The sequence below is a fragment of the Ceratotherium simum genome, chromosome 12 (assembly GCF_057802395.1).
Source record: "Ceratotherium simum simum isolate JZ-2026a chromosome 12, ASM5780239v1, whole genome shotgun sequence".
Taxonomy (NCBI): domain Eukaryota; kingdom Metazoa; phylum Chordata; class Mammalia; order Perissodactyla; family Rhinocerotidae; genus Ceratotherium; species Ceratotherium simum.
The window spans coordinates 65,509,757-65,631,652 of record NC_141911.1 but is presented as its reverse complement, the minus strand read 5'-3'; the positions used below and the strand labels follow the sequence as shown (position 1 = coordinate 65,631,652).

Genomic DNA, 121,896 nt, shown 5'->3' with positions numbered 1-121,896 from the left:
GCACTTATTTTTCCACAGAACTCTTTTTTAATGTAATGGTAGCTCTATTTTTTGCATTATAAGATACCATCTATTGTAAGTTACATCTTTATTTTATGTGCCACCAAGAAAGGAAAAACAACACTGATAATATGCCTTTGATTTTTAAGACATTTAAATATATGGTCAAGAAAACACAAACTCAAGAAGTAGTGCTTTATCCTATATAGTGAATGGAAGTATGTAGTCTAGAAGTGAAATATTAAAAGCTTTTATCATTTTGTCCATTTTAGTAATTTCATTAATGGTCTGTAGGTTTTTTTTATAGATTTCTATAAACCGTGAGAGGCAGTCCTTTGGATTCTGATACAGACGTCTAACAGAATGCTGCCGTACCACTACACACATTTTGTTATCACAGGTGTAACTTCACACACCACAGCTCCTGGTCTGGGTGATTTTTCAAGTGTAGACTATGAGCTTAGAGGCCTCTGAGTTCGGAGAGGGCACTTTAAAGAATATGCCAGGGTGACGGGAACCACATCAATCTATCCTCATTGACGATCCATGATAACCCTAATTACAGATCTCCCTCCTTTAATCCTCCTCATGATGTTTGCATGTGTGACTTCCAGACTGGATTTTTAACTACTTCAGGTGGGATCCATATCTTCCTCTCTCTGTATCTCCCCACTGTGTCCACTTTGTAAAAGAGTAGGGTCATGAGAATTGTTATTTATTAACAAGAGAACATCTTCCTCCACGCAATAGCAAAGTGGAAATATCTCTTATTTGTAAACTCCATATTATATTACTATGGTCGTTAGCAAATCATACCTTCAGCTGCCTATTTGTGAAGATTTTTGTTTGTTAAAATGAATAATATAATTTTATCTAGAATTTAGATCAGAAAAGCCACACTAAATTTGCTAGTGCCATAAAATAAGTCATTTTAATAATTAAGATACATAAATAAAGTGTTTATGATAGAAACAATAAAGTTGTCTCTCAACTCTGTAAAAACACTGAATTTCCACGTAATTTGTAAGGAATATATTCATCTTATTACATTCAAAATAATGGTTGAACAATAATGATTATCCTTTTCTCTGAATAATTTTGTTTTTATAGTCTATGAATTCACACAATATTACAGTAATTTATAGTATTACAGTGCTTGGTAATCTTGAAGACATGAAATAAAATTCTGATGGTATGTAGAAAATAAAAATAAAATAATTAAAAATCATTTGCATAACTTTTTATGAAAACAAAATAATTAATATTTTTCTCTGTAAAAATAAATTATGTATTTTATGCTGAAATGCCTTTCTAGTAAAGTGTTTAGAAAATAGTTACATTCATGTTTTTGGCAGTGTGCTCGAACATTCTTATCTGCCATTCTCTCGTGCATGATAAAATGAGGTGCAAGCTGTTCGCCTGTGAGAAGAACAGCTTATTTTCACAGGAAAGGAAATGATACATGAAATAGAATTAATTTAAAAACCCAAGTGTCATATGATAGAGACACAAAAATCCACTAAGAAAATATAGTTTTCAAGTCCTTTGAGGTGAGGCAAACTTTGACCATACTTTATCAAAGGTAGTTTTTAATCATGCTACCCTGTAGCTTCCATCAAATTAGCATGTTCATCGATTGCAGGAAATTGTCTCCTGTAATGATTTAAAGCATAGTGTTTGGTCAATTGACTGAGGCACAACAGTGCCTCATTAGCGACCACCTTTTATAAAGGAGCAGGAGAAATAAACATCTCCGTTCTCCTCTAAGCGTGGCTCGCAAGAGTAGCACCTTTGGCACCAAGCAGACCAGTTGTTTCACATGGCGACCAGGTGGAGAAGTCTCTGGGGTGGCCCAACATGAAAAGTCTGATGCTTATGGCAGTGATGCTATTGAGCCAACTTTGCTGGTTTGCCTAGAAAACAGGAGAAAGAATGGATTTAAGTTTACCCAGTCAAAAATTTGCACTTATCCTCGAGCAACACCTGAAGAGCAATTTGGAAAGGAGCCTGCTTTCTGCTTTTTCTTCTTTGTCTTACTTTTCTTCTGCTTTTTCTCAGTCTTCTTTTTGCCCGGCTTCTTTTTCTTGTTTTCCTCTTTATACCACGGTCCCCAGACTCCTCCATTGAACCGAGGATTGCTTCTGGGGTCTTTGGGGGGGTACCTGACAGGCACTGCGGTTTTGTTGAACTGTGAGAGCCTCCGGAGGAGCTTCTTCACGATTCCAGGGTACCGGGTAGAGAGGTCCACTCTCTCATACGGGTCCGCTGTGATGTTGAAAAGCCAGATACTTTTGCCAGTGGACAAGGTGATCCGTTCGTTGTGCCACCGGTTCGGCCCCAGGTTGCTGAAAGACTGCGGGGGAACCCAGTCGCTGTACCCAGGGTTTCCCGTGAGCAGTTTCCAGTGCTGCACCCTGATGGCTGACTGGATCGCGGTGTTCCAGATCCCATAGCCTGCGGCCAACGAGCCATTTTTCGCCTTGGTATAAATGGGGTCAATGTTGTGCAAAATATCCACCCGGGGTGAACGAAGGCCTTCACTTATGGTCTCCCAGATGTCATAGCCATCCAGTTGAATGTCCTCATCAATCTGTCCCTCAGCCAGTGAAATCAGAGTGGGGTACCAGTCAGTGATGTGCACAAGCTCTTTGCACACCGTTCCCTTGTTTTTCAGAAGTGGGCTGTGCACAAAGCCAACAGCCCGGATCCCCCCTTCCCAGTATGTTCCTTTGCTGCCTCTGAGAGGCCAGTTACTTCCTCCTGCTGTGGGTTGGCCGCCATTATCTGAAGAGTATATGATAATGCTGTTGTTATAGAAACCATATGTCTTTAGAGCCAGGGTCACATTGTTGATTGCTTCATCTAAGCAGGAAAGCATGGCAGCATACCTCCGCCTGTTTATGTTGATGATGGATCTGTAGTGTTCAAAATACCTGCTAGGGGCTTGCAGTGGTGAGTGAACAGCTTGGTAGGCAATATACAAAAATATAGGCTTTCTGGGGTCATGGGAAGCTAAAATTTGCTGCACTCTCTGAGTGTACATCTGTGTGGAGTATATGCCATTGTCGTAGTCCCAGGCAGCATTTTCATTTTCATACAAATCATAGCCACACATCCCAGGACTGTCACATTTGTAGTGGGTATAGTAATCACCACTTCCCAAGAGGGAACCAAAAAAGGTATCAAATCCTCTCTTGGTGGGCATGCATTCTTTTCTATAAAAACCCAAGTGCCATTTTCCAACCATATGGGTTGAATATCCAACCTCCTTCAGCTTCTGAGGTAGGGTCTCATTATCCAGAGGTAAGCAGTTGGGTTGGGTAGGTCTTATGATAGAATGCTGAAGTCCGGTGTGTATCTGATACCTTGACGAAAGAGTAAAGACGTTGTCAGTGCAGGATAAAAGAGAAATTCCACATAAAACAATGATTCTTAAATAATGTTTCTACGAAGAGAAACTTTACCCCAAATAAAATATAACCAATTCAGCATTTCTACTATTGACTCAAGTCTTACCCTGATTAACTTCATGCTTAACATTTGAAATACATTTGACTCTAAATCAGTACTTTTGAAACTAAGATTTCACCTTTTATCTCAAAGTGTTTTTAAAGTTCCTGTAACAGAATTAATTTGAATAAACGTTAATCTTTTAATTAATTATGTGACATAGAAAACTGACATACGAAAAAGGATATAAATTTGAGAGTGTCATTATTAGTATTGTTTTTAGTCGGGGGAGCTCACATTAGCTCTTAAATCATTTCCTGAGATCATTTATGTCAAGCTAATTCTGAAGTACTAAAAATACATGCAAAAATTATACAAAAATCTGTTTGATTGTCAAAAATATTTTAAAATTAGTCCCCAACCTGTTAGATCTCTGTAAAGAGAAAGAGAATGTTTCTGACTAACAATACATTATGGTTGAAAAACCATTTTAGAGTAAATGTTTTAGCTGCTGCTAAGGAAGGATTACATTTTCCCCAAAATAGCAGGAAATGAATCCTTTCATATGTTTCCCACAGTGTCTCCTTTTTAAAAAACTTATATTCACTTACAATATAGTCTAAGAAAACATGGTAACCCTTTCTATACATTAAAATTGAGTAAATGTTAATTTCTAGCATTGTTCTTTTCCCAAAGGCTTTTTTCCAGAGAATGGTTATTATCACATAAGTGCATGCATTTTCAGTTGGGTCAAGATGTGCCTATTAGTTCATGACAGTTTAAAAGCAATTGATTCTATAGTCATTATATAAGTTCAAAAAGATTTTTCAATAGAAAATATAGAAATCTGAGAAAATGAAAGTTGCAGAGTGTTAGGGTAAATGTGAAAATACTCTTGGAATCAAATTACAAAGAGTAATATTGAGATCAAAAACAACAATTTTTCAAGTTGATTTAACCTGACAGGCCAATGTGTTATAGGTGCCTTGGGTGAATAGTTCAATTTATTTTTAAATGTTCAAATGATAGTATAATGCAACTGTGAGTTCTTTTCAAGTGTCAATCGCAGCAACAAGTTGCTGGTTTTTAGGTACCTCAGGTCACTAATGCAAAGCAGCATTCATATGGGCCCTGTCTACTCTGCTGATCATTTAGCTGTCAAAGGTTCACAATGATCACAGTTGTGGTAATTTAAAGTGTAATAAACTCCCAAAGAAATAAGCATTTCATAAGCATGATTTAGCGCCAAATTCAGATGTTGTTACTGCCCTTGATAATTTTTGATCCAGTTTAGGATCCAAAACCACTAATTTTGTACAAGTACATGAGAAATTGGTAACATGTATCCATGTAAACACTGAGGAAATTTTTGAAAAAGAAATCTATATGGATAAGAATTTAGAGAAGGATTCATGGGCATGCTGTATTAACTAAATAATTATCTTATGCAGAAAATGTACTTGGCTGGAGTATCTATTCAATTCACTGAATGACTAACCAAATCAAGTCTTTCTAATTAAATTGGGCATTTTCTCCTCTTGAGCTAAAGGCAAAGGAACTGAGGCTTTTGAAAAGTGTGAAATATAGGAAATGTGCACACAAAAGAGTACAAAAGGAGAGCTCTGCTGCTTTCAGAAGATGGTGTAGTGTGAGCAGATAGGTAAGAGAGTTCAGAGCTATTAAGCTACTCTGTGGTTTCTGTCTTGTCCAGAGAGTAGAATGGTTTTCATATTGGAAAATTTAGAACCAACAACATAAAGGTTTGGCAGCAGCTCATACAGAAGAGAGATTTTCAGGGCAGCTCCTGATTAAATGAGCTCAAGCTTCTTGGGCCAAACAGGAGGGAGCTTGGAGTAGAATTTGGAACATGGGTTAAGCGAATAGGTTTTGGGGTCAGACAGACCTGGGTTGGAATTTCTCCACTGCTTATTAGCTGTGTGACTTAGGGCAGTACTTAACCTCTCTGATCCTCAGTTTCCTCATCTGTAAAATAGGGATAATAATACATATTGTGTTGCTGTAGCACCAAAAGAGAGCACAGAGTCTGGTAAAGAGAGTACATTCAACAAATGATAGCTTGTACTATTATCATCCCAGGGTTCTGAACCATATGTTACTAGCATTTATATAAAGTTTTATAATTTATGGGCCTTCTTTCATGTGCATTATTGCATTCAGTCCTCATTACAGCACTCAGACATAGGATTCTTTATGTCCATTTTATACATGGGAGGATAGAGACATAGAAATGTCCCCAACTCCCCCAACCTGCCCCACCAGGCTGTGAAATTGATTCCTGAACAAAAAGGGCTAAACCTGATGCTCTCTCTGTTCTCTTTAAGAGTTAGTATCAGTACTTCTCAGAAAATCAAGAAGCAGAGCAAAGATGCCATCAGTCCTGAGAAGTGAATCTGCTCTAACTTTCTAATTAAAGATAGGAAGGATTTGTAAACCAAATACTGAGGCTTATGCTGATCCCAGAAAAATTTGAGGATAATTTTTTAAGTAGAAGATTTGTGAGCATTTCAAAAAGAACAAATTAGATAGAGTCAAAAAGAAAAATTCTGCCAAGTTCTGCCAAGAAAATGAAGTTAGCTTCATTCTGTTTTTTAAAAAGGATCAATATTAGGTAAATAACTTGGGAAAATGATGGGCATTTGAAAAATCTGCTCATGATTCTTTTCTTATAAAATAATGGAAAATCAACTGTAAGATAGCACGATAGAGTCATGATAAGATTAATAATCTTACACTTTAATATCAGTTAATAGCATATAGAAAAATTTCATTTACATGATCTTCTCTGGCTTCCAAAATTCTGTGGAGCAGGCAAGGGTATTCCATTTATTAGTTCCACCTAACAACAGCAACAACGACAACAACAAAAGACACTGAAACTCAGAGTAATTTAGTAGCTTTCCCAAGTTTTACAGCTGTAAGTCTTGAGGTTCCACGCTAGAATCCAGATTTTTGGCTTTGGAGACTTTTCCGTAGTACAGTGACAGCTAATCGAACAGCTAGACCCATTTAAAATTTGGGTTAATTCATTTGCATTAATCTTCAGTTATTCATTTGCTCAGTCAGGAAATATTACTGAGTGTATAAAGTGTGCCAGAAACTAAGTTTTTGTTTTGTTTTGTTTTCCCTTCCTCTCCCCAAAGCTTTGATATTACTAAGTGTAAAGTAAAGATCCTACTAGCGATGGGGGAAACTTGAAGGTATGAGTTCTCTCAACCTTGGGATCAAGTGGGGATGGAGACAGCACTGTCAGTCATGGAGAACAGCACCAAATGCTGACAAATTCTTTTATTTCAAGAAGGAGGTGGTTGGAGTCTAGGGAAGAGCTTCGTAGAGTCTTTGGTTTGACAGTGAGTTTGACTTGGTGGCAGCATCTAGCTTGAAGACCAATCAGATAATTCTTCAAAATATACTACAAAATCCTGATTAATTGGTTGAGGACCTCTGATCTGGAAGGTAATTTCTGGAGCAGCACAGCAGAGCCCTTTCTTTGGCCTCAGTTCATTGATCATTATTATCCATGATGTGAATAAACAAATAGAAGAAATGCTTACTATTTAGGAGGAATAGTTAAGTTATAAGGGTCATAATCAAGATTCAAAGTAATCTAAGTGACCTGAAATGTTGTTGAAACAAAGATGATGAAATATAGATGGAAAGTTAAGGAAGGGCTCAAAGATTGAAGGGAATATGTCAAAAAGATGCAGAAGCCTGAATAAAGGGGCTCTCACTGGCCAAATCTGGGGCCATGTGAGCATCAAAATAAAGAGTGAGAGTAACAAATTACACTCACTGAATGAGATAGGACACCTCGAGTCCATACTAACATAAATAGATATGTAAGTAAAAGTTTGGTATGGAATGGGATATTGACATAGTCTCAAAGTACCTCCCCACAAAATACTTATTAATTATATAGGGGAAAGAGTACTGTACAGTAGAGGCACCTGATAAACACTATATTAATCAAACGATCAAAGTTAACATCATCAGTAATTGAGACAAGTCAATATCGTGTGCCACCAGATAGGATGCAATGAGAAGAACGCAGCATTATTTCTGTGGTATTCCAGGCTGACATGCATGATCTGAATCTAATCCTGAGTAAACATCAGGCAAACCCAAATTGAGAGGCATTCTAGAAAATAACTGGCCTGGAATCTTCAAAAGTGTCAAGGTTACGTAAATTAAAGAAGGAATGAGGGACTCTTCAAGCTTGAAAGAGACTAAAGAGGCATGACAAGTAAAGGGCAACACGTGATTCTGAACTGGAATCGTGATGGTAAAGGACATACTTGGAGAACTGGCAAAATTTAAATGGAATCTGAGGATTACATGGGAATAACGATGTTAATTTCCTGATTTTGACAGTTGTTTTGTGGCTAATGTAGGAGAATATCCTTGTTTGTAGGAAATATACACTAAAGTATTGGAGGTGATGGGGCATCAGGTTGGCAATCAACTCTCAAATGGTTTGGGAAAAAATGTTATTTGTGTTGTACTTGAATTTTTTCTATAAGTATGAGATTGTTTCAAAAAATTTTAAAAATGTGTAAGAAAACCTACTTGGGATAAATGGAAGGCTTTACATGTTAATTAAAAAAATCAATTGTTTACATGTTAGGTATTTAAGACTGTGTAAATGGCTCTGGGAAGTTGGATATATCAGATTATGAATTTAATAAAAAACAAAAAAGAAAACGAGAGCTAAAATGCTAATAAGATCTTACATTATTATAAAGGCAGTGTGCAAATTCTGAGAAGCAATAATCCTATTCTGTGCTAATCAGAACATATCTGGAATAGAGTTTTCAATATTTAAGCATGTTCCCCCAATATATGTACATTTATTTTTTTATAAATTACACACATGCACTATTGTACTAATTTATAAACATTATAAAATGTACACAAAATAAAAATTAAAAAAAATGAGATAAAAATAAATATAAATAGAATTGCTGTATTTCTTCTTGCATCCTAATGAATCATCCTGTGTTGCTCAAGGGTGTATGGACCACAATTTGGAGACCACTGGTATAGAAAGGAGATTGTAGAGAGATGAGAATTGAAACACAGAGATTGTTTAGAAGGCTATTACAGTAGTCTAGGTCAAAGATGATGGTGGCTTGGACTACCATCTAGTGGCAGTAAAAATGGAAGTAAGTGGATGGATCAAATGTATACTTTGGATTTAGAATGATAGGACTAAATAAATCAATGAGGGGAGCATTCTCCAATGAGGGGAGGATTCCCTGATCCAAACAGGATCAGGAGCAGCTGATCTCTGTTTTATTCCAAAGTATACAATTAGGACTAATGGATAACATTACAAGGAGGCAAATGTCAACTCAATGCAAAAACCACAAAATTCTAAAAAAGAAAAGAAACAAAAACCAACAAAATAGGCTGGATGATCATCTGCCAAGGATTCTGTAAAAGATCTACCTGAATTGGAAAAGAAGTACTCTAACTGGAAAATATGGCTTCTAAGGTTCCTTCTAACTATAAGAATCCATGGGTCAAGGACTATAGTTTAATGTTACCATAAAGAACTTCATACAACCTCTGAGCAGCTTTACAAAACCAAGTTTATAATGTTATGTACAAGTATTTGATAAAGAAGTTTCCACAATGCATCAATATATATTTCTTTCTTTGAATAATATAAAGTAAGCTTAAAAATAGGTTTTTGACATAATATATTCTGAATGCTATAACCATGTTGGCTAAAAAAATAAACTAATTTTGAAATTTAGTGGATTTTTTTTGTCACCATCTGGCTACTAAGTGAAGAAAATTCCATATGAACAATAGTAAATCTAGAGTTGATGCCAAACCTGTTAAAATCAATACCATCATTCTTACTTTCCTGCCAACTTAAAAGAAAAAAGCTATGTGGGCCTTTCAGCATGGCATTTAGAATATATGAAGAGTTTTGTAACCTTTTAAAATATTAATTTATATCACTGGGGGAGGGTAGTAGCAGTTGTTTTTGAATTCTCCGTTGTCTAAGAATGTCTAATACAATATTATTGTTTTAATCCAAATATCATATTTAATGTATCCTTATAAGTACAAAATACTTATAGGATAAAATATGAATCCTAGTAATTGCATGCAGACTCTAAAGTCCAGAAGGCTAGAGAGTACCAACCAGCCAACAGTGTAGTGGGAGTTGATATTTTGAAGGGAAGGAAACAGGTACAAGAGACTATAGTTTATGAATCAAATGTCAGTCAGATATTTATAACTTGGAAAAATATAACTAATTTTCCATATTCTGAAAGGTGTTCCTTTTCACTTCCTTCCAAAAGATTCTTTTGTCTCAAAGACTGTAACTCTATTTATAGGTCTTAATTTCATCTTTCAGTTAATTATATCTTCTGGTGGCAGCTGCAAGTGGAGGAGGGGTGTCATAAAAAGCCTATGCTTAGTTTTTCATCTCATGTTTTCAAGGTGTTTCAGTTTTTACCATGAAAAACTAGGCATGGTTTAGAATGAATTACTCATTGAACACTCATTCACCTACCATGAGCCAGACACTGCCAGCTTTAGGGGTCACCAAGTTGAGCAAGATGGGTCTTGCTCTCAAGGAACTCAGTGTAGCGTGAGAGACAAACAACAATTAGAGGATTATGGTGATGGGAGTAAAAACCTCAATAAAGACAACCACAGCATTCTATGAATGCCCTTAGCGGGTCAGGAAACAGTCTCAGAGGGGGCTATGTAAGATCTGAATGCATTTGTAGGAGCATCTAGGTGAATGTGGGAAAAAGGCAGATATTTCAACCACCTGGAACAACACGGACAAAAGCACAGTCATGAGGGAGCATGAATCTGAGATGATTCTTGAGGGAGGAGGAGCCACCCAGGTGAAGAGCTGCAGGGAAGGCAAAGCGAGTGTTTCAGTAGAGGAGCAGAAGGTTCAAAGGCAAAAGGGGAGAGAGAGTCTGGCTTTCCGTGGATCCACTGTTCAGAATATGAGAGCAGAAATTCAGACACATCCTGACGGGAGATGAGACTACAGAGACGAGAAGGTATCAAATCACAGAGAGCTGTGTTACAGCATACAGCTGTACTAAGGTTTTTGTACTTGATGTAGAGCTCATAGGAAGCCACGGAAATACCTTGGAAAAGAGAATAACATAATAAAAGTTTAGTATCAGAAAAATCACTCTGGTTGTAATATGAAGGCTGGACTGGAGTGGAACAAGACACAGGTGGGTATTTGCCCTAATCTAAGTGAGAGATAAATGTTGATGGTCAAAACTGAGATGAGTAGACAGTGCAGATGGGAGGAGAAGATTAGGATTACAAAGAGGGACATTTGACAGGGTTACGGACTATATGTGGGAGCATGGGAGAGGGGAATGTTAAAAATGAGTCCAAACAGTCTGGTCTGGGTGGCAGGGTGAAAGGAAGTTTCTTGCTCTAAGTTAAGAAATGCAGGAAGAAGAACAGGAATGAATGGGCAGATGATGAGTACTACTCTGCATTTAGTTGGAAGCACCTGTATGATATCCATCTGGAGATGTGTAGGATGAAATCACATACAGATTTGAGACTCATCAGCATACAGGTGGGAGGTGAAGTCATGGGAGCACAGACACTATCTAAAGACAGAAGGGAGACTGAGGGCCAAAGATGGAGCCCAGGAAATCCCATCATTTAGAAGAAAAGCAAGGAGCACCAGTGACAGTCTGAGGGACTGTGAGAACTAGGGTAGTGCAGGGGAGTTCTACAGAGTCGACTGCATCACATACTGTAGAGAAACTAAAGAAAGTGATAGTTGAAGAGCACCAACTGGACTTGGCAATAAGCACGTGTGACCTGATAAACTATACTTTAGTAGAATGGTGGGGGAAGAAGTCCAGATTTTAGTGAGTTGAGACATACGTGGAAAGAGAAAACGTCTAGATGGTGAGCATAGACTATTTCAAGATGTGTAGATGGAAGAAGAAAAAAATGAATCTGGGGGGCTCTGAGTGCTGATGTGGAGAAGTGCTTACCATGTATTGTTGAGTGCAACACATCTGGCTATGGCAGAGTATCGATTGTATTATTACATTTTTATAGTAAAAAATGTGTAAGTTCAATGAAGGCAGGGACTATTCACTGCTGGATCCACATCACCTAAAACAACACTTGGCTCATAATAGGACATCAACAAATATTTCTGAATGGATGAATGAACTAGAGTGTGTGTGTATTCACTGAGAGGGAAAGAGAAAGAAAAAACTGTAAAGATATACACCAAACTGTTAGATATGGTTATTTCTAGGAAGACAACAACTGTGGGAGAAGAGGAAGCTTTCACTTTCTGTTTTATAAATTTACAAATAAATGAAATTCAGATGACTGGGTTTCAAAATAACTGGCTTATTCTACTCAGACTAATTTACTAATATGGAACTAATTTTACCAAGGGAATTAATTAATTTAAAATGGAAAAAGAAATCTAAATGCTAAATGAATGGAAACACTCATTCATCTCAACAAGGAATGTTCTTCCTAGTGGGGACATCTACTCAGAAGTCCACCTTCAGACCAGAAGAAAGGGGATGGAATGAGCTAAATGAATTCTGTAACTACCCCCTAAAAGCGAGAGAAAATGCCCCCTTTCACTAAACAAGCAAAAGGACAACTTGTCAAGTAATTTTTTAATCCTGCCTTTGAATGCTCTTTCCTGGTGGTCAGAGCCTGCTGTTGGTGCTTGCCATTGCCTTGCTCCTGCACAATATGTTAACATTTACCACATCAAGTCTTTTGCTACATGATTACAGTTTTCCTGGTCTCATGAGAAACATGGCTGTAAATCACATGGTAAGTGGTTTCTTTCTTAAAACTTTCTTTTTAATCTCCTCTGCAGTATGTGTGAATTCTTGGCAGTTTCCATCAAAAAGTAGGTTTAGTCCCCAACTACAGGGTCTTTTCCGGACCCCCCCTTTTTTTTTATGTTCTCTTTCTCTTTTAGAATTATTCCTTTTGAAGACCCATACTTTCTACACTCCATTATGTAAAAAAAAATAAAGTCTAATACATAAATTAAAAACTACCGAACATCTATCTAAGTGAACATTCACTTATACGATTAATGGATTCCTTATCTGTAAAACTATTTACGGAGTAAAATTTAAGAGGGATCTCCAGAGGTGCATTTGAAATTATTTAATTTACAGAGACTATTTCAAGGACACACATATTCCGTAAAGCAAAGTGTACCCCATACTGTCAAAATAAAATTTCTATTTTTCTTGCTAGTCTCACTGCTACCACAGAGTATTATTATATCAGTTCTTTTAAATGAGCAATTATCTTCTCTGTTCTAAACAGAAGATGTACTTAGAGGTGTAGACCAGAGAGTAGCTTAAATATTAAAGCACACTTCATGTTACCAACTTTGCCCTAAAGACAAAATGTCTTAAGGAAAATATCCTTAACCTATATCCCATTGACATTATTAGAATTTCCATGTAAGATATAGATTCCTTCAGAAAAAAAGTCCTTTCAATTATTTTGAAAATATCATCTCTCACTTTCCTCTATAAGCATCAGTCCATAATTTAGTTATTCCCCTAGAAATAGAACTGCCATTTTTAAGAAGTCCAACATTTTCTTTGTAGTTTTTACTTTGAAGAAAGAAAAATTATGAAGAGCTTGACATTTATGTTCACCAGATGGCTTCTCTAGGAATTAGCCCAACAACAAAGTGGTAACACTCTTGCATTCTTGATCAGAATTACTTCCTCTTAGCCATGATTAGAGATTATCTTTCAAATAACTGAGTGTCTTTGCACCTGATGTTAGCCACATATAGCGAAAGAATTTCATGTCAGACTCAGGTGGAATGCATCAGTGTCTTAGCTGCAAGCCAAGTGGAAACAAACTGGAACTCAAGATGGCATAGCAGAGAAAATGATGTCAGTCTCCAAGAAAATTCACAAATTCCATTTAATAAAAACTACATTCATTAAGAACCTACAACGTCCCAGGCACTGTACTGTGGGGGAACAGAAGGGATAGTGAGAACTTATGGCAAATAACTCTATGGGACACGTCGTGTTATACTAAGTATCAATAGAGAATAGGGGCCGGCCCGGTGGCATAGCCGTTAAGTTCGCGCGCTCTGCTTTGGCAGCCTGGGGGTCAGATCCTGGGTGCAGACTATGCACCACTCATCAAGCCACGCTGAGGCGGCGTCCCACATAGAGCAACTGGAAGGATGTACAACTATGACATACAACTACCTACTGGGGCTTTGGGGAGAAAAAAGGAAAAAAAGGAGGAGGATTGCAACAGATGTCAGGGCCAATCTTTCTCAAAAAAAAAAAAAAAACAGTTTTCTATGTTTAAAAAAAAAACAGCCTGTCAAAGAAAAAAGTAGAGAATAATTTTTATGTTTAGGGAAAGTTTAGAAGAGAATATACTTGCTTATTCCTCAAGACAGCTGGGTTTACTACACTTTCAGTTAATTAGCATTATTTTTAAAGGAAGTTTATAATTCCATGTTATAAAGCAATTTCAAGTAAGATGAAGAGAATTATTGAGTAAAAACTGCATTAATTGGTATGTCCAAATTCTCAAGGCTAGAGCCACACATTTTCATGCAGGCATCATTAGAAATAGAACACAGGCAACAACTGACATTTATTAAATAATTTTTTTCCTAAAAGATAAATTTATGGACTTCTAACCTATCTGTGACTTTGACCTTCTATTGGTGTCTTTTCTAAATTCTAACAGTGATGACTATTGAGCCTATCCTGAATACAGATATTGAACTATTTTGAATAGCTTAGGATTTATTATTAAAATGGCAGTGTTAATAAGCAATTAGTGCTGGCAGATGAGGATGTGGAATTGATATTTTATATTCTGAAGTGTTGAACTTTATAAGTAGCTTTACATGAAAGAAATTTAGCAAATTAAAATGAATCCCTTGCATCCAAATTGGAAAGGAAGAAGTGAAACTGTCACTATTTGCAGATGACATGATTTTGTATATAGAAAACCCTAAAGAATCCACCAGAAAACTTTTAGAAGTAATAAACGAATATGGTAAAGTTGCAGGATACAAAATCAACATACAAAAATCAGTTGCATTTCTGTACACTAACAACAAAGTAGCAGAAAGAGAAATTAAGAATACTATCCCATTTACAATTGCAACAAAAGTAATAAAATACCTAGGAATAAACTTAACCAAAGAGGTGAAAGATCTGTACACCGAAAACTATAAAACATTTCTGAAAGAAATTGAAGAAGACACAAAGAAATGGAAAGATATTCCGTGCTCTTGGATTGGAAGAATTAACATAGTTAAGATGTCCATACTTCCTAAAGCCATCTATAGATTCAATGCAATCCCTATCAAAGTTCCAACAACATTTTTCACAGAAATAGAACAAAGAATCCTAAAATTTCTATGGAACAACAAAAGACCCCGAATAGCTAAAGGAATCCTGAGAAAAAAGAACAAAGCTGGAGGTATCACACTCCCTGATTTCAAAATATACTACAAAGCTATAGTAACCAAAACAGCATGGTACTGGCACAAAAACAGACACACAGATCAATGGAATAGAATCGAAAGCCCAGAAATAAACCCACACATCTATGGACAGCTAATCTTTGACAAAGGAGCCAAGAACATACAATGGGGAAAAGAAAGTCTCTTCAACAAATGGTGTTGGGAAAACTGGACAGCCACATGCAAAAAAATGAAAGTAGACCCTTACCTTACACCATGCACAAAAATTAACTCCAAATGGATTAAAGACTTGAATGTAAGACCTGAAACTATGAAACTTCTAGAAGAAAACATAGGCAGTACGCTCTTCCACATCGGTCTTAGCAACATCTTTTCAAACACCACATCTGACCAGGCAAGAGAATCAATAGAAAAAATAAACAAATGGGACTACATCAAACTAAAAAGCTTCTGCACAGCAAAGGAAACCATCAACAAAACGAAAAGACAACCTAACAATTGGGAGAAGATATTTGCAAACCATACATCTGATAAGGGCTTAATCTCCAAAATATATAAAGAACTCATGCATCTCAACAACAAAAAAACTACCAACCCAATTAAAAAATGGGCAAATGACCTGAACAGACATTTCTCCAAAGAAGATATACAGATGGCCAACAGACACATGAAAAGATGTTCAAAATCACTAACTATCAGGGAAATGCAAATCAAAACTACAATGAGATATCACCTCACGCCCGTCAGAATGGCTATAATTAACAAGACAGAAACAATATGTGTTGGAGAGGATGTGGAGAGAAGGGAACTCTCATACACTGCTGGTGGGAGTGCAAACTGGTGCAGCCACTATGGAAAACAGTATGGAGATTCCTCAAAAAATCAAGGATAGAACTACCATATGATCCAGCTATTCCACTGTTGGGCATTTATCCAAAGAACTTGAAAACACCAATTTGCAAAGGTACATGCACCCCTGTGTTCATTGCAGCGTTATTCACAATAGCCAAGACTTGGAAGCAACCTAAGTGCCCATCAAGGGACGAATGGATAAAGAAGATGTGGTATATATACACAGTGGAATACTACTCAGCCATAAGAAACGATGAAATCCAGCCATTTGTGACAACATGGATGGACATTGAGGTTATAATGCAAAGTGAAATAAGTCAGAGGGAGAAGGTCAAATACCGTATGATTTCCTTCATTAAGTAGTAGATAATAACAACAATAAACAAACACATAGGGACAGAGATTGGATTGGTGGTTACCAGAGGGGAAGCGGGGAGGGAGGAGGGTGAAAGGGATAATTCGGTACATGTGTGTGGTGATGGGTTGTAATTAGTATTTTGGTGGTGAACATGATGTAGTCCATGCAGAAATAGAAGTACAATGATGTACACCTGAAATTTTTACAATGTTATAAACCAATGTTACTGCAATAAACAACATATTAAAAAAAAAAAAGAATCCCTTGCTGTAACAATTATTATAGATCATCTTTCATCTACCACATTGACAATACCATGTTATAGCTGCCTTAATTTTATAAAATAATTCTTTTCATTCAACTTTCTCCTTTATGTAGAAAAATATCCAGAGTATTTGTTGTTATTTTTAAGAAATTTTAGTATATTTGAAGTATTTCACAATGATAATAATAATTTTTAGAGCTGAAAATAAAAAGAAAAATAAATATGCCCTGAAGATCCCTAATAGATAAAACCTGTGGCCTTGCCACACCCCAGGGAAGGAAATTCCTGCCACTCTGGCTCACCACCAGAACGTCTCGATCACAGTTCCCCTTGATCCCTCTGGATGCAGGTGAAGTCGTTTCCCCTTTTGTCTCATCACTGAATATGAAAGCAGCTGGTCAGCACTCTCTCTATGATAATAGAGAGAATTTTTTTCCAGAAAAGTTATCCAAAAATTACTAGTGAGGTGAAAAGTAATCATTATACAGGCAGATGATTTTCCTCAGCAGAAGGCTCACTGCTTATAGCCTGGAAAGGGCACTAACTAGAAGGCTCACAGTGTTTATTTCACATGCATTCTGGCAACTCTCTGTACAGTAATCCCCCCTAATCTGCAGGGGATATGTTCCAAGACCCCCAGAGGATGCCTGAAATCATGGATAGTACCGAACCCTAGATATAGTATGTTTTTTCCTATACATTTTTACCTGTGATAAATTAGGCACAGTAAGAGATTAACAATAACTAATAATAAAATAGAACTGTAACAAAATACTGTAATAAAAATTACTGTGGATCTTAGCAACCACAGCATAAAATTATTTTTCTTTTCTTATTAAGTTGAGAACTTTCACCTCTTCACTTAAAGGAAGCGCTTTATGGCTTCTCTTTGGCATATCTGAATTGCCGGCATCACTACTCTTGGGCTTGGGGGCCACTATTAAGTAAAGTAAGGGTGACTTGAACACAAGACTGTGATACCGTGACAGCTGATTTGATAACCTAGACGCTACTAAGCGACTAACGGGCGGGTATTAGATACTGCGTGGATCCGCTGGCCAAAGGGATGACTCGCGTCCTGGGCGGATGGAGCAGGATGGTGGGAGATTTCATCACGCTATTCAGAACAGGGCAATTCAAAACTTATGAATTATTTATTTCTGGAATTTTTCCATTTAATATTTCTGGACTGTGGTCGGCTTCAGGTAACTGAAACTGGAGAAAGGGGGACTACTGTATTTTCTGCAAAAGGTTTGCCCCTGGTGGTCAGGGTTGGATCCACAGCCCAACATCTCTTTAGAGGGCAACCACCCATTTCCTGGGTGGCATGTGGGAAAATGTGTCCTTCATATCTGTTAGAAATCAGGTTGGTGGAGGAGTTAGTGGAAGCCTTACTTTATCTCTGGACATTCTGCTCAATGGCTTGACATCACAGCAAGTTTTCTAGCATGGACTATGGAAACAATCCAGCCCACGTGGTGGTATTGAGAAAAGCCTACAATATTAGGAGTCAAGATGCCTGGATCTGAATCCTGCTCCTTACTGGCTGCGTAGTCTTGAGCAAGCCACTTACCTGAACCTCAGTCTCTTCATTTTTAAAAGGTATTAGTAATAGCAACACGACAACCCCACAGGATTTTTTTTTGATTAGGATTATATGAAATAAAATCTATAAAACATTGTAAATTGTAAAGTTTTATACAAATGCTAGTTATAACTAATTATTACTACATCTCGTCTCTGCTTGTGCCCTTCTTGTCCTTCATCTCATCAACTCCAAGTCCTCCTCCTCCCACTGCGCTGTTGTGTGCACGTGGAGGAAACCAAAACCAAACCGAGGCAATGCGCGATACCATGGCTTGGACTAGTGAACCAGTCTCCTGCCCATTCTTTCTTCCTGGCAGTCAGATGGGAATTTCCAATTGTCAACCAAAGGTCAGCCTGCGACGTTGATTTATTTCCCCTTTTACTGGACTCCCATGTCAGTCCCTTTAAATGTCTGAGAGGAATGCAAAGAGATATATACATTGCTTTTTAGGGAGACCCATGTTACTTACCAATTACTTAGCTTTAGTTTTACAAAATAAATATTCTGAATGTAGATAGTTTGTAAAAAGAAGGATAGTGTTGAATCTATAGGAATATTTATGGTATGCTGAGTTGTAATGACTTACAAACAAAAACCAACTGATCTATTAGTTGTGTGAGTCATCCTTGCCAGAATTAATTTAGTATACACATCTTGATGTAGTTCAGAAGTGGAGATAAACTTGCTCCCCCAAATTGTCTTCGGAGTGTCTTAATATTATTAATCAATGTTTATTTCATCTACCAGAGGGAAGATATTCCACCCATTTTTTCCTTATTCTTTACTCATACCATACCAGATAGGTTTCCAGAAGATCACACGAATACTGCATGTAGGACCCTGGGAAAGCATACCTATTATTGAGCATAGGTTTCTCAGCTGACAGCTGTATCTTGGAAAGCTCCCTGGAAGTACCATCAAGATTTACTGCAGCAAAAATTGTTCTTTGTGGTGCTGCTTCTCCTAGTGCCCACTGCCCCCTTTCCTGTACCGAGAGGAATCGTGTGTCCCAGTAAGCTGTGCTTTGCCTGCCAACTCCTCTAAAGATTTGTGTTATAACATCCAAAACTGTCAGCCTCATGCAATCCTGAAGAGCTCTAGCAACTGTTGTTTTACCTGTCCTTCTACTAGGATCCAAAATGCAGATTCTCAAAATTAATTTAATGATATTTTTATAGTAAAATAAGGGAAAGTGCATGCAAAAATGCAACAATTAGTTAAAAATTATATTCAAAAGCTATATTAATGTAATTCTTAGATGTCACATTCAGAAAAAGTTATATTAGAAACAAGTTAACAAAAATAGATCATTCATGACAATATAATTGGAGGCACAGTAAGGGAATAATGAGTGATTTTGGCCCACTAAAGGAGGAGATGTTATCTCCCTTTGTAATTTACCAATATGTTATTAGAGTGTTCAATATGTCATATGCTTATCAATAACTTTGCAATTTTGTTACCTGTCCTTGTCATTAGCTTTATTTTACTTTGAATTTACTATCCTGTAAAACAATGGAGTTGAGGACTAAAACGGCAAATTCATTTCAGAGAATCTCGATGCCTCAGTTTCCTCATTTCCATAAAATGAGGTTAATAATGGCATCTTTTTCATCAAGTTATTGTGAGGCTTAAATGAGCTAACATATGCAAAGTGCTTAGAACAGTGTCTAAGCAAACCGAAACACAACAGAAAAAATTACAGAGTTCAATGGGGTGATTAGAGTTTTGGCAGACTCAACACATTTTCCAACCTTTGGTTGTTATCTGGTCTCCCCCAACAGTAATAAGTAAGAATCTCTAAGAAACAACCACTTGTCAAATTTTGGTGTGGTATCAAAGAAGAATATCCACATGTATCCAAAAACAAGACTCAAATACATCTCCCTTTTCCAACTATGAAGCTGAATTTTCTTCATGTACTTCAACAGCAACTAATATGACAATGAGAATCCAATTATTTTCTATTAAGCTAGCTGTTAAAGAGATTAGCAAAATAAAAAATAACGTTGGGCCAGCCCGGTGGTGTACTGGTTAAGTTTGCACACTCTGCTTTGGCGGCCTGGAGTTTGCAGGTTCGGATCCCAGGCATGGAGCTACGCACCACTTATCAAGCCATGCTGTGGCAGGTGTCCCACATATAAAGTAGAGGAAGATGGGCACTGATGTTACTCCAGACCCAACCCTCCTCAGCAAAAAGAGGAGGATTGGCAATGGATGTTAGCTCAGGACTAATCTTCCTCACCAAAAAAATAAAATAAAATAATGCTACTCTTACTATTTTTTTTGTTTGTTTGGAGAATATAGTTATATTCATAAAAATATTTATGTTAACATCTAATTGGTTATTATTTTTAAATGAATTAATAAATAAATACACTTTTTAAAATTCTGAGTTTTAATGTCAATTATGATTAAAAAAAATAGTTTTAACTCACATGAGCAAAAGCTTATTGGGGTCTTCAGTGATTTTTAAGAGTGCAAAAGGGTCCTGAGACCAAAATGTTTGAGAACCACTGATGTCTTAATATTTTCCAAATTATTCTATGGTTAAAATTTTCTGAATATCAATTATTACCAAACCTAAGAAATAATTTTATGAAACAGTGTTTTGTAGTAAAAAGAACATGAGATTAGGAGTAACCATTCCAATACTAACTCTGTAGCAAGATGAAAAAAATTATTTTTAAAGTCAAAATAGTATGCCAATTCCGGCAAAATTCATATCAGCGGTGAAAATATTTTATATTGCTTCCTTCAACTTCTGGAGTAGTTGGCTTTTTTTTTTACAAAAAGTCAAAAATAAATAAATAATAAACGACTATTTTTCATATCTGGGTTGCACTGAAGCCCAGAGATATGTTGTCTTAGGCCAGAAGATGAGATTCAGCTGAGATCAAGGGCTCAGCTGTAGGAAGAGGTGACCATGAGACTGTGAACCACTAGTAACTAACAGAAATCCCTGGGAGACTCCTGGACTTCCCACAAGATCAATTTTATGCAAATGAAATCTCAAGGGAAAGGGTGAAGTCGAGTGATAAGAAACAGGCATCGCCTTAGATAAGTCAATTCTCTATGAACCCACACCTGCTTCTGCAAAAGGGAATAATAATACTTACCTCTCAGGGTTACCTCTCAGGGTTATTAAAGAGATTAGCATGAGTTAATGTACGTGAGATGTCTACATAAACTATAATGTGCTAAACAAACGGTACTGCTGATATTGCTAAAGTAGCGACTGCAACCCTGGATCTGTCGTCAGCACACTCAGCATTCAGGTCATGCTCCATCATCCGGATCCACCACTTACCCTTCCTGAAGCCAACTTCCCCATCTGTAGGTGGTGGAGGGACATGTATGATGCTGGTGCGCTTTGGGAAGGGGGAGTTTGTGAGGTGGAGAGCCACAGAGATGGCAGAAAACTGTTGCTATGCAACCTAACCCCACATTTTTAGAAAAGTTACTAGTGCCTCAGAAAAGCATCTTGAGGAGAATCTTGTGAAATCTTGAAGAATCTTGTGGAGAAAGGAGAGGCGGAAGTGCATAGCTCAGAATCCTGTGGAGAAAGGAGAGGGCGGAAGTTCATAGCTCAGAATCCTGTGGAGAAAGGAGAGGGCGGAAGTTCATAGCTCAGAATCTTGTGGAGAAAGGAGAGGCAGGAGGTTCATAGCTCAGAATCCTGTGGAGAAAGGAGAGGCAGGAGGTTCATAGCTCAGTGTGACTAGGGGAGGAAGCTGGAAGCTGGGCTGATGTAGGAGAGCAGATACAGACTGGCAAAGGAATGATGGGAATGGCCTTGGCTGCCCTGACTATGGAGGTGGGCTGTGGATTGTAGTTAACTAAATCTCTGCCCCAAATGACATCTGGCTTTCATTTAATACAGTCATAATCATAACGCTTGCCTTTCTCTTTGGGTTGTTGTGAAAGTTAAGTAAGATAAAATGTATAAGGCCCTTTATAAAGAATGAAGCATTATACAAGTTTAGTTATCGATATCAAGTAGATAGGAGCGAGACAGAATCCTGCATCTTCCTCCCATAAAATAATCTGGGTGTTGAAATAGTTTTGTACCTAACAGGAATCATGCTCTGTAAAGTGAGTATGGTAAAGTTTTATTAAAGATTTCTAGTAGGAACCAGAAACATGCTGTTCTTCAGAAAGGAAGCACCTCCTCCTATGTTTTGAATACAGTGCTCTATACCCCTTTGAATTTTAATGCGAGAAGGTAGCTTGATATTCCTCTGTATAAAGCCCGCAGCTGGTTTCTGAGATTTAGAAAAATTAACACCACCATTCTGCCAAGGATCAGCATTATTCTCTAGCTCTTATAACAGGGCAGTTTCAGTGTGGATGAAAAGGCTTCCACAGAATGTTGATGTTTGCACAAATGTTCAAATATCAAAATATTCTCAGAAACATGTTCAGTAACTATTAGATAAAGGTGAGCAGACAAAGTATACATTTATAAAACAAAGCAGAAAACATAAAAATTATCCAGGATCACTTTGCAACATTCCTATACACTGTGGACTATTCATACATTTGCAGAAATAGGTCAGAATAACAACTGGTGACAGGCTCAAAGAAACACAGTAGCCAACATCAGGAAAACCCTCCAACAAACTGTAAAACTTCTTATATAAAATAAGGAGTCTGGAATTAGGGAGTCTCCAGGGACTTTCTAATGTTCTGTGAATCACAACTTTTATCAGCAATTAAAAGCTGAAAGATGGACTGAATTCTCCTAAAATGAAAACTTTGTTTAGAGAGAGAAATCATACAGAATCCAGGGGCCTGTATGTCCCTTTGGAGGCTGACTGAAGAGTGGCACATACTTAGCATCAAAGTCCAGATCAAATGAAATCCATGAGGGGACACAAGTTATGACCATTGCCTGTTTTGAATGCCTACATGAGAAAGTCAATCTGTAGGTATTTAATGTATATTATCACCTTTTAGAACAAGAATGAAGTTTAAAAATTTTTAAATAGCCAAAGGTCCAGGATAACCACAAATGTCACATTCACATTCTTGAACAATTTAATCTGGGCTACTGACAAGCTTTAGAAGGTATTAGATAAAAAGCAGTGGCACCAATGAGGGCGTATTGGAGCATTAAAGCTGAGCTTCCTCCATGAAATGGGGTGGCTGGACTGTGTAGACATTGTATGGAGATGAATTAGATTCATCAAACAGACAGAGCAGAATATTGTGTAAAATTCTCTGAAATAGATATACAGACACACATTTTTAAATTTCTATAACTGAGACCACTGGGAAACCAGAGTGTAGAAAGAAAAATTATAAGCTTTAAATTTTGAGTCAGCTTTGGTTAAAATGAAAAGAAACCACAATATTTGATGGCAAGCCTTGAGAGAAAAGAATCTTGTTGATACAAGTGCTCTGCAACTTCCAGAAACTGTGCTGAGTATTACTCATTCCAGTAACGAAAGGTGAGGTACAAAGAACCAGGCTATTTATTAGGAGACTGGGAGGTGGGAGGTATGTGCAAAGGACTTAGGTAAGATTCTTTTGGGTTATACACACTCGTCTTATTATCTTGAATGGCAGTTCCTCTGTTTAATGTTCACTGAGAAGGGGCAAGAGGTTCTCAGAGTTATTCACCTGAAACTACAAAATTTATTTAATCTACCAAGAAGGTAACTTTTAACCAAGAGGCTAGGTTAACCACAAAGCTGATTGAACAGGCTTGCTCATCTAGGCTATGAACGAAACCACCGGCTTAGTGCTTGTCACCCCATCATCCTGGGAATAATCTCATAGCCTCCCGTTAACTAACCTCACCCCATGGCATAGCTGCTCTTAGTTAGAAAGCTACAGTCACTTCGAGTCTAGCTTTCTATTTTACAAGCTACTAAAGTAGTTTCTAATCCAAATGCAACAGAAAATTTCATCTCTCACAACAGCCACACACACAGAGCCTGGTGGATAGCAACCAGGAATGGGGTGCCTTCGTGAAAACTTCAGGCGGACAAGGAGTCCAAAGAGATGGGCAAATATCACTGAATTCTCAAATAGTTCTCAGAATAAACCAAGTGACAACCATCACGCTTGTACAGCATAAACAGGGCAGGCGGTTTTTACCTTGTGATTCATCTTCCTCATCCAAACGTGAACGAGAGCAATATCAACATTATAGTTTGTGAGGAAAGTATGTGGGGAAGAACACAGGAAATGTCTCCGTGTTGACTTCTCTTTCCAGGAGCTGCCCTCTGCTTACGTGAAACCTCCTGCTTTAGTCAAAGATGTTATGTTAGGAGAGTACTAAGCTGAAATCCTTGGCGTGAAATTAAAAACCAGACCAAATCAAATATTGTTATTCAAGTTTGAATAGTTTCGATTACTAAGAGTTTGCAATCAATGAAGAGAGGTAATTTAACACTTCCTTTTCATATTTGAAATGTAAACAGGAGATTATTAACAAAGGTTCTAATTATTATTTCATGATTAGCTATTGGTCTATGATTAATTATGGCATGGGTAACACAATGTCATCCCATCAGCTCTATCATTATGCATTTTTTTCCCAAATATACTAGATATGTTCTGTAGCTATTTGATGGAAGTAATGGTAGATTTAACTTCTATTAATCATTGTTATACTTTCACTATGGAGAAAATGATAATATTTAGAGCAGTCTTCATACTTTTACTCACATATAATAGAAAACAAGAAAATAGTATTTGATAATAATTTGATAGCATCAAAGAGTTTTAGGATACCCTGAAACAATGTAACAATAATTTAGAATGCTCTATCTGATGATTTATTAAACATGTCAGTTTTGTTTGATTATATTAAAGCAATTGGCTTTAGTACTAGTCAAATTCCTTTCCAGTATACTTCATGGGACAACATGAATTTGTCATACTGCATACAAAAATGTTGAGTGAACTATGTGATGATTCATTTTATATGTCAACTAGGCTAAGCCATGTTACCTAGATATTTGGTCAAACATTCTAGATGTTTCTATGAAAATATTTTCTAGATTAGATTAACATTTAAATCAGCAGACTGAATGAAGCAGATTACCTTCCATAATGTGGGTGGGCATATTCCAATCAGTTGAAGGCTGTAATAGAAAAAGACTGACCTCTGAAGAAAAGGAAATTCCTTGAGTACACTGCCTTTGGACATGAACTGCAGCATCAACTCTTCCCTAGGGTCTCCAGCCTGCTAGCCTACCCTGCAGATTTTGGACTTGCCAATCTCCACAATCATGTGAGCCAATTCCTTAAAATAAATCTCTCTCTCTCTCTCTCTCTCTATTTATATACACACACACATCTTGTTGGTTCTGTTTCTCTGGAGAACCCTGACTGATACAAACTATTACTTAGAATAAAGAAAGATGCCTTTAAAAGTGTCTTAGAAATATATTATCATATATTATTAGATATTACTGTTAGTAATGTTACCATAGTCCCTAATTCTAAAATGCACATTTTTAATAACTTAACAATTCCAAAATTGTGAAGTACTTTATAATTAACTTACATATTTAATACCGTTTTATTTAATATATTGGGTTTTCCACTATTAATGGCGTCTTGTAGTCAATAAAATATGAAATATAGTCCCAGAGCAATGCATATGTTTGAAATTTGTATATCGAAGTAATGTAAAATTCTAAAAGCATCATAGGAAGTAAATTAGGCAGAAACATTGAGATGAATGTCTTGGAACAAAGATAATTTGTTTTATTTTATGTCATAACTATAAAACTTCAAATTTATGTCCCTATCCTTCATAGTATAAAGGATTTCCAGCAAATACTTACTAGTCTGTTTAGGAATGGAAGAAAAGACCCAGAACTCTTTAGTTTTCTTTAATTTTGTAATTAACTTCCTCCTTCCCTCTCTCCTTCCTTTCTTTTTTTCCCCAACAATATGCTGCTTAAATAGTAGTGAACAAGACATAGTAGCTTATCTCAAGGAGATTATCGCCAAATAATAAAAGATAAGGTAAATGTCCAGGTAATTTCAATTCAGTGTGTTAAGTGCTTAAATAGGGGTGATGACAGTGTGACATGGGGATTCAAATAGCTCAGTTCAAGAAAGTTCAAGAAAATATCCCCTGGGGAAATATTTAAGCTAAGACTTGAATGTAGAACAGAAAGCTGAAGAAGGTGGGAAAGAACCCTTCACGCAGAGGCCAAATGACGTGAACAGGCACAACGGTGGAATTTTAAGTAGTTCAATATGGCAGGCAAGAACCGGGCTTCAGGATGCGGGGAAGGGTTTTGTATAATAAAAGGACAGAAAAAACTAGCTAACTGGAGTGTCTGCTGATGTGACTTTGCCAATAGAACTCTATAGTTTTCAAGATGTTCTAGCTTTCAAGTTACAGCAAGGAGAGAGTTCATCTACTAAGGAATGGGGAACCATAAAGTTTCCAAAAATTGAATGTGGGAGAGACAGGTATAGAGCCCTGATGCTGTCCACAAACAGCAGGATTAGGCAATGAGGTATACCAGGAGGGCACTGTGCAATGGGGTAATGGAGCCCAGTTACGAGGGAGGGAAGTACTGAAATGGAAGGTCGGAACACTAGAAGCCAACATCATACACCTCACTTTTGACCATATGTGGTCAATCAGAGGAAGTTCCACAGAATGAGGACTAGCTTCACTACACACAATACAACCATGTGGGCTGCTGTGAAGGGGTGTATAAGAGCAGCATCCTCACAAACACAGTGGAAGAAAAAGATGTACCTTGTGAAAATTAAACTAGACAATTAACCACTTTAGGGAAGAATTTTGGTATATATAAAAGTTAAATTTGGTGGAAACATCCACTGTGAATTACCAATGATGTTAGCACCTTTATCAAAAGGAATGTGTGACTCAGAACGAGCACCAATGACCTGTAAGTCACCTAGAAAAAGAAGTCAGAGAGGCAGTCTTTATTTTTGTGTCTCTGAAACTGCTCTGTCATTTGGGTGCCTCAGTTATTGGACTCTTCTATCTCTTCAGCTCCCGTGACAAGTTTATCTCTACAGCAAAGATGCAAGTACTTGGTTAGTGGTCTCTAAACCAGATGTGTTCACCTCAGGGCAGGTACAAGGCAGGAAGAAAAGATCAGAAACACTATATATACGTATACTATACATTTCATCATTCTTATAAAATTTATTTTTGGGGGTATTATTTTTTATAATGCATATTAAATATTATTTGTATATGTAATACATGAGTAAATAAATATATATGCATACATTGGGGGCACCTGCTAATTTTTTAATTCAAAGTTGTTTACAATCAGGAAAACAAATTTTGAAAACCATGAAGCATTAGAATCATAAGCATGTCCACCAGTTCTAGGCTCACTAACCAGTTTCTGCTTATAATTTGGCCTCCATTTAAGCAGAGAATGAATGCAGTGGTTATGCCAACACAGTAGCATTCTATACCATATGGCAATTTGTATTTTAGGTTAATAAATAAGTAACCAGGTATATGTCCTTATCTTATGACGCTGGCTACTAAGAATCTATTTCTAAGAAACAGATCCATTTTCAATGCAGTGGCTGAAAACTCAAATACCACACTCTGAATCATGGAAACCTAAAACTTAAATATCACTCAGTTAAGTATCAACAATTAAGTACTGCTTTTTAATGTGATTTTTCAATATAGTCCACATATGTTTCTGAGTCTACTAACTATAGCCGATAGAAGTATAAATAAATATGCATAAAAATAAAGACTGTCACTGGCTTAGCTTCCTTTGCTTTGGCCCAAATTCAACATTTGAGCAGGAATAAAAATAACAGGAATGAGTTTTTCCTCTTCATTAACAACTTTAATCTCCTCTTGGACCTACCACAATCCAAGAGTAAGTGAAAAGAAGAGGGGAAAGGAATTAATGAGAAAACTAAAGCAAACAGGGATAGAGATGAAGGAGCCCAACTGAGCTATGAAAGGAGTGGCCATTGTTTCCACCTGCTTAGAAGAGAGGACAGCCACCCTAAAGACAGAATAGATGTGCTCTCCCCTCCATTCCTCATTTTATTATGTTACTCAAATTTGTTTAAAGCAAATGTAGCCAAGAAACTATTTTTCCCTAGTCATGATTAAAAATAATTTTTAGATTATTTTCGAATGGCGAGAGGTTAAATATGTTTCTCCTCTGAGGAAGCTTTACATGCAAGCAAGAACTCATGTCAAGGAGCTCAGAATATTTGCAAGAAAAAAGTAATAATTGTAAACACAAATAAACAAATAAAAATTAGAATTGAATTGAAAAGAAGGAAATATCTTGATCTAGGAGAAATTAAAATGCAATTTAATAGCTTGATCAAAACAAACTGAAATGTAAACACAGGGGCACTAAAATTATTAATCTCAATCAGGAAAGAATGATGAGAATTAATAACGAACCAACAAACCAAGACAGGAACTACCATCATAGCCTCAAAAGTGTCAACGAGGAGATTGCATCAGAAAGTCAGAAGAAAAGGAAAGGATGCAAGAAATGAGAGAAAAAGAAAATACGTAGTTCAGAGACTTAAACAATTTGCTATTACTTAGACAGCTGGCAATTATCTAATCTTCATTCTTAAGCAGGGGATTTAAGAGTGTAAATGTATTTTTAAATAATTAAAGCTGATACACGGACCAGAAAATTGGTTCACCTAGAGTACTAAGTCCCTGCCATAACCATGCTAAAGCTAAATATTATTAGTGACGCTTAGACTTTGGGGAACTGGAGGGAAAAATTGGGAAAAGGAAGTTATCTATAATTCATATTATGTGAAACTCCAGATTTTCCCAAGAAGTCAATGACAAAACATGTATGAATTCCTGGAACCACCATATCAGCCTAGATCTGACAAAACTCGTAAAAATCATTCCCCAAACAAGCTTTTTCTTTTATAAGCTATGAATCAGCTTAGGCTAAATTTCTACAGAATGTCATCAATTTGTAAATGATCCAAAGCAGAATTTTCTAGCAAAAGTTAGAACTCGATTCTTATTCACACTCTACCTTTCCACTCATGAACATCAAAACTACTATCTCATTTGTTAAACACACTTGTTCTCTAATTGTATATTCTCAGCTCTGCAGGCCATTGGCAAGAGGCTACCTCCGTCCCCCCACAACACTGACAGGTCCCACCACTCTCTGGCTCAGCTCCAATCCCATCTGTCTTTTACTCCTATTTAAGTCACACACCAGATGAAACGTGGGTCTCCTCCCGTCTCAGTCTGGAATTCCCCTAAGGCTCTGTATATTCCTCTTTCTGCTGCCACCTCTGACTCTCCCCAACACACTGTCCTCTGGAGCAGTCCTAAGCAGAGTTCCTTCTATCTTCAATCTCTTCTGGAAGTGACCCTCATCTTCTTGTTGCCATTGAAAACTGTCTCTCTTCTAAAGACACTCCTTCCCCTGTAGCCCTCTCCAGTGGTGGCTCTTCTCTCTTCCACACCTTTCACACCACTGGGCCTGGAAGTGGGGTAGATGCCCTACTTGCATTTCATTACCCCTTCCAAACAATTCTCTCTTTCTCCTCTCTATAAACTGGAACTTTGAATCCCATGTATCAGATTATAGAATCTACTGCATCTAATTTTTCCAGCCCCCCAGCATATCATTCTTTTCCTTCAGTTTTTGAAGATTTTGGCTCTTGGTTTACTGTAAAACACTCTTCAGTTCTACTTCAGTGAACACATGAATGATTCTCCAATGCCTTGGACTCTTGGTTCCTTGACATCCTCTCCTCCCATGATCTTGTTTCCCGAGCTACCAACTCTTGGGATCCTGCCCTAGAAGATCTTATCATTACCATTTATGGAAACCCCACTCCAATCACAATTTCAAGTACTCCATGCCCTAATCACTGACTCGGATTTTTTTTCTGCTCATTCCTTCTAGTATCCTAATTAAAAAAACAAAAACAACCTGTCCCCACTGAGATTAGTAATCCATTGATTCTACTACTTTTCATTATCCCTATACCGATTGCCTAGTTTAAATTCCATGTGCCTTCATTGTAATTACCTCCTTGCACATGTGTGCAACTCGCTTTCCTTCCCTCCACCTTTATCACACTCTTTTGGTAAAACCCTAATTCTGCCTAAATTCAACTCTCTGCCTAAGCCATTCCCAGAGAAAAACCTAAAATGATGTGTGCTGATCTCACTTGAAAGTCACTCTCACTAATCTAAAGTGGGCCCTTAGTGCTGGCCGCCAATCCTACTTTATTTTCCTTGTTCATCACCTCTCTCATTTTCCTAGATAAATACCACACTCTTCTCTTCAGATCTCTAACAGCTCCTCCCTCATCCTCACTCTCAGTTTGTAAAGTTGCTTCTTATTTCAGTCAGAATCACTCAGGTTCTATTCTAACTTCCACAAGGTATCCACCCCAATCTACTACCTCCTTGCCTCAGTGCTCACACACTCTGCCTTCCTTCCTGTGTTCATGGCTAAGGCCAATCCCTCTTCTTGCACACTAGATCTCACCCTCTCTTGCCTACAAGAACATCTTTCCAACAATTCTGCCACTCTGTCTTCAGCATCAGCAGATTTTCCCCTCTGTTGAACCATTCCCTTCAGCTTACAGATGCTCTTGCTGTTATTCATTCTTTCTTAAAATGCCTCCTCCTGATCCTACTTCCCTTTCCAGGTACTGCCCCATTTTTTCACTTCACTTTTATATCAAAACTCTTTGAAATATTTGCTTGGACTTGTCTCCACCTAATTTTCTCCCATTCTCTCTTGAACATATTCTAATAGGTTTTTCTTCCTACCAGTCCATTAAAAGATCACCATTGACCTCCATGTTGTTAAACCAATGGTCAATATTCAGTCATCCTCTCACTTGATCCTTGAGTAGCTTTTGACAAACTTGATCATTTGATTCTCCTTTACACACATTCTTCACTTGGCTTCTAGAACATTCTCTCTTGGTTTTCCTCCTACTTCACTGGTGCTTCTTTCTGGTATCCTTTTGACTTCCCCTCATCCACTAGACCTCTTAACTCTGGAGTGCTTGGGGTTCATCTTTTGATCCCCTACAGTCTCATGGCTTTTAATGTCTTTCATGTATCTCTTCAGATACAACCTCTCTTCCAAACCCCAGTTTCTTGTATCTAATTGCTTCCCTGACAACTCCACTTTAATGTCTAGTATATGCCTCATACTTAACAAGACCCAAACCAAACTATTTACCTCCCTCCTTGAAAGACATAGATGATTCAAAACAATAAACAATTTAAAATTGTGTATTCGAACATTGGAGTTTGTCTTCCACTGTACTGGAATATAAATTGGTCCAAGACAGTAAGAGCAAAGAAAGCCAGTTTTCCAGCGCAAACCTGATGCAGGCATCCTCTATGTCCTTATTTCGACTACTTGCTCAACGATTCCTCTACTTTCCCATTTATCCTAAGTGTAGACCATGATTCTCAAATTTCCCTAAAATAGCAATTAATGGTGTCTAGATTTCATATTACTTTCCTTCTGAAAGTCTCTCTGAAAACTTACAATGTATTTTAAACATTCTTTCTAAGCTTAAGTAATTAATTAAGGATACAAACTGAGGGAATTAAATGTCAAATAAAAGCAAATCATTAGGAAGGTGCTGTTATATCCTCACCATAATTTACAATGTAAATAAACGCAAAATATGATGCCCTAACCTACAAAAAACATTGTGATTATATGGGTAACAGCTCTGACTTAGTCTGACCTTTCCTAATTCATGTAATTAGCATGTACTGAGCAACTTCTGTGGGTAAGGCACAACTTTTTTTTTTGGTGAGGAAGATTAGCCCTGAGCTAATATCTATTGCTAATCTTCCTCTTTTTGCTGAGGCAGATTGGCCATAGGCTAACATCCGTGCCCACCTTCCTCTACTTTATATGTGGGACGCCTGACACAACATGGCTTGATAAGCGGTGTGTAGGTCTGTGCCTGGGATCCAGCAAAGCATGTGAACTTAACCACTACGCCACGGGGCCAGCCCTAGGCACAACTTTTGATGTCATGAAGAATGCCAAGATGTATAAGAAATAAAGACCTAAGTAAAGAGGACAAGACATATATACAAATATACGCAAGATGGAAAATTCTCTGGGTGTTCTAAAGATCAGGAAACTAATTTTAGCTGGGTAGACAGGAAGACGAGGGAAGGGTTCCTATGTCACATGGTTTATAATTTACTGGAGGGTAGAGTCTGAGTCCTGGCTTTCTACTTCATATAAGCACACTGAAATAAAGGTGTCACTTTAAAGGTTATTGAGTGAATGGGGAAACTGAATAAATGATTTAATTTTGTGTACTTGTATGTCCATGGATCAGATCGGCATTCAAAAGAAAGAAGATGGATCTGCTGCCATAAAAAATAGGATATTTGCATGTAGAGGTAGACAGCAATGGGCCAGATGTATTGCAAAGGGGAATCTGGTTTGGCCAATGAAAAAAAATTGAAGAACATTTGAGAAACACATCTATTACTTCCATTAGGTAGCTGCTTCACACATTTCACACAGGCGCTTGAGTTCATAATTTCTAGTGTGCATAATAGCTACTTAACAAATAAATTGGATAATATGTGCATGAGTGAAGGTTGAATGTTAAATAATATTCTCTATCAAATCAACCTGTTTATTTCCTGTTTAACATAATCTGAAATTATCTTACTCACTGGTTAGTACTTGTCCCCCATTCACTGCCTACTAGAACTAGAATGTAAATTCCACGCAGGCGAGAGCCTTTTCTGACACCTTCATCACTGTATTGTTGGTGCATTGCACAGTGCCCGATGCACAGTATGACTGAAATAGTACAGCATGAGTGCTTTAGTGTAGAGGCATGGCAGAGTGGAGAAGGGAATAACATTAACGATTACACTTGAGGAAAGTTGCCTTGAAAAATGCGCTCATCACTAACAACCGATACTTGTTGAATATTCAGTTTATGTGGCCTTGGGCAGGATGCTATAGGAGATTTATACACTAAAAATCATACAAAGAATATATAAAATTATAGTGTCTTTAACCCCTGTTCATAAAATGAAGACAATAATATGATCTTCCCCATTATAACCCATAAACACAGAAAAATATTATTTTCATTAAACATAAAGATTAGAGAATGTTACTATATAAAGCAGACAAATTTTTAATAGCTAGAATTAGAAATCATGGGCTAATTTTTAAAAAATAATTTGGTTTCTCTTTTTTATACCACACTGTAATAATCTAACCACAAAATCAGTTATTAAAATTAAAAAGAAAAACCAGCACAAACTCTTTTAGAATCAGAATCAGATTCACTGTAGGCTTTCTTTAATATAAAAATAATTAGAAGGGCACTGTCATTAATCCTAGAGATGAAGATATTTTATTATAGCTCCAAAACCAAACCATTTTTATTTTACAGCTCATAAAAGCAGAATAATAATGCAGCAAATAAATAAATAAATAAATAAATAAACACCTCTAAGAATGCATTAAGTATTTGGTTATTTCAAATGAAATATTAATGTGTCTTTAATATCCGCTGTTCATATGTTCACATCCCCGCTTTTAGTTATATTGCATTGAAGTCTGTGAACACAAGAGCATTACTGCTTCTAAAGGACACCAACACCTTAGCGAGAACTGGGTCTTACTGGATTAAAGCAACAGGAAAACCCTGAATGCCTAGAAAGTGTGGATAAAGATAGAGGACTCAGCGAAAGAGGTGGAGTAACCAAAGATGGATTGCACCCACTTTAAAAATTGGCCTAGAATTGGCTCTAAGAAAGAGTTACATTAAAGAGTAAATTCAAAATGGATTATAAACTAAAAAAAAATATTTTCACATTAAATTCAAATATTTTGAAAGGCGACACGCATGCCTGAAGTTGGGTATTTATGTTTAAAGTAGATTACTCTTGGAGTAAGGTTCTTATGGGTCCTCTACATAATTGATTTCCTTGTTCTCTTCCAGTTTCTACAGTGCCCTCCCTGAAGTCAATCTCCAGGTCACAGGGAAAAAGAGAACGCCTTCCAGCTGAGGAGCCTTTGAGGGTTTACCAACAGAGAGCAAACAGATCTTTCCATTTGGTTCTACTTCTGAACTTCTGTGCTACTCACAGGGCCAGGAACATTTTAGGGGCTCATAAATATTTATAGAAGGAATAGGTGACTTCTTTCCAGAAGTAACTGTGATATACACAGCAACATAAGAACACACTTCATATTCTGAAAATAAGATGCACTAGTCAGAGTTCCTAAGAACTTTGAAAGTTGTAAAACAAAACAAATCCTTCTCAATTACATAAACAAGTAAGCCAAAGTGTAGTTCTTTGGCATCTCAGAGAATTTTAAAGGATATTGGAGTCACTTCCTTTGTGTTCATGTTTTGGTTCAGCAAATATTTGTTTGGTTCCTACTATATGGAAGAAAGCCTACTAGGAGTTTAAAAGATGGGAAGGCATGGCCTATATGTCCTCCAATGACTTGCAACAAAACAGAATATCTGGTATTGGTGTGTTGCCAAGAAGCCCCCAAATAATCATAATTCAAGACAGATGTGCTATTAAAAATTATAAAGTGTCACTTAATTCAAAATAAAAATATGAATTAAATGCCTAATGTGTAAGGCACCACACTAAACCCTCTGGTGGAAACAAAAATACACAATTTCCACTTTCCATTAAACTATAATCTAAATGAAGCAATAATTCATATATACAATTTACTCTAAGGAAGACAAAATGCTAAATTAATCTTGCCAAGTTAAAACTGCACCAATTCAAAACAAGAATGCTCAAAACCTTTTCATTCATTATTTACTTTAGCACAATTCTGAGGTGGATTCTATTATTATTACAGATTAGAAATTAGAGGTCTAGAGAGGTCAGATAATGATAAGATGTCATGTTTCCAGAAAGTGGAGTTGTAGGGATAATGATGGGAGCAGGTTAGAGAAAGTGTCAAGGACCTGACTTCCCTGAAATAGGATTAAACGCTTGAGACACTGAAGGAAGAAGACTGGATACCGGTTACAAGGAATCTTGTTAGGTAAATGTGTTGAATTTGAAGAGCATAACAAGTCAAATTTAACTGGAACATAAGGGATGAGTAGTGAGCAATGAAGGCAAACAAAGATCAGATCACGGAGGACTTGAAAACCTGGTCAAACTACGGTAATAGGTGCTGAATTCATGTTTCCACTCCTTCTCACTTCCCATGTCTTTTAGCTCAAATTAATTTATCAAGCAGTTTCCGGATCAATATTTTATAAATAAAGCCCATTGATTGAATCCTGCTGCTAAAAAAACAGTTACCTAGAAAGTACACAAGTCTAGACATCTCAGAATATGAGGCCCTTGAAATTATGGCTGCAATTTTTCAGAGACCCAAGTTACAAGAGCCCATTTCCTCACTGTTCCAAATAAACCCCACACAACATCATTCCTTTGACTTTATTCAACATGAATCTTTGTTCTGGAACCACTTGCATATTTAAAGGCCCATTTCAAATGCCACCACTGCTATGGAGCTTTCCTCTCTCCCTCAAGCACAAAGTAGAACACAATCAACAACGACTAGGGAATGTTCTTAGATTTTGACAAGCAGTGGATATAAGTGATCTTTCCAGATCTTCATTTTAAGTTGGCATATACACAATGGACAGTGCTGCTAGAATTTCAGAGCTTTTTCTTAAAATGGAAAAGTCATAAAAATATGAATAAAATTTACCACGTTTATTTAAATGGGACCCAAGACATATGTTCCATCATAGCCTAGAATAATTAACTCTTTGGTGCAGCTAATAGATATATGTGAAGAAAATATCTTGCCTAATAAGTCAGAAATTTACCTAGACAGTAAATAACAACTAGGAGTGGAAAACATCTTTCTAAGAATCACAAGATATTCATTCACAAAGGGAGACTTTGAATCTCTTTGGTGGATTCCAAAATATATCCTCAAACCCAAGCAGTGTCGGGGCTTATTTGATGGTCACTAACATCCTTTTCACCCAAGTTCATTGCTGGGCCCTCAGAGCTGCTCAGACACTTTTTAAAAGTTGACAGAGCGGAGGCGGCATATACCACCGGCTCCAATTCCAACCCTTCCTGCTCTTGTTCTTCTCCTGGGTCTCCTATGACTCTGAATCTGGGCTTCACACCTTAGCTCACATCTGAGGACTTGACTTGTGCCTCCTAGTCCTAAAGTATCTACCGAAGCCCTATGCAGCAATCTCTGCCACGTTTATGCTCTACTGTGACATGGATGACTAGATCTATTACTGTCCCGAGCACCATTCCGTGATGGTCATGTATGTTCCATCACATTACATGTAGCAGAATGGATTCCTAAGCTGAGCAGAAATTCCTCTTTAAATTTCTCAAACATATTTTACTGGGGTTTACCTGTGTTTTCTTTTAACATATATTAATGAAACACTACTTTGGGCCAGGCACTAGAGTATACATGAACTAGGGCTCCTCACTTTGCACAGAGGAGTCAGATGATAAAAAATTAAACCAATTGACACATAAGAAAATTCACATAGTAATAACTGCTACGGAAAAAACTAAAACAAGCTAATGAAGCTTTAAAGGGAAGGTTTCTTTGAGGGTGTAGCTTTTGAGCTGATAGCTGAATGGTCAGATGAAGCCAGTCAAGTGGAAGCAACAGTAAATGTCAGGGCCCTGAGCTGGGAATCAGATCGACAGGCCCATGAACAGAGAGAAGGGCAGTGTGGCTGGGGCACGGTGAATCAGGGAAGATGGCAGGAAACAAGGCCAGGGAGCCAGGCAGGGGCCAGGATACACTGGGCCTCATAGGCCATGTCGTGGAATTTGGATTTTATTCTAACTGAAATGGAAAAGCCATTGGAAAGTGTTAAGCAGAGGAATGATATGGTCTGATCTAAGGTTTTCAAAATCTCTGTGGCTGACTTGTGGAGAATGTAATTTTGGTGGCAAAAGAGGAAACAACATGAATGCTGCTGCACTAGTCCAGGCAAGTGATGTTTGTGTCTTGGTCCGTGGCTTGGAACCAGGAGACTCAGAGAAGTGATACTGATGAGGTGATTTGCTTGTAGATCTGACAGGGCTAGACAGAGGGGGTGTGTATGTGAGTCTGTACATGTATAAATCTGTGTGGCTCTGTGTATTTGGGATGGAGCAGATGGATAAACAGGAGCCAAGATGATTTCTAGGATTTGGGATTAAGCAACTGTGTGGACGATGGTAAAACTAGGAGAGGAATGTATAAAGAAATTAATGGCTCTATCTTAAAAGTTTAAGAGTACTATATCAATTTCTTAGATTTCCTCAAGAAAAACGGTCTCATAATTTTAGAGTCATCTAGTCACCAGAAAGGATCCATTACCTAAAAGAAAAATAGTTAAGACCAACATGTCCAGTGAAATTCTATACATTATCAAGGAAATATTGTCCAAGACCTGGAAATGGGCAAAACAGATTTCTGAGTGTTCATTCAGGAGCATGCTGGGAGACAGAGTCTTCTATCAGATCCTCTGGTTTATCAGTTCTATAGGGGTGTGAGTCTAACTATTGTCTAGGCTATAATACAACTCTGTAGGGTATAAAATTGAGGGTGATACAAATGATTCTCGTCCATAGCAATGCAAATGAATTTTGTCCAGGAGAGATACAACCAGTTTCTGCCCTATAGAAAAGATGACTCCAAACATTGTATTTTATTGCCCTATGGATATTAACCAGTTTTGCACTTATTAACAAATTCATTTCAGTGTTCATGATTGCATATATATCATCCTTCAAGTTCCTATTTGAACTAATATTTACATCTTAATGGTTCTCTCCTTAATTAACGAGTTTAATAAAATCTTTGACATGTTTATTTTATACTTGAATGGCAGTAATATTTTTATCTTTTGAAATTACCTATGTTAAAAACAAGACAACAGGCCCAAAATGGAGTCTCTTAACGCTAAGCTCCATGTCACCAAACCAAGACACAACTTAATTACAGCTTCGGCTCTCCCAAAAATGGAATCTTAAACCAGTCAACCAGGAGTCATCTGATCAGCACTAATCAGGTAATCTGCCTGAGAGACCCATGTTATCCCCTAAAGAAGAGTAACTTTGAAATAACCAACCCGCCATTTGCCTAGTAGAACTACTTCCTTGTTCCTGCTCTCCTCTGCCTGTGAAAGTCTTTCATTTTGTACAGCTCCTCAGATTTCCTTTGTATCTGCTAGAGGGGATGCTGCCCAATTCAAATCAATTTTTGCTCAAATACACTCAAAAATTTTAACATCCCTCAGTTTATCTTTTAACACATGATAACAAGAGTAACAATAGTGCATTAAAAATCAAGGAACATTTTTGAAGTCCAAACAGAAACTTATTTGCTGTGATTGGTTCTATAGTGGTCTCCCTTAAAATGCCCATTACTCGCAATGAAACAGGAGAGGTCAGAAATATGTAAAGTTTAAATAGTTAAGATTATAATTAACCAATAGAGACATGGGTAATATTATTATTGTGATTGAGTATATATGGTATTGTTCCTAAGACACTCAAATTCCAGGAGAAATTTTTTTTGATCATTCTTTCAAAAAAGGCATCATGAACAACTATGAGAAAACTAATTTGGGTTGGCCCCGAGGCTTAGCGGTTAAGTGCGCATGCTCCGCTACTGGCGGCCTGGGTTCGGATCCCCGGCGCGCACCGACGCACCACTTCTCCGGCCATGCTGAGGCCACGTCCCACATACAGCAACTAGAAGGATGTGCAACTATGACATGCAACTATCTGCTGGGGCTTTGGGGGGAAAAAAAGAAGGAGGATTGGCAATAGATGTTAGCTCAGAGCCGGTCTTCCTCAGCAAAAAGAGGAGGATTAGCATGGATGTTAGCTCAGGGCTGATCTTCCTCACAAAAAAAAAAAAAAAAAGAAAACTAATTTAATTGCCATCATAAATCCCATTGCTCTATTTTCATATTAAAATCCTTAATGCAGTTTACCTTTACGTATCTGACATTTACATAAAGAGATACAACAACTGTTGTTTAGAAGTACCCTGTATACTTGCATTTTGCCTGTCCTTTAATTTCTTCTTACTCTCTTCCTAATGAAAAGAAAAATAATTCTCCCAAGTAATTTCCATACAGTTTCTTTTCTGATTTGAACCAACAATCTTGGTTGTTGGCAGAGCATCCTGGGGGCTTAAAAATATCATCTGTTCATGGCTGCAGGCAGAGTAATTTAGGAAAGCAATTTCTCACCAAGTACTTTCCCTTGACTCTTTAAAATTTTCCCGCTTAGGAATCACTTTGGCCCCTTAGTATAAAAATCATCTGCCTTGTGGTTATTGGGATGACTAGCTTAAAATAAAGGAGGCGTAAGTCACTTCTAACTATTTTCCCCTGGTCGGGAGAAAGGAACTAAAATTTATTCCTTCAACTCCTCTAAATGCCTTTTTCACTGCTTTCTTATCTGCCTCCTTTATGCTTTCCTAGAACTGGAAACAATAGAGACTGTGCTTGCTCTCTAAAATTAAAGTGAAAAGAAATCCTAAATGTAATCACCATCTTTTAATGACTTGCACATCACTATGCATAGATACAACAATGCAGGCACAGGTAGAAGTTTGACACAGAGAAGGCTCCTTTCCATATGAAGTGGCATTTTTAAGAGCATAGAAAATTGTACCTGAAAGAAAAGAATGTTGAGATACTGAGATAATTTAAACAGGTTACGTTTTACAGTGGATCAGCATCCCAAATTTTGCACATGGTCTCCATTGAACATTTTAGAATTAAAAAGAAATCAAGAAAGGTGGTATTATACATACACAGCACACACACACACACACATGCGTGCACACGAGCATATGCACACAAACGTGTCAGTAAATATGATTTATATATTTAATATGCCAAACTCTCCAAGTTCTATTTTAATTTACATAAATTAACATTTCTCCTTGACCTTAATAGTAGCAATAATAAAGCATCTCTATTCTGTATTTGCATAAATTATACAATTTATTTTCATGCACATTATTACAATTGGGCTCAGTGGGTAGCCATGAGGAAACAAATGCAGTATTAACATTATTTTGGTGATGTGAAATATAGATGTTTCCTTTTCCTATACAGTGGTTTCTAGGTTCTTCTTTTCTTTTCCTAAACATATTTACTTGTTTTCATTATACAAATCTTAAGGGTATTGTACTAAAAGTTAAAAGTTATTTATGTAATTTAAAATTTAATTTAATCAAATCTTTATGCATTAGGGGTAAAACATCAGCAAAATAGAGGGGTATCCAGTATTTGAGGACTCACTAAAAAAATTGATGAATTCACCTCTCATCAATTCCATGAACTAGGTGGAAAACATTCGATTTTTTTTGTTAATAACATATTTTATACAACATTGATGTATATATTCAAAATGTTCAAATTGCGATGTTAAGTACTTTGTGATTTAAGAGTGAAAAACAGCTTTTTGTTTATTTGGTAGAGAATAAACTGCCTTAACAATTAAATAAAGAAATTATAGGGATGGTATTTTACAAGTTATGTTAATAAATTTTGCTTTTTCTTTTTGATCATTTGACTCGAGAAAGCTTGCACTTTCTTTGGATAAGTGTCATATACTAAAACATATCACCAAATTTATCCGGATGTAGAGTATTTTCTTTAGTTATAGCATTTGGAAAGTAAATCTTTAAACTTTTTATCTAATGAAAATATATTAAAATATAGTATTTGGTTTTTTATATTATGAAGTGGTGGGGTTCGGGACATGCTACTCCAAAATACGGCCCCTTAGTGTATCGAGTATCTTACGCTGAAGGAGTTTGAGAAACCAGCCTATGCAGGAAGGGCACTGGGATCTCCCACTCCTCCCCTGAAAGCAGGAGACAACCCTCCCGCCCCCCCGCCAGTGTGAAAGGTGCCCTCTGCGTACCAGGAGGAAGAGAGACATCCTTACCACCAAAGAAGGGGAATTTAGGGCGGAGAAGGCTGTAAGAACAAACGTTGATACTTCACCATGTACTCCCCAGCCCAAAACCCTCTGTCTTGTCAATTCTCCACAAATGTATTGTTTTTTTGTCTAAGAGGTATGAAAGCTTCCTGCTCTGGTCACTTCTTCCAGTTTTCATTCTCTTGTGAAGGCTGTCATGTACATGTAAAAATTCAACAACATTTCTATGCTTTTCTCCTGTTAATCTGTCTTATGTCAATTTAATTCCGAGGCCCAGCCTGAGACCCAAAGCTGGTAGAGGAGGACGCTGCCTCCCCTACAGAAGCAATATGCTGTGAGTTATTTATGGCTTTGTTCAATATCTTATCTATATGAGCCTGAGTACGGAACTACTTGTGGAAATTTATATTCTTTCATAACTCTAGATCAGTAAACACAGATGTTTTATAATCACCAAGAAATTTGAACCAGGAAAAACTTTAAAATTGTTATTCTTTTCTTCAGGAACTTCTTTATAATTAACAAAGATTTGAGCATTCCCTGGAACCCTAAAGCTATATGAAATGTCATATTTTATAATATCTCAGCAGTTTTATTTATTTTAAAACCAAACAGTTATACTTTATTATGCCCTGATAATACTTGCAAGCATGCTGTAGTCTAGGATTTTTTCCAAGCATATTGTTAATGTTATCCTTATAGCCTTGAATTTTATTGTGCTTCACTGATTTTATCTATCTGGGTCTAGGCAATTATATTTTAGAACCAAATTCCAAAGTATATACTGGGAAACATGACACTTATATTACTGCAGGGGCACAAACAGGAGAGTGCAGTCCTGTGCACATCTGTGGATGAGTTGCATGCAGGTGTTCCACATCCTCTTCCACGCTTCTTGGATGATATTTGGCTTTGCTCCTAGAATTCTCTGTGTCTCTTCACTGCAACAGATGCTCAAAGAGTTTCTTAAAGTCCACCTGTAGGAAATGTGCTACCTCATTGACGGCACTTTTTTCTGGCTAGAACTGAAGACACAGTGCATACCAGAGACCATCTCTTGCCTTTATGCTTGCCTTTCATCAAAGGAGGAAAAACAAGGCAGAGGGACTAAAGTTGAAGAAGTGCACACCAGAACCTGCCACTTCTGAACAAAGTCCAAGGTCTGCACGCACTGAACGAAGACGGGTATCCAACGGGCCCACCTTCATTCCACAGGTATTTACCGATGGCCCCTTCAACGTCCAACTTAAAAACAGAGAATGATGTGGAGAGCCGAGTGTTCCTGAGGATTTACTCCACGCCAGTCCCCATGCTAAGGGCTTACCTCCTTCTTCCTATTTATTCCTCATGATTACCTCATGGGTTAGATATATTAGCATCATTTTAAATATGAAGAAATGAAGGCGTGAAGAATGAAGCTGATGGTGGCATCAGTAATAACGCACTTTTGAAATTTGCAGAGCAACTACTCCATATGTATCGTATTAGCTCCTCATGCCCCCAACACTCCTGCGAAGCAGCAGTCCCTCATTACCATCATGGCACGTGGCCTCTCCTCCACTTGATTTTTAAGGCTTTTTAAAAGAAAAAAAAAAAAAAAGAAGTACGGGGGATTTTCTTTCCTAGGTTTTCTCTACTTTAGTCTGGGAATGGAGTCAGATATTGCAAATGCCAAGACTTAGGGGTCCACAGAAACGCACGCTACACAGATACAAACTACACGGTTTCTCAGGAAATAAAAAGAATTTCTATAAAATATACTGAAAAGCGATTACACAGGACTAGGAATCTTGGGCCGGCTGAAAGGAGAAATCTGCTTCTGAGAGAATAGTTTCTCCATTTCCCTCCCTTTGAAGCCATTTCAGCCGCCTAGCGCTGCCCGGAGGAAATCCATCACGGAGAAGAAAGGCCGTTTCTGCTCTCACCCTCTCCATCCCTTTCCTGCTTCCCCCAAACCTGCCTCCCTGCACTCTCAGGGTTGCCTGACCGCCAGCTGGTGAAGGGAAAGCTATTCCTAGCACTGCAGATGTAGAGGCACCAGCCAGATGAGCTTGGACCTGGCAGTTGGTTTGGTCTGGTAATAAGGAAACAGCTCAAGAGAAACACAGGAACGGGCCCCTGAATCATTCTGCTGAGAAACGTTACAGCAACAGCTGTGAGATAAATCTTGAGAGAGAGAGAAAAAGAGGGAGGAAGGGAAGGAGAGAATGAGAGAAAAAGAGAGAATTGATTTTGTTTCGAAAGGCCTGCAAATTCTGGAATTATATAAATTCTGTTTGGTTCCATAACATGAATATCAAAATATCGCGCATCAGCTCCTTAGGCTGAGGCTTAAGCGACTGTGTTCTCTTTATTTTTATAGCCACTGATTATCAAGGCTTGCACATTAAGAGGCTGTGCTTTTCTGATTCTACCATAACTAGGCACAGGAATGGGAATTATTTTCTCTGGAGTCTGTTCTGAGACAGCATCCTATTCCTAAAGAAATCTGCATGCAGTTGCAGCACTGGCACACTGGTTTGGCCATGATATCCTGTCATTCTGTTTATGGCACTTCCTTGTCCAACTTTGGGCAAGTTTGGGACGAGGGACTGGGGAGTAAAAGAAAATAAATGAAGGTTTCTATGTTTGGAAAAACAAATGTAAAAGAGGGAAAGGAACCAGAATCATAAAGACCTAAAGATTTATGAAAAAAGCATTAGAAACCCCAAACAGGAAAGCTGTAAAGAGCCAGACTTGTTTCTTAGTCCTACAGCTTGTTCTAGAATGCTTCCAGTAGTGGGAAGTTCAATTTCTCACCAGACGGCTCATTTTATTTCTGAAGAGTTTGCTAATAGAAGGTTCTTCCTTGGATGGATTCAGGCGCTCCTTGTCTGGAATCTTAATAAATGTAGCATCTCTCGTACATTACAGTTCTTCAAATACGTGAAGACAGTTACCATGTTTCTGAGCTGTCTCCGCGATTTCAGCCAATCCTCATGCTCTGCGGTTGCCAGATCTCCTCCTTGGCACGCACTTAAGTTTGTCGGTGTCCCTCTTAGAAATCTGGCACTTGGAATTAAACAACACTCCAGATGTGGTCTGAACACTGCCGAGTTCTGTGAGACTCTGACCTTCCTCGCTCTGACGTCTACACTTTATGAGGACTCACATCAGCTTATCTGGCAGCTCATCACACAGTTGGCATGTGGTGAGTCTGCAGGCAGCTAAAACCCTGGTTATTTCTTTTTTTTCATGTATCCTTTTCTTAAGCCAGGTTTCCTGCATCTTTTGAAAGAACAGTTTGACTTGTGAATCTACACAGAGATTTTTCCATTTCTTGACATTTGCTCTCATTCTTCGTGCCATTTAAAGACCTAGAAGATACTTGATTTTGTCATCCAATATGTTACCTATTCCTCCCCTGTTAATTTTGGTTAATATATGTCTTTGTCTGTATCACGTGTTAAAGATTTTGAGGGGACAGAACTAACTCAGAGCAAGTCTTATAAATGTGACTGGAGACCTGCCCTCGCGTTCACGTTGATTTATTACTCAGGTCACTTTGAATGGCTTATTCAACTTTTTACTTACAATTCAATCTATTGTTTTTTTATTTAAAAGGATTGTCTTTTCTATAGGCTTTGTTGAAACTGAGATATAGTACACCTATAGCTTCCCTGATGTTGGCATGCCAAAAGAAAATTAAAGAATATGTTTTGGGCATGATTGCTTCTCAATGAACCTAGGGTAGATTCGAATCCTTTACTAACTTACTCATCAATTGCCTAGTCATATAGAATCTTCTATCAGGGTACCATAATCAATTAATTGGTCTTATTTCTATAATCTGGACTTTTCTCTTTTTGACATTCAGATACTGCACATCCTCAATATTGTGACATTTTTGCTTTTCAGAAGTCTTCATTGGCTGCTTTTCAGTTTTCTTCACACATGTATTAATGTTCTAAATATGGCATGTAATTTAAACCTCTGTGGATTCTCAATTCAGCTAACTGTTCTTACAGTCTCAACCCAGGGAACCAGGCGCTTCAATATAAGGATAAACCCCTGGAAGAGGTAGTGCTTAAAGCAGTCACTAGAGGGCAATAGAGGGCTGAGAAATAGATATGGGCTGAGTGACAGCTGGTTAGACGCACCAAGAGACCTATAGTCTAGACAAGGCCAGCCGGCTGTAGGAGAGGCAAATCACTTAGGCTTATCCAAAAATTCCAGTTTAGATAAAGTTCACATAAGAACTGGGACAGGATCCAGGTGGATCTGCCACTCAGCACTCAGTTGGAGGACACAGCAATGACATTTTTAGGAAGTTTGATATCAATGTCGGAAATAGTCTTGACACCAGGAGTCTTGGAGTCTTGTTGAAATCTGTATTCAAAGCTAAGATGAAAAGAGCATGGATTCAGCAACAATAACTACAATTTACTGAGTGTCTACTATATATCTAGCAATAAACCAATACCTTCCATTCTTGGAACAACACTTGGAGAGTAATGGCATCCTTATTTCATAAAAAGGAAACTGGGATTTAAGAAATTTAAGTGGCGGAACTGGGGTCTAGACAGGGGTCTCTTGAGCTCCAAAGCAAGTACTCTTTCTATTGAAAGACTGTCGAGTATCCTGATTCAATAATTACAACTCTGGGAAGAGAACATGGAAACGCCTGTGACAACCTGCTTCCAAGACCTGGCCTTCTCACATCTTGTCATTTATCTTGGGCTTCTATTTGCTAGTAATCATATTTCATCAACCCTTCACAATTGGAAGTTCATTTTGCTTTTGAAGGAGAATGTAAACAAAATACATTCTATTAATACATTCTATTTTCTTTAAAGTCTTGAGGCAAATGTAAACATAATATATTGCTTTTGTTTTTTAGTTCTATGAATTTAATACAAACTTAGTACACTGAAAATTCTCAGTAATAATTTGAATTTCAAATAGGCCCTGCACCTTTTGGCCCCAAATATTGGCCACATAAATGTGGCACCTGATCAACCTAGAGAAAATGCATACTAGTTAATTAAGGGAGGAAATGTTTAAAGAGGTAAACAAAGATTTTCAATTTTAGTGTCTGTAAAACCAAAAAAAAAATGATCAGGGGTAGCATAAAAAAAGAATTTTGAAAGTGCTGAATGTTGGGCCGGCCCTGTGGTTTAGCCATTAAGTGCGCACGCTCCGCTACTGGCGGCCCAGGGTTCAGATCCCAGGCGCGCACCGATGCACTGCTTCTCCCACCATGTTGAGGCCGTGTCCCACATACAGCAACTAGAAGGATGTGCAGCTATGACATACAACTATCTACTGGGGCTCTGGGGGAATAAATAAATAAATAAAAATAATTAAAAAAAAAAGAAAGTGCTGAATGTTAAATAACTTGGAAATGAAGATAAAGTGTTCTGGCGGAAAAAAAGATTCACAAGATAGCAGACGCGATGATAAGGTCACTGATGCCACAGATGCATGACATAAGTTTGCAAAAATTGTCTCAAGAAATGTGAGATTCAAAAAGGCAATATTTCTAAATATATTGGAAGCATTCTAGAACAATCTACAGGACTAAGGAAATGAGTGTGGGTCTTTATAGCTTTACTGTCCTGGGTTTCTATTGACTTTCTCAGCAAAGAAGTAATTTAAATAGTGTATTACCACCAAAATCTATTTTAGGCTTTCAGAAGGGACGTTCTCTGATTACCTAGAGTCACTGATACATCTCATGAGGTATCTGAATATATCTAGTACCTATCCGAGTGTATGGAAATCTATTAACAATCATCTCCCTCCTGTTTGTCTCCTTCCTTCCTGGCGTACAAAAAAATATTCCTTGCAATTAATATAGATTTTTCCTTGAAATTAATATATAATGTTTCCATGGTAGCTTTGTTCTTAAAAAATATAATCTGCAGGGAGTATGAAATGCAACAAACTTTCAGGTTTATGGACTATAAACCCATAACTAATATTATTTGCTTATGTTTTCTTCCCTTATGAGGATACAGATTTTAAATATTTGTAAAAGGAAATAAATGAAATGTTGATTTCAAATTCTGCCTCAAACCAAAAACCTAGGAAGCTCTGTGTTTCAGAGAACTAAACTCTCTTCCTTTATTTCATTTAAAGTTAAACATAGATTGTACTTTAGAAGTCCTCACCCATCTCCTTTAACTCTCAATGCACACACCGTCCCAACGACAAAGATTTCCACGGTTATTATGGGCATTTTTGATGTATGGGTGTTACCAATAGGTGGGAATTTCTCTCATAGCAGAGAGACAGATGAAGCCAGCTCACACTGGGCAGCAATCCACCAACGGCCCACTTGCTGAAAATAGAGCCATGCCTTTTATATTTGTGCTGTTTCTAAAACATCCATGGACATTCAACACCTGTACCCCAGGAGCCAGATGTCTGGAAGCTCTTAGAAATGATTTCCAATTTGTCCTAACACGGTCATGCTTCCTCTTTGCTATTCTCTGTGCACTTACCTGTCTTGTGTTATTTTGGTCCCCTTCTCTCCCTCTACAAACAGCTATGTTCTTTTTTATCCCCCCCTCCCAATTTCTTGACTGTTTTCTTTAGCATATGTGAGCACACAGCATCTGTTTCTGAGTATATACCAGATGGATGAAGTTAATTATTGGAGAAATCTGAGGAAAGGGAGATCAAGGTACTTTTAATACAGGCAGGAGATAATGGGAGGGTAGAACAGGAGCTGAAAGACAGACACTCACTGTCAGGAGCACAATGAAGCCACTTCTCAGAGTTCTGCCAGACCCAACAGCATCGAATACAGCTAGCGTGCGAAAGTTCTTGAGCAGTTATGGTAGATGTACCACACGTACCTCCCCTCCCCCAAATTCTTGTTAAAATCTATCAAAATAAGGGGGCACACTGGTTATTGTTTACACAATAACTCAACTAATCAGCCAACTTCTTTTAGGTCCTAAATGTACAAGGAATCATGGTAATCTAAATGGTTAGATAATTAAACAGGAAATTTGGGGAAAAAATCAACGGAAATACTCGGAAGCTCAGATTCCAGCCATCCTGCAGGGGCTGTGCCAGAGTTTTTATTATAAGAGAAACTACTAGGATGTGGTCTGTTGGTATTTCCAAGCACCAGAGTCACACGGGTACAGCTCAACAAATACCGTGAAAATAATAATGACTAACATCTGCAGAGTGCTTCCCGGTCTACACACTGCTTCGTTTAACCTTCATAACTGTCATAATCCTCATTTATAGATTAGGAAACTGAGGCTTAGGGAGGTAAAACGAATTAGTTAAGACCACATTGCAAAAGACACCGTTTTAAACTATAACTTCCAATTCCAAAATGAGGTTTTTGATTCCAAATCTAGTGTTATTTCTACACTGTTATGCTGTCTCTCTTCAAAATGTTTTAACAAATTCTACACTGTAGGAACAATAATGTTGTGATTATACTTTTAAGGTAATTTTTAGAAAATGTTGCCTTTTAGTATCTTCCAGAAATAGTGGCTATGGCTAATATTTTATGAAGATAATATTTCTGAGCTATTTGTAGTATGGAAACTGGGCCTTTTAAACTGAAAATTTGGAAATGTTATTGAAATCTATTTAAACACTTTTATTTGGTTCCACTTTATTTTATTTGATCAGAAATACTTTTTTTCTATATATTGAAACTTGCAGTTTAGAGACTGTAGCCATAGAGAAAACCTAGAGCCCCACCCAGGGGTCCTCGTGGTTACTGACATGCACTCTACCCAAATGGGCCAGCCATGCATGATGTAATCCCTCAGAAATGAGGAGCACTGATTTAAAAGAAAGGTGTTAGGAAAATCAATTTTAAAGCACACTGATTTTGATTACCTTTGCTTAAAGTGCTGTCTCAATTATCAGTGTTTCTGAACTAAAAAGAAAGGATATATATTCATTTAGACGAGGAAAAAACAGATAACCATGTCTTTACTTAGACAATGTAATCTCTAGGGTAGTTAACATGTTTTCATGTTAAGCATGTTTGAGCTCATACTTCTTATAAAAAGGCCTGAAATATTTCTACAGTGGAAAAATTTAAGAAAAGTTGAAGGCAATTGCTCAAATTTTAAAGCAAGTATGTTCACTCTTGCTTGGGGCGAAACATGAAAATATTCATTGAATAAGGAATAGTTTAGAAAGTTCTAAGTAGCTAAAATAAGAGTGCTATTTTTTAAGCATTGCAAATGACAATTTTGCAATTTTAACAGAAACAAAGAACACAATTAACAAGTCTCTTTTTTATAGATTTTGATTTTGTCCAGAGGCCTCATTGTTCCTCTGATGGTAGTGGACAGGTACCTCAATGAAGGGCCTGTACATGGCCTATGAGCTGCCTGTTTACCATATTGCCCTAACTCCCCCAAACTCTTCCACTAATGGGCTAGGATCAGGGACAAGGCCCCACACTTGCCAGCGGGCCGTGTGGATGAATAAGCCATGGAGGCTCCTGGAGCCCTCAATGAGGTGTGCTGGTGCTCCCTGCTCTGAGCACTTGGGCTGGCTTTGGGGCAGGAGTGGGGAAGCCTGCCTTGGAAATGGGGCATCAGACTACATTTGTGCAGGTGTGTGAGCCCACAGTTTGCAGCAGAAGCTTGTTTGCAGGTCAACATCTGCCTCTGTGGACCAGCTCCCCTTGACCTAGCCCAATATGCAAGGCTATGAGCAGAGAAAGCAAATTCTCCTCTATCCTGGGAGACACACTATCCTTTATTCTGAGAGATTGTAGTCCTCTCCCTCATACAGTCCGACTGAGGTAGTGAAAGCTAGAAAAATGATTTTGAAATATAAATTAGATCATGTCACATCTCTGCTCAAAACTTTTCAGTGGTGTCCTACCACCCTTGGGTTAAGTTTCAAAGTCCTTACCATGGGCTGTGAGACATAGATGGTCTGGCCCCTGACTTTGTCTCTGTTCCCATTTCCTATCACTCTGTGCTCATTCACTCCACACCAGCCCACTGACTACTTCTGCTCATTCACTCGCTCCACACCAGCCCAGTGACCATTTCTGCTCATTCATGCACCATTTCTGCTCATTCATGCACTCCACACCAGCCCACTGACCACATCTGCTCATTCGTTCGCTCCACACCAGCCCACTGACCATTTCTGCTCATTCATTTGCTCCACACCAGCCCAGTGACCATTTCTCAAACGTGCCAACCTGGCTCCAATCCCAAGCCCTCTGCCACTGTTGCTCCCTCAGCCTGGACCAATTGTGGCTTAGCTTGTTCTTCATTTCATTCAGGTTACAAATGTTTCCTCTTCATAGGCACCTCCGTGAGTGCCCTATAGAAATAGGGCAATTCCTCTCATTCTCTTTTTCCTTACATTGCTTTATTTTTCTTCACAGTATTTACCACTTCTTGACACTGTATCAGCTTTTTATTAATGTTAGTGTTAGACACAAAAGTGCCATTTTTATAGGTTAAAAAAGCCCACATAGGCGCCGGCCCGGTGGCGTAGCGGTTATGTTCTCGTGCTCTGCTTCGGCAGCCCGGGGTTAGCCAGTTTGGATCCTCGCGTGGACCTATACACCGCTCATCAAGCCATGCTGAGGCGGCATCCCACATAGAGCAACTAGAAGGATGTACAACTACAACATACAACTATCTACTGGGGCTTTGGGGAGGAAAAAAAGGGAAAAAGGAGGAAGATTGGCAACAGATGTTAGCTCAGGGCCAATCTTCCTCAAAAAAAAAAAAGAAAAAAAAGCCCCAACATTAGGAACTTAAATGATATATCACCTAGTAGATATACATGCAACCTGTTTATTCTCATTCATCTGGTTTTTATTTATGTGAAAAAATTTCATGTAAATTCACTTCTATTAGGAAGACTGCAATGTTGATTGAATTATTCTATTCTATCTATTCTATACTATCGTGTTTATTTCTTAAGGCAGGAGATTAGCTACTGTCACAAAATGTTCTTTATGCATTACAAAAATGCACTTAGTTTAAACTATAATATAAATATATGTAAATAAACCATTATACAGTTTATGACAACTAAAGTGCTTTGCTAACATTTCCTTCACATCGAGCTCTCATTACATGTGTAATCTAATCATGATGAAACAGAAAACACTCCACAAAAATAAAAGCTCAAGGAAATAAAGGCTAAGGATGAATTAAAGTATTTATAAATTATGAAAATGATAAGTTGTGGTAAGTATCCTAATCCCACTGAGTATGAGGAAGGACAGAAGAAGTCTAACTAGAATCTAAAATTGATTATGAAGAGGAACTTCCCTGCTATGTGGTTGAAAATAACTATGACTTTTTTAAATCAGAAAAGACCTTGGAATTTTCTTCTTTAGATTTTTTCTTTTCACAAAAATTACTTTTTGGAGATTGTTTAGCTACCATGTAACTCCAACTTAATACAGGCAAATGGACTATGGTCAAACTGCTACAGAAGGAAATAAAGCTCATCCTCTAATTGTTCCAAGATAATAATACATCATCTTAACTATGAGAAGGCAAAGTACATAATTCAACCTCTGCTTATTGTATCCTGATTTTAATCAGAAAATTAATATATCAAGGAAATATGGCAAATAAAAAAACCTTTTCATTTATAATTAGTAAAATTAATGGGTTTTATTCAGTAAGGACAAAGCAATTTTATAACTTTAAAAGATTTAATTTGAAATTTATGGTAGAGATATAAGATAACAGTTTTTCCACAGTATATATTAATTTATTATTATTTATTAATGATAAAACCCACATGCATATAAAATATCTGGAAAATGCGCAGCATATATTTATGCTTCTTTGCCAACTATTCCCAAATGGTAGCTATTTGGCGTACAGTCTGATGATAATTTCTCTCTTTCCCTTTATCTTCTCTTTGTCTTTGCATTTCCAGCTGACTTGACTTAGTCTTCTCTCTAATTAGCTGGAACAAGACACAATTTAAACTATAGCCAAGGATTCATTGAACCTCATCTCTTTTTTTTTTTTAATGAACATTTTATTTTTTTTTATTTTTTATTTTGTGAGGAAGATCGGCCCTGAGCTAACATCTGCCAATCCTGCTCTTTTTGCTGAGGAAGACTGGCCCTGGGCTAACATCCATGCCCATCTTCCTCTACTTTATATGGGACGCTGCCACTGCATGGCCTGACAAGTGGTGCGACGGTGCGCGCCCGGGATCCGAACCGGCTAACCCTGGGCCGCCACAGCGGAGCCTGCACACTTAACGGCTTGTGCCACCGGGCTGGCCCCGAACCTCATCTCTTAAACAAGACTGGTTGAATAGTAGACAGGACAAGTTAACAAAACAGACTTGTATTGAAACATAGCAATTTTTCAAACCAGCACTGGAGTTGAGTATTCATTGAGCTATATGCCTAAGCTGGAAAAAAAACATTTAAAATATTGTATTTAATTTCTTCTTCTAAAAATATGAGAATAATATTGGGGAGGATAGCAATGTTGAAAGAAAGTGAGGTAAAACCTACCCTATGAAAACATACACAGAATAAAAAAAATTAGGATCCAAATTAATTCATAATAATAAAGGAGCCTCCCCATCATACAGAGTATAGTTAATATATTGTTTCCTTAGAACATAAAGAATTAATTATTGGGCATTTAACAGAAGAATAGGAGAAAGGGGTCTAAGATATGAAAATAAAAAATATTTAGAAATATTACAAATATACTAGAAATCAGCGGGACACACATTCACTTAATATTTATTGACTGCTTACTATATGCCATGCAATGCCAGGTGCAGGGCAAATTTAAATTTATAAGACAAGGCCTACGCCTTTGAGGAGCTCAAAGCACAATGGACAATATGACGATGAGAGCCATAGTACTGGTAGTGTAAGAAACATGTGAATAAAAAAAGAGAAACTCATCTGCAGGAATAAGCAAAGGAAGTAAAATTTGATTTGAGATTTGTAGGATAAATCACATATACACAGGATAAGAAAGGGGTAAAAGGCATTTCAAAAGGAATATCCTGGGGCCAGCCCGGTGGCACAGCAGTTAAGTTTGCGCGTTCCACTTCCGCGGCCTGGGATTCGTTCCACTTCCGCGGCCTGGGATTCTAGGGTTTGGATCCTGGGCGTGGACATACTCACCACTCATCAAGCCATGCGGAGGTGGCGTTCCACACAGAAGAACTAGAAGGACCTACAATACACTAGGATATACAACTATGTACTGGGGCTTTGGGAAGAAAAAAAGAAAAAGAGGAATATTGGCAACAGATGTTAGCTTAGGGCCAATCTTTCTCAAAAAAAAAAAAAAAGGAATATCCTGTGAAAAGGCCTACAAGTAAGAGAAACAGAGAGGGTCATGAATGGTGACATGATCAGCACAAGCAGCTTACAGGGTACTTGGAGGAACGGTGAGAAAGGAGCCTGGAAGGACAGCGAGTGGCTGGTTTGTGAGGGGTCTTGTGTGCCAAGAAGTGGGGTCCATTGAAGTGGGCTCTTGACATTGTCAAGAGCACCATCTGATACACACTTTAGAAAAACAATTCCAGTGGCTGCACGGAGAAAAATGGTGGAAGGAAGAGAATGGTGGCAGTGTACCATTTCATAGGTTGTTGCAATTGTAAGGGCAAGATGAACCTACATAATTATGTATCTTGTCATAAATTAGAGAATGCATTTTACTTTAGAATAATTAATGTTTTTTAATAACCATGGGCAGCTCGTGATTATGAAATGTTTTTGGCAAGGCTAGGTTTGGGGGGAGAGCCTTGAGGAGGTTTCATTACAGAGTAAGTTATGTAGCAATAAAGACTTCGATGTGATGTCTGATGTCTTAGGATGGTGACAGTTCTTTTTCACTCAGCTCTCCAAAAGGTATTACCACCATTTTATTTACATATCTTTATTAGCATCTTTAAACATCTTCTTTTAAAAGGTTAATTTCAGAGAGCTCTCCTGAGAAAAGTGAATACAAAAGTAAATCCTTCATGACTGCAAAGCTAATAAGCAATAGATTTTATTGGAAAATAAAATGTAAAATTAAGTAGACTAACCATGTGTTTGAAAATGGCAATGGGTCTTTAAAGTTCTTCTACAACAGATGTGATTTTTAGTTCCATTGAGAAGGAAAATTTTAAATGAGTCTTTCCAGGACAGAACATAGAACCAGCAACTTCGAGTTCTCTCTTTCTGTCTTGTTGAGCACAAAACCATAAGCACAAATGCACAACATATGTTTTCATAGTTCATGGCCACTGATTTGTTTGTATATTGAACACAATGGTTTGCTTCTTTTATGTTTCTTTTAAAAAAAAAAAGTAACATTAACTTGCAAAAAAGACTCCAAATTGCATATGTGAGAAAAAACTTAAAAGTCAGATAGAATTTCATTTACAAGGCTTAAATACATCTTTTAACTTTATGATGTAATGGCAGTCTTAAAATTTTTATGAATCAATAGCAAATCAGTCAAGCATACAGACCTTCTAAGACATTCTCTCTTGAAAATATCCTCTACGTTGGGACTCAGTGATGACCGTTCTATGTTCCATGCTAAGGTGCTCAAGAAAAACAACTTCATACTGAGTGACAGATACAAGTGCAGCAAATCTTCTTAAATTTGCCTGTTGTTTTGGGAACCTTTTTAAAAGGAACTGTAAGCCAGCATATGGAAAGTTATAAATGCAGCCCAAGCCTGCCTGGAATCTAATTAGAGATGCCTTCCAGCTGTTGCCACTGCCTGGCGTCTCGATTTCCTCTTACTCTCCCTCCAAACTACCACGGAAAGGAAAGCAGAACAGCAGTTCCCCTGATGCAACTGGAACTGAGTGAGGCGGCCTGGTAAAAAAGGAGATGAAAAAGCAGCCACCTTATTGAATGTTCCTGTGCATAAAGCATCGTGCTATGAAAATCCAGTCTAACTGGGGAGAGAGTTATAGAAGCAAAATTAGCGTTAAGTAAAACAATATGTGCATAACCAGTAGCATGAACAGTGTTATCGGTGTTACGACTAAAGATAGAACGAAGTCTAATGTTTCCCTATATGTAGAGAAATCAAGGAATCCATTAATTATTTTTCTGTTTGTACTATGTTCTCCAAACCACGCACCTCTGATAACTAAAGAAGGTCTTTAAACCATTAGCTTTGATAAATATCAGGCCCCTCCCTACATCATAGATTTGCTATTTTTTTCTCTATGGATATTAACCCGAATATTTTGTCTTTAGCTGTTACATCTATACAAATGTATATATAACGGAGTTTAGAGCATAGAGGATTTGGAGAATGATGACATTGATCTGGATCTTCAAGGATAAATAAGATTTCAAATAGGCTGAGACGAGGGCGATTCTGGTTCAAATTTACCTCTCCTGTTTGTTTACTCATTTACTTTGCACTAATTTCCACTATATTTTCTGTCATGCCCTCACCCACATCTTCAAGCATGTGTTTCTCTATTTTGAAAATACCCTTTCTTTGAACCTGCTCCTTGTTAAATTACCACAATATTTCTCTCTTGCCTTTGTTTCAAGGCCAGACCCCTCACACAGGTTACACCCACTCTCTCCATTTCTACTCCACCAGCCCTTCTAATAACCTCTTCCAAAGCCATTTGTGTTTTGGAAGTGGGGGGACAAAAATAATGTCTTTCTTCTTAAAATAGTGACTTAAAAGCACTATAAAAATTTTAATAATACCTAGAACTGTCTGAAAAGAACATTTTTTTTTTCAGGCAAATGTTAAACTAAGTAATCTGCCTCAGATTGCTGTAGACATTTTTCTGAATGGCTCACCCAGAACATAAACCTCAAATGCCAACAGCACACTGTGGGGGAAATAATTTCTGTTTACCCTCAGTTCAGTGTCCTGTCCCAGCTTTACCTCTAAATATGCAAGACATTTCCTTTAAAAAATCTGTTGAGTGTTTCAAATGCATGGACTAGTTCTGACCCAGTGAATCAATTCCCTAATATTGAATCATTCTGACCAAACATGAGTCAGAGTAATAAAGCTCGCCAAGACACTTAGCTGTTAGAAGGTAGAGACAGAGGTGAACCTGTGAGCAATTTCACAGTCTCAAGGGAGACAGAATTTTTAGCTTTTCTGAGAGCCCAAAGTAAGCGAGAGACAGCACTTCATTTGTTTTTATGTCTTATCTTTTCTGAATTTCAACATTTATTAGAAGACTCTCAGTTTGCTATCTTTTTATTTATATAGGTACAATGATCACGTGTAGCACTTAAAAATTTTACAGACACTCTCTATGTTTCACTTTATATTTTTTAGCACAATTTTTTTAGGTCATTTGGCAACTGCAGTCAATAGGGGATTAACTGTTTCACCAGAATGTGTTTACATGGCTGCATATTATTAAGTGGTATTTGGTTCTTGAAAAATGGAATGCAAATATGAAGCCAAATAGCACAGTTTAAAGTCAGAATATTCCCCACCTTGCATTTTGGTTAATGTTACTATGACCTACCAGTCACCCAAACAGAACTTTTCTGAAACCCTTCTAGTTTCTCCTTTCTTCATTTCAAGCTACGTTCATTTGGGCATTAAGCAATGTCCATTCCATCACTCTCTTGAATTTTTGTTCTCTTTTCCATTTTTACTGTTATTATGTCTCTTCAGCTTCTCATCTCATCAAACAGCTTCCTACTAATTCCCTGCTGTAGAGTTAGAGAAATAATAATGAGGCGGTACAGTGATAGTAGGCATTTTATAGGAATATCCATAGAAGGAGAACAAATTTTGTTAGTTCCCAATAACTGGGCTGCAGCATGCCTACCTGCAACTTAGCCATTGAATAATAGTTTCCTTGTACTCTTATCCCTCCACTGGACAATTGAAATGGTATTTGATGACAAGAGAAAAACTTGAACGTTTGGTATTACCTGAAAAGTCTTCTCCACTGTACAGACATTGTTGTTTCATTGTTATTTTCCACGAACCTCCCTGCACCCTTGTTTGGATGTTAAAGTCTTTCATGCCCCTTCCACTGTGGCTTTACAGTACCTCAATATTGTTACTGAACTGCCTCATCTTTAAAAGCTATAATTAACTCTTTAAAAGCATCAAGATAAACATTACAATTAAAAATAATGTTGTAATCAAAGCATTTTCTTATAAAGGACATGTTTAAGAGATTGGTGGCTTTTTGTGGTTGCTGCTGCTGTGTCATTATTTTTATATTTTGTAGCTTGATGTCTATATTCTATATTCTTGAGAATGACCGCATCATCAACAAGGTACTCATTTGTAGAAGATAAGCATTAGTAACTTATCTTCTCTGATCCGTTGGACAGTCGCTCCCAGAGTAGATTAAATAGGCCTGAGTATCTCAAACGACGACCAGGAGCCCTGGTGACGGGGCAGAGGGGCCTGCCCCTGCCTGGGAAGGAAGGTGAGGCTCCAGCAGCACCTCCATCTGTTTTATACACTCGGCTTTTCCGTCAAGAATTCATTTGAATAAAAAGCCCCAGAGTGAAAAAGAGTTTATAAATCACAGAACAAGTTTCACGTCCAACAAGGAAATAAATCAATTTACCCATGGCAGACAAACGTGGGAACTGGCCAGCTCCTCGAGGTCAAAAATAAGTGATGGAGAAAGAGGTAACTGTGGTTCCTGCGGAGACAGCGGGGGAGGTGACACTGGATCCCTGCTCCCGAGACCAGGGGACGCCCTCCAGCACTCGGGACGTGAGGTAACGCTCACACGACAGGATAGCTTGACCAAAGTTGCACACAAAGTTGTAAAATTAAGGGATTTAGAGGAGGGACTTGAAATTGTGCAAGATTCTTGAGATTCAGTATTCTTTAAGAAATAAATAATTGAAACATTTCTTTGGCATCAGTAAGAGACTTTTTATAGTGCTTGTCCTTAAAATCCAAGAGAGGGACGGTTTGGGATCACTGTTACCTCACAGGGAGGGTAGACCTTTGAGCTCCATAGCAGGGGGGGCACTGAGGTGAATGCATTGAAACAAAGCTTTTCTCAGCGTCTGCACAGCTGTTAGCTCCTTGGGCCAGAAACAACAGCAGAAGCCAGCAGTACTACAACTTACTCAGGGTGGTTCATAGACCGTCTAGAGAGGGCTTTACTGATTTGGAGAACAAAAAGAAGAGATCAGCAATGTGGGAAAGTTTTTTAAAAAAAGACTGTTTTCTAGAAATGAAAGCAGATGTTCTATTTTTAGCCATTTTAAACTGAGAAACAAAATGAGTGTAGCTCAAATTAAAAAAAAAAATCTTACCAGAAGTATATCCTTAAAAATCATAACTCTAAAAACACAGGTGCAGAGCCAGCCACCAAGCACCGCCCAGACTCTCTGGCCTCGACATTAATCCAAGAGAAAGGGAGAAATGTGTGCATGTGTGCGTTGGTGTGTGTACACTTGATATTCACTCTGTCTGAGGAGCGGCATTTTCAGTGTGATGGAAATAGAGAGGAATGTTGAGTTCATACATTGGCTCTTCTCGTTGGTTTCCTTCTTTCACCAACCAGCTGAGCAACTCTGGATGTGCTATTAACGTGCAGGGCTCGCCTGCAAGCTGAGGCGGTAAAGTGATGGGAATGGAGAACTCACCCAGTTGATGCCGTCCTGGGCCAGCCTTGGGGCCAGACAAGCCCCGTCCTTGCCCTGACACAGCCTCCTCCTCCACAGTTGCCTGTGCTGCCTTGTCTTTCTTTTGCAATGTTAGTAAGTGGCTGAGCCAGAACGCAAATGTAGATTTCCCTACCCACCTACTATACTCTTTTCCCTGAACCATAAGGTAAATGAAAAAAAAATATATAGTATTAATGCAATGCCTCAAACTATAAAACCTCAGGGAGTCAGGCAAAGGAGAAGAGAGAAACAAAGGCTATCGTTCATTGGTGGGCTTTGAAGTGTAAAATGTACTTGCTGAAGAGGGTCCTGTAACTTCTGATCAGTAGTAACTCACCTGCTTGAGCGAGCACATTTTTTTTTTTTTGCTAATAGCAGAATGAATGACCTTGAGGTTGTCCTTGACTCCTTTTCTTCCCAACCCATTTGTAGTCCATCCAAAACTCTCATCTGCTCTACTTGCGGAACACACTCAGAAACCACCGCTCTCTGTCACCCTCTCCACACCCATCATCTCTCACGCAGGTTAGTGGGATGGTCTCTTTACTAGGTCTTCCTGCTGCAAACCTTACCTCTAGGATCTACCCTCACCACAGCTGCCAAAGCGACTCTGTTAAAACCTAAGTGAGGTCCCGTCACCTCTCTGCTCCAAGCCTTCCAATGGCTCCCATTTCACACAGAGTGAAAGTCAGCGTCCTGCCTTGCCCTGCACTGCCCTCCAGGATCTGGCTCTCTTAACCACCTTGACCCCGCCTCCTCTTATGTTCCAGGCCCTCTCTCTGATGTAGTCTAGCTGGACTGGCCTCTCAACGGTACCTGAACACGCTGGGGGTGCTCCTATCACGGGTCTATGCATTTACTGTCCTGCACGCCTGCAGCAGCAACACACAAGGCTCCCTCCTGCATCTCCTTTCTTAATGAGGCCTTCCGTGATCTCCATAATATTTTCTCTCCTAACCCTGCCACTCCTGTCTCCTCTCCTGCGATATTTTCCTTCACAGAGCATATCGCCCTCTAGCATACTACATATTTTACTTATTTGTTTCTCCTTGCACTAGAATATAAATGTCAAGAGAACAGAGATTTTTGCAGGTTGTGTTGACTAATATGTTTCCCAGTGCCTAGAACAGTATCTGGCAAAGAATAGGTGCTCAGTACTGAATGAATGAATGAATGAATGAATGAGTGAATAATGAATGAGTTTCAGGGAAATAAAAATAAGAAGCCCAATTAAATCAAGGGTCATTACCTCACTAAGTGGTAATGGGAAGCTTTATGAAGGCTTACACATGGGTTTGACAAATTAGTCAATGCATAGTTTTCTCGCCTGTGGAACTTCTAAGGATGTGCATTTAACCTTGGAAGTCTCCTTTATTAAACTGAGAAATAATAACACTCACCTACCTCATAGATTTGTGGTGAGGATTAAATGACATAATATTAACATTTGTCTCAAAAAAACTCTATTTTAAATTAGTTATGGTTTTTATTTTGTTATTTTGACATCTGGGATCATTCAGAGCCACATCAGAAAAGAAAAGAGATCAGAAGAGTTCTATTGTTAGAACAAAATCACTGAATTATTTTAGCAAATCTCAGACTATTGATCCAAATGACCCAATTTTCTTTTAAAGGTAAACGAGGACAGTGAATTCAGGCTAGCTATAACACTTTAGAAAATTAGGATATACATGTACTCATCCTGAAACTGACGCAAATTAGATCAAATTCATAGTTTATTGATTTAAACACGATCCCGAAATAAACGTCCATTTTTTTCAAGTTGGCATTGTGGTAGCAAGGTTCTAAAAGAACAATTTGCTAAAATGTCTTTATCTCCTAGAACCTCTGATTTCAGGATTTAGTTCTCAGAAATTCTGTTGCTTTTTGCTCTTGAACTAATTACTTTGCTCAAAATAAGAATCTTTTTAACATTCATTTTACGGGAGAGCAGAAACATGTTAATCAAAAAGACGTCTCTTTCAAGAGTCCGACCTATGTGACCTGAAACAAGCTTTCACTTGTAGAGTAGGAGGAAAAACACAAGTCAACTATGCTTGCTACTTGGATAGTACTCAAATTAAATAGTCATATGCATACAGTAGATGTTAAATAAATGGTGAAAAAAGAGAAGTAAAGATGGTAATAAATAGTCATGGAGCATTAAAGACCAAAACTGTCTCGTGGTGTTACTCAGGGTGGTTCCCAGACCAGCAACTTCATCATCACCCGGCAGCTTGTTAGTAATGTGGAATCTCAGGCCCCATCCTAGACCTTCTGAAACAAAATTTCTCTGGAAGGTCCCAGAGGAATGAATGTTTTAACAAATTCTCCAGGTGATTAATAATTTGATTAATAATTTAAGTATGCTTACAAATTCTGAAAGGTAAATTAATAATGTCATCCTTAATTTATATATAAAACAAATGAAGAACAAGAACGTATTCCAATTTCCCCAAATTGTATGGGAAAGCCAGTTGGAAACGAGTTTCTGGCTTTTAGAATAACTATATCTATTTAGCCTGTTGTTGTGTTATGTGAATAAGAGATTCATTTTATTTCTACTCTAAAGATAAGCTGTGCAGTTATACCAAATCCATCCTGTCAACCATCCGAGTAATGTCATGGAAAAATCATGGTGTTGGGGTTGGAATTCTAGCCTCATTACTTATTATAAGTCTTTGCCAAGATACTTTACTTCTGTGAGCTTGATTTCTTCTCACGTAAAATGTGGATAGTCATAATTATTCCTGAGTTATGAGGCTTAGAGAATATATATATATATATATATATATAGAGAGAGAGAGAGAGAGAGAGAGAGATACGTATATAGATAGATATATTAGAGAATATATATTAGAGAATTATATATATACATATATATACATACATATAATATATTCCTTAACACTTGTTAAGTGCCAAATAAATGTTACATCTCTACTACCAAGATTTTATCTTCAACTAAATCCTTTAGCTAGAAAAATGTATGATTACACTAGATTTTATAGCATTGCGAAGACAACCAAACTAGGATCAAAGTAAATATCTGATTTCAAGTATTTGAGTTTATATTTTCAAGTGAGTTAAAAAATTTCTAAACTAAATTTTAATTTGATGAGTCTGAATCCCTCAGTTCACATCCATTTATTATGGCCTTATCTTGTGCAAGGCCCTGATGTGTTCAAAGGATATAACACAGTTTTTAACCTCATGATGTTCATTCTCAAAGATAACTTTTTAAAGTCTGATAAAACAATTTAAAATTTCCTGAGTTCTTCAGATTCAAGAGTATGGCACAATCTTTTTATAAATTTTTAATAAATTGCAGATTTATTAAAAATCTTAAAATTATAGATAATTTATAGTATATATTAATATAATATACATTATCATAGTAAACATTAATATAATTAATATTAAAGTATAAGATTATACTATCAAAATTATAGTATAGATTAATAGTTATAGTATAGATTAATATAGTATAAATTAATAATTGGAATGGAGTTAGCAATTATAGATGACTCATGAATTTTTACTAGGTAGGAGAGCAGAGAAATTGGGTCAAGTAAGTTTTTGCTTGTTTTTAGCTAGAAGGAACTTAAATTCATTTACATGCTTATGGAAATGATTTCATAGAGATAGAAAAATAAATATGGGCCGGCCCTGTGGCTTGGTGGTTAAGTGCGCGCGCTGCCATGCTGGTGGCCCGGGTTCGGATCCCGGGTGCGCATCAAGGCACCACTTCTCCGTTCATCCTGAGGCCGAGTCCCACATACAGCAACTAGAAGGATGTGCAGCTACGACACACAACTATCCACTGGGGCTTTGGGGGGAAAAATAAAAATAAATAAAATCTTTAAAAAAAAAAAAAAAAAAAGAAAAATAAATATGAAGGAGAGAAAGGGTAAGATCGTAGGAATCAAGTCCTTGAGGAGGGAAAAAGTGGCTCTGAGAGGCGTGGGTCTTGGCCAGGTGCCCACCGGAGACAGGAGGACAGAGAACATGGCTATCGATGTCCGCGGGTTGGTAAATTTTATGTTGGCAATATGAAAGAGAGAGTTCATTACTGCTTCTTTCCCCTCAATGGAATTTTGAAGTCAGGTAATGAGCTGATGAGAGGACATTGGCAATCTGAGACGAGAAATTTTGAAACAGTAGCTCTGAAGAATGGGACCCATACTAGAGGAAGGTAAAAGGATCGCTGGGCATGTTTGAGTACCTATTTTGGATTTGTGGCCATTAATTTAATTTAATCAAGTATTGGTTACTACTCAGGTTCCTGCTTCTGTGTCCATCTGCTGGTTGGGCCTTCTGGGACACTGAATGCTGCCAAACCATGCTTATCAAGGCTGTTTGGTCACTGTGCATGGAACAATCCAGTACTCTCACAGGGTCCTGTCAGTTTCCTTGGCCTCTTTCTCATCCAGGTCTGGTTCCCTTACCCTCTCCACCAAGCCTGAGAACAACCAAGTCTTGAGAAAAGCATATCAACGTATGTATCTCCTTAGCAAGGGAAAAAAGTGATTATCTTCTGGTTTGTCTCTCACCAGGCCCAGGCGTCTGGCAGACTGGTGTTGGTGATACAACAGACACATGTTATTATTGATTCTGTTTGGTCAGTGGAGAGAAGAGCTCCACTCATTGTTATAAAATGAAAGGCTTGGAAAAAGTGATGTGCAATATGCCTTTAAATTCTAAGAACTCTGTCACTCTATGTTGGCCCCCGCATCTTATTATACCCAAGAAAATGTGTATAAAGCCTGTTTATAAAAGTGTATAAATGATCAGAGAAGGATTAGAGAGGCGATGAGGGTGGTAGAGGGTCTGGAAGGATACAATGGCATTTTCCCAGAGGAGAATGAAGAACGTTCTAGCAAAAGGAATCCTGCTTAGAAGGAAACAGGCGGTCGAGGAGGCATAGCCCTTGTGAGAAGGTACAAGTACCCTGGCAGTGATAATCCTAAGAGGTTATAAATGGGAAAGCGTTCGGAGACCACCAGAATTTATCAGAGGCCAGATTTTGAAGGTCCTTATATGCTTAGGAATTGGGCTTTAGTCTACAGGTGATGGCAGCTTCTCAAAGATGTTAAGCAGGGGAGTGGCATGATTTTGACTGAGCTGCAGAGATTTCACCCAGGTCCTGGTGTGGAGTGTAGATTCAGATGCTGTAGGCAGTAGAATCATTTAGAAGGTTATTGAAATAGTGATCATAGAGCTTCCAGTCCCCATGAAGCCTAAAACAACGTCTTAATTCCAAATTATTTATTGCATACCTATTGAGTGGTATTCCCTGGGGTGAGCTGGCATTCAAAGCTGAATGAGATATATTAATGATATTCAAAGCAATGTTTTAAAATTCCTGTGGATTGAAGGAATTTGAAGTAATTAATCACTGGCCTTCCCATTACCCTATTTTAAATTCTTCTCATTTAGTGTTGTACTCTTCGTGTCACTGTTTAAATATACATCTGCTTTCACTTGTCATAGTCTTAGCAGGGTTTCATCAGATTCTGCCAAGCAAGACAACCAACAACACACACAATCTCCCAGTGCAGAAACTTAAAAAATAATATACCCTTAATCGTCTTCCTGGACATCTCAGAACTAAAAATATCATGTGAAAAATCTTGGTGGCTAAAATATTTTAAAATTAAAACATATGGGGTTTAATTTTAACTCTTTGTATTAACAGATTGAAATTGGAAAAGAGATGCGACTACATTCACAGAAAGCTTTTAAAAAGAACAAATAGTCGGTTCTTTTCAAGTTTGTATACGATTAAAAATTATGGAGAGGTAGGTCTAAATTTAAAAGAATTTTTACTTAAAAATTATATAATCCTTAAAAGTTTTCAAACTATTTTCACATATGTTACCTCAACCGATTAGTGGAATAACATTTGAGATTGGTAAGAGAAAAAATTTCCTTATTCCTAGTCTACAGATGAAAACATTATTCAAAGTTACCGTCAGGAATTTGTTGAATCAGCACTGTAATTCAGATTTCCTCACAATAAATTCTATGCTATTTCTGCTCTATCACATTGCCTGCCAGAGGGAAACAAATAATCGTTTGTTCATCTATTCATTCATTCATTCATTCTTCACACATCTATTTAGTGCCTATTAGTACAAAGCACTGGATTGAGTGCTGTGAGATTTATGGAGATAATAAGTCAGTTGCGCTGCTCAGGGGACCAGCATGAGCAGTAAAGGGTTCAGTAATAGCTGCGTACACGGTGGAAAATCATGCCTAATAAGATAGTAATAGAAAGAATTATGTAAGGTCATCATTGGGATAAATATTCTGGCTGAGGAATCATGGAAAGCTGTATAGGGAAGGCGGTATTTTAGCTGAATCTTAATGAGTGGTTGGCATTTGGGCAAAGAGAGACAGGGTGTGAATTCCAAGGAGTGGAAACAGTATGTGCAAAAAAAGGGAGAAAGTCAAGTATGAGATGTGCTCTAGAAACAGCGAATCATTCTTTTCTCTCTAGCAAGAGTTTGAAGATAGAGAGAGGAAGAGAAAGCTAAAAACTTTTTGAAGACTGGATAAGGTGCTTACAATTTTTGGAGCAGGCAGAAGGGGGTGATAAAAACAGCAAGGGTTTTGCTGAAGCCACACAAGTGTAGGTTCAAATATAGGCTCCGCTGCTTGGAAGCTGTGTACCATGATGAACGTATATAATTGCTCTAAAGCTTTCCTATATCATCCATAAATGAGGATATTTGTTAAATATTTCATAAATATTTTTCAAAATAAAAATATTTCACCTTCAGAGTGGACATGAGAATCAAATGAGAGGATGTTTGGAAAGCGACTGGCACAAAGACGCCCTCAGTAAGAATTAATTTCTTTTCCCATTCTGTGGTTGTCAGCAGGGAACCCAGGAGGGTGTTTGCTGAGTGTGGTGATGTAATGGGAGTCATGGTAGATTAAAGCAAATGTGCTGGGTGAATTAGAAGAGAGAGGGAGTAAAAGATTAGAGGCAAAAAGTCTTTTTTGCAATAGACCACACAGGGAAATGAAGGTCTCAACGAGGTAACACTACTGGGAATATTTAACATCTAGAATGATAAAAGAACATTACCACAAACTCTAATTATATCAAAGTTAAATGCAGAAAAAGATGACATCGAAATTACTTCTGGAATATTCTATAGGAAAAAATCCGAATGAAACCAAACTTTGAAATAAAAGACGCTTTCATCCTGAGCTCATATTAGAAGCAGGGGCTCCAAGTCTTTTGGTCCTTCTATCTTTGATTGCTGGCAGAGGTCATTTGGATGAAACAAAATGTTTTCAGCCCTCTACACCTGGATAAATTTCTACCTTTCAGAACAGCTATTCAGGAAACCCAACAGAATGACCTGAGTAGGGATTCACTTCTAAAGGTGTCTTTTTAAAGAAACTCATTTAAAGTTAGGGACTTTGATCATAAGCGTGTGCTAATAGCTTACTTGACCATGATTCTGCTGTCAGAAAAGTCCATCTGTCAAATAGAAGGAGGCAGCTGTTGGTAAAGCAGTCTTGTCTGCTGAGCCATTCTTTTTGAAATGGATATGTGAGGTGTTAAAGCCACCCTCTCCATGTGTTGTTATATTCATTTTCCAAAGCCAAAGCAAAGCTTGGAAAAAACTCCTATTTCTTCTAAACTTCTGACCATAAACATTTAAATTTTTCTAAATGTTTTTGTATCGACTAAATATTTATGAACGTAACAAGTGAACTCTTTAACTGATATTTATTGAATACTCTCTGGTGTACTAAGAACACTCTAGTGTTCTATAACACTACTTAAGACCAGGCCTTGGATAAAAGAAGTGGATGGAAGAGGGAGCAGGCATGACCCTTGATGTTTACAATTTCAGCAGAGGGGAGATGTGTGTGTGTGTACCCACACAGCTATGGAATGGAATAATCAAACCCTGCTCCCCTTAGCTTCCTTGAATCTTTCTCCTATGAGAGTGGCTGAAAGAATTCATGACTTTTTCAGGGTGTTCAACACTAGGATAATTGTTAATTGATAGTTTCATATCTAAAAGCAATACTTTGTAAACTCCTGGGACACACATTCCCCTGCCTCTACTGCCCACTGAAGTCCACAGATCCTATCTTCCTGGAGAAAACCAGTCCCCAAGCTCCTGACTGTGCACCTGACTATACAGTGTGGCTGCAGTAATTGTTGATGGACAGTCAGTAGGCCCAGCTCAATCAATCTCCAGAAAGAGGCTATAATCAAGACTGCACACTTACCATTTCCTAAGAGATCATCTGGAAAAAATTCCACCAGGCCTTTCAGCCCTATTTATTTGAATCTTCACCATAATTCCAAACTTTCCAATGTATCTGCTTTCCCTCAAATTCTAACCTCTACATATCTCTGTACAGCCTCTACTCTGATTCAATCCTTCTCCCCTAACTCCCTAACTCTTTCCAAGGAAGCTTCTGGTACTGAAAGTCTGTCATTAGCAAAACCTCTATGACATCATCTCTTTCCTGGACATTCCCTCCATCTTCTTGCTCTAGCTAACTGCTGGCTATTCCTGCCTTTGAACTTGGGGCTGGTTTTTTACCCACACTCCAATTATCACAGAGTCTGAAGAGGCATGAGTATCCTTCCAGTTCCTCACTGGCACTTCTAGACAATTTTGGCTCCTGTCTCCTATTAAAAGCTCAACTTTTGAAAGGCAAGGCAACAGACTACAGACTCACCATCTTTCCTGTTGGAGTCTAGGTCCTTCCCCCAACTCCTTAGTCATAGATGATTCTAGCACCTGGTTCACTGTCCTCTTTACTACTAGTCCCCTCATTGTTCTTAATGATTTCAATATCCACTGAAGTGACCCATCCAATATCCTGCCATTCTAATACCTTGCCTTCTTCACTTCCAAAGATGTTCCCTCCATCTCACCTTAGCACCCATTCCCCTATCATTTCCCAAAACTGCACTACTTACAAAATTTTGATCCCAAGCATACACTTCTCCAACTACCATCATCTATCTTTTCTAATTTACAGGCTTACTGTAGCGTCCTCACTTCAACCCCAGCCAATCAATCCATTGACCCCGGCACTTTTTTGAAGAGAACATAAACCTCTTATAGTCTTTCCCTTTTCCTTGCCAAGTTGAGAGTCCATGATCCCACTCTATTCATTTGGAAAAGCCCAAAATCTAGTTAAATCCACCTCTTCAATGGCGCTTCTTCTGCACACAAGCACCTGAACATGGCTCGAGAAAAACAAACAAATGATGACTGGTCTCTGTTTAAATTTATGAGCACGAATCTCAAGTGGGCTCTCATTGCTGTCCAGTATTTTTATAGCGTTTTCCTACTTAATTCACTTTCTCACTTTCCTAGAAGAATATTTCCTATCTGTCTCCAGATCCTCACTTGCAGCTAATGACCTCATTTGTTGTTTCATGTAGAAAGTAGGATAATTCAGAAGAGAACTACCTCATATTCCCCAAAACCAAATTTTTCAACCTATTTGCATCTGTACATCCATACTCTCCCTCTTTCCTATTAAAATGAATGAACTGGTAAAGAATAGCTAAGGCAATTTTGAAGAAGAACAAGTATAAGGACTTACATTCCAAATATTAATATTTATTATAAAGCTCTAAGAGTTAAGAGAATGTAGTATTGGCACAAGAACAGACAGAGACACTAATGGAACAGAACAGAGTCCAGAAACAGACCCAAACTTGTACATTTATCTGATTTATGACAAAGGTGACACTGCAGTGAAGTGGAGAAAGTATGGTCTTTTTAATAAATACTGTGGGTCAAATGGATGTACACATGGAAAAAAATTTTGAACCCTGACTTACTACCATAATAGAAATTAATTTCAGATGAATTGTGGATCTAAATATAAAAATAAAACAATAAAACTTTTAGGGAAAAAAAAGACCATTGACATGATCTTGATTAGTCAAAGATATTTTAAATAGGGCATAAAAAGAAAAAGATTATAAATAAGACTACAACAAGATTAAAACCTTCTGTTCATCAAAAAACACTATTAAGAAAGTGAAAAAGTAAGCCACAGAGTGAGAGAAGATATTTGCAACGCAAATATTTGACAGAGGAATAGAATATATAAATAACTACCACAAATCAATAAGGAAAGGCAATCTTCTAATGGGAAAACAGGCAAAAGACTTGAATAGATACTTCTTAAAAGAGGATATCCAAATAGCCCACAAAACATGAAAAGAGGCTCAATTTCATCAGTCACCAGGGAAATGCAAATTTAAACCATAATGGTATACCAGTGCATAACAAGCAGAATTACTAAAATGAAAAAGACCATGCCAAATGTTGGCAAAGAAGTGAAGCAAACAGAGCTTTCCATACATTGGCAAGAGTGCATACTGCTGAGAGTGTAAACCGGTGGAACCACTTTGGGAAACTGTTGGGCAGCATCTACAAAAATTGAACATACACATCCCTATAACCTAGCAACCCCACTTCTTGACAGATATCCCAGAGAAATGTGTACATATGTTCACCAAAAAACATAGACAAGTATGTTTATGGCAGCGCTATTCATGATTGCCCAATACTGGAAACAACTCAATGTCTGTCAACAGCAGAATGGATGAATGAATTGTAGTATATTTATACAAAAGAACACTATTAAGTAAAGAGAATAAAGAAATTATATCTACAGGCAACAACATGGATAAATTTTACAAACATGATATTAAGAGAAAGAAGCCAGACATGAAAAAATACCTTCTCTATAATTCCATTTATATAAAGTTCAGAAACAGGCAAAAATTAATCTAAGATGTTAGAAGATGGGAAAATGATTACCCTTGGTGAGAGGCAAGGGTTGTTTTAAAACAAAATGAATTTATGAAATATCCTATAACGAATGCACATGATTTGAGTTACCTTTGCATTTGTTTTTAAAAATGATCATCATAGGGCCGGCCCAGTGGCTTAGCGGTTAAGTGCGTGCGCTCCACTACTGGCGGCCCGGGGTTCGGATCCTGGGCGCGCACCTACGCACCGCTTCTCTGGCCATGCTGCGGCTGCGTCTCACATACAGCAACTAGAAGGATGTGCAGCTATGACATACAACTATCTGCTGGGGCTTTGGGGAAGAAAAAACAAAGGAGGAGGATTGGCAATAGATGTTAGCTCAGAGCTGGTCTTCCTCAGCAAAAAGAAGAGGATTAGCATGGATGTTAGCTCAGGGCTGATCTCCCTCACAAAAAAAAGAAAATGATCATCATAGTATTTCAAGTGGGAAAAACGAAAGACAAAATAGTAAAAACACAAAATTACTGTGAAAAATAGAATTCAGTTCAGATTGCCAATCTTTCCTACTCTCAAGTCTGCATCAAACACATGTCTAAATTTTGCGAAATTTATAATTCTTTCCGAAGCCTTCACTATATTCTCTTTAAAGAAGAAATGGTGTCATTTCTCCATGTCTTTATTTACAAAACTGTAAAAAAAAAAGTGATAAAATTACTCTGAGATAAATCAAATGCTGGCTGCCATTTTCTCAAAACCTTCATAACACCAGGCCAACTTTGACACCTATGGCACTGTTTCTCAAAATTCAGTGTACAGAACCTCTGCATCACTAGTTCTCTTGGAATCTGGCCACATCTATATAAAACGGGGATGACAATAGCAATTATCTCAGAGCTGTTGTCAAGATTAAAAGATATAAAAATGCATTATCCTGGAATACAGTAACTGCTCAGTGGATGCTAACATTTAATCTTCTCTTAATTTATACTAATAGTGCTAACATCAGAAAAGCCTGGCATGCTTGTTAAATCAGTATTGATTTCTGGGCTCAACCCCAGACCTACCAAAGTGGAATTGCTGGTTGGGCCTGGAAATCTGCATTTTAACCAGCATTTTGGGTGATTCTTTTTGCACACTCAAATTTGAGAACCACTGTCCAGAGGTTAGGGGTTACTTCTTATTTGTTCCTCATTGCACACAATGGATGCTTGTTGACAGGCTGACTGATGTTCAATATTGCCAGATGGGTATGACGTCAATTATTAAAGGAATCTGGAATTTGTTATATGTTTGTGCAGTACAAGGGAAAAGATTTTTACGTTTTGACTCCAGCAAAATATAAAGGGAGGGTTGTTTTGTTAATAGTATCAAAAGTGGTTTCAGCCTCAATTATTTAAACTCTTTCTTTATAAATGTGAAGGTATTTCAATCCTCTCATATTTCACATAGCCTTTATTCCCCCCCTTAAAATAATTCAGTCCTTTTTTCTTTTTTTTAACTTTAGAGGATCCAGAAAGCATAGACATGTGCTCGTGGAGAGGACAAATGACCGTATTTTCTGGGCTCTGCGTTATTAATATTAGGCCCAGAACTAGGCTTTCATAACCACTTTCTTTCTTACATCTGTGTTCATTTAAAGGAAAGTTCCGGCAATTTGTCTAAAAGGAGAACTGCAAGTGAAAATGTCTTCAACTGTTTAATTCAAATAGAAATTTAAATCAAATCACAGTAACTATTTGAACTTTTTGTCTATAAAACAGTTATACAACTTGTTGCATTGAACAGAAAATTGTAATAGGAGAAGAAATCTCATGAGACGTTTGATTGCATTGAAAGAACAGGAGAATCAGCCTTTGACAACAGAGAAAAATCAGGAATTATTTCCAGCTTTGTTTCTGTTTCATGCCATTAAGTAAACATAAAGATTAAAAGATAAAACCTAGATACTTTATCAGTGCAAGATAACGTTTAGGAACTAAGTGGTCTTGTTTGGTGAAAAGCCTTAAACATATGCTCCATTGTGAAAGATAAATTCATATCATTCAGTTGCATATTTTTCAACTACTGTTGGCTGAGTAAATCTGTATTCTATAAATTAGTGGAAGAGGTTCAGAGCCTTAAAGACACATTTATTTCACAAGCCAAATAGAAGAATGGTTGGGATTAGACATGAAGAACTTGACCTCCAGGCCACCAGATGGACTTGTTATTTTCCAGCCAACAATCTGTTCCTTTATAAATATCAAATGCCCTTGACTTTCTGCTGCCACAATTAACCTTTACAATGATTCTGAACTACAGTGAGACTTTTTTCTCTCTCTCAAAAGAGGAAAGGATGGGATGTTTTTTTCTTTTCTGGCAGTGATGCTAAATTCTAGCAGTTTGCTAAGTAGTGGAAATCATGCTGTAAGCAAAAGTCTCTGCAAGACAGAGATTCCGGCAAAATAGTCTTTATTTTTCCAATGGATACTGGCTCCTCTTAGAGGATTCAATTCCAAGAGCAACTGCACTGAAGCGAGGGTTCCCTGAGACTGAGACCAGGAGACACCAAGACCACGGGGGGCTTCTTCTCCACCTCTGTCCAGTGGGAGTGGGACCCCCGATCTCCTAGTGGACCTCTGTTCCACAGGCTGAATTTGGGCACCCAAACCAGTTATAGTAAACTACGTTCTGACAGGATAGAGTAAAAATATGAAACTGAGCGAACAGTTCAGGTAGAAGATTTAGCTATTTAGCGAAGCGATGATAATATTAAAAACTCTTTACTTAAGCATCTAAATAGTCTGATTTTTCTTAGAGTTAATATAGAAAATTCTCAGACATGAGGAGCAGCAGAAAACTTCAGACCAAGTCTGATTCCTGTTGAGCATTTACCACTGAATTTCCTTGCATTTTGACAACTGGCTTGGCAATTACATATGGCTTTTGATAGTAACCCAGTAAAAGAAAATTACCTATCAAGGCCCAGAGTCACGTGTACACTGGTCAGATTTTACACTGCCTTATAGCTGTTTCCTTGGCCTCTCCTCTCTCTGTGATGACCGTGGCTTTGATTATTTACTTCTAGATTTAAGAACAAACCAAGAGTTGCAGAAAACTTTTGGTCTGTCTTTCTCAGGGGTGACGGTGACTGTGAATTCTATTGTGACACCTGAAACATAATCTGAGCATGCTCCAAAGCCAAAACAGACTTGGAAAAGGAGATCTGGAGATCTGTGGTTGGTAGGCGAGAGTTTACAAGTCCTGATCTCATTTAAAAACCCGGAAGGCACTTCACAGCAGGCTCTAGGAGTAAGCAAAGCAAGACTAGACTAGGGATGAGACTTTCAAGATCATTAAGAGGACATCCATTTTAATACTCACCATAACTCAATACCACATTTCATTCATTCATTCATTCGTTCGTTCCCCATATTTTCTGTTACTCCCTTAAATTAGGAGCTGGATCTTAATTAATGCTTAAGATTTCTCGAAGGAATAAATATTTGAAGCAGTAACACTTACTTTCCAGTAATAAACTGACTCCTGGACGGTGTGCAAATAGGCTGGACATAGTAGTTCTCCAGTTTAACGCCTTCCGCAGCAAGCTTGTCAAGAGTAGGAGTCTTTATCTCCGATCCATGGTAACCCACATCTCTAAATCCCTGATCATCGGCTAAAATGAAAATGAGATGGGGCTGGGAGGTGGCACTTGGGCTGGGCTCCGGCCTCTCTCCAGCTTGAGCTCCAAAGGTCCCTTCCTCCTCCTCCTTCAAGCCCTGGCCCCAGGACAGGTAACCATAGGTGAGGAGGCCCAGGACCCAGAAGCCTGCCAGCGCCCCCATGGCTAGCATCTTTCCGGGCCAGACCCAGGCCCGCGGAGGAGGCGGAGGCGGACGCCCCGCGCAGCCCCTGGGGGCCATTCACTCGGGTCCCAGCCGAGACTCCAGGCGCAGAACCACGCGCCCCGCGCCGCCGCCGGCGCACACATGCACGCGGGAGGGGTGGACCCAACAGGCGGTGGAGGGTCTCCACCTGGAGAGAAGTCCTGCGCTCCTCTCGGCTGTCACCACGTCCACCAACTTGAATCTTCTAGAAGTGATGGCTTAACGGACGGGGCGTCGGGTGAACAAGGAGTCTCTCTTCTCCATCAAATTTCACTTTCTCCTCCTCCTCCTCGCTCCCCAGAGCAGCTTCCACAAATAAAGTTAATGCCTCCACTCAAAAGTTCTTAGGAGAAAAAAATTTAAGTAAGGAATTGAGAATCACCGTGGGGAGGGACTTTTCGTGGCCAGAGCGCTCTCAACTGGGCAGCGGGACTCTCCCGAGCGCGCGCGCACAGATGGCGGTGGGTCGTCAGTCCGTCCAGCGGTCCCCTCACCTGGAGGGCACTGAAAAGTTGAGCCGCGGCGCCTCGCTCTTACCCGGGCAGATGAGGAGCTGCCCGGAGTGGACCGGCTCCCCGATCACTTGCTCCACTTTTCCAAGGCTCTCTCCTTTCTCCCAGTCCTTTCCGAGAGTTCGCCAATCTCCCCGACACTCACCAGGCGGCGAAGTGAGAAAAAAGCCGTTTCCTGATCTCCCTCCACGGCTACCACTGCTTCTCTGCAGGAACTCTGGGCAGCGATTCCTTCTCCGGGCCGCTGGAGCGCGTGGGGACCGCAGCGGGGTCCCTAACCCCCGTGGCCACTCCACGGCAAGCCCGCTCGGTCTCCGCGGAGTTGGTGCACCCGGCGGAGGCGCTGGAAGCTGCGTGCGTTTTGTCAGCTAACTTATTTAGTTTTGGCACTCAGAGTTCTTTGCTGCCTCCTCCCTCTTTTCTCTCCAGTGAATCACAGAACTGCACTTTCTGCGTTAGCTCCCCCAGGAAGAGGGGGAGGGGTGAGGTCGGTTTAGAGGTCCGATCTTTCCTTTTTCCTTTCCAGGAGGAGGATGGAGGAGGGAGGGGAGGCTTTGCGGGAGAGAGAGCGAGCTGCGCGCTGCTCGAGCCCTGCGGGATCCGGGGGGGATCCGCCAGGGCTACCGCTTCCTTGGGTCTCGTCGGCCGCCCTCCATCGTGCGGACAGGGGGAAACCCGAGGCCGCACGAATGCGGACGGATGAAGCGGGCGCTTCTCTTCGTGGGTCTGTGGCTGAAGAGCCCGCTCGTCCATCCCGAATGCTGCGCTTGCAAACTTTTTCTAGCTCTGGAGAGAGTGAGAGCAGAAGGACAGGAGAAACGACAAACTGCGTGGCAAACTCTTTCTTCCTTCCTCTTCTGGTTTTCCTTTACCGGTCCCTTTTCCCCCTGCCTCCCTCCCTCCCCCCCCCCCCCCCCATTTTTCCTACTCCTTCTATCTCCGCCTCTTTTTTTTTAACAGTCGCGACTACAAGCTTTTAAGTTGAATTTCCTTTCCCTGTTGTTGGCCTTTCTGGCCTGACTTTATTAGCTTCTCCCTAAGAGAAGAGATTGAAATTTCTCCCTCCTCTTACCTCTCCCCAAACTTACCCACAGGGTGTCTCCAGCCAAGAACGCGGGGAGGAAGAGGAGACACATTTCACCCTCAAGAACCACGAGGCCAGTGTGCACTCTTGCACGAAAGAAACCACCGTTTCCCATCCAGTAATTCCAGGAACTTCTTCACTTTTTTTTTTTTAACTATGTGGAGTAAAATCATTGTGAAATCTTGTCCTGATGGTGAAGATACGCCTGCTTTTACTAGAATCGTAGGTTTTTAAAGTATTTTTTTATTGAAGTAACATTGGTTTATAATATTATACAAATTTCAGGTGTACATCATTGTATTTCGATTGCTGTGTAGACTACATCATGTTCACCACCCAGAGAGTACCATCCCTCACCGTACACATGCCCTATTACTCCTTTGCCCTCTCCCCTCCTGATTTCTCCTCTGGTAACCACCAATCTAATCTTTATATCTATGTGAACAGTTAGTTGTTGAACACCTACTATGGGCTGGCAGATAAAATGTCAGATTCTCCCAATTGCGTAAGCATAAATCTAAATTTCATTTAGTCATTTACTTTTAATTCCTTCCTGTTGCTGGAATACCTGTGGAGTTTCTAGCTAGGCAAAACATTTGTAAAATGGAAACTGAGCTACTTTGAAACTTGCAATGTGCTCCATACAGTTAATTTTGCTAACATGTGTAGCCTTCTACTAGCCTGTTCTCTTCCCTGAGGCCATTCTAGTTAGTCGGTGGAGAGAGGGTAGGTTTTAGAAGACCTCTTTGGAAATGTGATCTTGACAATTCTGTGAGTTAAGTCGCCAAATACATAATGTGTGAAGTCAGTATTGGGAGATTGAAAAGCACTGTGAAGTAAGGCTCCGGGCCTCGTGGGCCTAACAAGGTGCTTGAGTAGAGAAGATGCAAACAGACATTCAGATGGGTCCAGGTACTCTGAGTCTGGGATAGTCAATGATGTAGTATAAGAAGTGTCCATGTTGCTGTCCAAGAAAGACGGCCATTTTCAGTTCAGATTTCAAGCAAGAATAAAAAAATATAGTAATTTAATGTTTACAGAATACTTTCCATGTGTTAACCATTGTACCCCGTATACCGAAACATACACACACATATATACATACACACATGTATATGCTTTATAGTATTTATATAGTACTTTATATACTTGTACTTTATGACTATATACTTATACTTTATATATTTTATCTCCTTTCCTTCTCCACCACCTTATGAGGCATTTGTCCATTCAACAAATATTTGAGGAGCTGGGCCAGTGCTCGGGGCTGGGCACGTGGTGGTGAACTGAACCAGGTGCAGCCTCTGCTGCAGTGGAACTTACACTGTCGGGGGGAAGAAATATACTGAACAGCTGATCACCCCCAAACTCCAGTAGTCACCTACTGTTCTCTAGTATTCTGAATGAGTATTTAGACAAGTGTTCTGAAGAAAGGCAACAAAATTCAAAGAAATTTCAAAACAAAGAATCCTGATGTAGACTGGGTGTGGTTAGGGGGGTTAGAATTCTAATCCCCACACAGGTGTGCAGACTCCCCACACTCAGGATAGAAGGGCAGAACTCCAGCCCTTAAAAAGCCATTTCTGGAGTAAACAGGCCTAACTCTAAGGAAGACCAAGAACTATTTACAATTAGTCACAAGAGCCAAGAAACAAGAATGGTCTTGCCATGGTAGGCCAAATGAGCTGTGACTCAAAGGGGAAAATCCACCAGCTGGGTGCCCTACCCACAGTGGGAAATAGGTAAGAGTTATTCCCATATCTGTAAGGAAGATCTAGAGAGTGAAATCAGAGGCTGCTGAATGCCCCATGCTTTGTTGTACATATACTGGTATGATATGTACATAAACTCACTTCTCATAGGATTGAGCTTCATGCACTCTAAGCAAGTTTTAGCATCCTCATGAAATCCCAAGTTAAAGACCATCTATAGTTTAGTAGTTCTTTCCTGACTTGCCTGAGCCAGCATTTTGGTGTTTAGGCATCAGCTTTCCTCACGGAGTCACATTTTAGCTTTATTTTGGCTTGGATGTAGTCACGTTACAAACACACTTCTCTAGTGATGGAATGATTATATAAAAATTAAAGGTACTGTTTGACTTGGCTTAAAAAATGAGAAAAAAAGAATTACTTAGAGATGAAATTAATGTGGACTGATTATTGAGGTGAGTCTTAGGAGGTGGGAAGGAAGCTATGCCTTAAAGGATGGTGAAAGTTTGGGAAGGAAGAGAGGAAGTTAAAGGAAGGGCATTTCAGGTAAAAGAAAAGAGAAGCCCAGCTGGCTGAGACACGTTTGGGCTGGGAGAGTGTGGGAAATCATGTGAGCAAGTTCAGGTGATACCAGGTATTGAAAGGCTTAAAAAAGATATGGAGGGCCGGCCCCGTGGCTTAGCGGTTAAGTGCTCGCGCTCCGCTGCTGGCGGCCCGGGTTCGGATCCCGGGCAAGCACCGACGCACCGCTTCTCCGGCCATGCTGAGGCCGCGTCCCATATACAGCAACTGGAATGGATGTGCAACTACGACATACAACTATCTACTGGGGCTTTGGGGGAAAAATAAATAAATAAAATCTTTAAAAAAAAAAAAAAAAAAGATATGGAGGGTATGAATTTGCCTATGGGGACATTAGGAGCCATGAGGTCCTTTGAGCAGGACATCATATGATAAAATACTGTAGTAAATCTTATTAAAATCATTTCCAGGATGGTTTTTTAGATATAGAGGCTATAAATGAGTTGCTTCAGTTCATCAAAATTTGAAGAACTGTAATTCTGTAATTCTTGTAATTCTACCCCGAGAGAACTGAGTCTATCGAAGTTTTTTGGTTAGAGCAAGACATGATGAAAAATAAAGGAAAAGCTATCCCAGGACATTTTCAGGGAGAGGTTTGAGCGAGTAAAGACGAGAATCACACAGCTGCCACAATGTGTAAAATTTCTACAGCAATATATTCCTTAGGTTAAAGAACGATGCTGTGAGTATGTCATCTGATGGGAAAGAGGCATTTGTTAAAATTTTAGAAAGAAGTAATTAATCAGCTAAGAGGAAAATAAGTAACAAAGGAATCAGGGACCCAAGATAGGACCTTCTTTGATTGGATAATGGAAAAAGAAAAGAAAGAGTAGGGTAATTGGCAGGATAGTCACTACCAGAGAAGGGACATCAGAATAAGGCACCGTAGTGTGGCCTGGAGCTCTTCAGGGGACAGACCAAGGGTTGCAGACGGCCACGGGTGGAGGGTGGAATGAAGAGTGGCTATGAGGAACCTGTCAGAATAGATAGGCTAAATAGAGAAGCTAAGAAAATCATAGGCGAGCAGTAAAATGGATACTTGCACAATATTTCTTTGAAACATCCATGTTAATCTTTACCATAAAGATATTTCCTGCAGCCCCCCCGATGCATGGACAGAATTGCCCCAGCTTAAAATTGCATTCACCTAAACAAACTTTTTTGCCTAGTAAGACAGCATGCCTGCCACACTATTCTCCTTTCTTCTGTAGGTATTTATTTTCAACTAAACGTGTACTTAGATGCTTAAAAGATACAGCTAATTTTTAAACGTAGGTTTAAAAAAGTTGTGAAAACGGTCAATCTTGGGATTTACAGACTATTAAAAAGATTGAAAACTCGATTGCTGCTTGTTTGGGTTTATAAAAGTACATTAATTACTTAAAAAGGAAGGAATGTCACTAAGTTTAAATTCATGCACAAATAGTCTAAAACAGAAATTTGTCCTAATATAGTCACCTTGACATGAATCCCATATAATAAACTCCTTATTAATCATTATTAACTCTTATTAGACTATGGGACTAAGGCTGCTTTGGGCCATTAAATTGTCACAAGAAACTAGAGCTCTCTGAATCAGACCAAGTAGGATGGTAAAGGAGCTGGTTTAGTAATTGCTAAGTAAAGATCACTTCCCTTTTTTGGGAAGTCTCTGTTAAAACAAGCTGTAATAATTTATAAAGAAAAGGTGAGTAATGTGAGAGACACTAAAGTTTCAACTGCGTTTAAAAGTAACCAAAAGTAACAAGGCTATTGACATTAGAAACTAGAAAACCTGAACTGTCAAAGAAGAGATCTTTCTTTCATTCAATAAACATCTTCATGTGAAAGCACACTTTTAAACAAAATTTTTACAAAGGGAAAATCTGGCAATTTCCACAATTTTAAAATCTGTTCTTATTGCTTAAATTGTAAATAAATTTCTATTTTCTGTTTAGAATATCAATTCCTAAGCCTGGCTGCTCATTGACGACTTTAGGGATTTTTTTTTTTTAAATAGGAAATTCCCAGCTCCACCCAAGACCTAAATCAAAATATCCAGAGTGTGAGTGTATCTATATTATGAAAATATCTCCAGGTGATGCTGGTGTGTATAGAGTTTTAAAAACCACTGATTTAAAATCTAAAGCATCAAAAAGTTTTAATGGGATTGCTTAATGGATGAGGTTGCTACCATCTATCAGATATAATATGGGAAACACAGCTGAAAAATAAGTGGATAAGTCTAGAGTCAGACATCTGAGGGCTGAGCTGCTAGTTTCTGTAAGATAGCAGGAAGAATTAAAGTTGGGATAAGGCCAAGCCACCAGGATCAAGAAAAGAAGAGAGAGGCATAAAGCTGAAGTGGGTGAATGCCAGGGGCAACAGTCTGTGCAGGCATTGCTGGATTCAGATACCCTCAAAGGAAACGCCAGGAGGAAAACTAAGTTCTGAATCCTGGTCCTCCACAGTAAGGTCTTTGGGCAAGATTCCTGGTATGCTCCCTGTGGCATGGGCCAAAGGTGTAAGATGCTGATCTCCTGAGATTGAAGTGTTCTGATGTCTGGTCTCAATGGTGCTACACAGATGTGAAATCCAGAGTCAAGGCTACTCAGTAAGAGTAAGTGCAGGGCCGGCCTGGTGGTGCAGCAGTTAAGTGCACGCTCTCCGCTGTGGCTGCCTGAGGTTCGCAGGTTCGGATCCCAGTTGCGCACCGATGCACTGCTTGTTAAGCCATGCTGTGGCAGCGTCCCATATAAAGTAGAGGAAGATGGACACGATGTTAGCCCAGGACCAATCTTCCTCAAGAATAAAAGGGGAGGGTTGGCATTGGATGTTAGGTCAGGGCTCGTCCTCCTCAAAATAAATAAAATATAAAATAAAATAAAATAAGGGTAAGGGCCTGATCTGGCATCCAGGAAGTAGCATATTCCCAATTATGGACTATATAAATTTATAAGAATCATATGGATTAAAAAATATAAGAATCATATGAATCATAAGAATAAAAATCATATGACTTTATAAGATATTACATAGCAAAATCAACAGAAGTTGATGATTGGAGAATAAGAGTGAGGGAGGAATAAATGACTATACCTAGTTTCTGGTTTGGGGAAATTGCCTGCATGGTGGTGCCATTTATAGTGGTAGGAGTCATGAAAGGACTAGCAGGTTTGAGGAGTAGATGGAAAAAGTTACTTTGGTGTTGTTGAACTTAAGGTCTCTGCAGCATCCCAAAGGAGGAGCGCAGCATATAGGGGAATATGTGGGTCTGGACTTCAGGGAACAGGGCAGGACAGAAAATTTCATCCACGTCTAGATAGTGTGGGTAAAATTTCCCAGGGAAAGGTGAAGAATGAGGAGTGAGAAAGGGGACCAGGACAGATATATTTAAGGGTAGGGAAGATGAAATGTGGTCCACAAGGAGACTATGAAGTAGGGAGCGAAATATAACTGCAAACATGGCAACATTTATTGAACGTTACTCAATAATGCCACGGTGCCAGCACTATGCTAAGTGTTTTCCATGAGCTATCTCAGTGCTCTTCACAACCTATGCAGGTAGGTGTTATTATTACCATTTTACGTGTGAGGAAACCAAGGTTAAGTTACACCAGGTGGTTGAACAAAGGGGTGGGAAGCAAGAGAAGGCCATCATAAGAGAACAGGATATCAAATAGCCAAGGACCAGAGAACCAGCACACCAGGAAGTGGGAGAGGTCAGCAGAGTCAAGAGTGAAGAGGATGGTGAGATAAGGAACATAGTAGGTGTTACTTCACTGGAATGAGGTCACTGCAAATAGCTTACTAAAGCTTTTTCCCTCTCTGAGTTTACTGACATTGACAACGATGGAGCTCTACAATATTGAAGTATTGATGACCAAAGTGGGTTTGAAAAGAAAACAGCATTTAAGACCAAAATCTACTTAAGAAATCGGATAATCCTTGAATCATATGAATGTTAGAATAAACTAGATGAGATGTGTAGAGTCTTTATAAAGAAAAATATATTTTTATATTGGGAGATGAAAATATTTGAATAAATGGTTTTTTTTTTTTTTTAAAGATTTTATTTATTTATTTTTCCCCCAAAGCCCCAGTAGATAGTTGTATGTCGTAGTTGCACATCCATTCTAGTTGCTGTATATGGGACGCGGCCTCAGCATGGCCGGAGAAGCGGTGCATCGGTGCTCGCCCGGGATCCGAACCCGGGCCGCCAGCAGCGGAGCGCGAGCACTTAACCGCTAAGCCACGGGGCCGGCCCGAATAAATGGTTTTGAACAAACTTTTTTCTAAACCAAGGACTCAGTATTGTAGAGATGATGAAAAGCATGCACTCTGGAGTCATATTGCCAACTTGCTAGCTAATAAGTTACTTAATCTCTCTTTGTCTCATTTTTCTCATCTGTAAAATAGGGACAATAATAGTACCTACTTCACAGTGTACATATTACTTTAGCTATTGCCAAATAATGCTACTTAATAAACCACCCAAAACTCAATGGCTTAAAGCAACAATAATTTATTCTTACATATCTGAGCATCTGCTGAGCCAGCTCTGCTCCAAGTGTTTCCCATCTCCTCCTGGGATTAGTGGGCTAAACACACGTTCTTCTCATGGCGATGGCTGAAGCTCAAGAGGGCAAGCCCAACCAAGCAAGCACATATCAAGACTCAGTTTATCTGCTTACATCCCAGTGGCCAATGCAAATCTTATGACCAAGCCCAGAGTCAAGGAGTGGGAAATACACTCTTCCCAGGATGCAGCCATAACAAAGCTGTTGATGCAGGAAGAAGTGAAGAAATGGGGCCAATAATTAAATTGACCACAGTTCTTTTGAAAATTAAATGAGTTAATATTTGAAAGCACGTAAAAGAGTGCTTGATCCATTATAAGTACTATTAACGTTTGTTTGAATTTGCTATTCCTATTATAATTATTCCTAAATTAATTTATAGTTTAATATCATTCCAACCAAAACCTCAATCCAATGATAATTCAGAACTCAACATATGGTAATCTTTAAAAGAAGAGTAACGTGAAGGCCCCAACCTTGCCACATAGTAGAACATATTACAATACAGCAATAATTAAATGCTGATTAATGAAAGAAAGGAGAGGCCAAAAATTGATCTGATGCTATAGAAAAACAATATATAAAAATAAACTTTTCCAAATAAAAAAAAAGTAAGTATTCAGACTGATGAACCTATAGTCGGATACTTATATAACCACACCAAAAAAAGACAATTAATCCAAATCTTATAGCAAAGAAAAAAATATATCTAGCTGAAATTGGAGAGCTAAATGAAAAAAAAAAATTAAAGAAAGCTCAACAGAAAATTTAATTGACTATATATCAGATTTGTGAGAAAACTATTTATTTTTGGTTTTTAAATGATATAGAAATTTCAATGGCAAATGATTGATTATGAAATACTTTTAACAAACTGTTAAATCAGAAATTTTAACTGAGGCACCAAGATTCCGAGCTGTGATTTTCCAAAGAGGTGTGCCAGAACAAGATGCCAATTTTCAAAGCAGATTATCAAAAACCAGTTCAACAACTCTTAACATTCTTACCCATGCAGAGGTAATAAAAGGGTCAGACTGTGTGGAGACTGGAGACTAGGTGTGAAGAGACATTTTTATAAAGTTACTCTTGTGTCCTGAGAACATCTAAACCTGCCTCCATGGGCCTGAGGTGGGCGGTGCTGACCTCCTGAGATTCAGGGGTTCAGGTGTCTGGCCGCTGCTGAGAAAGCCCCAGGACTGGCTGCTGAGGAACCAGTGGTAGAGAGGGGCCTCCAGGGACTGGCCAGCTCTCCCTATGTTTGTCAGGGCACAGGATGCTGGAGTGTCTTCTGGGAGCCAGACGTGGACCACATGTGAAGGAAGGCAGACCTGGTCCGATGTTCAGGAAGGCCTGCTGCAGGCTCAACCAGACTTTCATGAAGAGAATCAAGAGGTAGCTGTCCAGTCTGAGGGGCTGACGCTCCAGGTTATGCCTAGAGCTGCCTGTTCCCATGTCAAGGGAACTGCAGATAAGAGATTCTCAAAGGCTGCACACTGATCCTGGAGGAGTAGAAGTGAGGCTAATCAGCTAGGGAAGGAGCAGTAGAAATACTAGGCAGGAAACAGGGAACTAGAGAAATACACCAGGCTTCCAGGCTGAAATAGTACTAATCTGGGGAAGGGACAAAAGATTTGCTTTAAATGAAGTTCAGAGTTTTCATAATTACATATTATTGGGCATCCTAGTTCTGAACTGATTTCAGGTTTTGTGATGCACAGTGACCACAAGATTATCTGTTATTTAGGAGTGACTTCAGAAATCTGGGGGGCAAGAGAAGTTAGGCCCACAGAATTTAAAGGGACACTGAGAAATAAAAACAAAGTTGGGTGAATCCACTGGCTGTGCTGGTTCAATGTAACAATTAGATATAAAATTTTAATTGTATGAAAATGATTTACAAACTAAACCCAAAAAGAAAAGTAAACTGGAAAAATATTTCTAGCAATATAGCTAGATAAAGAGTTCATATGTATTCCATAGTAAGATCATTCAAATTTTTAAGAAAATAATCTTGACCCCCAATAAAAAATATGTAAAGCATTTGGACAAACAATTAAGGCAAACAGAAATGGATCAAAAGAAAGTAAAAATATTTATCTTATTTTTAATGAAAGGAATAGAAAGTAAAGCAAACTATCGTACGTTTTTGTACCGATTAAGTTAGTAAAAACAAGGGTATATGACACGTAATACTGGAGTGGAAATGGAACTCTGATGAGAGCATTGGTTTGATATATCCCTTTTAAAAAAACAACATGGCAATACATATCACAATATCGTATCACAATCCATACATATATCTCTACATATTAGCTCAGTTATACCATCATTTGACATTTATCCTAAGAAAATAATTCAGTAGAATAAAAGCAGTATATTAATAAAAATGGTCACGGGAGCATGATCCATAATAGAAAACATTGAAATAGACTTAATGTTAATAATAAATAAATGGGTTAAATAAATTTTCGGTCAGCAACTTGATGCAATGCTATGACCACTAGGAGTGATAAGCATAAATAAAGAACATAAAATATGCATATAATGTAATGCATAGTGAAAATAAGAATGTGAAATATTTTGCACACCGGAACAACAACCATATATAAAATATATATTTTAACTATATAAGACATATATATGTATATATTATATATAGTTTCAAACTAGAAAGTTTGAATAACTGGGCAGAGACCATGTTAAAAAGAATAGAGAGTGACAAGAAATTAAAGAAGAAAGAATAAAATTAACTGGAGAGACTGAAGACATTTCGCAGGACATAGAGAGAAAGGAAGCCTCAGAGTTCTGAATCAGATGAGGTTTCACAGTCAAGCTCTTTCTTCTATCTGTTTGTGATTTAGGGCAATTCACTTAGCTTTTCTGAGCATCAGTGACCTCAAGTAAAAATTAAGAGTTAGGTGAAATATAGTCCTAAAATTATATCCTTTGTTTCCCTTTTATACTCCTTTTCTCTCTCCTTAATAAAAGAAAGTGCAGGATTTCTAGGGCATAAACCAGTTGGACACCAGCTAAATTGATGAAGTCAGAGAGATTTCAAACAGAAGCCAACTAGAGGAATTTATGTCTTTTCAAAGAGTACTACACCATCTTCTCATGGTAAAATTACATACATATATTAATTGTAGGTTTATATATCTTGTTTAAAAAACAACCCTCAAGTTTTGTAAATATGTCACTTCTTTCCTTACTTGAAAAATAAAACGATATTTGAAGACTAGGTTCAAGTTCTAGTTCTGCTCTCCAACGTGGTGCAAGCTCTTTGAGTTTCAGATTTCTCAACCGTCGAGAAGGAAACTAATACCTTCCTTATCTACTTTTACAGGGTGGTTCTAAGAACCACATTGAGAAAATATTCATGAAAGTGTTTTGAAACTATCAAGCACCATACATCTGTAGGTTCTTCCTCTCTCCTCAGTTTTCTTCATTTCTCTGACTTCAGAAAACCCTTGCCTCAGGGGACTCCTGAGCAAATGAATGACTCAGTACCCATCTGAAAAGAGTGGGTGGAACTCTAAACCTAAGCCAGCGTTTGTGGAATAGACTGTTAACTTTCCACATAAAAATAAGAGTTATGGGTACTAAGAAGTCTACAACCAGCCAAGATCAACCTGTAGTGAAAGATCATTTCAGAATCATAGCTGTCTAGTATGAGGTAAACATCCTGGCTAGGCCTGCCCCTAACATTGCAGGGCTGCTGTCAAGATTAAAAATGGAGGCCTATATGTCATATATTTAAATACTTAATAGTTACAAGTCAAGCTAATAAATTGTTAGATAAAATAGTCTCTATTCTCCTATCTACAATGAATTCCTCTAGTTGGCTTCGATTTGAAATCTCTGACTTCATCAACTTAACTGGTGTCCATTTGTTTCTCCCCTAGAAATCCTATATTCTCTTTTATTATAGGGAGAGCAAAGGACCATACACAGGAAACAAAGATATAATTTGAGAGCTGGAAGATAAATTTACCTTCAAAATGATCTGGAAGCTTGATTCAAGATTAGAATTTCTGAACGTGTCAGAGTTCCATGTCATTTGTTGGGGGTTTGGTCCCCAGCCCATGCTCACTCCTTTCTCTTTCTGTCTCTGCTACTGTACCACAAGGCCCTTAGATACAAGCGTGTATCTAGATACCACGCTAGACCACAAGACCAAACTGTCCACATCCCTCTAAAACAGCTCTATCTTGCTCTCCCCTTGTTCCAGGGAGCATCCTATAGCTGTGTGGTCCACCCTCAGAAGGACAGACCTGCAGAAGGGATCTTTGCATGGAATTTTGGGGTCCCAGATATTCCAGATGTGATCTAAAAGGGGCTGTGTGGACTCTGGGTGGGCTCCCTGCCCTCTGTGAGGGAGAGGAGGAGAGCCAGAGAGCAGCCCTTTTACATGTGGGACCCTGGGCAGGTGCCCGTCTTGCCCAGGTCTACAGTATTCCTTTGGCTTTTTGATTGATCCACCTCTTTAATTGCTCAATCTCCTATTTACCTCCACTTTAGGCTCAGTTGCACTTTGGGCCTCTTAATCCTTCAAAATGGGAAATGTTTGCTCATGCCCTTCTTCTACTTTCATTCCTACCAAATATATCTTTATTTGTTGTCACTCTCTCAGTGGACGATCATTTCCTCCATGGACTTGTGCAGGCAGGCTCCTCTACCATTTATTCCTTCACTCAGCTCACATCCTCTCAACCAATTTCAAAGATATGCTGTATCTTTACCTTTTGTTCTTTCCTTCCTCCTGCCTTGACATTCACTCAACTATCGCCTACTGAGGGTCCACTATTAGCCAGTCACTGGACGGACACAGCAGGGCATAAGACAAGCATGGTCCATGCCTTCACAGAGGTGGCAGTTTACTGGGAGAAGTGATAATGAGTGATTAGTACAATCGTGATGAGCGTTATGAAGGTGATGTCTCTAGTTCTATGAGAGTCTTAACCCAGTGTGGGAGCAACGACACCCCAACTTTAGGTAAATAGTTCTATTTATTTTCTTTACTTTGGCTTCCATGCTGCTAAGTATTGCTTAATTTCATGCTATTCAATCTCAGCTGGGTCTTCCTTACTGTTTAGTTATCTTTTTAAGGATTTTGAAGGTTCTCTCCCAGAGCTCTTGGATGGAGTAAAGGAAGGCTAAAATGCAATCAATGTAAAATAGGCTGTGGTGTAATTGTCACCTACATGTGATCTTATGCCAGAAGGATACAGCTAAATTTAATAGAGAAAACATGACAGACGTAGGTTTTCACTTCATATTGGAGCCTTGATACTCTCAGCTTCTATCTATGCTTGGATGAAAAGTCTTCTAGGAATCATTATATCTATTTGCCTTGATTTGCTTTTTACTGCTTGAACTTAATTAGTTGTATTCACATTAAGAGGAAAACAGAGAGCAGTTACATTCACTAGCAAATGCAACCTGTCTGGCTACTGAAAAGATATGTTCATTTCAAAATAATAAATTGGCATTCTGATTTTTGGATCACTTTCTTATAGTGTCAGATAGTGTAAATTGCTCACACATTAACTACTTATCTGCTTACACTTGGATGAAATAATATAATAGAGCTAGAGTTTCTGAACCTAGAACGTTAAGAATGTATCCTGAACCCATGTTAGTATCACTGACCTCATAAAACTAGCATGAGCTGTTAAGTTTTGGGTTTACCTCTGAAACTGCTTCTTCTAAAACTGTATCAAGCATGGATACTAAGAGAGAGGAGAATTAGGGGGACTGAAAGAAGACCCCTAGGGTTTCTAAGTGCTATGGTCTGAAAGTTCGTGTCTCTCCAAAACGCATATGTTGAAATCCTGATCCCTAAAGGTGGTGGTATTAGGAGGTGGGGCCTTTGGGAGGAGCTGAAGTCATGAGGGTAGAGCCCTCATGAATGGGATTAGTGCCTTATAAAAGAGGCTCCAGAGAGATCCCTAGCCCCTTCCACCACATGAGGACACAGCAAAAAGGCACCAGATAAGAAGCAGGAAGAGGGTTGTCACCAGAACACAACTATGCTGGTGCTTTGATCTTGGACTCGCACCCTCCAGAACTGTGAGAAATAAATTTAAGTTGCTTGTAAGCTACCCAGTCTGTGTCATTTTGTCACAGCAGCCCAAATGGACTAAGACAGTAAGTAATGAAAAGAAGTTGATGCCCATCTTTGCTCCACATATAATTTTTAACTTTAAAAAATTAAATTTGAAATATCAAGATCCTATATCATTATAAGTGTAAGGAAATCCAACTTAGTACTGATTTTTCCATTATAACCACTTGAATGCTTTTTTGAAATGTCAAATATCAAAACTTTCATTTTCCCCCGGATGTTTATAATGTCTTGTCTTGCCTTTTTTTAATGCTTTCCCTCTTGTACAAACTGGTCATAAAATCTTCCCATATCTGCACGCTGCCCCTTTGCAAGGTTCCTCTCATCAAGAGGAGGCATCTATTTCTCTCCTCCTTGAATCTGGGCTTGACAACATGACTTGCTTTGGCAAACGGGATACAAGCAAACCTGATGTAAGCAGAGGCTTCAGAAGTGCTTGTACTTGAAGACTTGCCTTTTCTCTTTCTGCTTTTCAGAACCTTGAGATTCCTGTGGGTAGAAACCAGGGCTAGCCTACTGGAGGATGGGAAACTGTATGAAGCAGAGGCGAGTTGTCCCTTGTTCCAAGGATCAGGCCCCTGGAACTAACTAGCTGTGAGTGAGACCATCCTAGACTCAGCCCCTGCTGAGTTACCACCTGACCACAGAGATGGTCAAGCTGGCCCGGACCAGAAGAATTGACCAGCTTACCCGCAGAACCATGAGCAAACAAAGTGGCTGTTGTTTTGAGCTACTCTGCGTGGTTTGTTATATAGCAACAGTGCTCCTCTTGTGGTTAATTTGGCTCTGCCTGTACCCAGGCCATGATACAAGGCCTGACAACACAGGGCCAGGATCAACAGAGGCTCTTCCTAAAGGAGAAGCATCCTAAAGTGAGAAAGGAAACACCCACAAGGACTGCTTCCAGGGATCAAAGTGAGGAGAGAATGGAGAGTTGATGGCTTCTTCAAAAGGAGATGCAAAAGAAGAGGGAAAAATCTCCTGGGAATAAAATTTATGAACATAATATACGTGGTAGAAAGTTTCTTGTGACCTTAACTTTTGTCATATAATAAAAAGGCCTTTTTGAAAGAAATTCCTTCAATGTTATGCATACAGAATTTTAACATATTTCTGGCACACATCAGTAAATATTTGCGGAAAAGAAGTGAATTCAATGGAGGTTTTTTCATTAGGATATTTCAAGATTAATAATAGCACACTGTTCAGTGCTATGCACTTTTAAAAAATTATTTGATGTCAGATTTTTTTGGGTCACAAACATAACACCATCCTCGGGATATTTTGCTTCAAGAGAGTACCAATTACCAAGTAGCCGTTATTTTTGCCCCAGAGAACATTAATTGGCCATAGAGAATGAGACGATGCTATGAGAACATCATGCATAGTAGCTGGCAGGATGTGATATGCTCACTATAACTAACATTCATTGAACGGCTGAGTGGTGCCAGCACTGTCTTTGTGCTGTGCATGTATTAACACATTTAATTCTTGCATCAGCCCTGTGAGTGGGTAGTATCTTTACCTCCATTTTATAATGAAGGAAACTGAAATAGAGGGAAGTTAAGTAATTAGTTATGCAGCTAATATATTGGAACAGAAATTTGATCCTGGTTAGTCTGGCTCCCAAGACACCTCTGTAAAACCAACAATTTTTTTTTAGCACTTTCTTATTTCAGGAATTTTGCTAGGATTTTTCCAATAAGAGTCAAGTTCTCTGATTTTCATAATTTCTCTCCGAGGTACTATTGCTATCTGCATTTTACAGCAGGTGCACAAAATGTGCTAGTTTCTTGTCCCTCCTTTCTCTCTTTTTCTCCCCCTTCCCATTTCTGCCCTCTCTGCTCCTGGTTCTGGAGGAGGGCCTGACTCCCAGGGCACCCAGCCTTTCTCTGAACACTCTCACCTGAGCTGCCTGCGCCACCCTTTCTTCTGTTTCATCTAGTCAGCCATTGAACTCCTCTAGTGTATTCTTCAGTTGAGTTATTGTATTCTTCAGCTCTGTGACTTCTGTTTGGTACTTTCTTATGTTTTCTATCTCTTTGTGGAGGTTCTATGTTCATCCATTCTTCGCCCGAATTCAGTGAGCATCTTTATGACCATTACTTTGAACTCTTTATCAGATAAAGTACTTATCTCCATTTCCTTAAGGTGTTTTTCTGAGGTTTTATCTTGTTCTTTCGTTTGCAACATATTCCTTTGTTTTCTCATTTTGCTTGACTCTCTGTGTTTGTTTCTATATATTCCACCTCTCCCAGTCTTGAAGTAGCAGCCTTGTGTAGGTGATGAACCTTATCATTCAACTCTGCCCTAGCTCTTGGTTGTCTCTGGAACCTTTTTGATTGTCCAAGCAGCCTAGTTTATTTTTAATAGCTCCAAGTTGTTGATGGTGTGCCAAGACCCGTCTGTGTCCCAAAGGGAGGGATCTCAGTCAGCACCTAGTTTCAGGCTGATTGGAAGCCAGACCCTCAGGCAGCAGCTTTTAAAGTATGCAAATGTATACATCCTGTGGGACTGTAATGGGAAACCCTGCTGGCCTCCAGACCAGGTGATCTGTGGGTGTCCCCTGGGTGACAGTTGCAAGAATTGGGGCTCCAGATGAGTGTATAAGCTCCTTTCTCAGAGATACCAGCAAGTTGGGCGAGGCAGAGGGAGAGTGCAAAGATGGTGGCCCCCGGCCCATGTTTCCTGAGAGCACCTGGGTAGATGTATGGCAAACCTGAAGCCTGCCCCTCCGGCTGAAGCTCCAGGACAAGTAAATAAGCCTCTTTAAGAGTAAGACAGTGGTGGTGGTGGGGGGGTTGTTTCAGTCTGTTGTCTATGCAGCGCCTTGGAAGTGGTAGCCTAGCCTAGCAAGAACTGTCTCTTCGATGGTTACAGTCCCCTGGGGCCCAGGAATGCCAGCCCCCCTGGGCCACCAGAGCTAGGTGATCCATGGATGTCCCCTGGGTGGTGGCCGCAAAAACCGGGGCACCAGACACATGTAAGAGTTCCCGTCTGGTGCTCTGGAGTGCCGTGGAAGGAGAGTGTGAAACTAGCGCTTGCCTTCCCAGGTCTCTGGAAAGATTACAGTCAGCCCTTAGATGTGTGTTTAATCAGAAGCCTGCCCCTCAGACCGCAGCTATGATGATAAGCTTACGGGCCTCTTTCACAGAAAGTCTGAGCTCCTGGGTCTGTTGCCGTGCCCTGAGTGTGGTAGCTGTTTAAGAACTCTTTCTCCATTGGTTGCAGTCCTGTAGGACCCATGAGTGTAAGCCCCCCTGGACTCCAGGGCCAGAGGATGCAGAGGTGTGCCCTGGCAGCAGCCACAAAAGTCAGAGCACAAGACAAGGGTGTAAGCTCTTTCCTGGGAGATGCCAGCAAGCTGGAGCAAGGCAGGTGGGCAAGGAATGCGGCCGCCATCCTCCGTTAGCTGGCAGCACCTCCGTCCTCCATTCCCTGACAGCATCTCTGTAGGTCCCTAGAAGAGCGCCAGCCCAGAAGCCTGCTCCTCAAGCCAAAGCTCCTGGGCAAGCAAATGGGCCTCTTTCTCAGAAAGACTGGGGGTGTGATTCAGTCTGCTGTCTGTGCAGTGCCTTGGGGGTGATAGCCAGCCAACAACTGTCTCTCTGATTATCACAGTCGCCTGGGATGCAGGAACACAAGCCCTCTGGCCTCCAGGGACAGGCGATCAGGGGGTGTCTCCTGGGCTGCAGCTGCAAAAACCAGGGCACCAGACGTGTGTGGAAGCTCCCCTCTGGGAGATACTGGCGTGGTGTAGAGTGGCAGAGGGCGAGCCCGAGGATGGAAGGAGGAAAATGAACGGGGCCTGGTGGCTCTGGCCAGGTGGAGGGAGAGCGTGACAACCGTGCCGCAGTGCCTCCTTCCCGGAAAGTGTCCTACCAGCCCCCCGCCCCTCTGGTGGAGATGAGCAAATGACTCTCCTCACACATAGCTTGGCCTCTTCACACTGCGGCTTCAGGCTGGGCCCTGAGCCGAGGGCGTCTGCGCCAGCCCTGTTAGAGCCCCGTCTCAGTTCCGACAGCCCTCGGCATCTCTGGATGCGAGCCCCACTGGTTTTCAAAGCCAGCTGCTTTGGGGCCTCATCAATCAGGTGCAGGCTTTACTTTATTTGTTAAAGTAGGTGTCTTCCTTCTTGTTTATAACTTAAATGCCAAAAGATTTTAATTTAGAAAAAATTTTAAAATATAGCATTCTATAAGAATGTTATTAATGAGGTTAATTCTTGCACTCAGTTATTCAGAAGGAATTTAATTTTCGGAAAATAAGTGAAAGTAAGTGGAATTGGCAATGAGTGTGTTCTTATATTATGACGGAAGTCTTGAGGAGCACCCCTCCTTCTCTTCCCTGCTTAGCCCCCCACCCCAGCCTCTTAGGAAGCATTTGATTTTAAATGACTGGGTCAACTGAAGCAATAATACCATCTTTTGGCAACACTAAAACAAATGCAGATGTCTTGCAATTTTTCTTGTCCAGAATGGGGTACACTAGTTTTGCTGATAAGATTTTTTTTTTTTTTTTTGTGAGGCGATCAGCCCTGAGCTAACATCTGCCAATCCTCCTCTTTTTTTTGCTGAGGAAGCCTGGCCCTGGGCTAACGTCCATGCCCATCTTCCACCACTTTATATGGGATGCCACCCCAGCACGTCTTGCCAAGCAGTACATTGGTGCGCTCCCGGGATCCGAACCCGCGTACTCCAGGCCTCCGCAGCGGAGTGCACGCACTTAACCGCTTGCGCCACCGGGCCGCCCAATAAAAATTTTTTTTTTTTTAATGTCATTTTCGTGTTTAAAATTTCATTTCATTTTTAAAATGTTATTTGTCAGATTTTCATAGTAATATAATCCCTTGAGAAAGTTACTTCATTGCTTTAAATATTACTGTGATTGATATAATTATCTTTTGATATCGAAGTTGGCTCATGAAAATAAGATTTTATAGGACAAGTTTTCCCTCGTGGCTATCTTGTGTTTACTTGCCATAGTTAATTAAAAAACCCAGATTATCTGCAGATGTTTCTATTAGCATATTGAGAATTTGGAGCCATAAATTCTGACGGTAGTTTATAAAAAATATCCACCTTAAAAACTTTTGGAAATAAATGAATTTATTTTCTTTCTTTTAGTTTAATATCACATGGAAACTAGTTTTGTAACTTGCATAAATTTCTTTTGGTACGAATTAATTTAAGGAATCTATACTTCCTTTATGATGATATATTAATAGTTTTAGCAAAAAATGATTTGCATGCAAATATACATTTAATCATATAGTATCTCTTTGTGGAACAATCTAATTAATTTACATGTATTTGAATTCAACATAAAATACCAGTAGTTATATGTGTACAGCTAGTGTGATGGGAGCTTTTTAAATTCATAAATTGAGTGGTAGAAAATAATTCTGATTTTGGTTAAGCATTCTCTCCCAACTGCTATAAACTTTGATGACATTTGTAATGAGAGAATTTCTAGTTCATACCTTGTGAAGTAGGAAAGGTCAAAATGCAAGAGAAGGAAGTAAATACTTTATAATGTTAAAAAACCTCCTGAATTTTAGACTGTATAGGGCGTGGTAAGCAAATAGCGGTGTTTCAAATAATTTGAGGTTAAACAGGAAAAGATTGTAGAGGAATAATGGAAGAATAATGGACTTTTTAGAGATAATGCATATACAAATATATATTATACAAAGGTGGAAAGATGCAAATGGGAAAGTTGTCTCATTACACATTTTGAAATATATTTTATTTAAATCACTTTAAATAAAAAGGTATCATTTTCCCATACTATTCTAAAGTTGCTGTGTCATGTTAGCTGAGTTTATTAAGTCAGTGTTATTTTCTGGAAATAACTAGAAAAATCTATTATGACAAGGTATATTTTGTGTTGTGATTTCTTTTAAGGATCCATGTTCTTGACCTAATCTTTTTATTCAGAAATAACAAACAACTAGGTGAATCTAGTCCCACCGGTAACCATATTCTGAAGCTTTATAAAGCAAATGATTAGAGCAAATATTAGTAAAGTGTACTTACCTGCCACCCACTCAGACCTTACTCCACTTAAAACATGCATGAAAAGAATACACAAAACGTCATAAGTACCATGAACATGGAGTAACTTTGCCCGAACATTGCCCAGCTTACATGTTTTCCCACGTAGCATATAGACTTTTTCAAAGTGGTTTGGTATACAAACATACATAGAAGAAAATGAAGTTTCATCTATGTATATTTTTATTAACCTAATATAAAAAGTCAGTTCCCTTGCAAAGTGACATCAGAATATTTTACTACTGAGGAATTACTTGGCTTTCCTCCAATTGACTTTCTATATTCAGTAATTATGTTTAAAAAAAAAAATCACGGATCTGATCACGCAGCAGTCCTGCCTTCATCTAACCCATATTCCTTTTGTCCAGAGTGTCCATTTCACTTTATAAAGATAGTGTGAGTATTTGGTTGATGTCAACCTCCCCACTGGAGTAGGGACTATGTCAGGTTTTCTTCACTGTTCTAGGCCCAGAGCTTAGCACAGTGATGTTCCATAACAAGTACTTAATAAATATTAGCCAAAGAGAGGAGGGCCATGAAATTTACGTTGCACATAATAAATGTCCTTCCTACATTGTGTCTAATTATCTTCAGTGAATATGAAAGTCCTAGGATGCTTGATCTTACTTCTTAGCTTCTATAAGTGCCTCAGTAAACTCCGCCTCACTGCCATGGGAACTAAGAAGTTGATTGGGAAGCTCTTGATGCTGGTAAATTCCATTAAATGTCTGGCTGAAAAAATTGCTGTTGCCTTTCGCAGGCACACTGAGATAACTTAATTCTCATATTCATTATTTACTCTTCCATTTCCATTCAACAAATATTTGAGAAGTATATTACGCCAAACATTAGAGTAGAGGGTAACGGAGTTTTGACTATTTAGCCAAGTCTTCTTTCACAACTGACAACATGGCAGCAGAAAGTAATAGCTCATTGGCTCATAGGCTAATTTCCTTGCTTGAGGGCTCTCTCACCTGAGACGTCTGTGTTACCTTTCCAGAAAGAGTGGATTGAAGAATTAATGTGCAATTTAGCTGACTGAGCAGAGGTTTTTTTCCTCTTTAGGAGTATGGAGCCCATCCCTACCCTCCATCCCCCTGTGGAAACTCAAAATGAAGTGCTGCTCAAATCAACTTAGGTAGAAGACAATGTATCTACTTCCTCTTGCACAGTTAGCCAAGCAAGTTGTTAAGAGCTGTGCCCCAAAAGACAAAGCATTACTTTAGGAATGCTACCCCTAGCTAAGAGGATGGAAGCTGGAAGGCTGGAGGGTGAGTTCTTCTTCCTGCCAAAGGTGAACACCAGCATCATAAGCAGACCATACAGCATGGTTGAGAGAGGGAAAGGCTGAAGGAGCACTTCTCCAGACACTCTACAGGTCTAGAGATGGAAGAGTTGCTGGGGTTGATGGAGGAAGTGAAACCAAAGGAGAACAGAATGTGAAGACTTCAGTAATATGAAAGGAATACATATCTGACAATGGGGGGAGGGAGAGAGACAGAGAGAGAAGAAATTGACAGACGATACAAAGAAAAGTCATTCTGTACCACTGGAAAGACATCCTTTGGAGGGATTCATCCTTTGAAAAGACAATCTAAACTTTTTGGAGAACTCGAAAACAACAGGAAACATTCCCAACCCTGAAAGATGCAAGGAAATCTGCTACAGATCCTGTGAGGAAACAAGGATTTATGACAGCTGGTGACATCTAAAAGGACCTGAATGTAGACTCCCTGGGAAGTTGGGTGCTGCTTCTTCAAGCATATCTTTGAGGTGGGAATAGGGCAGTTCAGAGTCAGATAGATAGACATACTGGCCCCGCTCTATCAATTGCTAGAGAAGACCTTGAATAATGTGCTTAACTTGTCCAAGTGTCCCAGGTTCTTTATGAATGGGCTAATGTCCCTTATAAAGTTGTGGTGCAGATTGTATGAAACCATCAGCGTATCACAGGAGCTTCAACTTGTGATTACTGTTAACATGTTAGTTCTCTCCTCCCAAGATTTTTCAAAGTTCAGGTGGGGAGATGCAGTTCATGCGCAGGTGAATGATACTCTCATAAGAAAACATGGAGGTATATTTAGGGTGTATAATGTTTATTGGGTAGGAAATTACATGTCTTGGGTTGTAGCTGAAGTTTGCACTGCTTCCTACTGGTAGCTGAATCTTTCAGAGAACAACTAAAAAGTGAATGATCTGCTATGTGTATGGTATAAGTGAGTAAGATTTTTCTGATGGACTCTTGGCTTTTAGTTAGGTATGGAGTGAAGTATGGAATGTAGTCCAGAAGGACCAGCTTTCATTCAAGCGTGTGAATGCCAGGAGGAGGGGATCATTGGGGGCATCTTAGAGCCTGTCTCCCATGTTGCTGAATTCCTGATTCTGACATGCCCAGGTAATAGTTGGAATTACTGCCATTTTCAGGAAGGGCTCTATGTTATCGCTGCAAATGTTTGCTTTGAGCTAATCGTGATTTACACTTGCTGAAATGTATGCACTATTTAATACATTTGTAGACTTGACCTTAAAATTTACTTTTATTGACCTTTTATTTTTGTGTATTTACTGCCTTTCTATTTTTAGCAGCATTTTGTTTTTACCAATTCTTTGTTATCACTGTCCCCTCCCCACTCCAATGGAAAAGAGACCTGTTAAAATGTTTGAGAACCACTGGCGAAGAAACTGGATAGGGAACTTAATGCTGTATTCAGTTTAGAGCACAAAACCATAAACTATAGTTGACAGTTTGAACCCCAAAGATCTTTTCCTCCAAAATACTCTTTGAAAATACACTTAGTCAAGATTAGGGTAAAGTTGCTTCTTTCCCAATTCTAAAATTTTCTGATTATAATCAGACAACTTATTGGAACAAGGACATTCAATTTCCCACCTTTTCCGATAGATAAGATGTAAAGGTCACAGAATAAAATCAAAGTATATAGCTAAAAGGGAATCTTAGAGATGGTTTACTCTCTCATTTTGTAGACAGCCCCTACAAGCCTCAGTGTGAAAGCTGTGGTGCCAAGACATCCCAAACACAGTCTAAAACCAAACTCGTGATCTTCCCTTGCAAACACATTCCATTTCAGTCAGTAGTAACATGCAGGCCCCACACCCACAGTCCCTGCTGACACTCTCATCCATTATGTACAGCCTATCATGAAATCCTGTTGATTTTACTCTCAAATTAAGGATATTTTGAATCTGTTTACTTTCCTCTCTTCCTACCAAACACCTCTCTTGTCCAAATGACCACAATCTACATTCTGGATTCCTGTATTGGTCACTTCCCTAATTCTGCTCTTACATCTTTCTAATCCATTCCCTACATATTAGCCACAGTCCTTCTTTTTAAAATGCAAATCAATTCAATTTTTTCACAGTTGCTATCAACACTGAGACCAAAATTGCTAACAAGTCCTGCTAGATCAGCAAGATCTGGCTTCTCCTGTCACATGTGGAACCTCTCTTTCCTTACTTACAGGCCTAGAGTTCCTTATTTAAAGTACTCTCTCGCCGGGGCCAGCCCCGTGGCGCAAGCAGTTAAGTGCGCGTGCTCCGCTGTAGCAGTCCGGGGTCCGCCGGTTCGGATCCCAGGCGCACTGACGCACTGCTTGGCAAGCCATGCTGTGGCGGTGTCTCATATAAAGTGGAGGAGCATGGGCATGGATGTTAGCCCAGGGCCAGTCTTCCTCAGCAAATAAAGAGGAGGATTGGCAGATGTTAGCTCAGGGCCGATCTTCCTCACAAAAAATGAATAAATAAATAAAGTACTCTGCTGCCTTGGGGCCTTCCCTTAAACCCTTTGCTCTGTCTGGACCAGTCTTCTCTCTGCCCACCCTGCATTTCATATCTAGGTCAGGTATCCCTTCCCCCAGGAAGCCTTCTTTAACCTCCTGGGGCAGTCAAGCTTTCCTACATCCTAATGCGTTTATCATGTATTGTAATTACATTTTATTTGTGTGATTATCTGATTACCTCTTGCCTTCCTCACCAGATTGTGTCATGGGAGTAGGGACAATGAATGTTTTCTGCACCTATTATTTCAGTATAGGGCACAGAATTTGAGATCTAGAAACAATTATTGTGACAATGTCTGAATGAATGAATTGCGTTTTAGACTCAGGTCCCTTACTCTCTGGTCCAGTGTGATTTCTACCACATTTTGCTGACTTTCCTTTGGTGTTCAATAAATAATTCTATCTTTTAAATGAAAATGAAAGGAGCATAAGAATTTTAACTTCACAGAAAATTTTTTAAATGGGAGATGAATAATAATTGAAAGGAACAGATAGGATCAGTTGATCATAATGGAATTGTGTGAGCAGAAAAACCAAGTGCACACAAGTCTCAGAGCCAAAAAATACAGGACATAGAAGCAACAGGGGAAAAATTAAGGAGTTTTCACCATTATCATGATAAAATCAAAGCAGAGACTATATGTTCGTCTATGTCATACCCTGGTCCAGCGACGAGAGTAAGTTAGGAGGACTCAGGCAGAAAAGAGCATCTGTCACACTACCATAGCTAGCATCCCAGAGAGAGATGGGCAAAGCAGGTGATTCTTTTTAAGCTTGAAAATGTAATTCACAGACTTGTCACTTTTCTCTCGCTAGTCAGTAAAAACTATAGAAAAACTGATTCTGTCTTACATTTTGTTATGGCATTTTCCCCCCCGGAAAAGATTAGCTTAAAGTGGAAAGAATTTCAATGACCTACTAACCTAGATTATTAGTGAGCCTTTGGCTACAAAATGATTTCCTGTGATTCACACTGGGCTCTGGGGAAATATTCTAAAACTTTTGGAAGTAGCTTTTTAAAATCACAATATTTTTTTGCAAATGATGAGAAGATCTACCTTGAAAATTATGAGTGAGATGCTTGGAATTCTGCTGTTCCCTGTGGAAAAAGCAAATAGAAAAGACTGCCAAAAAAATACTGAAGCACCTGGAAAGAATAGGCTCTAAGCTCTCTCCCAAGAAATAATCATGCTCTACCCCCCACACCTGGGTGGAGGTGTGCGCTCTTACTAACATCCTGAGTAGGACTGTGTTATTTCAAAACTGACAAAGGAAAGACTTGCCTAGACCATATCTGATTGTGTAATAGTTGTTAAGAGTGATCACTCTAACAACAAGAAGTTGCTGTTACACAAGTTTTCACAGGTACCAACTCAATACTTTTTGGATTCGATACAGAAGCTAAGTCAATGAATTTAATTTAAAAAATACTTACATTTGGAAAAAGGAAAAATCAATGTCTAGAGAGAAAAGAGGAAAGAAAAAGATGGACACCTGTGTCTTTTTTACTTCATACAAAAATCTCTGCAAATAAGGTGAAAAATTCTCAGATAATGACTTAAATTTGAATCTGTTCATTTCTAATGAAAATGCCTAGCTTAGATTTGATCCTAAAGTCATATGCATGTTGTATCTGGTTGTTCAACCTCAAGCAAGCAGAATATATTAAATCAGGAATTACATTTTAACTCAAAAAAAAAAAATCAGTAATTGGGAGAGAATTTTCCATTGCTGTTATTTTATATTACCTGAAAACCTTTCAAGAAATAGTTTACCTGTGATATTTGAACAATGTATATGAGTGAGTTTCATATATTGCTGAAATATAAGGCAATAATGTTCATGGCAAGTTATTTGCATTTTTTGGGCTTCAGTTTCTTAACCCATAAAATAAGGATAATGATTCATTGTCTCATAGGGTTATTGTGAGGATTTTAAATATATATATATATCCTAAGCACTTTATATCACTTAGTATTATAATAAGCAGTGAAATGAAACTATAAAGGAAAAGTTATGAAGTAGAAAATGAAACACACCTCAAACATCCACAAATACGGAGAGAGAAACTCACTTTCCAGATCTCCCCACCTTTTCGCTAGAGGAGAAGCAAACACATTTTTGGCTTTCAAAGATTTAGAAGTATTACTTTATCAACGACTACCTGTTAAATAAAAAGAAACAATAACAAACCTCCTAATGCCAGGACTTAATTTGGTTTGGGTTTCATTGGTATCTCAATGGAATGTTTTTCCACCTATGGACCCCTTTCCTAAGGCTTTGTGAAGCAGAGCTTGGACATCCTCTGTCCCCATTCCCCCAGCACCATCGATACTGCAGCCTGCAGTAGAGAAAACACAACAGATAAAATAGTGAGTGTACTTTTTATAACTGGAAAATTTTTACGGTATAGGAAAATAGTATTCAGTAAGGTGAGGATTTGATTCTAACTACTGATTCGCAGAGAAACCTTAAGCAAGTCACTAAATACTAATTTTATGATCCATGAAATAATTGGTAAGAATCCTGAAATACCTCTTAGAAATGCCTTGTCCAAATGTCAAATTATAAATGTAAGATTTATAAAACCATCTATCAAGTTGTTACACAAAGAAGGCGATCTTTTGACAAGGCATAAAGCCCATGGAGATTGGTCAAAACAAAATAAATTAGAAAAATTCTCATTTTGCTTAGCTCTCCGAGGCATAAACAGATTAATTGGTCTTTCTTTTATCTCTGAGATTTATATCTAATGGCTTGTTCTGAGCAATGTGATTATGAGTGGAGAACTAGAGAAATTCTTGTTCCTTTTAAATTCACGTTACTAAATCCCAAGGCTGCGGCCATTTGGTAATATGCTCAGAGTCTCTAGCACTTAGCACCATCCTGCTTTGTCAAGAGTAAAAATGCATGAGTTGGAGATGTGAATGAATAATTGTCAGAAATTCAACACTAGCTTATATGCCAAATTTCCATCTTTGTAAAAAGATGCCATTTGTATTAAATCTTGAGATCTCCCTCATAGCCTATTTTTTGGAGTTCACGAAAGCCACAATACCAGACAACTGGTCAGAATTTTGACAACGTGGTTTCTCTATTAAAGGAACAACATAAAAAGAGTCATGCTTTATAGAAATTAACCTGGCCCAGCATGTTACAGATAAAAGGAACAATGGGGTGAATGAATAAACCAGGAAAACATCAGCTCATTTGGCCTCAGTCTCATTTGTAACGGGCATTTTCCAAAGCTGGGTACATTTTTCTGGCTTCCTGTCTGCCCAGTCCTCCTGATTTAGTGATGTGTTTGACTCCCTCCATTCACAACCATTCTGATTCATTTCCTTCCTGGCTTTTTAAACTCTTTCCTGGCATAGTGCCTTCTTGGGTTGCCATCTCAGAAGTAGACCCCTCTTGCTTCTTTGGACTTATTCCAAAATCAACTGTGTTCAACTCAGACCTTTTATGTGAAGTCTTGACCAACCAAGGCCCAGATCCATTTACTTTTCACTCTACCACAGATAAAATAACCAGACAGAAGCAACATACCTCCTTTGGTCTTCTTTACTTTGAACTTTAAACATCAGTTTTTAAATTATTTTATTAACTTATAGGAAAAACACCATTGATAGTGCTGACTTCTAAGAGGATTCTGCAACAATGGAAAAACATTGCAAACACAGTAGTGTCAACGTCGTGAGGCACTGCTGTGTCCAGTGAACAATCTTTAGTCATACATCCTAGGTTTTCTCCCTGTATCTTCCAGTAAATCCTTAATTGATTCAGAGAATTACTGAATATCTCCATACCGCATTTCCATCTCTTGTAAAAATGTGGAAAAAATTATAGTCACTACCATGTTTGGTGAAATAGCTTTCAAGCTGCTTTGTTCTTATTTTTTTAATCCATCAGTCTGAAGATTTACTCACTACTCCTCTAAAACCTCTGAGTGTTTTATTGATACATTTGATGTAAAGGGTACAAGTAGCAAAAATAATTGCAACTATCCTATGTACCTCAATTTGCATTTTTAAAAATTAATTCTTGACTTCAAGCTGCAAAGCACCCAGAAGGTCTCAGAAGACAGAATTAATGATTTTTTGCCTTTTGTTTTGTTATGAGAGGTTTGGGGGTTTGATTGGAGACGTAAAAGAAACTTTTCACTCCAAACAAATGGACTGAAGGTATATTTTATTATATAAAGGATGGTAAAGGCGATAGTCCGCAAACAGATCTGAATAGGTCAAATATTAAGAGGGAAAAACATCAGCTTGACTGGAAAGGGAAAACATCCACATCGACTGAGATAGCAGCAGATTTGAATAGATCATATAATGAGAGGAAAAACATCAGATCCACTGGAAAGGGAAAACTTCCACATCGACTGAAGGGAAATGACACAAATCAACCAGAAAGAGAAACATCAGGTTGACCGAAAAGAGAACACATCAAATCAATTATTTATAACAAATCAATTACTTTACAACAAATCAGTTACTCACAATATCCATGCCCCACTGCCAGAAGAGTCCTTTTAATGGACAGGGCTGGGCGGGAATCACACGTCCTGGGCAAGGTGTCCCTTCCGCAGGTGGAACTCTCACCGGGCCTCAGTCTCCGGCAGTTTTTTATAGCATCAATAATTTTCAGAGTAAGCAGTTACAGAGGTTTTTTCAGAGCAAGCATCCAGTGTTCCCAGGCACAGATGGTTATCAGTGGCATACGTGTACTGAGCCTCCTGGCTATCGTCCCAGCCTGGCAGTTGTGTACGTGCATTGTTTACCCTGGTTATCGTCCCAGCCTGGCACAGATGGCCAGTCTGCTCCAGGCTGCGGCGCCCAAAGGGCCTTGAAATTATTACACATTGCAACAATCTCCGTGGGAGAAGGGCCAGTTTCCACAACGCAGAAAGCAGCTTTCATATTTCTTTTTGTGCTGGTGGCTGTAGGTTAATGGAACGGCCAAACATGGCTGTACTCATGTCAAGACACGTTTTTAGTTGGAACATATGATACAGTAAAATATATCCTCAAATTATGAAAAGTATTCATGGTTATTTTCTAGTAGAAAGATTTATTTTAGAATACTTAGGTTAAAGTTTGATCTGTTTATATGAGCAATACAATTACATATACTTCTCTTTTGTTGCAATAACTATAGAAGAGCATGCTGTCACAGTATTATTACTATTTCTTTCCAACACATAATGGAAACTTTGAGATGTCCATATGATTATGACCTCATGGTTATAATTTTGGTTCTTATGTAGTACTGCTAGAACTACAGAGAAAAATTCCCATTCTAAGACCTCTGGTGTTAACTAACTGCTATTCAAATTTGAGGTCTGGGTAAAAAGACAGAGAAGGGAGAATGTGGGTAGCATATAATCTAGAATGTGTAACATATTCTTGATGTAAGCAGAGTAGTACATGGAACTTCCCTGAGCAACATTACGCCTCGTGAATCTGTAAGAACACACTGCCAGTTTTAAAAATGATCCTGGTTTCGATTCAAGGGTGGAGTACCCCACAAAAGAGGTTGCAATAGGGTAGTGGCAACATGTGCAGTAGATTGGCTCCCAAATCTGGCTCATTGTTGGAATCTCTTGGGGTGGCCTCTACAAGTGCTGGCATCAGAAGTTCTGGGATATGTCCTGAGAATCCTATTTTTAAAAGCTCTCTAGTATAGGAGCTACCATTGTGATGGCCAGAGAGTAGACTTGAAGTCAGAGAAACCGGGGTCTGAGTTTGCCAAGTCCCACTTTTCTCATCATTAAATAGGGGGAAATGATACCTGCTTTGTAGAGGGCTGCAAGATTAGAGGAAATAGTATGTAAAACACTTGTCAAAAAATTGTTAGAGGATAACCACTATTTTAAAATTGATAATAAATGTTATAATTCAAGATGAAGAACTTCGACCAGGAAAACAAGATTTGTCAAGTAGGACTAGAGAAGATTTCAGAAGCTGAGGGAAATAATATAATAAAAAAGGAAAATGGTGCATGAGGAAGTGGATGAGCAATTCTGAGTAATGGGGTAGGCATGAATACGCAGTGAGGTCAGACCATGGAGAGAGTGAAGGCCAAGCTGTCAAATAGTGTTGAAGTGTCACACTGGAGAGGGAACCAATCCAGAACACAAGGAGAAAGTCCCTGAACCCTAGATCAAGAACCAATGCAGAGAGCCCGGACAGCAGAGTTGAGAACCCAGGAAAGTGGACCAGCACCATGAGAGGGTGGCACATAGCCCAGCACTACATCACAGTTGAGCAGCGCTCCTAGATTTAGGGGATGGGGGCCGGCAATGCGGAGCACATAATTATGGATTCTGGGTGAGCATCGGCAGTTCCAGACCACGGTGTCTGAGGTGATTGTTTGGTTTTCCTCGTTTGCTTTCCATGCTGTGGATCTGAAGAAACTGATCAAAAGACCAAGGCAGTTGAAATTCTTCTCAGATTTGAAAAGAAATTGAAGAAACATGTGTCTTTCATGACAAGAATATGACACTACATTTTTATTAATTAGCATAGATGTTTTTCTCTCAATGCAAAGATAGAAAAATTGGGTGGCTTTGGTGATCTGAGAGAGAAAGGCAAAGACTTTCCCTGTGAGGAAAACATGAACTGAGACCTGGAGGTAAGAAGGAGGCTGTCATTTCAGAGAGAGAAAACCAGTCAACCAACAGAGTGACTGGTGGATTGGAGGTGGAGGTAACCATTGAAAATAGAACAATTCGGATATTACTGCTACATTGATTTGGGTGTTGCATTTGCTGAAATTTCACTACCTAGTCCAGACCATTAGCATTATTATAAATTAAAAAATAACATTTGTGTATTCTTTCTTTCTATTTTATTTCAGTAAAGACATTCTATTTCCTTTGAGGTTCGTTCATGTGGTTTTAATCCTGCTATTTAATTGTATAAGTACTAGACAGAACTAAAGATTAATTTCTTGTTTGAATGTTGTTTACTCAAAATGTTTGGCAACATGGCAACATCATTTGAATACTTTGGTTGAGGCATGACCATTTAAGAGCCTTCGGAGAATCTAGGAACTTTTGGAGGTCGACTTTCTGTCATATCAAATATCTTAAGATGCTCCCACATCTCACATTAAACATTTACACATAATTAAATAAACTGAGTTTCAATGCAGTTGAATGGTTGATATAATGTACTATTTTGCAAACATTTTATTCTCAGTTAATAATAATTTCAATTTATAATTTTCTTTTCACATTTTTGAGCCAATAATTTTTTTTAAAAAGTCTTGAAAATCTGGCAAGCCCAAATGCAGTGCTTTTAAAGATTTATGGAAAAACAATTGGTCTAGGAGTGAGGATTATTTTACATGTGTAGGAAAACCTCTTAGAAAAAATATGTCTTTACACGCATTATAAAAGAGAACGAGAGAATGTTTGTTGATCCATCAAATATCCCACTTCTCAAAATAATAGAGTTTAGTGATTAGTTTTTTGGGTTGGTATATTTTACATTTATGCGGCTTCTTCCCTAAAGTATCTTCTAAACTTCCTGAAGGCACGGCTTCCCTTTGTAGGCCTCATTTTATCCTCAGCATCAGTGTGGTGACTTCTACTTAGAGTTTATAGATTAATTATTCCTTCAAATTCGAGCCACCTCCTTTTTTTTTTTTAAATTAGTTTGCTAAACTTTTACATAAAAGCTGTTGTGAAAGGGGCCAGCCCAGTGGCATAGTGGTTAGGTTCACATGCTCCACTTTGGCTGCCCGGGGTTCACAGGTTCAGATCCCAGGCGCGGACCTACGCACCACTCATCAAGCCACGCCGCGGTGGCGTCCCACATACAAAAAAAATAGAGGAAGATTGGCATAGATGTAGAAAGTTTTTGCGAGTAAAGTTCCTTTGTTGGTGCCAGCTGGCAGAAATCATGAAAACATGTTACCAATAGATTGATTGTGCAATATTTAAGAACTTACTGCTGACTTCTTATGTTCTTACAAACTGAAAAAATTTAAAAGGTTGGCATATGGGTTTTTGTATTAAAAATAACCTCGTCAAAGTTGACATCTTTGCATATATTATTGAGGTTAAGGTCAGCTTTAAACTCAATATATAAGTAGCAAAAGAATGGCTTCCACTTCACAGAGTTGCTAATAAAATTTTGTTACAAATTAACTGGTTCCTTTGCGAAGTATTTTTCAGTATGAAGGAAACTTATAAACATAATAAACCCCAACATATATATAAATTTTATATGCCAGATCTAATCTCATCTACTTTTCCTTTTCAACCAGCAAATATGCTGTTTAAAATCAATCATGTTGAAAGGCATCGTGCCACGTCTGAGCCTGAGAACTGCCTTAGAGTTGTCACTTGGGCAGAGGTGGGAAAACAAGAGTTCACGGGAAGAGACCACAGGGACACCCGTTACATGGTGCAGGGCAGATTCGGAAAGTCCCCTTGGGTTACAACATTGCCCTCTTTTTATAGTCAAGTAAAAAGATATGGTTTATATAACGGTGAAAGTATAGAATGGGTAAAATGGGCATAAATGTCCTAAATTGTTATTACATAGTGGAACTGATTTTCATTTTGAAATGGAATTTGTTTTTCTGTAATTAGTTGTTGTTGTTGTTATGTTGTTTTGAAAAGAAATAATATTATCTGCTGAGATGTCATCCATTTGGAAAAATATAGAAAATATACCATAGATATCATCTAGGTATACCAGTAAGAGGCATTAATTCAAAATCTTATTCTATTATATGGAATTTAGGAGCAAGAGAACAATAAAATTTTAACAGTTCTTGAATTTGCAAAAGCATCATGCGACAAAACAATCAAACATATCTAACCAGCTTATGTCATTAGAGATTCTTTTTTTTTTTTTGGTGAGAAAGATTGGCCCTGAGCTAACGTCTGTTGCCAATCTTCCTCTTTTTTTTTTTTTTTGGTGAGGAAGATCAGCCCTGACCTAACATCTGATGCCAATCCTCTTCTTTTTTGCTGAGGAAGATTGGCCCTGGGCTAACATCCATGCCCATCTTCCTCTACTTTATATGGGACACCGCCACAGCATAGTTTGACAAGCAGTGCATCAGTGCACGCCAGGTATCTGAACCTGCGATCTCCGGACTAGGGCAGTAGAGGGCGCACACTTAAACGCTGCGCCACCTGGCTGGCCCCTCATTAGAGATTCTTACACGGTGTTTTTATTCCTGACAAAGAAACACAAATATATAGAGGATGAAATACACCATTTTAGTCACAGCTTTCGATATATTTCTTTAGCAGCTTTTGGTTACATCTAAGTGCTTCTAAATAGGAACAAAATAACTCATTTGATTTCTGCCTGAGCATGTGCAAGAAAGTTTTTTTTTTTTTAATTCCTTAGAGAAGAGAGAAAGGAATGAAATAAAGAGTGCAAAGAGAAGCAAGAAAAAAGACATCTGTGTGGTTTGATAGAATAACTTGACATAGAGGCCTGTAGAGAGGTCCCCGTGGACTTGAGACAGTGTTGGAACTCCTGAGAAGAGCTTAGTCTAAGTAAAATAAAGACATTCCTAAAGATAGAGGCCACAGAGTAGGGTCCCAAAGTGTGTTTGTTGAGCTTAGTTGAATAGCTTGTGGTATATTTGAATATCTGGTTCATGTTAAAAAAAAAAAACCACAGTTAAAACAATCTGTAGCTGCTGCTCTCCTTCCCTAAGCTGCGGCCGTGGAAACCACACTTCCCTTCCAAGCAAGCGTGAGTTTTTCAGTCTCATGTACTTGATACTCTTTTGGCCATTTTCAACATGGTGGCTTTTCCTTCCCAAACATTCAAGCCCAAACCCTGATGCAAAAGGTCCTGTGATGAAGAACAATGCTCCCCGACTACCCAGGATCGGAACTTTGAATTCTTCTGAGCAGAAGGGAAAGAATTTGAAACCAAGAATTGTGGAATTCTGCTAGACCAATAATTTATGGTTGTTTATTTGTGTGTGGGTGCTCTGCCTGGCTAAAAGGAGCATTCCCTCTGGCTGCAAGTTGGAATGTTCTAGCAGTAGACTGACAAGAGTGATGACTGGGAATGTAAGTCCACATTGGAACTTTTCTTGATACTTAATGTCCAGAAGAAACAATTTCAGAGAAGGCATTCTAGTTTCTCCACTTTCTTGTTTAAGAAGGCTTCATCAAGTTCTTAGAACCCTTTGTTAAATGGAGATGAAAATACCTATCTTTCAGTGTAGCTATGAAGATTAAGTAAAATAATGTTCTTAGACTAATAAAATAATCATGATAATAAGACTAATAATAACTGTTATGGGCTGAATTGTGTGCCCCTCAAAATTTGTATTTTGAAGCCCTAATCCCCAGTACCTTAGAACATGACTATATTTGGAGATGGGGCCTTTAAAGAGAGGATTAAGTTAAAATGAGGCCATTAGGGTAGGCCCTAATTCTGTCTGACTGGTGTCCTTATAAAAAAGAAATTTGGACACAGTGGAGAGACCCCAAGCATGCTCCAGCACAGAGGAAAGGCCATGTGAGGACACCGAGAGAAGATGGCCACCTGCAAACCAAGGAGAGAGGCCTCAGAAGAAACCACACCTGCGAACACCTTGATCTTGGACTTCCAGCCTCCAGAACTGTGAGAAATACATTTCTGTTGCTTAAAACACCTAATCTGGTATTTTGTTATGGCAACCCTAGCATACTAATACAATAACTAACATGGATTGAGAACTCACTAATAGTTTTTATAGTTAGTACTATTTCTTGGGAGAGTTGCTGAATGAATTTAGAGGATGGAGGAGGATGCTGAAGGAGCACTCTCCCACCTTTGCCTTTAACTCCCCAGGAGACCACCTGTAGCTTAGGCAATTTCTCGTATCGATATTTTATTGCAAGAACAAAGGGAAACCATCTCTGTCAGTAACTCACAGGGTTCTTCACAGTTTGTCTTTGTTATGTTACTTACTTCTGGATGGAATCTACTTAATTATCAAATAAAATCTGCATATTTTATTAAAGTTTTATTCACCATTCTCATTATGGAAACAAATACACAGTGGTGGTTCAGATTTTTCTTTTCTTTCAGGTATTGTGATATTTTGAGTGAGGAGTGAATGGAAATGAAAATCCATTCCATAGTATATATCTGTTTACTGTGTTTTTGCAAGGCATCATTCATGTTGGCCCAACTTGGAAGATTTACCACGCTTTGCTCACTCTTCAAGTATAAGTATAGTCAGTTTTACTTCCTCACATTTTAATATAAATTTCTCTATTCTGGTGTGTATGGAGATGTTTATTCTTTCTTTCTTAGCAAGCAGGAAGAAGTCTGAATCACAATTCAAAATGCGAATTTAGTCTAAGTCAAAAATTGGGGGAACCACTAAATAAATAAGCAATAGTATTATGATGCTCTAAGAATGCCATTAAGATTTCTATTGGTTAAGATTTCTGTATGTGTGTCTATATATTATACATGCATATATATGTGTATTATCAATTACATATTAGAGGTAACATATACCGTATGTTTATCTATCTATCTATGATCTATTTTCTGTCATATCCATTTAACTTAGGACATAGATACAGATTAGGTAATGATTAACCGTTAGAAAATTAATTAAAATGAGAATTCTTTCAGTGAGGTCACACATATCTAAAGTTTTAGCTACCAACCTACATGTTGCTTTCAGTGTCAATCTTTTCCTTTAAAGACCAAGTATGATTACCATTTGTAAGCTATTTTTTGGGCGGTTACTTAACTAATATCTTGGTTCACTTACCTAAGAGAAAAGAGCAAGAATTGAGAAGGTTCATTCAAAGGCATATTGAATACAGGCTGTGGTGATGCTCAAGTTCCTAACAAAAATCAACTATGTAAGGTTTAGTTATACAAGTTACTAATGCCTAGGGACATCTTAAATTTGCAGTGTGTGTGCACTAGTTTATCTGAACTTTAACTGAATAAGGCATACTTTGTAACCTGCTTGTTTTGATTACTGTTAGTTTCTTCATGGTTCTTCTAGTTTTTTTCCATGGTCTACTAGTTTTTTAATGTTTGTTAAAACACGTGTTTAATCTCAAAATTACATCATTTAAACCAAGGAACAGATGTCTTTCATAGAATATTCTAGTAGTACTAAAATTGTGATAATTTTGTGTTGTCTTTGCTGTGTATTTTTTAAATAAATTTTGACAAGCCTTTAAATTCATTTTTTTCCTCTACCCCTGCATATTCATTATTTTAAAATCAGCTACTGTTGCTTATACACCTGGGTGGGAGAATAATTTTTGTATGTTAAATAGCAGAAGAAACATTTGAATTTTTTGTTTTTGGATTAGTATAAGCTACTTGGAAATATAAATCAGTATAAATAACTATTTTAAGATCTTCTAGGGCCAGCCCCGTGGCTTAGCGGTTAAGTGTGTGCCCTCCACTACTGGCGGCCCAGGTTCGGATCCCGGGTGCGCACTGACGCACCGCTTCTCCGGCCATGCTGAGGCCGCGTTACAGCAACTAGAAGGATGTGCAGCTATGACATACAGCTATCTACTGGGGCTTTGGGGAAAAACAAAGGAGGAGGATTGGCAATAGATGTTAGCTCAGAGCCAGTCTTCCTCAGCAAAAAAAGAGGAGGATTAGCATGGATGTTAGCTCAGGGCTGATCTTCCTCACACACACAAAAAAATGATCTAGGTTCTTAGTTCATATTAGAACTGTAGTAGTGTTTGTTGGGTGAGTAAATGAATAATAACAATTTTAAATGTAACTATCATAATTTAGACAGCTCCTAAATTTTTAGTTTATCATTTTTAAAGGATCATACATGGGGCCTACCACTTTTATACATGTGTTGGCTGGCAGATTCTTTTCTCAGTTAATAACATTGTAATATCACGAAGGTGGTAGTTTATTGAGAAAAAGTTTTGCTGACCACTCAATAGTAGTTGAGTCACATACTGTGACACGTACACACAGTCCATATGAAAACAAATTACCTTCACTGTTTCCAGTATTTTGTTTCTTATTAAAGCCCTTTTATTCAAGAATATAGATTCCTAAATCCTCTGTATTTCTTTGTGACTTCAGCATCCACATAAATAAATCATCCAAAATGGTGGCTTTTTGGATCTTTGGTCTTCTCATCTTCACATTTCTTTTCATTTCTCTTGGCCAACCACTTTTACCCTATCTATTTTTCTGGAACATTCCTGCCGCAATACTTCAAATACATCAAGACTCCGATCCCTACTCACATCTTTTTAGCAGTCAACTGCAGCGTTCATTTTTGTGTGTGTTCAGCCTACCCTCTCTGTTCATCATTAATAGTTAGTTTGTTGGAAATATCCTTCAATTCCTTGTCCCTCTCTTCTTCCATTTTAATCACTTTGCAAATGCTGCCATTTGCCTTTGTGACTGAATGCCACTTGGGAAACTTTGTTAGAGAAAGATCACATAACTCTGTGATCTAAAATCTCAAACTTTCCACTCGATACTACTCATTGATCCTTGTCATTTTCTTCTAATGAGATCATGTTTCCACTTTCAAAATGAAACTTCCATACCTTCTCTTCCATAAAGCACCTGTAACTTCTCCTTCTCTCGCACTCTCAGTTGACCATTGTGCTGTTTCATTTCTTCCCTTTCCACTTTCACCTCAACCCACTGGGATCGGATGTCTGTGCCCACCACTCCACACCCAGCACTTCTCTGAAAACCTTCTTAGCTGGGTCAGCGTTAACAGTCCACTGTCTACATCTTGCTCAACTTCTTATCATTATGCAAGACAGTAGATAATTTTTTTTGCTTATTTTCTTCTTTGACTTCTGCTTCATGACCCTACTGATTTTCTTTAACTTAATGGCAATATCTTCTTTGTTTCCTCTGCTGGCTACTCTTCTACTAGACCTTTAAATTTCCAGGTTCCTTAATTCTAGGTCCTAGATGTTTGTTTCGACATGCTTTTTCTAGGTGATCTCATCAATTGACATAGATATGAATTCAATATTTATTCTGATGACTCTCAAATGTTTATATTTATCCCTGGAATCTTGACTTGTATTTCAGATTGCTTATCTGATACCACAATCGGAAGTTTCATATACCTCTCAAACATAATGTATTAAAAAGCAGAAACTCATAATTTTCCACCTTAAATCTCCTCCTTAAACTCCTCTCTTTTTTGCCACCTTAGCAAATGGCATCAAAATCCACTCAGTTATTTCTTCTGGAAGCAAAAGAGTAATTTGTTATTTCTTTCTTTTCCCTATGATAACAATCCCTCAGTAAATTCTATTGATTGTATCCCCATTTTTGTCTCCAAATCTGTCTACTTCTCTCCATCTCCACTTTCCTATCTCAGTTCAGATCACTATCCTTTCTTGCCTGGAATATAGTTTACTAACTTGTTTCTTTATTCTACTGTTGTTCTCTTCAAAACATTTCCCACAAAGCAGCAAGTATGATTTTAAATTAAATCTAATCATGCCATACCTCAGCTTAAAACCCATGAATGGCTTCTAATTGTGCTAAGAATACAAAGCAGACTTCTTTCCATGACCTATAGAGTCACGCATGCTCTGGTCCCTGCCTACCTCTTCAAATCCACTGCAGGCCACTCTCCCAGTAGTTCACGATGTTATTGACACTCCAGCCTTTTAAAAAGTTTCATAAGCTAATCAAGGTTTTTCCCAGCCAGATTATTTGCAGTCATTGTTGCATCAATGAAAGAGTTTTTATAGGCTTCAATGTCAATGCCGTGAAGGTTGCATCTTTTGTCTTTCTCATTCATTGATTTCCCAGCACCTAGAGTGGTTCCTGTCAGAGTAAGTGTTCAATATGCATTTGCTGAATTAAATACATGAATACACTTCAGCCCTAAGATCTTTGCTGAAATTTCCCCTCTTCAGATGGGCCTTTCCTAAGTACTGTTTCTGAGATAGCTCCTACCCCGGATTAAATTACACTCTATCTCTCACCGTTTTAATGGTATCCCATACCATTTTAATTTCCTTCATAGTAGTTTTCACAATCTGCAATTATCTTGCTCACTTATTTGTTTGCTTGAATATGTCTGTATCCTCTAGCAGAATACAAAATCAGTGCGGGCATCTTCTGACTGGTTTACTACTGAGACTTTAGAGCCCAGCACAGTGTCTGTACACCCTAATCGTATACAATAATCCCAAGTAAATATTTATGAAATAAATGGACAAATAAGTAAATGAACAAAAAGAGCAATATCGAAAGATTTCTGAGGAAAAGATGAGGGAAGATGGCAGACTTTAATAAACAAAGTTTAGTGAAAGTAAACATAAAGAGTCTGTTGTTTATCCCATTAAGATTGTTTGTAAAAATGCCAAATTGCACAGTTTCTTGTATTAACTCATCCAGAGAGTACAATTTGTTTTTTCCCTTTATTTTTCCCCCCTGTTCTGAGCCAATTTCTTACCCATGACAAATGTTCCGCAATCCCTAGTTATGTTGGCAGAAATTTTGTTCAGTCTTTGATGTGGAAAATTTTCAGTGGTTTTTGGAAGTTCAAATAGCTTAGATTAGTCAGACATGGTTTTTTCCCCCTCTGCTAAACCAGGAATATATTCCTCCGCAGGTAAGATTTTATCTAAATGCTTAGTAATCCTACCTTTTATGCCTGCCTGCACTTAACTCATACTTGTCCCTATGGTGTTTTATGGTTGTCAAACTTTTCTACAAAAAATATTATTTATTATATTTTTGAAGTTTTTATTTAAGACATAATCTGTTCATCACAAAGTACATAAAATATGAATGTGGAGATCACTGATTATGTACTTTCCAGATCAAGAAACAGAAAATTACCAGCACTACAGAAGAGCTATCCCAATTTCTGTTCTTTCTCCCCTCCACTATAGTGTGGTCTGATTTAAAATTCATATAAGTGAAATCATAAGATATGTATTTTTTTATGCCTGGCTTCTTTTTACAACATTATGCCTCTAAGATTTATTCACGTTGTTATGAATAGCAGTATTTCATTCTTTGTCATTGCTGTTTTTATTACACTGGACAGAGATATCACAATTTATCTATCTATTTCACTGTTGATGGAAATTGGGGACTGTTTCCAGTTTTTAGCTCTTATGAAGAATGCTAAAAATTCTTCTACATATCTCTTGAGAAACATGCACAAGCATTTCTGTTGGGAATATCCTAGTAATGGAAGTGCTATCTTATAGGGAATGTATATGTTCAGTTTTAGAGGATGTTGCTTAATAGATTTCCAAATGCTTTGTATCAGTTTAAACATTGACCAACAGAATATGAGAATTCCAGTTGCTCCACATCCTTGCCATCTTTTGGTAATGTGAGTGTTTTTGTTTTTAGCCATTCTAATGGGTATGCAGTAGTATCTCATGTGTTTTAATTTTCCTGATTACTGTTCCACACTTTGACAGATTTGCGGGTTATTTGGATACAAATCTCTTGCCTATTTTTCCTTTGGATTGTGTGTTTTTCCTCATTGATTTCTGAACGTGTATTTTATTTATTCTGATTATAAGCCCCTTCTTAGTTATATGTGTAGCAAATATATTTGCTCATTCTGTGACTTGTTTTTTCACTTTCTTAATACCATCTTTTGATGAACACATTTCTACGTATTAAAGTGGTTTAATTTATCATTTTTTTTGTTTATTGTTAGGACTTTTTGCTTCTTGTTTAATAAATCTTTACCTAACTCAAGGTTGTAAATATATGATCTTGTATTATCAAACTATATTACTTTCCTTTTCACATTTAGATCTACACTCTATCTGGAATTGTCTTTTTGTGTGTGGTATGAGGTAGAGGTCAAGATTCAATTTTTCCCATATGGGTACCCAATTAAACCAGCACCATTTATGGAAAAGTCCATCCTTTCCCTATTGTGTTGTAGGGTCACTTTGGCATAAATCACGTGGGTCTATTTATGGTCTCTCTGTTCTGTTACATTGGTCTATTTTTCCATCCTTGTGCCAATACAACACTGCATTAATTATTGTGGCTCTATAATGTCTTGATTTCAGAAAAACAAATCCCACCTCCTTTTCCTTCAAGAGTGCTTTGGCTATTCTTTTTTTTTTTTTTTTTAAGACTTTATGTTTTTAGATCAGTTTTAGGTTTACAATGAAATTGAGAAGAAAATACCAAGATTTCTCATATATCCCCTGCCCCTACACATGCATAGGCTCCCCCGTTATCAACATCACTTACCAGAGTGGTAAATTTTTTACTAAAGATGAACTTATAGTGACTCATCATAATCATCCAAAGTCCATACTTTACTTTAGACTTCATTCTGGGTGTTGTGCATTGTATAGGTTTGACCAAATGTGTAGTGACGTATATTCATCATTATAATATCATGCAGAGTATTTTCACTGCCTTAAAAATTCTCTGTGCTCTGCCTATACATCTTTTCCTCCCCTCCCACCTCTAGCAACCACTGATCTTTTTATTGTCTCCATAGTTTTGCTTTTTCCAGAATGTCATATAATTGGTACAGTATATAGCCTTCTCAGATTGGCTTCTTTCACTTAGTAATATGCATTAGTGGTTCCTCCATGTCTTTTTATGGCTTGATAGCGCATTTCTTTTTAGTGCTGAATAATATTGCATTATCTGGATGTACCAGAGTTTATTCATCCATTCACTGACTGAAGGACATCTCAGTTGCTTCTAAGTTTTAGCAATTGTAAGTAAAGCTGCCATAAACATCTGTGTGCAGGTTTTTGTGTGACACAAGTTTTTGACTCCTTTGGGTAAATACCGAGGAGAAAGACCTCTGGATGGTATGGTAAGAATATGTTTAGCTTTGAAAGAAACCTCCAGACTGACTTCCAAAGTGGAGTACCATTTTGCATTCTCATTAGCAACGAATGAGAGTTCCTGTTGCTCCACATCCTCCCCAGCATTTGGTGGTGTCAGTGTTCTGGATTTTGGCCATTCTAATAGGTGTGTAGTGGTATCTCGTTATTTTAATTTGCATTTCTCTGATTTCATATACTTATTTGCCATCTGTGTATCTTCTCTGGTGAGGTGTCTGTTAAGGTCTTTGGCCCAATTTTTAATCTGGTTATTTGAGCTTTGGCTGTTCTTGACCCTTTGCATTTCCATATGAGCTTGAGAATCAGTTTGTCTAGCTCCACAAAAACCGAAAACAAAAAAATCTGTTGAGATTTTGATTGCAATTGCATTGACTTTATAAATCAATTTGGGGAAAATTAACTTCTTTATAATATTAACTCCTTTAAGATATAATCACAGTGTTTTCTTTCATTTATGTAGTTCTTTTAAAATTTCTTTCCATTAAGATTTATAATTTTCTCTGTGGAGATGTTGCACATATTTTGTACATTTATTTTAAGTATTTGGTGTTTTTTGGTACTCTGTAAGTAGCATCTTTACATACTTTTTTAATTGTGTGGTTGTTTCTGTTTAAAAGTAAATGCAACTATTCCTGATGGCTAAAAATCCCCTTTTTGAAAACATAATGGTAGGAAACTGTGGAACTATGTAGAGAATAAAGGTACTGCTGGATATTTTGAAGATATAATTCACATAGTTTTTGATGTTGTTTGTGAATTATTTATTCATTCATTCATTCAAACCTTAATGAATACCTTCTATTTTCCAGATACCATGAGAGGCATGGGGACATAAAATGGTCCCAAAGACAATGTAACATTTTTGTAATAGTTGTGTGTATATAGAACTGTAAGTTTTATATATATAAATACAATTTTATATATAATTTATATATAATTATATACACAATTTTAAAATTTGTAAGTTCTTTTTTTATTTGTATCATCAAATTTAATCCCTTTGACTATTTTGTGAGTTTAGTCTTGTTAATCCCTGTTGTAGGAATGGAGACTCACACGGGATAGACAATCTCCTCAGGTCCCACAAGTTATAATTATGGGGCTGGGACTCCAGCTCAGGTCCTGGACTCTGAAGGAGGAGCCCATTCCACTGTATCAGAAACTTTCTCTGGTGCTGAAGCCCCACCACTTGGTAGGGTGCAGAGTTCTCAGTGGAAACATTCTGATGAATAGAGGTCATTGATGAGATCAGCATGCATTCCCCTGCAATGTATACTCATGAGGGCAAGGATTTTCATCTGTTTTTTTCATTGCTATATCCCTGTCATGTAGAAGAATGCCTGTGTCATAGTTAGCAATTAATAATTATTTATTGTATGAATAGAAATGAAGAATTAAACTTTACTCTGAAGCAGACAAAGGTGGAGAGAGTCTTAGGAACCACTGGTTTATAGATTTAAACACTTAAATTCTGTGCAAGAATTAGAGATATGTGCATAGTAGGTGACATGGCAAGGGAATGGCCTGCACAAATGAAATAATTACAGGCATCTCTTTGATCTTTAACGGTAAGTTTGCTTCTCTAAGTTGTTTTTCTCTTGCTTCCAAGCTAGCATCTGAGTCATCCCACAATAAAGCAATGGAAACACATTTTAGAACAGAGTTAAAGATCCTGAAAATAATCATAACAATTTTGAAAGCAAAAAGTGACTCATTTTTGTATTATCAACTCATTCAAGTCATTTGCTATAACTCCTTTGTCAGAGACAACTGGCTCATCAACTCGCCTTTGTGACCCTCAATACATTTAAGAAATGCATATAAATATGTAATTCTCATTTGAAAGACATATTGGACTATATTCTCATGCTTACATCACTAGTACTTTGTCAAAACCTTGGAGATGTGAGCTATTCTGTTTCAAATCAATAGAGTAATTTTATATATAATTTACTTAATTTCTTCTGTTAGTTATATATAACATGACAACAATAGTTGCAAATATAATTAGGAATTTAAATTTAATTTGCAAGTGTATTATGCAATCATAGAAATGAAATATTTTTCATATAGATTTTTTTCATATATGAATATGAATTTTTCTGTGTTTTCTATTCTGTTTCATTGTGTAATCAAGCCAAAGGGGCTCATTCTGCTCACTGCAAGCCAGTGCCAATCAATTGCAAACAAGCTGGTGGTTGAGAAAGGAAAATTTATACGATTAGCCAGCATAATTGGAAGATGGCAGACTAGTGTCCTAAAGAACCATCTTAAAATCATACAGAATCTTGAAGTAGTTATATAGGGGAAATGGGCAGGGAAGGAGGGGTTTAGGGATGTTGATCATCCGGTGCGATGAACTTCAAGGAGCCACATTATCTCTTTCTTCTGTCATTTGTGACGGATACCAGCAGAGAGTTTTTCTTTCTGGAGGTCATCACGTTCCTTGAGAACTCAGAGAACAAAGTTATCGTCTTATCACAGCTGGGAGATATACGTAAGCAAGAGTCATAGAACTAGCAGATCATGTATTTTGCAAAAGCATGAGGTGCTTAATCCTCTAGGCTAGATGCAGGCTAGAATGTAGTGACAGAGACTAGTGAGTCAGGATCATAGTTACAATGTTGCTTCCTTCCCCTAAGTTGGCTTCCCTCATGCTAACTTAAGATCTAGCTGTTACAATTGGATAACTGCTTGTGTCTGCTCCAGTAATACCAAACTGTCCTAATCATTATAACATTTGTATTTTAAAAAATTGAGATGAAATTAACATAACGTAAAATTAATAATTTTAGCACTTACGATTCAGCCACCTTGTACAATTACAATGTTGTGCAACCACTACCTCTGTCTAGCTCCAAAACATTTTCATCACCCTAAAAGAAAACCTCACACCCATTAATCAGTCAGTCCCCATTGCTTACTCTACCTAGACCCTGGAATCACCAATTTGCTTTCTGCCGCTATGGATTTACCTATTCTGAATATTTTATATAAATGGAATCATACAATATGTGAATTTTGTGTCTGGCTTCTTTCACTTAACATGTTTTCAAGGTTCATCCACATTGTAGCATATGTCAATATTTCATTCCTTTTTATGGCTGAATAATATTCCACTGTGTGGCTATACCACATTTGTTTATCTATTCATCAGTTGACGGACACTTGGGTTGTTTCCAACATTTGCCTACTATGAAGTGCTGCTATGAATGGAATGTTCTTTAAAGATTATTTATGTCTAAACTGCCACTCACTGCACCATTCTGAACACTGGTTAAGTATACTCAGTATGAGTCTTATGAGGGTACCTCATAAAAGAAGCTATTCAAATTTTAGTCAGCAATAATTGTTAGGCAATTCTCTATATTTAGCCAGAAATGTGTGTTTTCTAATTCTATTAAAATCCCTTTAAAATATATATGCATACAAATCACTCAAGGGGGAAACTGAAAAAACATGGTTAGCTGTACATGATTATATTTTTAAAAAGCATAATCAATTTATGTAATATTTTTTAATTAGCTAAAAAATACTTTAACTCCTTTTCACTTTAATGGGAAATCCTTCATTTATGCTACTCTATGAACTTTGATTTTATTCTCACTTGGTAATTTCTGGAACTTTCTACTCCTCAGAGAATTCCCTACAATCACATAGGGAAGAATTTTTGAAAGCTATCTTTTTACTTAGAGCTGAGAATTCTGAAGTGTCTCCTTGAGGATTCAAATTTTGTTTGTGTGAAAAGAGGGGGCCAGGAGGAAGGAACCAACTCTAATCCTATTACAGAAAGGCTACTGTTTAATCCTCCTCTTCTCTAAAGATAAACGCAAATCCCAAAACTAGCAAATTTTTTTTTTGTACTTTGACCTTGAGTGCATCACATCCTATCAGTCACTCATTAACATCATTTGTCATCCTTGAACATTTGCATAGTAATACTTATGTCTGAGCCACTCCCCTATTAAGGGTTTTAGATGGACATAGACAAGCAATAAATCCAAGTTCTCTTCTCAGGTGAATTTACATTTTCTTGGCCATAGGTAAGCAGTAAATGAAGGGAAAAACTGTATCCACTTTCTCCCTTTGGGATGTAATGCCCATGCACGTGTCTCTTTACCACCTCTGTGCTATTGACAGTGTCGTTAGCTCAGCTCACCAGGGACAAAACATTTTATACGTGGAACAGAGATGCTTTTATACTGCTAGAGGAGTTTTCTGGGATTTCTAACCCTGCAAATTTTGTATAAAGGTGGATGCCTATCCTGTGTAGGAACATTAATAGCAGTGAATTCAAAACAACCATTGTTAGAAGCTTGTTTTTTAGAGAATGCCCATATTTTCTTTTACTGGACCACATTACAAAGGTCTCCTGCTTTATTGTCATTACTTTTCTAGGCTAGTGTATGTTTGCCCTCTGGCCAGCCAAAAGATGAGCTCCAGGTTGTATGCAAACATCTAACGGGCAGTCCTAAAATTATTTTCAAGATAGTCTCTTGGGAAAATGTATTTGCTGTTATGGGCTGTTTGTGTCCTCCCAAAATTCATATGTTGAAACCCTACCCTCCCTCCTCCTGTGAAGATATTAGCGGGTGGGGCCTCTGGGAGGTAATTAGGATTAGATGAGGTCCTGAGGGTAGAGTCCTCATGAAAGGGATTAGTGCCTTTATAAGAGTCATGAGAAAGCTTGCTTCCTCCTTCTGCTCTTCAGTTGTGTGAGGACACAGTGGAGATTGACAGCCTGCAACCCGGAAGAGGGCCCTCGCTAGAACTCAACCATGCTGGCTCCCTGATCTCAGACCATCAGCCTCCAGAACTGTGAGAAATAAACTTCTGTTGTTTATAAACCATTCAGTCTATAGTACTTCTGTTATAGCAGTCCAAATGGACTAAGTCATTTGCTTTCCACATGGAATCTGTTACATTCTGAATATTGTTGCTAGAATGAAAAGAATGTTCTTAGTAAGTCATTTGGTGCATTTTAAGTGTTATTTATCTATTTCTTCTCATATTTGAAATTGTCTCACATCTTCTTTGCTCAACATAAATGAAGTTAATGTTCTGTGGCCTGCATGTAGGCATGGTACACACCTCCTGTGGTACACACAGAAGAAGCATCTGGTACATGATGCAGGTTCTAGGAAGGGAAGAGTTGCTATGGATGAGTCCCTTCCACCCACGCCCTGCAGAGGTGAAATGAGGTGAATGACTTTCCCGGGGTCACGAGCATACCCAATGATAATATTGGCAGAAGTGTAATATCTACAGACTCCAAAATAGTGTTTCTTCACACAGTACCTTTGGTGGGAAGCTGTAAAGAACTGCATAGGGGATGACAGGGGCAGATAGCATCAATCTTGATGTGATTCTCCACTTACAGGACACTTGACTCCACCAAAAAATAAAAAAAGAGTGGTATTTGTTTTACTATTAGCAATAGAGTGAATTACAATTCTTAAATAGTCTAATCTTTTCTCATAATCAAGTTCCTTTTATAAAATAAGTGGTGGTAACAATTTGACAAAAATGTATTCTGTACTTCATTGAAGCATTTCTCCATTAGATAATACATAAAAACAAGAGGAGTGGAGTAAACCATCTGGGTTGAAAACTGTAGGAGAAAGAGATTTGGTTGGAAGCTTGTACAGTAAATGAAAATATTTGTACTAGAAGAGTTTGATTTTTGCATGCAGGGTGACAGGTAATTAATTTCTTGGCTGTGCTAACTCATGTTTTTGAATTCAAAGCTAAACATCTGGCATTTGGAAGAACTTTTAAAAATGCAACCTATAGATAAGCCTACTTAGAACACAGGAAACTGAGGGCATTGGGTAAGTTGAGTTATGAAAAGTCTACGCTTGTGAACCACCATGACTTCCTGCCCTGCCCTCAACTCTCTCCCCATCCCTAATGCAATTCTTTAGGGGACTTCCTTACAAACAATCATTTAATGAGTGGTTACTATGTGCCAGGTATTATACTAGGTGATTTTCACAGATTATTACATTTAATTCTCAAAACAACCCTGTGAGGGAAAGTTATCTGGACCTGCTGTGAGCCATTTCTTGGAATCCACTCTGAACTGACAACTCAAACCTGGTATATTTTTCCCCTAAATCCAAAATACCCACCAAGCATTGTATCTCTTTCTTTGTGGTAGGTGATAGAAAGTATAGCAAACTTATCTCACTTTCTAAGCAATATCTTGACATTTCCTAGACGCTGGACTTTTAGAAATTCACCGATGTGGCAGACGTCTGAAACGTCTCAGGTTTAGCTTCCACCCTCTGACATGCATGGGTCTTACGAAGGCATCCAGGTTCTTTTTTCCTCATCACCAGATGCGTTTAGTATAACATAGTTAATATAATGAACAAGCATAATGTTCTATGGCATATAAAGACTATAAAGG

The 121,896-nt window shown here is 38.4% G+C and overlaps 1 protein-coding gene across 1 annotated transcript; it reads right to left on the bottom strand.

Annotated features, from left to right (window-relative positions):
- Positions 1-912: 912 nt before the first annotated feature.
- On the bottom strand, positions 913-74,319 carry ARSJ (arylsulfatase family member J). Its single transcript, XM_004426552.3, has 2 exons — positions 72,870-74,319; positions 913-3,365 (listed from the first exon to the last, which is right to left on the bottom strand). Exons 1-2 carry the CDS (start codon positions 73,265-73,267, stop codon positions 1,967-1,969), a joined length of 1,797 nt encoding a protein of 598 aa, XP_004426609.1. The 5' UTR covers positions 73,268-74,319; the 3' UTR covers positions 913-1,966.
- Positions 74,320-121,896: the final 47,577 nt, after the last annotated feature.

Bases quoted from the DNA above. Each gene is read 5' to 3' on its own strand.
- ARSJ (XM_004426552.3), bottom strand. From the start codon at position 73,267: ATGGCCCCCAGGGGCTGCGCGGGGCGTCCGCCTCCGCCTCCTCCGCGG. The intron at 3,366-72,869 runs GTAAGTGTTACT...TCTTTCGTCAAG, and splicing joins AGTCAGTTTATTACTGGAAA to GTATCAGATACACACCGGAC.